This window comes from Hemiscyllium ocellatum, chromosome 13 (assembly GCF_020745735.1).
Source record: "Hemiscyllium ocellatum isolate sHemOce1 chromosome 13, sHemOce1.pat.X.cur, whole genome shotgun sequence".
Classification (NCBI taxonomy): domain Eukaryota; kingdom Metazoa; phylum Chordata; class Chondrichthyes; order Orectolobiformes; family Hemiscylliidae; genus Hemiscyllium; species Hemiscyllium ocellatum.
In genome coordinates, this window is record NC_083413.1 from 82,043,502 (window position 1) to 82,187,680 (window position 144,179).

Genomic DNA, 144,179 nt, shown 5'->3' on the forward strand with positions numbered 1-144,179 from the left:
CTGGTGGGTGCAATGAGTTACTGCAGAGAATGTGGCAAGAGAGCGCGAAGGAAGGAAGAGTCAGATGGAAAGAGTTCCCTAAAAGAAGTCAAAGGCAATATCGGTGCAACACAAGGCGAAAAGATTAAATAGTAATCTTTTCACACGCGCAAAAAAAAGGCTCGGGTGAAGTTTACAGCTGGATCTTGAAGAGAGTTGGCCCCAGTAAAGTCTGCTGCACTCCCACAGCCATCTCTACTGCAGCTGGCTGCTGTGAAACAGGAAGCTGTGGAAACTAACGGCGTGTTGGAAAGACGGTCCGAGTGTTCACGCCCATCCAGAGAGAGAAAGGCAAACTGATCCCTCCCCTTCAGCCAGAGCATTCCAGCAAAATTGGACTGCATAGTGCTCCAACACTATGGCCTCCCATGGTCACAAAGGTAAGGGGCTAATTCAGTAACACATCACTCCATTTTGGTCCTACAACAATCTCTTTGTCTCTCTCTCCCCCCCACCCCCATTTGTTTTTTCAAAGTTGCTGCTTGTGGAGTTTAGTGAATCACGTCTGTCTTTTCGCTTGGGAGGTTTTGTTTTTGCCATCTATTCGAATTTTAGATGTAAGGAAGTTTGGATAATATCTCTCTCTCTCTCTGTAAGCCTGGCTTGGCAAAGCTGCTCTGGTGAATTCAGACAGAGAGGTAGCTCAGCCTCTTCCAGTGAACAGCAGCAGCTCTGACTTCCTGGCTCCGAGTCTAACTGTCTGTGTTTGTCAGTAAACTGCTCAAAGTCCGTTAAATATTTAACTCTGCCTTTGCTGGGATCAGTCCCCAGCCACAGACTGGAGTTGCCAATTTTTCAATTAATTTCCTTGAATGGGGAAGTCACTTTGCAGAAATGTATTTTTTTGTTGTTGTGAATTTTTGTAGCCATTGAAATTGAGCGAGAGGAGGCCATTCAGTCCCTTGAACGTGCTCATGGCTCCATCACTACTTCCCCGCATGTTCTGAGGCGGGGCAGGGGTTGGCTGTGCATGAGAAATCATATCTTTTTCTGACTGAGCATTCCTCTCCCAGAAAAGGTTCTGAAAGGCTGGGGATTTGTGTGATGGTAATACTGCCTAGCAACAATCTAACTCTGAATAACCTGACGTGAAGGTTTTGTGTGAATAGCCATTGGTGGACTGCTGAGCATGGCGAGAAGTTTGGTCGTGGGTCCGAGTGTGATTTAACGGTGTTCAATGGGACATTGTTCTTAATGTTGTCCTTAACGTCTGTGCTCAGCACAAGATGAAGTTGTGAATTGCTATAATGTGCACCCAGACAGTGTGGTTTTGTTAAGGGCAAGTTGATTGTAATTGTAAATGTAGTGCACATGTTGTCATTTTTTTTTGATGAGGTAACATTACCTGAGGGCAATGTGTTAAATGATTTTCCAAAAGGTATTTGATGAAGGACTTTGGATCAGAGTGGTGCTGGAAAAGCACAACAGGTCAGGCAGCATCTGATGAGCAGGAAAATCGATGTTTCGGGCAAAAGCCCTTAGTCAGGAATGGAGGCAGAGAGCCTCTAGGGTGGAGAGATAAATGGGCGTGTGTGGGGCTGGGAACAAGGTAGCAAAGAGTACAGTAGGTGAATGGGGGTGGGGATGGAGGTGATAAGTCAGAGAGGAGGGTGGAGTGGCTAGGTGGGAAGGGAGATTGGCAGGTGGGACAGGTTATGAGGACAGTGCTGAGCTGGAAGGTTGGAACTGGGGCAAGGTGGGGAGAGGGGAAATGAGGAAACTGGTGAAGTCCACATTAATGCCCTGGGGTTGAAGCGTTCTGAGGCGGAAGATGAGGCGTTCTTCCACCAGGCATTGGGTGGTGAGGGAGCAGCGGTGGAGGAGGTCCAGGACCTGCACGTCCTCAGTAGATAAAGGATTTGTTAGCAAGATTGGAGAAGGGTTCTTGTGCAGTGGTAATGTACCTATCTCTGAGCCAGGAGATCCAGGTTCAATCTCACTTGCTCCAGATTTGTGTAATAAATGTCTATTTACAGTGTGAGTAAAAATATGTATGATTTCCATCATTAACTGGAGTCACTGCATGTGGTTTGTGTTGAAATCCATAAAAAAAATTGGTGAAGGCTTATTGCATGGACAGTGGTAATAAACAGCCCTTGTTCTGAGAGTTGCAGGTGAGGATTTCAAATAAATCTGTTGAACTATAACCTGGTGTCATCTGTCTTCTGACCTTGTCCACCCCAGTCCAACACCAGCACCTCCACATCATTGTTTAGAGAGGGAGAGTGGAGCTTCTCAGGATAACAGTGCAAGAACCTTTTGCTGTTTTGAATCTACATTTGTGACTTGGATTTGGGAAGGAAGACATGGTGCAACGTTAGGCTTTGCTGACTGCATGAAACTTTGAAGTGTGGTAAATGGGGCGAGGATTGTAATAGACTTCAAAAAAACAGAAGGAATTGAGCACAAAAAAAACCCCATTCTGTTTAAAAGAGTAACGGAGACCAAGTCTCCAGAATTATAGACTTTAAAAGAGGTGGCGGTACTAGAACAGAGAGAGCTTGCATGTTTATGTGGACAAATCTGGCGGCACATGTTAACTTAGTCTGAGATCTTTGTGTAAATATCGACATCGGGGTGCTCCGGTTTCCTCCCACAGTCCAAAGATATGCAGGTGAGGTGAATTGGCCATGCTAAATTGCCCGTAGTGTCCAGGAATGTGTGGGTTAGGTGCATGAATCAGGGGAAAAGTAAAGTAAATGGGGTAGGGGAACAGGTCTCAGGTCGGATACTCTTCGGAGGGTTGATGTGCACTTGTTGGGCTGAATGGCCTGTTTCCACACTGGGGATTCCATATTCTTAAAGGAAATAGGTTCTGCTAGCCCTATATAAAACACTATTTCAAATATTATGACTTTTTCAATACGATATGATGCAAAAATGATTGAATTTAACATCTACTTTGAAAGGGAGAAGTCCGAGACTAATGTTTTAAATCTACCTGATCAATTATGTGGGCATGAACAGTGATTAGAGTGTGGAAATGAATGGAACCACTAGGCGAAGGGATGGATCAGGAGTGATGACAATAGGGGGATATTTTAGAATATTTAGCCACTATATACCAACGGTGGAGAAATATTACGAGGGGAGAATCCAGCATTGTGGTTAAACTAAAGACGTTAAGGCAAGCTTCAAACTTGAGAAAAAATATAGATTTGCAAATAGGAATGGCAGTTCAGATAATTGGATGGTAATATTTTTCTTTGCAAGGCCCAGGATGCAGTGGTAGGATAATTGGACGCTATATAAAAAGATAGAGAATGACTAAAAATTAATCAGGGAAAGAAAGTAGTGCATGAGAAGTATTAAAATAGTTAATGAAGGTTTCGAGTTATTTCAACAGGAAAACAATAAGTAAAGAATTGGATATGCACAATTGATAATAAGAAAATGACCCGAAGATGTAGGAACGGAAATATGCCATTCAGTCCATTGAGTCTGCTTTGCCATCCAATGAGATTATGGTATTTCTGCTCATTCTCAGTCTTGAATTCACTTATTGACCCATCCTCCACAGCCCTGTGATAAAAAATTCCATAGATTCACCACCTTCTGTGAGAAGACATTCTCAAGGGCAACGCCTCACTCAGGTTGTGTCCTCTGGTCTGAGGGGGAGATCTTTCCACAGCTAACCTGTTAAGTTTCCTATCGTATATTTCAATAAAGTTACTTGTTGTTCTTTGAAACTCCACTGAATACAGTTCCAACCTATTCAAACTCTCCTCATAATATGGAAGCTTTGAAACCCTGCCCCCATATTCCAAATTGTTTATGTAAATGACAAACAACAGTGGACTCAGTCCTGATCCTCACACACCAGTTTTGTGGCAGCCCCAGCTTGTCACAATTTCTATCACTGACTTAGACTGGTGAAGCAATGGCATGTGGCGAAGTTTACATACTGCACAAAGATAAATGGGCAAGTTGTGAAGAGACTGTAAGTGGGATGAAGATGGATATACAGCACAACCTCAATTATCTGAACATCAATTATCCGAATTTTGGATTATCTGAACAAGATCTCAAAGTCCTGTATTAGGCAACTCAGCATTCAGTTATCGGTTAAACGGCATTGTGGTGTGCATTGCGGGATAACTGAGAAATGTTCGGATAACCTGCAGTTACCACTTGTTTACAATCAGATCGATTATCCGGACAAAATATGCCCTGTCTGTCTAGTTCGGATAATCAAGGCTCTACTGTAGATCGGTTGAGTAGCCAAATGAGGTTTCCTAAGGGGAACTGCGAAGTTTATCATTTCTTGTCAGGAAACATAACAAGATATATTGTGACTTAAGCAGAAACCGAGTGTGGAATTCTGAACTGCTGGGGGCTTTTGCTGTTCTAGTTTATGAAGTAAGTATGCACTTACAGCAATAATTAGGAAGGCAAATGTAATGCTGTCCTTTATTATGTGAGGAATTAAACATAAAAGTTTAATGATTCAGTTACACAGAGTACTAGGAGACCACATCCTGAACATTGACTGAAGTTATACTCTCTTTATTTAAGGCAGGATCCTGACTTGTACCTTGCAGATGCTGAATTGGTGTAGGGGAGTCAGAAGTTGAGTTACTCACTGCATATTCATAGCCTCTAACCTCCTTTTGTTGCCACTGGATGTGGTCATTCTGGTCAATGGTAATCTCCATAGTGTTGATAGTGGAGGATTCAATGATGGCAATGGTTAGATTTTCTGTTATTGGAGATGGTTACTTTCTAGCATTTGATGGGTACAAATGACCTACTTATGCTCCTAGGATCTATGCCCATATGCTTCAGGCTTTGACACTTTGGACAGCTGGTAGCTGGAGAGGTATCCGAACAGGGCAACATTTCACAGCCAATTACAGTGAAGTTGATGCCAATCAGTGCATTGTGTGCAACAACAGCATGGGTGAAGGCGAAGTCTCCATCGTTCCAGAGTACCACTGGGCTGCTGTCACTTAGTGAGAGACGACTAATGATGGTTTAATCTGAGGGTTACCATGCCTCAGGCATAGAGTGAGGTCAAGATGGTAGGTGCAGGAATGGAACCCATGCTGTTGGCGTCACTTAACATTGCAAACCAGCTGTCTAGCTAACCAGCCCCAATGACACAGATAACATACTGTTAGGTGCTGGATTTACTCACTAGTGTTTTACACTGTTTGCCTTTGATTCTCTATCAACCCACACCAGAGCCCAATGAATAAATACAGACTGAGAGATTACACGTCATAGAGGCCGAGCACCTGAGCTCACATCTGCACAAGAGAAGGGCCGACTGATGAGTAATTTTTGTTTGTCTTGATCAGGGACAAGTTTTGTACTGAAACTGACCAGTGATAACAGATATGTTTCATAAAGAGAGATGTGGCAGCCCTGTTCTGTCAATGACAAACATCTTACTTATTACTAAAAGGGAATTTCTGGAAATCTGAAAACACGGTGTGAGCTGAAGAAACTTAGCAGGTCTAGGGAGAGAGAAATACAGTTTGCCATGACTTCAAGAGACGGATAACAGCCAGAGGTCATGGTCAATATTCACATTATCAAATGTTTGAACAGGGCAGATCTTGACCTGCAGGACATCTTCTGTGGAAGTGGGAACGAATAGCTGGAAATACTTCCTTCAGTAAACAAGTCAAAGATGCAACAGTATGAACATAGATTTCTGAGGTGTTCTTCTGGATTGAGTGAAATGTTACAATGATGTAACTCCTAAATCCACAGCTGGTGACATGAAAGTTTCCTGTCTGTGTATTTGAGTAACAATTAAATATATAAAAAAATAAAATGGATCAATGAACCACCCTTTAAAGAGAGTTGTAACTGTCATGGTTGAGCTGAAGGCTTTGGCAATAATTGTTGGCCTCACCAGTGACTCCACACCAATGGATCAATTAAAAAAAAATTATCTAATTTAAACAATTAACAGACACTTTGAAGTATGGTATTATAGATTTTAATGAAATGTGGCTTAAAGACAGGCAGAGAAGTCTCATGGCTGTGTCCCTACCTCAGGATGAGTAGGTCTGGGTTCAAGACCCACCTGCTCCAGAGATGCATGTCTGAACATGCTGCTTAAAAATAAATTTAAAAGGAAGGCAAGAAAATAGCGCAATAATCTTGGTTACAGGCTCCTCAGTCAGGAGAAAGGAAAATCAATATTTTCTGACCAACCTGTTCGGAGAGGTGTTAGGACACACCTCCTGAGCAGGAGAAACATGGTCTTCCTAGGCTTTGCCTGAGGCTTACTGAAGAAGTTACCTAGTAGGGTAACGAAACGTCTGGAAATGAACCTTCCAGCTCAGCAAGCAAACCTACATCCAAGATCTCAACCTGAGCTACAAATTGTCTCAAAACTCGCTAAGGTGGTCTTTCTAGCTCAAAGGACACTACCATTGCATCACAAAATGCCCCTAAGAGAATGGAAAACCAATTAGGAAGTGGGAATTGGTTAACCACTCACAGCTTTGAGGTGGGATGATCTGTAGGAAGGGATGTCAAATTGTCTGTGGAGGAACTGAGGATATAAGGGGCAAATACATTGCTGGGTGGGTGTTATAGAGCCTCTCTCCAATCCGAGCAAGATAGATTTGCCGACGGGCAAATTGCTGAGAAGAATGGGGCCAACAGTTGGCTGCATACTCCAACTGCCCTAATATTAACTGTGATAAAATCAGTATACACTCAAGGTCTTCAGCCAATGCTGTGTGTAACCAGCCCAACAATAGAATTGTAGCAATTCTGGATTTAGTTTTTAGGAATCTGCGAGCAAATTTAAAAAAAAATGGAGAGGATGCAGAGGAGATTTGCAAGAATGTTGTTTGGAATGGAGAGTTGGAATGATGAGGAAAGGCTGCCTCTGCAACAGAGGGAAGAATGGGCGGACATTTAATTGAGTTATGTAAGACCAGGATGAAGATGAGTAGAGTGGATGGAAAGGGCCTGTTTCCCTTTTTGACTTTGGTGGGGAGCGGGGAGAAGCAAGGGCTTAGATTCAGAATAGTTGTAGAAGGATTAGAAAGGAATTGGAGGAGTTCCTTTTCAGACAGAGGTTGGTGGTGGTCTTACCTATCAACAGATTTAGAAAGTGTCAGTTCCAGGACTGCTGTCTGAGAGCTGAAGAGAGAGAATTAGATGCTTAGCTCTTTCTTGGTCAGAACAGACAGATGTGTTGACTAACCTCAGTTCTCACTTGACATTTCTGTGATTCCATGGATGACAGAAGGAAACAAAGCGGACCCACGAGGGTTTACGTTATGTCGATTATGTCTGTCTTTTTGGACTGGAGAAGCTGGGGCAAGGTAAGCTAACACGGTGGCTCACTGGTTAGCACTGCTGTCTCATATTGCCAGGGACTCTGGTTCAATTCCACCCCCCCATAACTGTTTGCGTGGAGTTTGCAAGTTCTCCCTGTGTCTGTGTAGGTTTCCTTCCACAGTTCAAATACGTAGCCATTACAAAAGAGAGAATGCTAGAAAAGCTAAGAAGTCTAAAAATTGATAAATCTTCTGGTCCCGATGGGCTACATCCTAGAGTTCTGAGGGAGGTGGCTGAGGAAATAGCGGAGGCATTGGTTGTGATCTTTCAAAAGTCATTGGATTCAGGAAAAGCCCCAGATGATTGGAAAATCGCTGTTATAACCCCTTGTTCAAGAAAAGATCAAGACGAAAGATGGAAAATTATAAGCTGATTAGCCTAACCTTGGTTGTTGGTAAAATTCTAGAATCCATTGTCAAGGATGAATTTTCTAAATTCTTGGAAGTGCAGGGTCTGATTAGAACACTTCAGCATAGATTTAGTAAGGGGAGGCCATGCCTGACAAACTGGTTAGAATTCTTTGAAGCGGTAACAAGTAGGTTAGACCAGGGAAATCCAGTCTATCTCGACTTCCAAAAGGCCTTTGATAAGGTGCCTCATGGGAGGCTGCTGAGTAAGGTGAGGGCCCATGGTGTTCGAGGTGAGCGACTGGCATGGATTGAGGTTTGGCTGTCTGACAGAGAGCAGAGAGTTGGGATAAAAGGTTCTTTATCGGAATGGCAGCCGGTGACAAGTGGTGTCTCACAGGCTTCAGTATTGGGACAACAACTGCTCACTTTATATATTAATGATCTGGATGAAGGGACTGGAGGCATTCTGGCAAAGTTTGCCAATGATACGAAGTTAGGTGGACAGGCAGCTAGTCCTGAGGAGGTGGGGAGGCTACAGAAAGATTTAGACAGTTTAGGCGAGTGGTCCAGGAAATGGCTGATGAAATTCAATGTGAGCAAATGTGAGATCTTGCACTTTGGAAAAAAGAATACAGGCATGGACTATTTTCCAAACGGTGAGAAAATTCATAAAGCCAAAGTATAAATAGATCAGGGAGTGCTAGTCCAGGATTCTCTCAACCTTAACTTGTAGGTTGAGTGCACGATTAAGAAAGCGAATATAATGTCATTTATCTCAACAGGGTTGGAATATAAAAGCAGCGATGTGCTTCTGAAACTAATTAGGCCCCATCTAGAATACTATATCCATTTTTGGGCCCCACACCTCAGGAAGGACATACTGGCACTTAATGTGTCCAGCAGAGATTCACACAATGATCCCTGGAAGGGTAGGCCTAACATGTGATGAACGGCTGATGATGTTGGAATTGAGTTCATTAGAGTTTAGAAGGTTGAGGGGAGATCTAATAGAAACTTACAAGATAATGCAACGCTTCGAAAGGGTGGACTCTGGGAAGTAGTTACTGTAAGGCAGGGAGACTAGGACCCCTGGTGTACCCCTGAATTAGAGGGGATCGGTCTAGAATGATAGTGAGGGCACGTGGAATTCATTGCCATGGAGTGTAGTGGAGGCCAGGACATTAAAATGTCTTCAAGACAGATTGATAAATTCTTGATCTTGCAAGGAATTAAGGGCTACGGGGAGAGTGCGAGTAAGTGGAGTTGAAATGCCCATCAGCCATAATTAAATGGCAGAGTGGACTCGATAGGCTGAATGGCCTAACTTTCACTCCTATGTCTGATGGTCTTATGTGCAGGTTAGGTGTTTTGGTCCTGCTAAATTGCCCATTGTATCCAGGGATGTACAAGCTAGATGGGTTAACCACGGGAAATACAGGATAGTGGGTGGGTCTGGCTGGCCTGCTGTTTGGAGGGTTGGTGTGGACTGATGGGCCCAATGGCCTGCTTCCATACTGTGGGGATTCTGTGAAAATCCTGAAGGACCTAGATCATGTAAACAAAGATATTGCTGTTTCTCATCAACAGGAAACAGACTATGAGGGAAAATGCTGTTCTTTAAAACAACAGATTCGGATTTGGAATGTGTTGACTGATCGTTGACTGTGACCTTCAGGACTTGGCCACCTTAATCAGTCATGGTGCTCTGAGCCACTCTGCCATCGACATTGAGGTCAACCACTCAGAGTTCATTCTTTTTACCTCATTGCTTCCTCCAAGTGGTGCTCAACACAGAAGGTAGGGCACTCGGGGTAATCAGCAGGAGGTTTCCTTTCCTATGTTTGATCTGATTCCATGAAACTTTATGGGTTCGGAGTCTGTGTTGAGATCTCCTAGGGCAACTCCTTCCCGATTGTATACCATTATGCCACCATCTTTGCTAGGTCTGTCCTGGCAGAGGGACAGGACATAGTGATGATAAGGCCTGGGTTGCTCTTTTTGTGCATGATCATTGCCTAGCACTTGTGTGGTATGAATGTTGAATGTTGTCTCATTCCTGCTGCAAGTAGGACACGCTTGTTCTTTATCCCAGGAGCTCTGAAGAGACATGAACACTGTGCAAATGTAGGTGAACACCCCTTCAAAACCACACCAGCCCATACACTTTCAGCATTCCCTGTCCCAATTCACTGGGGTCAGAATCTGGAAATCCAATCCTGCGATTCCTGGAGTTTTCACAACAGCTAAAGGTATTTTTTTTGAAGGACACAAAATTCAATTTACACACAATTTCCCTGATTTTCAGACCCAGCTTGATAGCAAGAATGGTTTCTGCACTGAAGAAGAATGACTGTTTATAAGAATTAATTACTGTAGCTGCATACAAACAATTATGGCTGTCAGCATAGATCACTAGTTAAACTCTATAGCCCCCTTGTGCACACAGATACAGACATAAAAGTGGTGTGATGGATGTAGAGGAAATGGGAGCACTCTTCAGTGATTTCATAGAATCCCTTCAGTGTGGAAACAGGTCCTTTGGCCCATTGAGTCCATATGGATCATCTGAAGAGCATCCCATTCAGACAGGCCCTCCTCACCCTGTCCCTGTAACCCTGCATTTCCTACAGTTACTCCACCTAACCTACACATCTTTGGACTGAGAGAGGAAATTGGAGCACTCAAAGAAAACCCATGCAGGGTGAAAATGCAAACTCCACACAGATAGTCACCCAAGGATGGAATCGAACCTGAGAATCCCTGGTGTTGTGAGGCAGTAGCGCTAACCACTGTGGTGCCCCGATCTCTGATCGCAGGATCTGATGAGGTGGTTCTTGTTCTGACTAAAATGATGTTTTTCTGCCTTCTCTCTCTTGATGCTGCCACTGGTTTTCAGAAAGTGGTTGGTTCATACATAAATTCATAGAGGTGTACAGCACAGAAACAGATCCTTCGGTCCGACCTGTCCATGCCGACCAGATATCCCAACCCAATCTAGCCCTACCTGCCAACACCCGTCCCAAATCCCTCCAAACCCTTCCTATTCATATACCCATTCAAATGCCTTTTAAATGTTGTAATTGTACCAGCCTCCACCACCTCCTCTGGCAGCTCATTCCATACACGTACCACCCTCTGCATGAAAAAGTTGTCCCTTAGGTCTCTTTTATATCTTTCCCCTCTCCCTTAAAGCTTTGCCCTCTTGTTCTGGACTCCCCCACCCCAGGGAAGAGACTTTTTCCACTTATCCTATCCATGCCCCTCATAATTTTGTAAACCTCTATAAGGTCACCCCTCTGCCTCTGATTCTCCAGGGAAAACAGCCCCAGCCTGTTTAGCCTCTCCCTATAGCTCAAATCCTCCAACCCTGGCAACATCCTCAAATCTTTTCTGAACCCTTTCAAGTTTCACAACATCTTTCCGATAGGAAGGAGACCAGAATTGCACGCAACATTCAAACAGTGGCCTAACCAATGTCCTGTACAGCCGCAGCATGATCTCCCAACTCCTGTACTCAATACGCTGACCAATAAAGGAAAGCATATCAAATGCCTTCTCCACTACCCTATCTAACTGCGACTCCACTTTCAAAGAGCTATGATCCTGCACTCCAAAGTCTCTTTGTTTAGCAACTCTCCGAGGACCTTACCATTAAGTGTATAAGTCCTGCGAAGATTTGCTTTCTCATTTATCTAAATTAAACTCCATCTGCCACTCCTCAGCCCATTGGCCCATCTGATCAAGATCCCATTGTAATCTGAGGTAACCTTCTTCACTGTCTACTGCACCTCCAATTTTCATGTCATCTGCAAACTTACTAACTATACCACCTATGTTCATATCCAAATCACTTACATAAATGATGAAAAGTAGTGGACACAGCACTGATCCTTGTGGCACTCCACTGGTCATAGGCCTCCAGTCTTAAAAACAACCCTCCACTACCATTTCTGCCTTCTATCTTTGAGCCAGTTCTGTATCCAAATGGCTAGTTCTCCCTGTATACCATGAGATCTAACCTTGCTAACCAGTCTCCCATAGGGAATCTTGTTGAATGCCTGACTGAAGTCCATTTAGATCACATCCACCACTCTGCTCTCAACAATTGTCTTTGTTACTTCTTGAAAATACTCAATCAAGTTTGTGAGACATGATTTCCCATGCACAAAGTCATGTTGACAACCCCTAATCAAGTCCTTACCTTTCCAAATACATGGACATCCTGTTCCTCAGGATTCCCTCCAACAACTTGCCCACCACTGAGGTCAGGCTCACTGGTCTATAGTTCCCTGGCTTGTCCTTACCACCTTTCTTAAAGAGTGGCACCATGTTAGCCAACCTCCAGTCTTCTGGCACCTCACCTATAAGTATCAATGATACAAATATGTCAGCAAGTGGCCTAGAATCTTTAAAGGTTCCTGAATTTTCAGTGTAAAGCCACAGTTTACTGCAATTGGTGAAACTTAAATAACTTCTTTTTATTTTATCAGACTTAAAAATAGCTTTCAGTGCAGAGAATAGATAGAGTGGCTGAGTTGACAGAGACCTGTTGGCTTCTCACTCTCTTGTACACAGCTCCCAAATCATTCAGCTTTCTCAGAACCATCTGAGGAACCAACATACAGATGAACCTCGATTATCCGAAGGACACGGGCAGGAAGTATTTCATTTGGTTAATCAAATGCTAGATAATCGATGCCGGATAACATCGTTACCCACGCATCGGGACCTTGTAATATTGTTCAGATAATCTGAAATTCAGTTAATCGAATGTTGGATAATCGAGGTTCCTGTGTAGTTGTTGGCAAGCAAAAGAACTTTCTCCTCTAAGTGGTCAGTCCACAGATCAGTATGCGACTTGTCAGCTGAATCTCCATCTGTATACCCCTTGGTTCCAGCTTGTTTGCAAACTACACTTTGACTACTGCTTAAAAAGCAGCTGTGTAAACAATGCTTAAATGAGCATCAAATTCCTTGCTTTCCAATAATGCAGCTCTCTAAGATTCTTCTTTTCCCATTTAAGTTGAAAATTAAAAATACTGAGAAATAGAAAGAAGACATGGAGTTATTCCCGGCCCTCATCAAGTCAGGAACTGCTTCAAAAACATTCAAGAATCTTGGTTAAACCAGCTTGCTGAAAGGTGGTCCAGCCACCACCTTCCACTCTCTTTACAACTGAGGACCAGTAGCAGCAGTGTATACTATCTACAGGATTCACTGCAGCATCAAGTCCACTTCTCACATCCCATACCAAGTAGAAGCTTATGGGTACCAGAAATATGGAATATTACCACTTGCAACATACCCTGCAGGCCTAACCTCCCTGTCCTTGAACTCTGTTGTCCTTCCTTCACTGTCATTGGATCACCATGCTGGAGCTGCCTTCCTAACAGCACTGTGGGGCTGATGTTTGATCCAATGTATGTTGATTCCAGCCTCTGGTGACTGTCTATGTGGACTTTGCATGTTCTCCCTGTGTCTGCGTAGGTTTCCTCTGGGTGCTGCAGTTTCCTCCCTCAGTCTAAAGATGTGCAGGCTAGGTGGATCGGCCATGCTAAATTTGTCCCGTACTGTTCAGGCATGTGCAGGCTAGGTGGATTAGCCATGGGAAATACAGGGAGATGGTAGAGTTGTGGGTCTGGCTGGGATGGTCTTCATGTGTTGGCGCTGACTCTTTCTGCATTTGTAGGGATTCTGGATAAGTGCAATTCCAACAGCCTGGAATTATATCTTTGGGCCAGTGACAGTGAAGGAATATAAGTCTGGAATTCCTGTTTTGACAGTGCTTGGAGTGTCCCTCCACCATATGGTTTACAGTGGTTTAAGGAGACAGCCCAGCTTCTCAAGGACAACTGGGAATTGTAAACGAATGCTAACCCAACCAACTATTCCATGACTGAATAAGACATGGCATTTGGTCAAGTTCTTCACGAGGTTATTACCAATAGCATGAAATATTTTTAAATTTTCAATGACTCTGCGTTCCATTCAGAAACAAGAACCCATTGGAAAAGTAATTAATCCATGGTTAACTAAAGTGATTTAGGATAACAGTGGATTAAAGGATTGCCAAGATTAAGTCTGAGAATTGGGTGAGTTTTAGAAAAGCAATGAAAGAAGAACTCAAAAAGACAGAATTGAATATGAGAGGGAGAAATGTAAAGACAAATTCTTAAGAGTTATCAGAAATATGCCAACGGCCCCCTCCAGGCAGAGACGGGAGAGATTTCAAAAAGAAAATAAGAAAAAGCAGAGACAAAGTGAACGCAGAAACATTGGGAATATTTCAGAAACAGTGGGGAACGAAGGGTTTAATGAGAGTACAGAGTTGATATTGACCTGGATGTGCTAAGTTGTATTCCAGAGGGATCTGATGAGTTCTCTGTAATTTGGATGAGTTAGGACTTATATGCTAAATGGTAGGGTCCCAGGAAGTTTTGCTGAACAAAGAGACCTTGGAGTGCAAGTTATTCTTGAAAATGGATTCTGAGGTCGACAGGGTAGTGAAGAAGGCATTTGGCATGCTTACCTTTATTGGTCAGTGCATTGAGTATAGAATTAAGGAGGTCATGTTGTGGCTGTATGGGATGTTGGTTATGTCACTTTAGGAATACTGTGTTCAATCCTGGTCTCCCTGCTATAGAAAAGATATTGTTAAATGTACAAAGGTGCAGAAAAGGGGTTGGAGGATTTGAGCTATAGGGAGAGGCTGAATAGGCTGGGGCTGTTTTCCCCGGAGCATCGGAGTCTGTGGTGGTGACCTTATAGAGGTTTATGCAATCATGAGGGACATGGGTAGCGTAAATACACAAGATATTTTCCCACGGTGGGGGTGAATCCAAAACTAGAGGATATATGTTTAGGGTGAGAGAGGAAAGATTTACAAAGAACTAAGGAACAACTTTTTGATGTAGAGGATAGTGTGTGTATGGAATGAACTGCCAGGGGAAGTGGTGAAGGTTGGTATAATTGCAACAGTTAGAAGGCATTTGGATGAGTATATGAATAAGAAGGGTTTGGTGGGATATGGCCAAGTGCTGGCAAATGGGACTAGATTGATTTAGGATATTTGGTTGCCATGGATAAGTTGGACCAAAATGTCTGTTGCTACATCTTTGACTCTATCTGTGAATGGAAGTGTGTATGTGAGTCTTTGAGAGATGCCAGGCTCCATATTTTGTGTAAAATGGAAAGTTAGAAAGGGCAGTGGACAGCAGAACAAACAGACTAAACTCCAGCAAATGGTGTTCAGTGCGAACGGGTACAAGGGGATTTGTTGGGTCTTGGGAAGATAATCTAAAATATATTATCATCTATAAATGACGAGGAACAAAAGTGAAACCAAAAATATTCAACTATATTTCAGTAGGTATGGAATGCGAGGAAAAGGGCAGCGATGTTTGAGTTGTGCCAAAACCTAGTCAGAGCACACCTGAAGCACTGTATGAAGTGTTAGATGCCCGAGCTGAGGAACTATGCACCACCCTTGAAAATACTTCACCTTCACGTGACCAGAATGATACCAGAGGGAAGGTTGAAAGATGCAGGCCTGATGTAGTGAAGGAAGTTTAATAGTTGATCTCATTGAGATGTTTGAAATGATAAAGTGACGTCGTAAGACAGGAGAAATGAGTTCACCAATTGGCAGATAAAGAACATTATCTTAAGATTAAAGTTTGGCTATTTTGAGATTAAATTGAGAATCACTGTCACTGGCGAAGAGCTATGGGAGTCTGGAATTGTCCACAAAAGACTATGGCTGCTGGGGGAAGAGTTTTGTGTAACTTGAGGTTGACGGATCTTATGTTGGGTGAGGCTTATGGAACAAAGATGGGTCAATAAAGATCACGTTTTGATCAACCATGATCCAACTGAATGGCAGGGATGGCTTGAGGAACTGACTGACCTAATCCTGTTGATATGAGCCTCCTGTAGTTGTAAAGTCATGGAGGTTTACAACATGGAAACAGGCCCTTTGACCCATCTTGTCGGTGCTACCCATTTTTCACAATTAATTGAGTCCCATATCCCTCCACCCCATGTCATCCATGGATCTGTCCAAATGTTTCTGAAATGACAAAGTTGTACTCGCTTCCACCATTACCTGTGGCAGCCAGTTCCAGACACTTACCACCCCCTGTGTGAAAAAGTTTCCCCTCTGGACCCCTTTGGATCTATGCCCTCTCACTTTTTAAATCTATGCTTTCTAGTTTTATACTCCCTTACCATGGGGAAAAGCTGTTTGCCATCTACCTTATCAATGCCTCTGATGGTTTTGCAGACCTCTCTAAGGTCACCCCTCAGCCTGCTACGCTCCAGGGACAAAAGGTCCCAGCCTATCCAGCCTCTCTGTTTAACTCGAACGTTCCAATCCAGGAGCATCCTAGTAAATCGTTTTTGCACTCTTTCTAAGTTTAATAGTATCCGGGTGACCAGAACTGCACGCAGTACTGCAAATGTGACCTTACCAACGTCTTGCAACAAACCATCCCAATTCCTATATTTGATTCTCCGACTGGTGACAGCAAGCGTACCAAAAGCCTTTTTCACCACCCTGTCTACCTGTTCCAAGAATTGTTTGCAGTGTTTTGAGTTTTGACTCCTTGCCGAGAAAATATTTAAGGTGACAAAGGGCAAAGGAATTTCCTTGTGGAATGACTGAACTAATTATTCGTTTCTCATGGGCTTGATTTAAATGTATGAAAGTAATGCAAGGATCGTATTGCAAAATGAATCAAGATGGCTGATTCACAAAAGAAGTTAACAAATCTCCCCAGATTTCTGTTGTCGTTCAGTTTAATTTCTTCTACAGAAGTCACCTGGCAGGACTAATGTAAAAATCTTAATCTTCTGCAATTTTCATCCTTTATTTCCCCTGTGAAGATAGTATCTAATTCCGTTTTGAAAATGCAGTTGAATCTGCTTTGACCCCACTATCTCAAGCAGTAAATTTCATATTGTCTTGCTCCACGTATGGCTGTTGATAGTCACCTTGTTACAAATATGAAGTTTGTGAAATTGTTGCGTTTTGGAGCTGTGGCTTTAAGTTAGGGCAAGGTGAAAGGGGGCATGTGACCAGTGCTGAAGTCTGCTTGACAACAGGCCTGGATGACATGGCTGCAAGAGATTAACGAGAGACATGGCTTGCTTTGAAAGAAGGGGACAGGATGTCCACACTTTGAGAAGATGTAGTCATTGTCTCCGTTTACTATATTTTGGTATATTGTCTCCAAAGTCACAGGATGGTGTTGAGATGCTCAAGCTGCCCATTTACTCCAAGACAGTACAGTGTAGGAATCTTCTACCTGGATACAGGCCTGTGAGGTTTATGTTGCCAGGGAGATGGGTTTTGGGAGGAGGAAGAATCTGTCGGGAAAACCAAGTGAGATCCCTAAAACAACGCTGCATTTGCTTGCATTAGCCTGCCAGGATCTGAATGAAAAGGAGCAGCTTAATTCTGAAAGTCTTTGATGGTTCATTGGAAAGGGATGCAGTTGGAAACTTATGCTCAGATTAAAAAAGCCAAATTCAGGAGTATTTGAAACAAAGAATCATAGAATGCCTAAGTGTGGGAACAGGCTCTTCAGTCCAGCAAATCCACACTGACCCTGCGAAGTGTATCCCACCCAGACCCATTCCCCTATTACTCTACATTTACCCCTAACCTACACATCCCTGAGCACTATGGTCAATTTAGCACGGACAATTCACCTAACTTGCACATCTTTGTGATTATGGGAGGAAACCCACGCAGACACGAGGAGAATGTGCAAACTCCATACAGATAGGCATCCAAGGCTGGAATTGAACCCGGGTCACTTGCGCCGTGAGGCAGCAGTGCTAACCACTGAACCACCGTGCCACCCACAAAGCAGAAAGAGCTGCCTTGTTTGTACTAGATACCGTGTCATCAGCAAAAAAAAAGCTTCACCTTGAAGAACAGTTCTTGAGATAAATGTTACTTAGAAAAGAAAACAAAGGAAATTAACCGTCAGGAGTTAGGAATCACTTTGGATTGTGTTCAGAAAAATCAAATGACTACTTAACCGAAAGCATAAAATATACATGTGAAGTGTGTTTTCAAGTTGTGTTGGAAATAAAATGGTAAGAGTTATTTTCTACAGTTGAAAGTATTGGTTGCTTTCAGCAGTAGTGTTTAGTCGCTTGTGTTTTTGGTCAGTTTATAATAAGTCTATAAAGTTTATAATTAAAATGTAAAATCTTTTACTATCAGCTGTCAACTGCGAGTTATTTTTAAAAAAATTATTGATCTCTGTCAGAATTTTAATAAGCTTGATCGGGGTCCTTCAGTTTTTGATCCTTCTGCTAATGAAGTAGTTACTTCCTACCTACTCTGTCTAGAACCTTTGTAACTTTGAACATCTTGACTGAGTTGCTTTTTTACTTTTGTGAAGAATGGCTGAAAGCAAAGTTTCAGGGTGTGATTATCACTGCCGTTTTCCAAGCTAAGCCTTAAGACTAGAGGAGAGACGGAATGGGGCCATGGACACGGGACACATCTTTATTACTTAAGTATTGTTGGCATTGCCATCTCCTTATAAAAGTAAAAGAAGCAGCAAAGCATTTGAGAATTGGATAGCTTCAGTAGGACACTGCTGAAGGTAGGGCAGATGATAGCATTGTGCTAATGTCATTGGAGTAGTGATGGATGGGTCCGGGATAGTGCTGCAGCTGGTCTCAGTAATGGTGACGATATCCGTTATTATTAGAAACCCTGGAAATCTGCTGTCCTGACCTGGTATGACCTACATGTGACTGACTCTTAATTGTCCTCTGAAATGGCCCAGCAATCCTTTCGGATATGGGGCAGTTAGGGTTGAGCAATAAGTGTTGGCCTGATTAATGAAGCCCACGTCTCATTTACAGGGTACGGAAAGTGAAAAGGTTTGGATTCTCTATTGAGTGGCATAGATTGCATTTACAAGAGAGATGGTTTTCTGGATGGTCATGTGCCATGGTCAGACTGTGAACACTTTCAAAAGGTGAGCTGTCTTCAATGGAGAACTACATTGTGAATCTAACCAAATTGTAGAGAAGGTTGCAGAAAGTCAATTTTGGAGATTGTTCACTCAGAGCTTAGCTCGAAGTTAGGGATAGTCTAAAGGTGTCTCATATAAACAGGCTTCTAGTCCTAAATAGTGCTTTTTATTAATCATTCATGGGATAAGGGCATCTCCAGCTAGGCCAACATTTATTGACCATCTCTAATTGCCCAGAGGGCAGTTAAGAGTCAACCACCATCATTGTGCGTCTGGAGTCACATGTAGGCCAGACCAGGTAAGGGTGACTGATTTCCTTCCCTAAAGGACATCAGTGAACCAGATGGGTTTTCTCCAACAATCAATAGTCATAGTTCATAGTCATCATAAGACTTTTAATTCCAGACATTTATTGAATTCAGATTTCATCATCTGCCATGGTGGGATTTGAAGACAAGCGCCCAGAACATTAGCTGAGTCTCTCTGTATTAACCGTCCTGCGATAATACCATTTGGCTGGTGTCTACCCCGTTCAGTTCTCAAAAAGAGCCTTCCCATTGGAATCGATATTTGTTGCCTTGAAAGGAAATTCTGGGAATACAGTCCTTTCCAGCAGCAAATGGTGTCACAAAAGATGATTGCCAGGGACCATTCTGATACTGAGCACTGATGTTAGTACAATTGAATAGATACAAACTGCAGAAGTGAGGGGGAAGGCGCTCGCAGTTAATCCTCCTTGATGACAGAATTGGAACTGCATTGGAAGGTAAATAAACCCCAGTAAAGCCCTGAGAAAGAGTAAATAGCTAATTCAATGGCACCTCAAAGTATCATTATTCCATGAACAGCCCTAAGTAGAAGAGTAAGGTCCTTGAGTCACAGACTTCAATGTTGAAGATGATAATGTCCCACCTCAGTAACCAAACAGGCTGTTGGCTAGCTCAGTTGGCTGGATGACTGGTTTGTAGTGCAAAGTGATGCTAACAGCGGAACAAGAATAGAAATTGCTGGAAAATCTCAGCAGGTCTGGCAGCATTTATGGGGAGAAAGCAGAGTCGATGTTTCAGGTTCAGTAACTCTCCCTCAGAACTGATGGGAGCTAGGAAAAGATTGATATTTAGGCAGAAGGTGGGGTAGAGGGAGGGTTGAGAGTAAAAGAAAGGGGGAGGTAGAGCCCAAAGAGAGAAAAGAATAGTTAGATGAACAAAGGAGTGGGTCGAGGTCAGCCTGGGAGACTGAAGAGCAGATAATGGGGACTATTAGTGGCTGACAGTGGGTAGTGTGTGGTAGCTGCCCATGCTGATGACCAGGCCTGGTGTGTGGGGGTGGGGGAAAGCATGTGAAATGGTGTGCATGCCCTAAAATTGTTGATCTTGAGATTAGGCCCAGAAAGCTTAATTCCCACATTGGCTGAGGTTCCCATGAAGGACTCTCCTTCTCAACCTCTTCCCTTGCCTGAGGGTGTCCTTAGGTTAAACTCACCTCTCATTTTCTCTAATGAGAGAGCAGCCATATGATCTTCTGGGACTAGAGTGACTCTACAAGCTACAAGAAGCTTTAGTCCAGTAATAAGTGATTCATTTAAACATGCTGTGGTCAATAGTTTATACTTCGACAATATGTGGAGCAGATTGATATGAAAATGTTATTTAGAATAACTCTAATCAAAGCATGGGTTAGGGGAGTATGAAAATTCCACTTCTTTCAGTTTGGTGATGACGTGTTGAGTGATAATTCCCCACACACTAGTTGGAGAAAGCCACGTTACTCATACTACTGTGAAAGTACTTACTATTAAATAAACCTTTCCTAAGACTTGAATAAACGAGGCTGAACTTACAACAGGATGAAGCAATTATTTGCTTTGGCAGGTCAGTCCTGCTGATGACCAGATCAGGACATTATTGATGTCCCCTTTTGAAAAAAATAAACTTGCAACCTCCAATCTGCACGCTAAACAATTGTTACTCCCATCAGATGAAAACCTGAGAGGGAGTGAAAAAAAGCCAAGTTTTCGTGAGAGGGAAAAGATTTAAAGGGGACTTCAGGGGTAGCCTTTTCATGCAAAGGGTGGTGCATGTATGGAATAAGCTGCCAGAGGAAGTGGTGGAGGCTGATACAATTACAACATTTTAAAGGCACCTGGGATGGGTACATGAATAGGAAGGGTTTAAAGGGATATGGACTAAGTGCTGGCAAATGGGACTAGATTAATTTAGGATATCTGGTCAGCATGGACGATTTGGACCGAAGGGTCTGTTTCTGTGCTGTACATCTCAATGACTCTACCTTATTGATGGAGACATTTCATTCATCCTCCTTACCCTGGATTAAAAACCCTGTTAAAGAACGAGATTAATGAGAAATGGCCATGGCTTATCAGAAAAAGTAGGACATGTATGTTTAAAAAAAAGACATAGTTACACCTATGGCTAAGGCTTCCATTGACACATGACTGAGTGAGATTTTATTCTTTATTCTTTACATTTTTTTCTTTTATTTATTCCTCTGCCTTTTATATTCTATGTTTTGGTTTATTTTTCTGTGTTTTAAGATGGTACCGAAGAGGGGCAACACTTTTCACTGTATTTTGTATCAAAAAACACATGACAATAAGTAAATCAAATTCATGCTATTTGGATACAGAACTAGCTCAAAGGTAGAAGACAGAGGATGGTGGTGGAGGGTTGTTTTTCAGACTGAAGGCCTGTGACCGATGGAGTGACACAAGGATCGGTGCTGGGTCTACTGCTTTTCATCATTTATATAAATGATTTGGATGTGAACATAGGAGGTATAGTTAGTAAGTTTGCGGGTGACACCAAAATGGAAGGTTTAGTGGACAGCAAAGAAGGTTACCTCAGATTACAGCGGGGTTTTCATCAGATGGGCCAAGGAGTGGGAAATGGAGTTTAATTTTGATAAATGTGAGGTGCTACATTTTTGAAAGGCTAATCAGGGCAGGACATATACACCTTAATGGTAAGGTTCTGGGGAGTATTGCTGAACAAACAGACGAGAACTACAGGTTCATTGTTCCTTGAAAGTAGAGTCATGGTAGATAGGGTAGTGAAGAAGGTGTTTGGTAGGCTTGCCTTTATTGGTCCGTGCATTGAATGTAGGAGTTGGGATGTCATGTTGTGGCTGTACAGGACATTGGTTAGGCCACTTTTGGAATATTGTGTGCAATTCTGGTCTGCCTGCTGTAGGACCTGGTTTGAAACTTGAACAGTTTCAGAAAAGATTTACAAGGATGTTGCCAGGGTTGGGTGGTTTGAGTTGTAAGGAGACATTGAATATATTGGGGATATTTTCCGTGGAATGTCAGAGGCTGAAAGGTGACCTTACAGAGATTTATAAAATCATGAAAGGCATAGATAACATAAATAGACTACGTCTTTTCCCTGGGCATAGGTTTAGGGTGAGAGGGGAAAGATATAAAAAGGACCCAAGGGTCAACTTTTTCACGCAGAGGGTCATGCGTGTATGGAATGAGCTGCCAGAGGAAGTGGTGGAGGCTGGTACAATTGCAACATTTAAAAGGCATCTGGAATGGTTTATAAATAGGAAGGGTTTAGGGTGAGAGGGGAAAGATATAAAAGAGACCTAAGGGGCAACGTTTTAACACAGAGGGTGGTATGTGTATGGAATGAGCTGTCAGGGGAAGTGGTGGAGACTGGTACAATTGCAACATTTAAAAGGCATCTGGATGGGTATATGAATAGGAAGGGTTTGGAGGGATATGGGCTAGGTGCTGGCAGGTGGGACTAGATTGGGCTGGGATATCTGGTCAGCATGGACAGATTGGACCGAAGGGTCTTTTTCCATGCTGTACATATCTGTGACTCTAGTTGTTGCCATGGGTTTAATGGCAGGGACAAAGAAACATTTTCATTTTAAACTTCATGGGTGTGGCAACCTGATTTATTCTGTGATGCACAATGTGGGGGGACAAGGATGGGTATCTGCAGATGAATCCACAGAGAACTGGAAAGACACTGGGCTTGGTGAGCTGAATGCCAGTGAGGGTGTTGGAATTCACTCATGAAACGTTTAGAGACTCACAAAATATGAACCTCGTGGCTGTAGCTGATGGTGCTTTTCGCAATGGAGTCGACATGCCGTGTTTGACGAGATGTTCTGTCAGATCTTACCTCCCGGTCTGCTGATCCAGTAACATCTGTCTGTACAATGGATTTCTTTCAGGTAGCTGGGGGCTACAGTCTTTATTGGTCTGGGAGAGGAATCTTCTATTCCCCACTGCGCTGGGTGAGAGCTCCCTGACCAGAAGGAACTGCAGTTTGCTCCATTTTAATTTTCAGCACACCCCAGTGTGTTACTCACAGGGAGAAGGATTTTAATCCAGGTTGACATTTTCGAGAGAATTCCAAGAGGTGAAAGACTTTATGTACTACTGTCCAAGGTGAACCATGGTCATGGAGATTTATTATATAGTAACAGTGTTGAGAAAATCCGAAAGGTCTGACTCATTTGATAGTGATTGTCCAACATGATTGTCAAAGTATTGAAACTTCATTTCAGTTAATCAGGATTGATTATAAATTGATTAAAGCAATTAATAGGAGGTGATGAGACACCATTTGCTTGCTCTTAATGAGGGAGAGAATACAGTAGGGACGAGGTGGCACTAAGCAGAAAGCTGCAGCATCACAGGCTTGCAATCGAGTTGTCTGGTCTAGGTACTGGGGCAAAGTACATACCAGAAGGTTGCACCAAATGGAGAAATGCAACCATTATAGAGAGAGAGAAGAAGAATTGCATACCCCCTAACGAAACCTGACGTGTAGTTCATGTCGTGGGTCTGGGAGTGACACATGCACAAGAAATGGATCTGCCATGTGAATGGGAAAGAGAATTCTGATTGTCCAGAAACACTTCTGGAAGTAGAAGCCCTCAAGACGTGAAAGTTTCACTGATTCAAACAAATGGAAAGATAATAAAAGAGGTGAAAGCAAGGAGCTGCCTGGCTGAGAATAACATCCATCCACGCAATGAATTAATAAGCGTCAGTCAGGGCACGGCCAACATTGTCTTGCAGGTGGGAATGTTTGGAACATCTCCTTCAAGTTAGCAATGGTAAGGCGGAAGGTTTGGGATTTTGAAGAGTAATTTGGAGATTAAGATGCTAGAATTGATTCCCCTTGCAACAGAAAAATAAACCCTGAATCTTGGCTCAAACCCCATACTGGTGGGAATCTAGGCCAGTCAATATAAAAGCCACATTTATTGAAGTGAGAACTTTTTTGAGTGAAGTGTTATTGAATCTGCTGAAAGAGGTAACCACTGTGGAAGGGAACCAATGGGAACTAAAACACTATGATGACGATGGGAAATCAATGGGATTTCTCCTTCCACCTCTCACCCCCTTCCCACATCCTTCCTTCCTTCCTTCCTTCCTTCCTTCCTTCCTTCCTTCCTTCCTTTCTTTCTCTCTTTCTCTCTCTCTCTCTCTCTCTCTCTCTCTCTCTCTCTCTCTCTCTCTCTCTCTCTCTCTCTCTCTCTCTCTCTCTCTTTCTCTCTCTCTCTCTTTCTCTCTCTCTCTTTCTCTCTCTCTCTCTCTTTCTTTCTCTCTCTCTCTCCTCCCACCCCATCTCTCTCACTCCCACCTTCTCCCCCTCTTTCCCTGATGCCCTCCACCTCCTCTCTCTTCCCCATCCTTGCTCTCACTCTCGCTCTCTTCCCTACCCTCTTCCTCCCTCCTCCCCCCCCTCTCTCTCTCTGTGTCTGTCTCTCTCTCTCTGTCTCTGTCTCTGTGTCCCTCCCTCTCCCCCTACACACACACACACTTACCTGCTTGCTGGTATTGTCCTCGGGCTGTCTCACAATCTGTTTCTCCCCCTAACCTGCTTCCTTGCTCTCCACTGCCCGCTCTTTTTTGCTTCTAGTCCCAATCTAATATGTTATTGTTTTGTCCATTGCTGCTGTCACTGACCTGTTCAAACTGTACAGTCTGAATGTTCCTGAACCAAACTGTGGCAGTGATATGTGAAGATTAAATGCCACACGTCCGTCTGACTGCTGTACCCTTTTTGACGGTGCCACGTAGATATGTTTCAGACTTTGGTAATGCCCTGAGTGACTCTGTGCATTATTGATCTGGACAGGGATGGACAAAGTCAGTAATCTCACAACACCCGGCTCATTTGAAACAGGTTTATTTGAAATCACAAGTCTTTGAAGCGCTGCTCCTTTGTCGGGTGACATCTTCATGTGAATTCTGACTTTGTTGTCTTCGGTATTGTCAGACCAGTTGTTTCTAAGCTGGCAGAGTTGTTCCAAAAGCAGAGAATGCTGGGAAAGTCAGCAGGACTGGCAGCATCCGTGAGGGGGTGGGGGGGAGGGGAAGAGAGAGAGAGAGAGACACAGACAGACAGACTTAATGTTTCGAGTCCAGTATGGCAGTTCTTCAGAAAACAGAATATGTTCCAAAGAGTCATTTGTAGATTCAAAATGCTAACTGTATTTTCTATCTCCACAGCCCTGCTGTGTTTTGGATATATTTGTTTGAAATTTCCACAGTATTTAGATTTAATTTGGTAGACCTGTTGTACCTTGCCTTGGGAGAGCCAACCTTTATGACCCTTTGTGCTACAATGTTGGAACTGTAGCTGGCAGTGGATGTGCACGTGGACAAATCCCATTTGTTACTGTAATGCCTGCTTCAGAACTCTGTAGTTGATCAACCCATGATGAGTCATTATTAGACTGTTGTCATGAAGATGGAAGAATGGGTTTTCTTTCTGATGTTTCATGTTGAGGTTGTGCAGGACATTGGTAGGACCTCTCCTGAAGTACTGTTTCCAGTTCTGGTCACCCTGTTATGAAAAAAGATATTAGTAAACTGAAGAGGGTTCAGAGTCCCTGTTGCCAGGAATGGAGGGTTTGAATTCACACTGGAACAGATGGGGCTGAGGGGGTGACGTGACAGAGGTTTATAAAATCATAAGGGAGATAGATAAGGTGAAGAGTAATGGTCTTTTTACCGAAGGTGGGAGATTTCAAAACAAGAGGGCATATTTTTAAAGTGCGAGGAGAAAGATTTAAAAAGGACCCGAGGAGCAACATTTTAAAGCTGAGAGTGGTTTGTGTTGGGAATGAACTGCCTGAGGAACTGGCGGATGCAGGTACAGCTCCAACGTTAAAAATACATTTGGACAAGTTGCACAAATAGGAAAGGTTTGGAGGGATGTGGGTCAAACGTAGGCAAGTGGAACTATTTTGGTTTGGGAACATGGCCAGCATGGACTAGTTGGGCCGAAGGGTTTGTTTCCATGCTGTATGACTCTGTGGCTTGCTGATTGAGTGTACTTTCTGTTGCCCACATGGGTCCTCTTCCCTTAGTGTCTATCCTGGTGTTTTGTCATAGCAGAGGAGATTCTAGGAAGCGACTGATTATTGGTACGGGGCATTAACGTCTGGGACAATGGGCCTCGCACTTCTGAGTAAATACACTTGATGGGCACTCAAATACTTGGCTACTGTATTAGAAAGAAAACACATCCATACCTTTGTTTGGTCTAATTTATTGGTCAAAGCCTTGATTATAGGAGTTGGGAGGTCATGTTGTAGCTGCACGGGACATTGGTTAGGCCAGTTTTGGAGTATTTTGGGCAATTCTGGTCTCCATCCTACAGTAAGGATGTTGTGAAACTTGAAACGATTTACAAGGATGTTGCCAGGGTTGAAGGATTTGAGCTATAGGGAGAGGTTGAATAGCCTGGGGCTGTTTTCCCTGGAGTGTCAGAGGCTGAGGGGTGACCTGAGAGGTTTATAAAATCATGAGAGACATGGGTAGGATAAATAGACAAGGTCTTTTCCCTGGAGTGAGAGGGGAGTCCAGAACTAGAGAGCATAGGTTTAAAGTGAGAGAGGATAGACAGAAACCATGCTGAGACCACAGCGACTGAACCTCTGTGGCAATCTGGGCTGGCCACCAATGCTGCAGTCCTATGCACTGAATCTAAACTAAACTCGTTCAGTCTCCTTCAAGCAGTGGATTTGATCTTAGCCATTAGACCAGTGATGTTTTTTTAAAAAAAATCTTTCTGATGTGCACTGAACTGATTGAATTTGAACTGTTTTTGGAAGAAAGGTTATCAGTCCTGAATCTATTTACAATCTGGCCTTTGCTTGAACTTACTGTTGAAAATTAGCCTCACAAAACAAATGAGCAATTATACAATTTTTTCCAGTTGCATTATTCCAGCTAACCAGGATGTGTGGCTATTTTGTTTCAGATTTGAGCTTAATCTGTAAATCCTAGCATCCTAAGGCTTCAGATTTGGCACCTACTTCTGTCTATACCCCAGAAACAGTTGAGATGAGGTGCCAGTTCCTGGGCCTGTGCTGTAGAATCTATATTTCTGTCTTGTTTAGATTAGCTTCCCTACTGTGTGGAAACAGGCCCTTCGACCCAACAAGTCCGCACTGACCCTCCGAAGAGTTAACCCACCCAGACTCATTTCCCTCTGACTAGTGCACCTAACACTATGGACAATTTAATTGGCCAATTCACCTGACCTGCGCATCTTTGGATAGTGGGAGGAAACCCACACAGACTCGGGGAGAATGTGCAAACTCCACACAGACTGTCGCCTGAGGCTGGAATTGAACCCGGGTCCCTGGTGCTGTGGGGCAGCAGTGCTAACCACTGAGCCACTGTGCTGTTTTCTGTAAAGTTCTGCTACTTTTGTTGATGCCTGATATTTCAGCAATGACTTCAGCCTACACACTCCTTTAAATTGCTGTGTCAATGCCACAGGGGTCGGAATGAAGCCAGCTAGCATTGGGAAATCCTTGACTGACTGAGCCATTGTGTGTCACATTTGAGTGCTTCCTGATGTATTGCAGTCTTGTGGTGGGGTATGTACTCTGAGGGTCAAGTTTCAGCTTTCTCTCTTGATTAATTTTTTGTTTTGCTGATCAGCAGGTGAGATACTTTATCTTTGGCCAAAGATCAAATCTGGGAACATTATGTATCAACAGCTTTCATGCTTAGCCACTGGCAAAAATTCCTCTTTGGTACATACACAGATTGAAAATCAACATTACATCTTAAACAATTCGAAAGAATGTCCAAAAGTTTGTTCTATCAAAGGTATCAACAACCTCACTGAGCTTCAGGTTTGTACAACTGGTTAAACAACATGCTTTGTAGATTTGAGTTTGGACAATAATAATCACTATAAAATAGTGATTAAAATAGCTCTCAAACATCAACATGAAAAGGGAGAAACAGCTGCAAGATGCTGAAGAGGCGAATGATAATTGAAGTGTGACAGAGTAGGAAATATACACAGAAGGGGGAACAGAAATTAAAACCAAAGATAGCAGTGGCTCAGTGGTTAGCACTGCTGCCTCACAGCGCCAGGGACCCGGGTTCGATTCCACCCTGTGGTGACTGCATGTGTGGAATTTGCACATTCTCCCCATGTCTGTGTGGGTATCCCCTGGGTGCTGCAGTTTCCTTGCACAATCCAACGATGAGCAGGTTGGGTGAATTGGCCATACTAAATTACTACTATTGCCTGTAGTATCTAGGGATGTGCAGGTTGGTTGGGTTAGCCATGGAAAATGCAGGTTTACAGGGATAGGGCAGGTGGGTGGGTCTGGCAGGGATGCGGTTCGAAGGGTTGGTGTGGACTCGGGCTGAATGGCCTGCTTTCACACTGTGGATATTCTGTGATTTGTAATGAGATTGATGAGTTGACAGATCAATGATGAATAAATGGATATGACTTGATAGCTTTTATAGAAACATGGTTACAGGGAGACCAAGACTGGGAGCTCAGTATTCGAGGGTATTTGATGTTTCAGAACAGGCAGAAGGAGGAAGGTGGTGGGGTTGCATTGTTAGTAAAGGACGGTGTCAGTGTAGTGATGAGCAGTGATTGAGGTGCAATAGGTCATGGCATGGAAACAGTTTGGGTGGAAATAAGGAATGGCAGAGGAAAGAAGTCATGGACGGGAGCTGTCTAACTGTTGCTTCATTGTTGGACCAAGTATAAGATGGACAAGGGTGGCACAGAAGATGAATTCGTTGAGTGCATCAGGAATTGTTTCTAAGAGCAGTACATTGCAGAACTCACCCGGCAACAGCCTGTTTTTGATCTAGTAAGTGAGGTAGGATTAATAAAAGATCTCAAAATTAAGGACAATCTATGGGGTAGTGATCCCTCAAGTTAGAAAACTTGGTTAAAGGGAGAGCAACTCAAGTCTCAAACCAATATCCTCAACTCACAGGGGTGTAAAGAAAGAGTTGTGTAAAACGAGTTGGGAAAATAACCAAGAGGAAGGTCAGTAGAACAGTGGCAGACATTGAAGCAGATAGTTTGCAGCATGTAGCAAAAATTTATTCCAATCAAAAAGAAGAACCCCGTGGATGAACTGGACAGAAGGGTCAGTTTCTGTGCCATACAACTCGATTACTCTGTGGTAGATGTAGTATATTTGAGTTTTCTTAAGGTGCCACGTTAAAGGTTATTGCCAAGGTAGGAGCTCACAAGATTGACAGTAGTGCATTAGCGTGGACTGAGAATTGGTTAACACACAGAAGATAGAGAGTCAGGCTCAATGTGTCTTTTCAGGTGAGAAAGAGGTAACCAGTGGTGTGCCACAAGGATAAGTGCTCGGGCCTCAACAGTATACCATCGATATCACTGACTTGGAGGCAGGGGGGAGATGTAACGTATCCAAACTTTCTGATGATACAAAAATACGTGGGAGGACAAGTAGTGATGAGACGTAGGGGAATCTGCGAGATGATAGGTTGAGTGAGTGGGTAAAAACTTGGCAGGCTGAGTAAATGAGGTAAAGTGTGAGGTCATGCATTTTTTGATGGGAAGAATCAGCAAGCAGATTATTGTTTACATGAAGGGAGACTCCAAAAAAGCACAGTGCAGATGGATCTGGGTGTTCTTGTGCATAAAACACAAGGAGGTGCAGCAAGTAATTAAGAAAGCAAATAGATTGTAGCCTTTATTGACTGAGAGATTGTAGCTTAATAACAGGGAAGTCTTGTTACAGCTTTACAAGGAGAAAGTGAGGACTGCAGATGCTGGCGATCAGAGTGGAGAGTGTTTGGCTGGAAAAGCATAACTGGTCAGGCAGCATCCGAGGAGCCTCCCTTCCTGATGAAGGGCTTATGCCCGAAACGTTGATTCTCCTGTATCTCCTCGGATTCAGCCTGACCTCTGTGCTTTTCCAGCACCACACTTTACAAGGTGTTGGTGAGGCCACACCTGCAGTATTGTGTCCAATTTCGTCCTGTATTTAAGAAAGGATATACTGGTACTGGAGGCTGTTCAAAGGAGAGTTACTTGGCTGACTGTTAGGATGAAAGGAATTGACTTACCAAGAATAGTTAAACAGGCCAGAGACATGGATAGGCTAAAAAGATGAAGGGTGATCTTATTGAAGCATACAAAATTCTGAAGGGGGAGTGACGGTAGATGGTGACATGATGTTTCCACTAAAGAAGGAATCTCGAACTAGGGGGCCACTCATTTCAAATGGAGATGGGAAGGAATTTGTTCTCCCAGAGAGTAGTGAATGTTTGGACATGCGCTGGGTACCAGAGAGAACTGTGGGGACCAGATCATTGAAAGTATTGAAAGAGGAGGGAGGTAGAGTTTTGAAGTACTGTGTTGAGGACTATAGGGAATAGCAAGAAAGAGTTGAGGCCTGGGTAAGATCAGCCACTATGTTGAATGGTGAGGTAGGAATGAGGTCTGCTCCTGCTCTATTTCTTATGGTCTCTTTTTGCCAATGTCCGTGGTTACAGTGTAACTCATCTGAATTTTAAGAGCCCATTGGGCCAACCGAACGGCATTTTATTTTCCTTTGCTGCTACGATACTGGCATTGAGGTGGTAAGTTTGGAGTCTCTGGGAAAGTTGGGGGGGGGGGGGGTGGTTTGAATGATTTGAAGTGATGCGTATTTGCAGGTTATGACTGAATGTTTACCTGGTGGGACAGCTTATTACACCATGGAGTGAGTCAATGGTGTTCACGCCTCGCTGAACTTAGTGAGGTAATTCTATTGTCCTTGAAACCTCGAGGCTTTGGTGCCGATCTGATCTCTGATGTGCGTGAGCCTTGAAGACTTGAGCTAGATTTTTGGGGCCCCGCGCAGTTTCCTTGTTAAAGGAGTCAGCCGGATATGAGGAATGACATGAGTCATAGAGGTGTACAGCATGGAAACGGACCCTTCATCCATACCGACCAGATATCTTAACCTAATCTCGTCCCATTTGTCAGCACTTCGCCTATGTCCCTCTAAACCCTTCGTATTCAGGTATCCATTCAGAAGCCTCTTAAATGTTGCAATTGTACCAGCTTCCACCACGTCCTCTGGCAGCTCATTCCATACACGCACCATCCTCTGTGTGAAAAAGTTGCCCCTTAGCTCCATTCCAAATGTTTTCTCTCTCACCCTAAACCTATGCCCTCCAGTTCTGGACTCTCCCATCCCAGGAAAAAGACTTTGTCTATTTATCCTATCTATGCCCCTCATGATTTTGTAAACCTCTATAAGATCACCCCTCAGCCTCTGATGCTGCAGGGAAAATAGCCCCAGCCTATTCAACTTCTCCCCATAGCTCAAATCCTCAAGTCCTTGTAAATCTTTTGTGAATACTTCTTGAAGAAGGGCTCATGCCCGAAATGTCGACTCTCCTGCTCCTTGGATGCTGCCTGACCTTTTGCGCTTTTCCAGCAACACATTCTCAGCTCTGATCTGCAGCATCTGCAGTCCTCACTTTCTCCTCAGGACCTTACCTGGACTTAAAAGTCCACTGTTCCACCAGGTGGCGACGGCCTAGTGGTGGTAAGAGTTGGGTTCAGTACCGGTGTATGTATTGAAGAGGGACTGTTCGAGGTAACCGACAAGGAGGCAGGCGTAGCTGGGACCTATGCGATTGCCCATGGCTGCCACCTGGATTTGGAGGAAAGGGGAAGAATTGAAAGAAATGTTATTGTGGGGTATGGATATGTGCTTAAGTCAGAACCCCACAATGACAACCTGCAGGCTCTCAGTTTTTTCTTCTCCAACAGACACATCCAGTTGCCTCCCCCCACCAATACCTCCTCCGCCTCACCAAATTAGTCCTTACCCTTAGTAACTTTCCCTTCAACTCTTCCCATTTCCTTCAAATCCAGAGGGTGACCACGGGCACTCAGATGGGCCCCAGCTACCCCTGCCTCTTTGTCAGTTATGTCGAACAGTCACCCTTCAGTGATGTTGCCAAACGTTTCCATCATTATATCGATATCTGCATCGGTGCTGCATCCTGCACCCAGGCTGAACTGGAACAGTTCATCAACTTTGCCCACAACTTGCAACCCACCCTCAAATTCACTTGGTCCATCTCGGACATCTCCCTCCCTCTTCTTGACCTCTTCATTCCATGTCTGGTGACCGTTTACAGACCGACGTTCACTGTAAACCCACAGATTCCCATAACTACCTGGGCTACACCTTTTCCCACCTTGTATCCTGCAAAAACATCATCCTGTATTTCCAAATCCTCTCTATTGCATCTGCTCTGACAAGATGATGTTCCAGTCCCAAGCATCCCAGAAATCCTCCTATTTCAAACACCTGTCTTCCCCCCCCCCCCCCCCACCGTCATCCAGACAGCCCTTCACTGCGCTTCCTTCGTTCAGCACTCCAATGATCTAACCCCCCCCTTCCAAACATAATAAAGTTGGGGTTCCTCCTGTCCTCACTCACTACCCCAACAACCTCTGTATCCTCCTCAAACACTTCTGCCAACTCCAATTAGATCCCATCACCAAGAACACCTTCCCCTCCCCAACCCCTCTCTGCTGGGTCCAAAACGGCCAACCTGACCTCACGGTCACTGCCCATTTCAATCCACCCACCCAGACATGCCAACCTTATTAAACCTCTATTGCCGTAGTGAATCAGACTGCAATTTGGAGGAACAATAACTTATGATCTGCCTGGGCACCCGACAGCCCAGAGGACTCAATGTTGAGTTCTCGAACTTCAAATAACTTTCCCACTCATCCTCGGCTCCCTTTCCAGCCTTGTCTCCTCACTTCCATTCCACATACTAACCCTTCCTTCCAGCTACCAACAGGATCAGCCCTCCCATCGACCAACTAGGACGTGCCACCACCTGTATTCATCTATCTCTACCTCACCGTTCTCCTACTCACCCCGACCCAAACCCCTCCCCTCCCATCTCGTCCTGAAACATTGACATCTCCACCTCCTGATGCTGCCTGGCTTGCTGTGTTCTTCCAGCCTCCTGTTTGTCATCCTCACCTGGCGTGGCCTACATGTGACTCCAGGCCCACAGAAATGTGGTTGATTCTTAACTGCCCTCTGGGTAGTTAGGGATGGACAATAAATACTGGTCTCGCCAGTGACCCCCTCATCTGATTAACAAATATTTTGAAATATCATAGATTTGTCTCCTGCTGTCCCCAGTATCTGACAGTGTGCTGTCAGATGTGGGCTACTTTTTATGTAATAAGTAGTTACTATGTGTATAGTATATGTATCTTGTACTTAGATAATATTTTGGAAAAAAAAGCTACATGATTACATGAAATGGGAAAATAATTCAAATTGGATTAAGTCGCTTCAACTGAAGAGTTTGATGTTTCTGAAATTGTTAAATGTGTCTCCTACTTAAAAGATTGCAAATTTTTCTAGCTTGTTTTTATTTGCTCTTGTTTAGTGTTCATTGGTCTATGGTAAACTCCCAGCTTTGTAACAAATCCCTTTTCACTGATGAGGCTAACACTAATAAAACCTTTGTGTTTCTGGCTTTGCTATTTAGCAATAAATAATACATCTATTGTATAAGAAATGAGAGATCAAAGTATAGCTTTAAATGGGTAACTAAATGCCATGTGTATGACTCAGTCTGTCTAATCCCACCTGACCTGTCTGGTATAATTTTTTTTAAAAATTCACCCGAGGTAAGTGTTGTACTGTGTTTCACAAACAGTATGTCAGTATGCCCTTAAGAGACATGCTGTGTAGAGGCTAGTATTGTGAGCTGATGGGATAAAGATGTCAGGCTCCATCTTGATCACAGATCACTCGAGTGATGACACACTCACTGAATGATAACCCAGACCGTAAATGATAGCCTGAGGCATGTAATGTTTGTACGTAATGGTTAGTTGTAGTAAGGGAAGTTGGCGGAATGGTAGTAATATCACTGGAACAGTAAAACAGAGGTCCAGGCTAATGCCCCGGGAGAATGGAATTTAAATTCAGTCAGCGCACCTGGAATCTGAAAGCAAGTCTCCAGAATGATGATGGTGAAAACTAACATCAATTGTTGTAGAAGTCTATCTGTTTCACTAATGTCCTTCAGGAAAGGAATTCTGCCATCCTTCTCCTCGCCTGGCCTATATGTGACTCCAGATCCATACTCTAAACAGCCCACTGAAATGACTAAGCATGCATTTGTTCGAGCGCAGTTAGGGCTGACTTTGCCTATGATACCCATATCCCAAATGAAAATAAAAGGTCTCTGTTGGATTCCCCAGTACCATGATACCCACGTCCAGTTCCTTGTTAATGGAAGATAAAAGAGGAGTTGCTGTGGCGGTATAAAAATACTGTGTAGGAGGCAACTCACACCATAGTCATCAGGATTCCAGCTACAAAGATATTCACTGTATGTTGTATAGATGGCCTTTTACACACACAATAGGAGGGATGTGATAGCACTGCAGAGGAGATTTACCAGGACGTTGCCTGGGCTGGGAAGATTCAGTTATGAGGAAAGATTGAACAGACTGGGGTTGTTTTCCTTTGAGCAGAGGGGACATGGTTGAGATGTATGAAATGATGAGGAGCATAAATAGGGGTAGACAGGAAGAAAACTGGGTAAAGTGAGGGCTGCAGATGCTGGAAATCAGAGTCTAGATTAGAGTGGTGCTGGAAAAACACAGCAGGTCAGGCAGCATCCGAGGAGAGCTTTTGCCCGAAATGTCGATCTTCCTGCTCGTCAGATGCTGCCTGACCTGCTGTGCTTTTCCAGCACCACTCTGATCTAGATAGGAAGAAACCTTTCCCTTTGATGGACGGATCAATGACTAGGAGCATAGATTTAAGGTCAGGACAGAGGTTAAAGTGGATGTTAGGAAAAGCTTTTTCACCGAGAGTGTGGTGGGAATCTGCAACTTATTGTCTTTAAGCGTATTAGAGTCAGAAACCCTCTACCTTAGATATACGTTGCAAGTGTATATCTAAGTACTTGGATATACACTTGGCATGGAAAATGGGATTAGAATAGTGAGGAGGTTGTTTTTGATCAGAACAGACTCACTGGGCTGAGGAGCCTTTTTTTCTGAGCTGTAGATCTCTATGGATTCTAGGACTTCATGACTGTATGACTACATTAATAACTTATCTCTGTTTTTCCCTGTGTGATGTATGGAGTGTACTGTATCGAGTTGGCACTGACCTCAGTGCACTATGGTGTGGTTTCTTTATTGTTCGAGTATTGAGTATGGCAGGAATGCAGCATCACGACAGATTTACTCCAGTGTCAGTGCATCCAGACCTTTTCCTGCACAGCCGTGTTGATCCTTTTACGTTCCTGCTATTAACATCAAAACCCCCCAGTTGCTGTTGTGACCAGTTTGGATCTTTGCCTCGATCTCTGAGCCAATGAAATTTCCGCACTGCAGGAGTTCCCATTTAACCTCAACAGTTCTTGGCCTCTGCACAGCCAATTAACAGAGAGCTCACCCTCCATGCAGAGCTATCACCATTAGATGGTATTCCATTGTACTGTGCTGTTTTCTGAATTTGTACTGTGCCCAAGTCATAAGACACTTTGCAGGAGTGTAATCTGAAAATATTTCATTCTGCTCCACCTGAGGCCACATGAGGACAGACAATCGAAAACCTGGTCCAAGAATTGATATTTACAGAGCTTGTTAAAGGGGGATGGGGTGCTGATCAGAGGGAATTCCAAAGATTAGGGATTAGGACCTGTGCAGTTGAAGATGTGGCCATCACAAAGTCATCCAGGACAGAAGCAGACTCTTAAGTGCAATCAGGCCAAGAAAAAAGTAGATGGGCTACTGTCAGGGGACAGAAAGGGAACCGGCAGTGCAGCAATCCCCTATGGCCATTCCCCTCAACAACAAGTATACCGTTTTGGATACTGTAAGCCACGGAGTACAGGTCTCTGGCTCAGAGTCGGTCCCTGTTGCTCAGAAGGGAAGGGGGAAGAGGCACAGAGCATGAGTCATTGGGGACCCAATAGTTAGGCTGACAGATAGGAGTATCTGTGGGAACAGGAGACACTCACAGTTAGTGTGTTGCCTCCCAGGTGCCAGGGTTCATGATGTCTCAGATCGTGTTTTCGGGATCCTTGAGGGGGAATGGGGGGGAGGGGCAGACCCAAGTCATGGTCCACATAGACACCAACGACATAGGTAGGACAAGGGATGGAGATTTAAGGCAGAAATTCAGGTAGCTAGGATGGAAGCTTAGAGCTAGTACACAGAGTTATTGTCTCTGGTTTGTTACCTGTGCCACGTGCAAGCGAGGCAAGGAATAGAGAGAGAGGAGTTCAACATGTGGCTACAGGGATGGTGCAAGAGGGAGGGTTTTGGATTCTTAGATAATTGGGACTCTTTCTGGGGTAGGTGGGACCTCTACAAACAGGATGGTCTTCACCTGAACCACAGGGATACCAATGTCCTGGGGGGAAAACTTGCTAATGTTCTTTAGATGGGTTTAAACTAATGAAGCAGGGGGATGGGAACTGAAATTGTCATTTGAGTATATGGGAGGTTGAGAGTAGTGAGGTCAGAAATATGGTTTCAAGGTCACAAGAATTCACTGGTAAGCAAGAAGTTGGTTTGAAGTGTGTCTACTTCAATGCCAAGAGCATTTAGAATAAGATGGGTGAACTTGCAGCATGGGTTGGTACCTGGGACTTTAATGTTGTGGCCATTTCAGAGGTTGGTGAAACATTGAGGGCTAAAGGGCCTGTACATGCCAGCTATAATCCCAAACTTGACCCACCGGCCTATGCTTGGCCCATTATCCCTCCAAACATTTCCCATTCATGTACCTATTAAATATGTCTTTTAAATGTTTTAACTGTACCCGCATCCACTACTTCCTCAGGAAGTTTATTTCACATACGAACAACTCTGTGTGAAAAAGAAACCCCTCATGTCTTTTTAAAGTCTTTCTCCTTTCACCTTAAAAATATGTCCACTAGTCTTGAAATTTCCCACCCTTGGGAAAAGACACCTGCCATTTACATTATATATGCCCCTCGTGATTTTATAAACCTTGATAAGGTCACCCTCAACCACCTACGCTCCAGTGCAAAATAATCCTAATGTATCCATTATAACTCAAACCCTCTATTCCTGACAACATCCTGGTAAATCTCTTCGGAACCCTCTCCTGTTTAATAATATCCTTCCTGGACCAGGGTACCCAGAATTAGACACATTACTTCAGAAGGTGCCTCACCTACATCCTGTACAACCTCAAATGTTTGTTTGACATCGGTGCTCAACAAGCAGAAAAGTCCTCCAGCCATGGAGTGATTTGAAATTGAGTGATCAAGACACTGGAATTAGAGGGCGCAGATATTCTGGAGAATTGGAAGAGTTTACAGAGTTGGGGAATATTAAGGTGAAGGAGCGACCTGAGTGCAAGAATGGGAATTTTAACAAACCAAGCTTTGTGGAAGGTTCAACATGGTAGCCCAGTACTAGGATAGTCACATCCAGGGGTAATAAATGATGAGGAATCTGAGGTAGACTTTGAGTGAGGCAAGGAGATGGGAGGAGCAAGTGTTAGCAATGGAAGGAATACCAAGTCTGGAGTTGACCCCCGGGACACCTGTGACAACAAGCTTGTCAGCACTTCGGTTCAGTGAATTGCCTTAGGAGAGAAAGCTGGGGTCACTCGCTGGATAATGGACAGTGTATGAGCCACAGAAGATAATCAGGCTCTGGTCTTCCTAACGCTTGGTTGAAGGAACGTTCTGGTTGTTGAGTACTGGATGTCAATTTTCTTATCATTTCTGGACAGTTTGAAGGGCATTGCTGGGGCTGGTGTTGACCCTGAAGCATTGTTTCCAGAAAATATTGCTCAGGGATAGATTAGATTAGATTACTTACAGTGTGGAAACAGGCCCTTCAGCCCAACAAGTCCACACCGACCCTCCGAAGTGCAACCCACCCAGACCCGTTCCCCTACATTTACCCCTTCACCTAACACTACGGGTAATTTAGCATGGCTATTTCACCTAACCTGCACATCTTTGGAGTGTGGGAGGAAACCGGAGAACCCGGAGGAAACCCACACAGACATGGGGAGAACGTGCAAACTCCACACAGAGAGTCGCCTGAGGCAGGAATTGAACCCGGGTTTCTGGTGCTGTGTGGCAGCAGTGCTAACCACTGTGCCACCGTGCCGCCCAGAGCACAGGTCAAAGATCAGGAGGAGGAAGAGAGCCAGTTGTACGTATTTCCATGCCTCTGGATCAAAAGGAATACGTCTGAGAGAGAGTGAACCCGGCGGGAAAGGTATTGGATCAGGATGCTACAGTCAACAGTGTAAAGATCAGAAGTGGGAATGTTCCCTGTTGACTACACACACGATGTTCAGCCCCATGGCCACCCCCGAAGCAGCTCATACTCATTTATGTCAAGACTTAGACAACATTAGGAACAGGAGAAGGCGATTCAGCCCCTCAAGCCTGTTCCATCATTCAGTTAGATCGTGGCTGATCTGTAGCCTCTCTCCATATACATGCCTCTGATCCATCAGTGTTAATATCTCTCTGATTTAAAATAAACAACTAATCCAACATCCACTGCCACTTGTGGAGGAGAGTTCCAAATGTTTACTCCCTTTTTGTGTGTAGAAGTGCTTCCTAACACCTCTCCTGAACCTAATTCTCAGAAGAAGCTTGGGATGATAAACAGCAAGTCATATTTGTACCATACAATGGTCAGGCAATGATCATCTCCAACAGAAGATAATGTGATCATCTCCCTTCTAGGTTCAGTGGTGTTATCATCACTGAATCCCCCACTATCAACATCCTGGAGATTGCCATTCTGACCTGGACTATCTATATAAGTTCTGTGGCTACAAGAACAGGTCAGAGGCTAAGAAAACTGCAGCAACTAACTCACCTCCTGACTCCCCAAAGCCTGCCCACCATCTACAAGGTACAAGTCAGGAGTGAGATGAAATAGATCCTACTTGTCTGAATGAGGCAGCCCCAACAATACTCGAGCAGTTCAACACCATCCAGGACAAAGCACTATATCCACAAATGTCGCAGCAGTGGACACTATCTCCAAGATGCACTGCAGAAATTCACCAATGATCTTCAGACAGCACCTTCCAAACCCACAACCACCAGAAGCTAGGAGGACAAGGGCAAAAGACACTTGGGGGGAGCACCATCTCTTGTTAGTCTCACGCCATACTAACTTAGCAATTCCTTTATACCCCAAGCTTTTACCTAAACTGCATTGCGGCAGTCCAGAAACAGAGCTTACCACCTACTTATCAAGAGAAACTAGTGATGGGCATTAGATGCTGGTCCAGCCAGTGATGCCCACAACCCATGAACAAATAAAAAAAAGATAGAGTCGATAATTTGAGTGAGCAGCTAGATCAGTGGGTTGCATCGAGTCCAGTTCTTCTAGGGTCAGCTCACGACAGAAATATTTTGGAAAGGAGACACTAGTGTTTTGAGAGGTACATGGAAGAAAGTAAGAAAGCTGTAAAAATTAGAGTGGATTTCTCAACTGTAAATTTTTGATGCTGGGATCAGCTTGCTGATCAATGAAAACTTGAAATAATTAACTAAAAGTTGGATTAAGAGTGCCTGAGGTTGTAACATCTATCCTGCAGTTGCCCAGAAATAACTAGATGCCCTCAGCAAACATTGTTGAATGTATTGTTCAACAACAATCCTGAAGACAATGTTCACATGCCAGTCAGTCAGATCATTTCCAGGTCACCAGCCAAACCATTATGATGCAGTGCGGCTCAGGCACGGGCAAAATTGGAATCCCATTACATTTCACTGGAGTGAGGGTGAGCTTGCAGTTTATAAATGGCACTGTTACAATCTAAGGCACACATGAAACACTAACTTCATTAATTACCACTCTGTAACTTTGTCCTGCACCGTTGGGTAATGCATCGACAGAGCATGGACCTTTACATGCTGTGAGGTGACTTTAAAATCCAGCCCAGCTGTAAGATTTTTATCAGCTCTCCATGGCTGTGTTTCTGTTGCCTTGGATAGACATTTTTGTTCAACTGTTCTAAGACTCACCCGGTCCACTCTGCCAGCTGTCACGCGCCCTGGAGTTTCCCTGGTTACTTTTGGAAATTAGAATCATAGAATCCCTAAATTTAGGCCATTCAGCCCAACAAAGTCATACTGACCCTTTGAAGAGCATCCCATTCAGACCCACTCCTTGACCCTATCCCTATAACCCTGCATTTTCCATGGCCAATTCACCATGGCCTGCACATCGCTGGACAGTCTGGGCAATTTAGCATGACCAATCCACCTAACCTGCACGTCGTTTGACTGAGGGAGGAAACTGGAACACCTGGGAGGAAACCCATGCAGATGCAGGGATAATGTGCAAACTCCACACAGACAGTGACTCTAGACATTCTCCCCAAGTCCCTGGTGCTGTTAGGCAGCAGTATTTACCACTGAGCTGCTATTCCACCCCAAGTTGGAGACAAATGTCTGGCTCTGTCATTTTGCCAACTGCTGGCCTTCGCTGTGGCTGATGGAGTCTGAGTGGAGAAGCTGCACCACTCCTGATTGGTTTGTTAAATCCTCGCCCACCCACCATCATCTCACTGCTGGGACAGTGAACAAAGAACAAAGAAAATAACAGCACAGAGACAGGCCCTTCGGCCCTCCAAGCCTGCGCTGATGCAGGTCCTCTGTCTAAACCTGCCGCCTATTTTCTCAGGATCTGTATCCCTCTGCTCCCTGTCCATTCATGTATCTGTCTAGATACATCCAAAATGGTGCTATTCTGCCTGCCTCTACCCCTCTCCAGGCAACATGTTCCAGTCACCTACTACCCTCTACATAAAGAACTTTCTATGCCTATCTTCTTTAAACTTTTCCCCTTTCACTTTGAACTCATTATTCCTAGTAATTTAGTCTTCCACTCTGAGGGAGAAAGCTTCTTGCTACCCACCCTGTCTATATCTTTCATGAGTACTCAATGAACACAATCCACAAATTTCTGAGCAACAAACCCAAACAAGCCGACAAAACACGTCCAGAAACCTTAACCACTCTCTCCTACATCAAAGACATCTTGGAAATGACTGCCAGATTACTCAGACCCCTTGACATCATGGTAGCCCACAAACCCACAACACACTAAAACAGCAGCTAACGAACTTGAAAGACCCTATACTGACAACAAGCAAAACTAATGTCATTTACAAAATACCTTGCAAAACCCATAACAAATACTACATTGGACAAACAGGCATAAAACTATCCACCAGGATACATGAACATCAACTAGCCACAAAATGACATGATTCACTCTCACTAGTCTCCTTACATATGGATGAGGAAGGACACCACTTCGAGTGGGACAACACTTCCATCCTAGGACAAGCCAAACAGAGACATGCATGAGAATTCCTAGAAGCATGGCATTCCAACCAGAACTCTATCAACAAACACATTGACTTGGATCTCATGAACACATTTACCACCCCCTGAGAAAAAAAACAGGAAATGATGTCACCAAAGGAAATTACATCACCAGCCCATGGAAATGCAAACATATAAATAGAAAGCGGACTATAACACCAGTGCTTCATTTGGAGGCTCACTGAAGATGTGACCTAGTATGGTAACAAAATGTCTAAAAATGAACCTTCCAGCTCAGCGAGCAAACCTACATCTAGAACCTCAACCTGAGCTACAAATCTTCTCAAAACTTGCTTATACCTCTCATGATTTTGTAGACATCAATCAGGTCCCTATCAGCCTCTGGCTTTCTAATGAAAACAATCCTAATCTGCTCGGCCTCTCCTGATGCTGGCTTAGTTCAGAGGAAGGTCATCACACCTGTCATTTGTTTGCCCCCATCTCCATAAATTCTCGGGGAGAGGATACCCTTCTGACCATGTTTAAGGCCTAGGCTGTTTCCTCCAGAACTGGTCTGCATTTCCTGACCAGTCAAAGACATTGCCGTGGGCCAAGTGAGAGGAAAACCACAAGATCACTGCCAACGAAATGAAAACGTTTCAAACTTCCTTTTTGGTTTTAAACAATAAATGATGTGATCTGGGGACAGGAGGCTTGATGCTTAGTCAGGATGATTCCAACTGGATAACAATAGAAACACTGTTCCTTTTTCCAGCTGAAGGTGGGAAAGACATCTGATGTTCCGCAGGATGGGCTCGATGGGTCATGTAATAAATCACCAGAACCACACTGAGCCTGAGTTGGCAATGCTAACCACACCGCACTCTATTTTCTCCTTTACTCTGTACCTTCTATTACTTTCAGTTTAGGGCAGAAACTGTAATCTTGTTCCTCCCTATGGGTCTAGGCAGTGATCTGAGCTGATGATGGCTATTTCCTAAACATGCCGCCTCTCCTCCTGTGTCTTATTACCTTGGCACCAGGGCACTAAATAACCACTCTGCCTTCTTTGTCAGTGGATGTTGGGTCCACTGGAGTGCTGCCTGAGAGTGGGGAAACAGGATTCTGACCACTTCCAGCTGCCTTAGCCCACCCACCCACCCAATGGGAATGGTTGATAGGGGTCAGGTCCCTTTGGTTAACAGTAAAGCAGCAGCACACTGGTTGGAAATTTGTGCAGAATCTGAATGTATGGACCATTCGTGCCACACATTAATAGATACTTTTTGAAAGTTAATCCTGGTAGGAGCTTTGTGAACCCATTGCAACGATTCCAACAAGTTCCAAGCTAGTATGTCATTATCCCAGCTCCATGCTTTGTCTGAACCAACACGCAGAGCAGGGACCAGGGCTGAAATGCTGCTGCTACCTTCAGTGTTAACTTGTTGAAAGTCTTTGTCAACCTTTACAATGTGACCCAGACTTTTGGTGCCTTGTTTGTATTTGCTTGATAAAAAACTTGGGGACTGTTTGACTCTCCAGTGATTCTTCGGGTTTGCATTGTAAGCTCTGTTTTTGGCATTCTTTCTTTTGACAAGAACCTGCAACTCATTGTTGCCCTATCACCGAGGAGAGTGATGTGAATGGGTGGTTGGTCCATTTAGCAACATGTTGGTTCTTAACCATGGTTCCATTGGTCCCCAACTCTGAGATAGTGGGTTCAAGTTACGTTCCAGAGCTTGAGAACATAATAGAATGTGACATCCAGTGTAGTACTGAGGACAAGATGCACTATCAGCAGTGTAATCTTTCTCACCGATGGTAAACCCAAGGTCCTTCTGTTCCTACATCTGTATTTAATTTACAATTTACTCAATGGGGGCTATTCACCTCAAAACTTGACTGCCACCTGGTGTCAATGTAAAATGCCGAATCATAGAATCCCTACAGTGTGGAGACAGGCCATTTGCCCCATTAAGTCCACATTGACCCTCCGAACAGCATCCCATCCAGATCCAGCCCCATACCCTGTCCCTGTAACCCTGCATTTCTCATAGCTACTCCACCTAGTCTGCACATCCCTGGACACTATACAGGGCAATTTAGCACAGCCACTCCACCTAACCTGCACATCTTTGGACTGTGGGAGGAAACTGGAGTGCCTAGAGGAAACCTGCACAGATACTAACTGGGAGAATGTGCAAACTGGACAGTCGCCCAAGAGTGGAATTGAACCTGAATCCAAGTTGTCATGAAGCAGCAGTGCTCCCCACTGAGCCATTGTGATACCCAACAAAAAACAAATGGTTGAAAAGTATTTTAACCCCCATTATCTCTCTGTCCAAAACCAAACTGACCACCAGAGACGTACGGAATACAAAAGGAAGCTACCCTTGAACACACTGCACCAGATTTGAAAACCATGGGGCGGCACGGTGGCACAGTGGTTAGCACTGCTGCCTCACAGCGCCAGGGACCTGTGTTCAATTCCCGCCTCAGGTGACTGACTGTGTGGAGTTTGCACATTCTCCCCGTGTCTGCGTGGGTTTCCTCCGGGTGCTCCGGTTTCCTCCCACAGTCCAAAGATGTGCGGGTCAGGTGAATTGGCCATGCTAAATTGCCCGTAGTGTTAGGTAAGGGGTATATGTAGGGGCATGGGTGGGTTGCACTTCGGCGGGTCGGTGTGGACTTGTTGGGCCGAAGGGCCTGTTTCCACGCTGTAAGTAATCTAATCTTTTACTCAATTCTGCGTTTGAAAAGCTTCTGGCACCAACTGGAAACAGTTCAAACAGAACCATGTAAATGTAGAGTCATAGGGTAGGGGGATGGCTCAGGGTGAGTTATTCTTTAGAGGGTCGGTGTGGACTTATAAGGGATTCTACAGCCTGTTTCCACACTGTGGGGGTCCCGTGGCCTGTTCCCACACTGTGGGGGTCCCGTGGCCTGTTCCCACACTGTGGGGGTCCCGTGGCCTGTTCCCACACTGTGGGGGTCCCGTGGCCTGTTCCCACACTGTGGGGGTCCCGTGGCCAATTTCCACACTGTGGGGGTCCTATGGCCTGTTTCCACACTGTGGGGGTCCTATGGCCTGTTTCCACACTGTGGGGGTCGCGTGGCCTGTTCCCACACTGTGGGGGGGTCCCGTGGCCTGTTCCCACACTGTGGGGGTCCCGTGGCCTGTTCCCACACTGTGGAGGGTCCCGTGGCCTTTTCCACACTGTGGGGGTCCTGTGGCCTGTTCCCAAACTGTGGGGGGTCCCGTGGCCTGTTTCCACACTGTGGGGGGTCCCGTGGCCTGTTTCCCACTGTGGGGGTCCCGTGGCCTGTTTTCACACTGTGGAGGGTCCCGTGGCCTGTTTCCACACTATGGGGGTCCCGTGGCCTGTTTCCACACTGTGGAGGGTCCCATGGCCTGTTCCCACACTGTGGGGATTCTATGATTTTACTAACGCGGAACAGTCCAGCTGTGCTTCACAGCCAATACATCACTGATGATGTCACCTAGAAAGGGAACAAAAATGTCCGCCAACAATCCTACCAACTCGGCAAACAGACCAACGATGAATCCAACCAGCTCCCGAACTAGAGATCTTCATGAAAACTTTAAAGCTTATATCAACCCGCATCTGGCCAGCCATTTATTCCAGGTCTCCTACATGTTGGAGAAAAGACTCTGGGAGATGTTGGCTACTTCCCAGGTCATGACCACCACATCTGTGATTTTTGAGAAGGTTTGTAACTCAGGTTGTAAGTTTGCTTGCCGAGCTGGTCGGTTTGTTCTCTGACATTTTGTCATCGTGCTAGGTAACACCATCAGTTAGTCTCCATTGAAGCGCTGATGTTCTGTCCCACTTACTATTTATCTGTCTTGTTCTGTTGTGGTTTGTTGGTACATTGGTAGTCCCCTTGGCATCATGGTAGCCCACAAAACCTACCAGCACCCTACAACAGCTACTGATGAATCTAAGGGACCCTTTACTAACAACCAACAAAATGAATGTCATTTACAAAATACCCTGCAACAAACATTACTTTGGACAGATGGGCAGGAAACTAGCCACCAAAACAAATGAACACCAACTAGCCACCAAAAGATATGACCAGCTATCACAAGTATCACACGGACGAAGAAGGACACGACTTCGACTGGGACAATACATCCATCCTAGGACAGGCTAAACAGAGACACGTACAGGAATTCCTAGAGGACTGGCATTCAAACCGGAACTCCATTAACAAACACATCCATTTTGGACCCCATTTACCAACTTCTCAGAAAAAGAACCAGGAGTAATATCACCCACTACAACAGACCAAGACACAAATAGCAAGTGGAACAGAACACCAGTGCTTCACCGGAGGCTGACTGATAATGTTACCTAGTACGGTGACAAAATGGCTGAGAACAAATCTATCAGCTCAGTGAGCAAACCTACAACCTACAACCTGAATCACCACATCTCTCAGAATGGTCAGCATTTTCTAGGTGATCCAGCATTGGGTTAGCTTGACCAGCTTAACTTTCTACAAACAGCAGTAAGGATAGCCTATCAATGCACATCTCTGCTAGTGAACCCAATGGTTGGATGTAAATGTGAGGTAAGGAAATGATGATCAGAGATTGGTGGGGCAGTGTGCAGGTATATGAGTCAGTTCCTGCAGGAGAATGTCGGGTAGCATGGCACCATTTGCAAAGGATAGAGGGATCCCCTGAACACTAACCAGTGTTTAACCCTTCCCTGTGTTCACCATTACTAACGGCCATTATCCAGTGATTGATGTGGTTGCTGTTTGCAAGCGCATGGTGTGCACCCTTACCGAACCCCTCTACAGATCAATGGTAGCTGCAATGACTGTAAAGTCCTTTGGATGGATGCTATACAAATGCAGATTCCTCTTCCACGTGAAAGGGAGAGGATGAGATGTGATCTCGATGGAAATTCTGTTCCTTTATGTGCAAAAGCTGCGGCTGAGAGAGAGAAGGCCCTTTTCCATCATACACGTTATGTGTGGTTGGTGCAATTCGGGCTGTCCTTTGCCTGTGTGACAAATGATGATCTATCAGCTTTGAGCCTGGCTGATGTTTACGTCTGTTGTTTTTGAAAGGGGGCAGTTCCCAGAGCAAAATTGTCACTGTGAGCGTATTTTGCAGAGCCACAGGAAGTTGTGCTGCTTTAGTGTCTGTGACAGGACACTGCTTTAATTGAAGATCCTCTTTCAATTTTAATGTGGTGAATGCTCTCTGGGGTTTTTGTTTCTCTGTGCTAATGTGGGGATTTGAAAAACTGGGCTGGGGATTTATAAACTGAGTGCGATATTCCGAGGTTTGGAGTAGCGGGGTCAGTGGGCCAACTAGACAATCTTGGAGGTTGATTTGCCAATTGCCCTACTTAACTAAAGAAACAAAGAAATCCTGAATTGCTGGACTGCATGTTGTGAAAGGTGTGTACTATACATAGAATCCCTACAGTGTAGAAACAGACCATTTGGCTGGACAAATCTACACTGGCCCTCTAAAGAGCAACCCACCCAGACCCATTCCCTGCTACTGTACACTTCCCCTGACTAATGCACCTAACCTACACTTCCTGAACACTATGGGCAATTTAGCATGGCCAATTCACCTAACCTGCACATCTTTAGACTGTGGGAGGGAACTGGAGCAACCCCACACAAACGCAGGGAGAATGTGCAAACCCCACACAGACAGAGGCTGGAATCGAACCTGGGTCCCTGGTGCTGTGAGGCAGCAGAGCTAACCACTGAGTGAAGTAGCTTTGGGACATGTAAACACACTGGATCGTCAAGATGCATGCAAACATAGCTGTGTCCTATAGACTGAAAGCCACATTCCATCTGTGCTTAGATGCCCCCTCTATTTTTTTTATTTATTCTGTGGGGGTGAAATAGTGTGTAGTCAGTGTGTTTATTTGTAGAACTGAGACAGTACAAGAAGCTGTGACAGCTCTCTTAAGATAGAAATTAAGGTACTGATCCCTCCCCACAGTTTGAAATCATTTTGGGAAGAGCTAAAGCTCAAACAATGTTCCAGGACAAAAGGACAACTTCTGAAAATAAGGATGCACCAAATAGTGTAATCTCTTGTAACAATCACAGAGAATGTGGGACTCAGCAGGTCTGGCAACATCTGTGGACCGAGCTTCGAGATGTTAGCTCTGTTTGTCTCCACAGAAGCTGCCAGACCTGCTGCGTTTGCTCCATTTTCTGTGTTTGTTTCAGATTTCCAGCAGTCACAGTGTTTTGTCTTTATTCGAGAATAATATCTTTGCCACAACCTGTATCGTGCTCACTTTCTTCATCCAAGTTATTACTATGTCATGTAAAAATGAGGCAATAGTGCCAAAATTTGCCGTTTTTATCAATACATGATTATCTCCTTTTATCCTTATTCTCTGTTTCCCCATTTTCAACTGCAGAAACTCTTATGATCTGTTTTTAAACTTTTTGTTTGCTTTCCATCTCCTTATTTACAATTATCTGGGCAGAATGTAATGAATAGCAATTCTTTGCTGAGTGTCTCATCTTTGGGGAATTATCTACCTGCTTTTTGCTTATTTTCTCATTGGTTACAGATGACTTATCCTTCTCATAGAGTCTGTCTTACTCACTGGAATGCAACTGTTATGAGTACTTTGAAATATCTTATTAAAAAGGACATGGAAGATATAGAATAGAGGGAAATAGATGGTGACATCTTGAAAAATGTCCATATTATAGAGGAGGAAGTACTGGATGTCTTGAAATGCTTAAAAGTGGATAAATCCCCAGGACCTGATCAGGTGGGAAGCTGGTTAACGTGGTGCCATTGTTTAAAAAAGGTGGTAAGGACAAGCCAGGGAACTATAGACCGGTGAGCCTGAGGGTGGTGGGTAAGTTGTTGGAGGGAATCCTGAGGGACAGGATTTACATGTATTTGGAAAGGCAAGGACTGATTAGGGTTGGTCAACTAGGCTTTGTGCGTGGGAAACTGATTGAGTTTTTTGAGGAAGTAGCAAAGCGGATTGATGAGGGCAGAGCAGTAGATGTGATCTATATGACGTCAGTAAGGCGTTCAACAAGGTTTCCCATGGGAGACTGGGTAGCAAGGTTAGATCTCTCAGAATACAGGGAGGACTAGCCATTTGGGTACAGAGCGGGCTCAAAGGTAAAAGACAGAGGGTGGTGTTGGAGGGTTGTTTTTCAGACTGGAGGCCTGTGACCAGTGAAGTGCCACTAGGATCGGTGCTGGTTCCACTACTTTTCATCATCTATATAAATGATTCAGATGTGAGCATAAGAGGTATAGTTTGTAACTTTGCAGATGACACCAAAATTGGAGGTCTAGTTGATAGCGAAGAGGGTTACCTTAGGTTACAACAGGCTCTTGATCAAATGGGCCAATGGGCTGAGAAGTGGCAAATGGAGTTTAATCTCAATAATTGTGAGGTGCTGCATTTTGGGAAAGCAAATCTTAGCAGGACTTCTACACTTAATGGTAAGGTCTTAGGGAGTGTTGCTGAACCAAGAGACCTAGGCGTGCAGGTTCATAGCTCCTTGAAAGTGGAGTCGCAGGTAGATGGGCTAGTGAAGAAGGCATTTGGTATGCTTTCCTTTATTGGTCAGTGTATTGAGTACAGGAATTGGGAGGTCATATTGCAGCTGTACAGGATATTGGTTAGGCCACTTTTGGAATATTGCAAGCAATTCTGGTCTCCTTCCTATTGGAAGGACGTTGTGATGAGAAAGTATATAAGGTATGAGCAGGTATGGAAAGAGTTAAGTTTTGAGTTTTGTGAAACACAATTTAGCTGAGCATGACTCAGATCAGATAAGAACTTGCAGTAAACAATGAGGTCCTGGAGGCAAGGGTAGTGGATTAACAAGGTGAAAAAGCATTCATTATGTAAAGCCATTTAACAAGATGAAGAAGCAGTTATTAAGTAAAATCAGTTCACAAGGTGAAAAGCCTTCATTATGTGAAGCCAGTTATTCATTGTCTAAGGCTAGATGACTTAATCTCCACTATTGGCACTTGCTGATTATACCGGTCACCCAATCAATATGTATGTTGCCTTAACTGGATGCTTCTCCCTGTAAGTGATTCTATACTTCATAAGAATCTGCTGTTCGAGAGAAGACTTGAACTTGTGTCCCTGTGCACATGGGCGATCATTCTCTCTCCTTCCAGGGCCTGGAATAAAGATGAAGGAGGTTAAACTGTACTGTGTCTCTGAGCGTTTTGCTTCGAATGGGGGGGGGGGAAGAAGCACGGGGAGTGGCATGGCAGTGAAACATGAAAGGATTCAGAAAAGGTTTACAAGGATGTTGCCAGGGAGGATTTAAGCTATAGGGAGAGGTTGAATTGGCTGGTGCTGTTTTCCCTGGAGTGTCGGAGGCTGAGCAGTGACCTTTATAGAGGTTTATAACATCATGAGGGGCATGGATAGCGTAAATAGACAAAGTCTCTTCCCTGTGGTGGGGAGTCCAGGACTAGAAGGTATAGGTTTAAAGTGAGAGGGGAAAGCTATAAATGAGACCCAAGGGGTAACTTTTTCATGAAGAGGGTGGTACGTGTATGGAATGAGCCACCAGTGGTGGAGGCTAGTACAGGTACAACATTTAAAAGGCATTTGGATGGGTATATGAATAGGAAGTTTTGGAGGGATATAGGCTGCATGTTGGCAGGTGGGACTAGATTGGATTGGGATATCTGGTCGGAATGGACGAGTTGAATTGAAGGGTCTGTTTCCGTGCTGTACATCTCTATGACTCTGAATATCTCCTTAAATGTCTGCCACTGTATCTCCACTGACCCATCTTTCAACCTAATTTTCCAGTTCACTTAACCCAGCTCTGTCTTTGTGCCCTCATAATTTCTCTTATTCAATGTTTAAAACACTTTCCTAAACTCACTCTTCTCTCCCTCAAACTCAATATGGAAATCAATGATTTTTTTTTTTAACCACTGCCTTCATTATGTGATCAATGCCTTTGCACATTACCAGATTTGGTATAGCTTGCTTTCTCAGTGGCTGTAGCACATGCTACTGTAAGAAATTGTCCCAGGAACACTCTACAAACTCATAATCCATGTTACTTTGAATTGTGATTGATTTAATGAATGGCTAGATTAAATTCAACTACGATTACTGTAGCTTTCCCATTACCCCAGTAATTTTATCCTGTACACCATGTCCTACAGAATTATTGCTGTCAGGGCTTATAAATCATTACTATTTTGTTATCCTTTTATTATTTCTGATGTTGACCCAAATTGATCTCCAAAACTGAGGTCATTTTTCTCTCTCTTTCTCTATTGTACCAATACCTTCATTAATTAACAGAGCTACCCCACTGACTTTTCATAGCTTCCTGTTCTTTGTAAATATTACGTACCTTTGAATATTCAAACCTGTTTTGTTTTAATGTTGTGGCCAGATTTGAGGTGAATTACCCCCATAAGAAAAGTTGGAAATTAAATGTGGGATCAGATGTAAGCCATTCAGGCTATCAGTTCTGCTCCATTATTCAGTCTGATTTGATAATCCTCAGCTCCAATTTCCTGCCTTTTCCCCAGAACCCTTGATTCCCTTCCTGATTAAGATTCTATCACAGCCTTGGCTATTCTTAATCCAGCCTCAACAGCCTTCTGAGGTAAAGACTTTCACACACTCATACCCCCTGAGAGAAGACATTCCTCCTCATCTCTGTCTTAAATGTGCAACTCCTTATTCTAAGATGAAGCCATCTGGTCCTAGACTCTCCCACAGGGCAAACAAAATGTCCACATTTATCCTGTCAAGTCCCCTAAGAATCTTGTATGTTTCAATAAGGTCACCTCTCATTCTTCTAAATTCAAGCAACTCCAGGCCCAGCCTACTGAACCTGTCCTTTCATATCTTGTTTAGTGAACCACAGTTTAGTGAACCTTCACTGGACTGCCTCTAACGTCAGTATATCTTTCCATGGAGTATGGGACCCCAAACTGTTCACAGTATTCCAGCTGTGGTCTGAGTAGTGCCTTTGCAGATTCCAATCCTTTTGAAATCAAGGCCATGATTCCAGATTATCTGGTGAGCTTGGATGCCAGCTTTTTGTAACTTGTGCAAATTTTGTGGGGGCTTTATGCTAGTCTGAATTTTGGTGGCTTCTGATTCAAATCATCCACTCAAATTTGCAGTTATATCATCATCAAACAGTGGTAGGATTATGACATTTCTTGAACGCTCAATTCTTTGGAGTGTAGTCCGCAGAGTCTTGTGATTTGTGGAGGCAAACGCTTAAGTCAGATTGATGAATGCAATGGAGAATTCCTGGTGGTGCTCTTGACCTTTCTCTTGGGCATGTTTAGCTACAAATGTCATGGAAGGTAATGGTTTCAGAAGAGCTGCATTAAGCCCCTCCCCCCACCCCAATCTGCTATTGTCAAACTAGTCTTGAGTTGAGAATTGGTGGTAGAGTCATAGAGATAAATAGCATGGAAACAGACCCTTTGGTTTAAATTGGCTATGCTGACCAGATATCCTAACCTAATCTAGTCCTATATGCCAGGATTGCCATATTCCTTTAAACCCTTCCTATTCCTATACCCATCCAGATGCTTTTTAAATGTTGTAATTGGACCAGTCTTCTCCCCTTCCTCTAGCAGCTCAATCCACACACCCCACCCTCTCTGTGAAAATGTTGCCTCTTAGGTTCCTTTTATATCTTTATCATTCACCTTAAACCTATGCCCTCTAGTTTTGGCATATCCTACCCATGGAAAAAGACCTTGGCTATTCACCCTATCCATGCCCTTCATGATTTTCCAGTTTTCTTGAACGAGATCCTGACTGAATCAAAAGTGACAATTATCTGATGGCCTTGAGGAATTCTTTCTTAATGAGTTAATATCACCTGTATGCCATTAACTACCTTCTAATGTAAGACAAGTGCCACTTCTTGTTAAGACTCACTGGTGGACTCTCCTCTTGCCACTAATACTTAGAAAGCCCTTTAGACTCAGCATTGAAAGGAGGATTGGTGGTAGTACTCTAACCATCTAGAAGCCCATTAAAAACAATAAAGGTGATGTTGAAGGTTCCTCTAGAAGATCTGAAGCCACACTGTGTCTCTGTAAGATTTTCTCAGCGACAGGAAATGAATGAGGAATATGTATCAGGACTTTCCCTGCAACAGACAAGGGGTAAATGCATGAGGAGTTTCCAGAGAAGGAAGGAATATTCGCTCTTCAAAGGAGTTACACAGAAGCCATGAGGTAGGAGTTACCTTTGTAACTGTAGGATGGGCCCATGGAATCTTGATGAGAGCAACCACCCAGCAGCTTTGAAGACCTCTGGCTGGAATACCATTGGGGGCCACAGACTGAGCTCCTTTTCATTCATTGGAATGCTTGCTGCATCTCTCCCATCAAGAGCGGAGTATCCATGGATTCTCTCACTGGGTAATGGCCTACCAGTGGAGTATTGCCACTGTGGATTTACAGATGAGAAGTTATTGTTTAAAAACAAGTCCTTTTCACTGTTGATGGATTGTTTTGCCATCCTTAACATCAGAGAGCACACTTTTCAGCAAATAGCTTCAGGATAGCTTGTGTTTTTGGGCTGGGGCTGGCTGGATATGGTTAGGTTGCTTATTGTAATTGATTTTGGGCAGCCAGTGATTTGATGTTTTTGAAGTGTTAGTTCAGGATTTCTGGAAGCAACGTTCCCAGGGAATATGAGGAATCTCCTGCTTCTGCCTGACATGAGAGAGAATTAACACGTGTTCCCGAAAGTCTGACTGTTCAGAGAGAAGCTCTTTGATCTTCAGAGTAAACAATTCCCTTTACCAGTATGGGAGTTGTTAAAGAGGACTCTCGCTTTCTGGTGTTTGCACTAATAGCTCCCGGTGAAAGTTTATCAGAGAACTCCACTGAAAGGAACTTGGGCTGGATTTATGAGAATTCTTTGCAACATCCATGGCTTTGTTTAGCAGGGAACACCAGGGAAAGAAAGCACAAAAGTGACCCAAACCTTGATTACTCTAGCTGGTGTCTGAACCAGGGATTGTACTAGCAATATCACTGGATTTTTGATGCAGAGTCCAGCTTAACAATCTTAGGACATTGGTTTAAATCCCATCCTGCCAACTGGAAAAATTTTAATTAGAATGAATCTGGAATTAAAATAATTTGAAGACATCTAATGACCACATAACCATTGTCGATTGTTGGAAAAAACGCATCAGACTCACTAATGCCCTTTAGGAAAGGAAAATGCCACCCTTAACTGGTCTGGCCTACAAATGATTCCAGACCCACGCTGATGTGGTTGACTCTTAACTGCCCTCTGGGATGGGTAATAAATGCTGGCCTGGCCAGCGATGCCCACATTGTGTGAATGAATTAAGAAGGATCAGAGCTAAGCTCGGCAGTCCTGCACAATGTCCAGTTGTGAATGATGGTGCACAATTCAACAATGAACAGGCAATTGGATTACTCTTCAGTGAAAAAGTCACGCAGCAGTCACGAGTCTCTGTTTAAAACTGGAATGTCTAACTCAGAGGCAGGATAGTGTCTCAATGCCAATCTTTCCAGGAGTCATGATATGGCGATGCTGGTATTGGACTGGGGTGTACAAAGTTAAAAAGCACATGACACCAGGTTATAGTCCGACAGGTTTAATTGGAAGCACTAGCTTTCAGAATGTTTCTCCTTCATCAGGTGGTTGTCCTGATGAAGGAGCAATGCTCCAAAAGCTAGTGCTTCCAATTAAACCTGTCGGACTATAGCCTGGTGTTGTGTGACTTTTATCTTTCCAGAAGAAAGCTATATATGATAATTAGCAGACAATTAGCCAACACATCCTAGGATAAGTCAAAGAGAGACACGCACGAGAATTCCTAGAAGCATGGCGTTCGAACCAGAATTCTATCAACAAACACATCGAGTTAGACCCCATCTACCACCCCCTGAGAAAAAGAACCAGAAAATGACATCACCTCAGAAAGTGGCATCACCAACCCAAAGAAACCAAAACATATAAATAGAAAACAGGAATGATGAACAGTGCTTTGCCCAGAGGCCCACTAAAGATGTTATCTAGTAGGATGTTACTTAGAAAATACTTCACGCAGAAATAGGAAGGGAAGGTGAGGTAACAGCAAATGGCATACCATCCCAGGAAATGGTAGTGCCCCTATCTCTTACCCAAGAGGCCCTGGTTCTAGTCCCACCTGCTCCAGAGGTGTGTAATAACACCTCTGAACATGTGGATTAGAAATAATCTATTGCAGGATACAAAAGTGACCAAGTTGCACCTTAGTTCTACAAAGCCCTGGTTTGATTGCATATAAAGTACAGTATGTGTGCCCACACCATAGGGCAGAGGTCAATGAACGAAGTTCAAAGTTCCCCAGAATGAAGTGTAATGTTAAAAAATTAAATTGGAATATCTCTCTGGACATTAATGTAATATTGAAGAGTTAAACTGCACTCAATGAACATTGTGGAAATGGGTGGAGACAACCCAATGCAGGAATGCGAATCACCCACAATTAGACAGTCATTTGCTACTGCTCTCCTACTATGATCAAATTAAACTCTCATTCAATCTCTTCCATTCTGAAATGCTTTCTAGCGATCCCCTGAAGCTAGGCATGTCACACTTACATTGTCTTGGGGAATCACTGAGTCAGGAAATCGTTTGCATCAGGATTCCCCAGGATTAGGACATTTACATCACCTCCAAGAATGACCTCATCCTACCACTGTGCCTGGGGTAACATGTGACTGACAGGGAGTTATCCTGAGTGGCATGTGACTATGAGGGAGTAGCCAGAGTATCTGTAAGCATGGCCAACTGATCTATATAAAGGGGCCTCACTTTGATTTGACTTTGCATGCCTGCGAAGAGGATGTAGATATAGGTTTGCTTGCTGAGCTGGAAGGTTCATTTCCAGACGTTTTGTCACCCTACTAGGTAACATCTTTAGTGGGCCTCCGGGCAAGCACTGTTCATCATTCCTGTTTTCTATTTATATGTTTTGGTTTCTTTGGGTTGGTGATGTCACTTTCTGTGGTGATGTCATTTTCTGGTTCTTTTTCTCAGGGGGTGGTAGATGGGGGTCTAACTCGATATGTTTGTTGATAGAATTCTGGTTCGAATGCCATGCTTCTCTGAATTCTTGTGCGTGTCTCTCTTTGACTTGTCCTAGGATCTGTTGGCTAATTGTCTGCTGATTATCATATATAGCTTTCTTCTGGAAAGATAAAAATCACACAACACCAGGTTATAGTCCAACAGATTTAATTGGAAGCACTAGCTTTTGGAGCACCGATCCTTCATCAGAACCACCTGATGAAGGAGAAACATTCTGAAAGTTAGTGCTTCCAATTAAACCTGTCGGACTATAACCTGGTGTTGTGTGATTTTAATGTTATCTGCAAATTTGAATAAATTACTTTCTGTTCCTCTGTCTCAGTTATCAATATTTATGAGGTAATCTTGTGTTAGCAGCGCAGATCCTTGGGGTGTGCCCCATGTCAGATTAGCCCATTGAGGTCAGAGGTCCTATTAATCCGTTCGCTAAACTTGTGTCTGCTAACTAATGACCACCTCATGTGATCTCCAATAGACATACTTTCATTTCTGTTAAGTCACTGTGGGGTATTGTTTTGAACAAGACAACAGAATGGGTTTTATCTAAATCTATTTTGCAATGCGTAAAAAGACAGAATGATTGGTTTGATGAGCTGTGCTCTCTTTAAGTTACACGAGCGAGTAGCTGAGAGACAATCTGGAATGTTCCACTGAATGGAGCAATCGTAACCCACATTTAGTTCAGTTGCATCTGTGTGCCATTACACTGTTACCTGAAAAGGATCACACACGGAAACAAGTAGGTCATGTGCAGCAGAGAGAAAGATAAAGGGTACGGTTATTGATGACCACAGCTCATTAATTGTAAAGACAGGTTTCACTCAAAATTTACTCACCTCAGAAAGAAGACTGTGGGCCTTGCATAGGAAAGTGGGGCAAGTGTAGGTAGCGGTGATATCTTTTGTGGCGCCAACTTGATGTGCTGAAGGGCCTCTTCTGTTCTGGATGATTCTCTAAGACTTTGTAAAAGTCTTCTGCCCACCAATTAGATAGTTGGCCAAGGGTTATTCATGTGTGAACCGGACTTACATAGGAGCAGCAGGGTGCCTCAGTGGTTAGCATTGCTGCCTCACAGGGCCAGGGACCCAGGTTCGATTCCAGCCTCAGGCGACTGCATCTGTGGAGCTTGCACGTTCTCCCCACGTCTGCGTGGGTTTCCTCCGGGTGCTTCAGTTTCCTCCCACAGTCCAAAGATGTGCAGGTCAGGTGAATTGGCTAAGCTAAATTACCCATAATTGTAGGTGGATTAGTCAGAGGGAAATGGGTATGGGTGGGATACTCTTCAGAGAGTCTGTTGGGTGAAGGGCCTGTTTCCACTCTTTAGCAAATCTAATCTAATCTATGGATAGTTGACAGTGGCCTTTTGCATAGTGTGCATCTGAAGTCGTCTATTTGGCAACTTTATGAACCAAGTGACAGATGAGCCAGAATTGTCTCAGCTATATATAAGACTCTCTGAGGCTGCACTCTTCAGCTCTTCCTAGGAATTCTGGATCCAAATTCCCAGTCCTCAACTCTTCACTGATGGTCAGCAAATTAAAACTGAACAATGCCAAAAGTCTTTGTGATCTGCCCAATGACAAGTTGAAGTTTAAATGTCAAATACGAGGGGGCATAGGTTTCAGATGAGAGGAGGAAAGTTCAAAGGAGATGTACGAGGGAATGTTGTTTTACACAGAGGATGGTAGGTGCCTGGAATGTGCGTCCAGGGGAAGTGGTTGTGGCAGATACGTAAACAAAGTTTAAGAAACATTTAGAATGAATGAATTAGCTTTATTGTCACATGTTGTCATATATGCACAGTGTAACCTTTATAAGTCACAACTTACGGAAATGTATAAAGGTACCAATGTATAGACACGTGGACAGGGAGAGAGTAGAGGGGATAGGGTTCATGTGCTGGCAGATTGGATTGGCTTTGAATCTAGATTGGTGCAGACAATGTGGGCTGAAGGGCCTTTTCCTGTGCTGTACTGTTCTAATTATGTCTATGTTAACTGTTTCTCTCCAGTTCTTCACTGTGAATTGTGAACTCTTCTGAAGTGAACCATCAAAACTGAGCTCCATTACAGCCTGGGGTCTCCCGGTGAACAGGGAACAGGTCCCAGGCTGATTTCCCAGCCCAAACTTGCAGGCTAGGCTGAGGCTACAGATACACAGCTAGGCCCGGGCTCCTGAAGGTCTTGTCCCAGGGTGGCGATCTTTGTCCAGGCATTCTAGTGACCTGGTAGGGTGGTCTCATCCAGGAATGGTGGTCTCAGCCCAGCTTGTCCACCGAACCTGGACATCTTTGGACTGTGGGAGGAAACTAGAGCACCTGGAGGCAACCCAACAGACAAGGGGAAGAACATTTGGAGTACTGTGTGCAGTTCTGGTCGCCTCACTTTAGGAAAGATGTGGAAGCTTTAGAGAGGGTGCAGAGGAGATTTACCAGGATGTTGCCTGGAATAGAAAATAGGTCGTACGAGGATAGGTTGAGAGTGCTAGGCCCTTTCTCATTGGAACGGCGAAGAATGAGGGGTGACTTGATAGAGGTTTATAAGATGATCAGGGGAATAGAGAGTAGACAGTCAGAGACTTTTTCCCCGGGTACAACAGAGTGTTACAAGGGGACATAAACTTAAGGTGAAGGGTGGACGGTATGGGGTGATGTCAGGGGTAGCTTCTTTACTCAGAGAGCGGAGGGGGAATGGAATGCGCTGCCTGTGGGAGAGGCAGCGTCAGAATCATTGGTGACCTTTTAAGCGGCAATTGGTTAGGTACATGGATCGGTGCTTAAGCTTGGACAAATGTTCGGCACAACATGGTGGGCCAAAGGGCCTGTTCTGTGCTGTATTGTTCTATGTTCTAACATGCAAACTCCACACAAACAGTAGTTTGAGGGTGGAATTGAACCTGGGTCCCTGGTGCTGAGAGGCAGCAGGGTGAACCACTGAGTCACTGCGCCACCCTTTATAACTTTTTTAAATTATGTATGACTTCTAGGCATTCGAGGTTATGGAATAAGTGCAGGAAATTGGGTTTAGCACATCTTTGGTGGTAGTTATGTCGATGATGAGGTCTCAATGGGACACGGTGCCTTTTCTATGCTATATGAATCTATGAATTCTGTTGTTAATGTAGGTGTTGTGATGATGTGACTAATATATGGTAAATGCAATGAGAAGTTTTATAAGTACACTTGACAATAAATATCTATCTTATCCCATCCCATCCCAGCAGCCATTTTGCCATTAAGCTTTGGCGTGTGGCCATCACATCCTCGGAATTTGTTGTTAGACTTTAGTCTCTAAAGATTCTATTTGAGAAATGTTATTTCTGATTATATCAATTGTCAAATTTCCTTCACCTGTTTAGTCTTTAAGTTGAATTCTATTTGTGACTTGCGTGGTCTTCTGCTGTGCAGACAGACAGAAAGGTCTGTTCATCGCCTCTGCCATTTGCTCATTTCTCATCATAATTATTCTTGTCTCTTCCTCTAAAGTTCCAAAGTTTAAAGTAGTTACTTCCTTAACCACTTTCATCACCTGCTTTTATATTTTCAATTCCAATGTTTTTCCTTTTTAAACAACGTCTTGGTGGCTGTTTGCTGATTCATGAAATGCTACCAATTCTCTGACTTACTATTATTCTTCGCAACATTATAATCCTCTTCTTTTAATCTTCTGAACTTTGAGTGAGTCCAGCATAGCTTTTTCTTGGTAATTTTTTTTTATGTCTTTCAGTAAAATGTATTTTTGTGGGGAGTGTGGTAGAACAAAGAGACCTTGGAGTCAGGTTCATAGCTCCTTGAAAGTAGAGTCGCAGGTAGATACGATAGTGAAAATGGTGTTTGGTATGCTTTGCTTTATTGGTCAGTGCATTGAGTATAGGAGTTAGGAGTAAAAAATGAGGTCTGCAGATGCTGGAGATCACAGCTGAAAATGTGTTGCTGGTCAAAGCACAGCAGGTCAGGCAGCATCTCAGGAATAGAGAATTCGACGTTTCGAGCATAAGCCCTTCCTGATGAAGGGCTTATGCTCAAAACGTCGAATTCTCTATTCCTGAGATGCTGCCTGACCTGCTGTGCTTTGACCAGCAACACGTTTTCAGCTATAGGAGTTAGGAGGTCATGTTGTGGCTGTACAGGACTTTGGTTAGGCCACTATTGGAATATTGCATGCAATTCTAGTCTCCCTGCTATGGGAGGGATGTTGTGAAACTTGAAAGGGTTCAGAAAAGACTTAAAAGGATGTTGGCAGGGTTGGAGGGTTTGAGCTGTAGGGAGAATCTAAAATAGGTTGGGCTATTTTCCCTGGAGCATTGGAGGCTAAGGGGTGACCTTACAGAGGTTTGTAAAATCACGAGGGGTATGGATAGGGTGGATATACAATGTCTTTTCTCGGGGTGTGAGAGTCCAGAACTAGAGGGCACAGGTTTAAGATGAGAAGGAAGATTTATATAAGCGACCTAAGGGGCAAACTTTTCACAGAGGGTGCTTCAAGTATGGAATGCGTTGCCAGAGGAATTGGAGGTTGGTATAATTACAACATTCAAAAGACATCTGGATGGGTATATGAATAGGAAGTCATCAGAGGGATAAGGGCCAAATGCTAGCAAATGGGACTAGATTAGTTTAGGATATCTGGTTAGCATGGATGTGTTGGACTGAAGGGTCTTTTTCTGTACTGTATGACATTCTATTTAGAATTGTTTTCTTAAATATTTCCTGCCACAGCGATTTATTGATTCATCCAATGCGTCTCAAATTGGTTCTTACCTTGTACACCAGACTTATATAGATGTGGGTGGGTTGTCTTTATAAGGAAAGGTTGGATGAGCTAAGTTTGTCACCATGGGAGTTTAGAAGAGGAAGAAGTTTCTTGAGGTGTCAAGATCCTGGGGGTCTTGACAGGGAGGAGGTCGAAGGATGTGAGAGTGTCTAAAACTAGGATTACTATTTAAAAATAAGGGTCCACCAATTTAAAACAAGTGTAAAGAAAATATTTTTCTCACCCCTTCCAGGTGAAGCAATGCTTTACCTGCACTTGTCTCAATCTAGTCGACTGCATTCGCTGCTCACAATGTGGTGAATTGGGGAAATGAAGTGGGCCGAAGGGCCTGTTCTGTGCTGTATTGTTCTATGTTCTATGTTCTGTGAAGTGTGGATTGTGTGACCACTTCCCAGAACATCTCGTGTTCGCAAAAAAGACCCGGAGCTTCCAGTTGCCTGCCACTTCAACACATCACCATGTTCCCTGGCCAATGTCTCTGTCTCAGGCCTGTTCCAGTGCTCCAACAAAACCCAGCTGGAAGAGCAGCACCACCTTTTCCACTTGGGAACTTTATGACCTTCAGGATTTAAGATCAAGTTCAACAATTTTTGGGCTCGAAGCACCTTCCTCTATGTCCTTAACCCTCCCTCCACACACCAGGCCCTGTTATCACATGGGCTGCCATTACACAATCCATTGTTAGCCACTAATCGTCCACATTAGCACCTATTTATTCTCCGAGGCTGACCGTTGTCCCTTCTTTTGTCTGTCCAACCATTCTTCTGCCTCTACCTATCACTTACAGCTTGCCCCCCCCCCCTCCCCTATTTTCTTCATGAAAACCAACATTTTCTCAGTTAACATCAGTTCTGATGTGGAGATGCTGGTGTTGGGACTGGGGTGGACAAAGTCAGAAGTCACACAACACCAGACTGTAATCCAACAGGCTTATTTGAACTCACAAGTTTTGGGAGTGCTGCCTTCCCCTGATGAAGAAGCAGTGCTCTGAAAGCTTGTGATTTCAAATAAACCTGTCGGACTATAACCTGGTGTCGTGTGATCTCTGATTTTGACGTCATCAGTTCTGAGGAAGGGTCACTTGATTTCTCTTCCCAGATGCTGCCAGACCTGCTGAGCTTTTCCAGCACCTTTTGTTTTTTCTTGTAATTCTGTTCTTTGAAATGCAGTGGAAGCTGAACATTTTTAAGGCAGAGGCAGATACTTGGTAAACAAGTGGAGTAATATTACTATTACTATTTCCCATTGGATCTCTTGCTATGAGATTTCTGATTAACCCTGCTTCAATTCACATAACTAGATCCATGACAGCATTATTTATTGTTGGTTCCACAATGTATTGTTCCAGGGACTTGTCACAAACTCTATAACTCTTTGACTCATCATCTAGACCACTCTTGCCAACTTGATTGGTCCATTCTAAATGGAAACTAAAGTCCCCCACAATTATTACACTGCCCTTGACACACCTTCCAATTATTTCTCTGCTCTGTCCAAAGGGATATGTCCTGGTGAACAATTGCAATCAAAGTATGCTGGTTCCGACAATATTGAATTTCGATCCAGACTGATTCCAATTCAAGATCTTGTGAGGATCTGATCTTTACTCACCAGTGTCCCTTATGTCAGCCTTTACTAACATGGCTACTCCTTGTCCATTGCCATTCTGTTTGTCTTCACAAAACATTGTGTACCCTGCAAAGATCATTCACAGCTGTTATCTCCTCATCTTTAGATCTTTGTAATGGTGGTTCACTCCCCAACCCCAGGTAAAAGACTTTGCCTATTCACCCTATCCATGCCCCTCATAATTTTGTAAACCTCTATAAGGTCACCCCTCAGCCTCCGACGCTCCAGGGAAAACAGCCCCAGCCTGTTTAGCCTCTCCCTATAGCTCAAATCCTCCAACCCTGGCAACATCCTTGTAAATCTTTTCTGAACCCTTTCAAGTTTCACAACATCTTTCCGATAGGAAGGAGACCAGAATTGCACGCAAAATTCCAACAGTAGCCTAACTAATGTCCTGTACAGCCGCAACATGACCTCCCAACTCCTGTACTCAAAACTCTGACCAATAAAGGAAAGTATACCAAACACGTTTTCTGTTCATCCTCAATTACCCTTGTGCAGGTGGTGGTGGGCTATCATCATGAACTGTAGTCCATGTGGTGTAGATGCCCCCACAGTGCTGTTGTTGAGGGAGTTCTAGGTTAATGACCTCATGAGTGAAGGAATGGTGATAAGCTCAAAGTCAGGATGATGTGTGGCTCAGAGGGAAAGACAGCTGGAGGTAATTCCACATAGGTGCTGCTCTTGTCCTTCTAGATGCCAGGTTTGGAAGGTGCCTCATGAACTGCTGTAAAATGTCTTGCTGTATCTCCCCTCTGCTGCTACTGTTTGTTGATTGCAGAGGCCATAACTGTTAAAGGTGGTTGATGGGATGCATGTCAAGTAGGTTGCTTTGTCCTGGATGTTATTGAGCTGCTTAGATATTGTTGGAGCTTCATTTATACAGGCAAGTGGGGAATATTCCATCACATTCCTGACTTTTGCCTTACAGATTTTTGGGGAGATGAGTTACACATCACAGAATTTCCAGCCTCTCTCTGACCTGCTGTTGTAGTCCAGTTCAGTTTCTGCTCAGTGGTAGCTACCGGGATGTTGATGGTTGGGGATTCAATTATAGCAGTGCCATTGAACTTCAACGGGTGATGGTTAGATTCTCTCTTGTTGAAGATAGTCTTTGCCTGGCACTTGTGTGGCATGAATGCTACTTGCCACCTTTGAGCCAAACCTGGATGTTTTCCAGATCTTGTTGTATTTGAACATGCACAGCTTCAGTATTTGAGGAGTCACAAATGGTGCTGAACATGATGCGATCATCGGCGAACATCCCCACTCTGACCTTCGAATGAATGGAAGGTCATTGATGAAGCAACTGAAGATGGTTGGGCCTAGGACACTCTGAAGAGCTCCTGCAGACTGTCCTGGAGTGGAGATGATTGGTGTACAGAACCTTAAGTAATTCCGATGTGTCAGGTATGACACCAACAAGTGCAGATTTTTTCCCACCCAATTCCTTACAGACTCCAGTTTTGGTAGGGCTTCTTTATGCCACACTCCATGAAGTGCAGCCTTGATGTCACTCCCACCTCGCCTCTTTTGTCCATGTTTGGACAAAGGATGTAATGCGGTCAGGAGCTGAGTGGCCCTGGTGGAACCCAAACTGAGCATCACTGAGCAGGTCATTGCTGAGCGGGTGCTGTTGGTGACACCTTCCATCACTTTACTGATGATCGAGAGTAGACTGGTGGGGTGATAATTGGCCTGGTTGGGTTTGTCCTTCTTTTGCTAACTGGTTATATCTGGCCAATTTTCTGCATTATTGGGTAGACGTCAGTATTGTAACTGTACTTGGAAGAGCTTGGCCAGGGTAGTGGAGTACAAGTCTTCAGTTCAGTTCTGAGGAAGGGTCACTCGACTCCAAACGTTGAGTAAAATGTTTCTCACAGATGCTGCCAGATCTGTTAAGCTTTTATCTCTTCAGTACTATTGCTGGAACATTATCAGGGCCCATATCCTCTACAGTATCCAGTGTCTCCAATCGTATCTTAATATCTTTTATTAAAAGTGAATTAGTAACTCTGTTTCGCATTCTGCAGACCTGCTGAGTTTGTTTTGTTTTATTTCCATTTCCAGTTACCACAGTGTTTTGCTTTTGAATTTATTGATGCTTGTTACTGATATGACTGTGGGACGCCACAACTGGACTATTTTACTTACTTCTCAATCATTATTTCTCTTCACAGTGGCCATGGAGGATTCAGTTCTAATTTTGAAAAGTTGGCACAAAGCCTTGGTACTTATCCTAATCATTAGTTCCATTGTCTACTATTATGTCTTTGAGTTTAAACCTTTAAAGCTCAAATACCCCTTCCCGAAAAAAGCTTCAAGACTGGCAATACGTTTGAGTCAATCAGACGCAATCAGAGAGCCTGGAATTATGTTTGTACAGACTTCCAATGATCTAGCACCTTCCCCGTTGGCCATGTGCAGCATTGAATCAGCAGCTAGACAAAACCGAAACAAAACAGTTTATTACCTCATGAGTGGTTTCAATGCGAATATATCTGCGTATCGAGAACCTGAATACAAAGCCATTTCTTTGCTTTCTTCATTCGAGAATGTCATCATCTTGCCCTTGAATCCTCAAGAATTGTTCAACAACACGCCCTTGGCTGGATGGTATGAGAAGGTAAGGAATTGTACAGAGCTGGCTGCTTGGTTTGTGGATGAAAGAAGCTGTTGTTGGTTATCAATCTGAAAAATGAAATAGTAAACTTTACACTGACAAGTTAAATCCCCAGTTTCTAAATATCTGATGATGGATCATGCTGAACTGGAATTCCTGTGGGTTTTAGATTGAATTTCAGTTTCAGGTCCTAATGAATCATTTGCAGAACCTGCAAGAAGACTAGAGTCATTTTCTTTCTGAAAATCATTATTTATCTCAATTATTCAATTGTTCATTGGTGAGATGGGGAACTATTAATTTGGAAACTCTCCAGTTCAAAGCATGTTAGTTCAATCTTTGTCCAATAATATTAGACCATATTCATTGCTTTGTAAATGTCTCTTTCCAAGTTGAGACAATAAGACCGTAACATTTAGGAGCAACAGTAAACTATTTGACCCCTTGAGCCTGAAACACCTTTCTCTACCTGCCTCAAAAGCCTTTGACATGCTTAAGAATAATTTAAAAAATCAAATTCAGCCTTGAATATATTCATTGACCTCACCTCCAGTTTTCCCCAGGGAAAAGAATTCCAATGATTAATGAACCACTGAGTAGGGAATTTCTACCTTTTACCTGTAATAAATAGAGGCCTTATTGTGAAATTTTGTGCCCCACTTCTGCAGTGCCCCCCCAGAGGGAAACATCCTCTCAATGCCATCATCTCTTCTACTTCTAATCTCGGACAAGTGGAGATTCAGACTACTCACTCTTTGCTCATGAGGCAACCTCTTTATTCCAAGAATCAAACTCTAACCATTCTCTGAGCTGCCTGCAACTGAACAAGTTAATTCCTGACACAGAGCTGGAGAAAGAACCAGGCTCAAGTGTTTCTTTAATTAGTTAAACAGGGGTTGTAAAAGCGCAGGATTAAAACTAATTAGTTAACATGATGGTTAGTTACTGAAACATGTTCACACAAATTAATAGGGTTTCTATAGCAAGAGTTTTACAAACAAAAAGTAGAAAAATACAATCTAAAGTGAAAAAAGTAAAGTTAAAACATGAAACTAAACATAGTTTAAAACTATTTCCTGACGGTATCCTTGAGAAAGCCCTGAATCAAGAGAGATCACAGCCCTCTTTCAACTCGTGTTGTTAACGAAAATCTACAGCCTTATGTGAATATGTGACTGAGCACTCTGTTAACTAACATAATTAACTAACCAAACCAAATCTATCAAAGCAGATTTCATTCTGAGACCTGATTTATCCAGGAGAGATTAGAACCCATTGTTTATCATTGCTGTTTTTCCGGTTTGAGAGTAGTTTCAGTATGGATTTTGTTACTGTTCACCTGCTTAACGATAAACTCAATGATGCATGTGACTTTGGAATCTCAGATTCACCCGGAACTTTTACTGGGTTCTAGGTTTTCATGATTGAATGCTGTACATATAGAACTCAACAGCTCAGGAGGGAATTAGCATTCTTGTTGAAGTGTTGAGCTCCTTCCTGTTGTCTGTCTTCCTCCTGGTCGTATGGAAGGAGTGTCTTGGCAGAATCATCTTGTACTTTCTTCCATTCAGGGAATTCCTGTTCTGCAACGATTTCATGATGAGCTTGAGATGTGTGGATTGAAGTGACAATACGGCAAGGCTTAGGGTGTTCCTTTGCCCTGGGGAGTATTGTCAAACACTGAGACCTGGGGGTTCAGGTACATTGTTCCTTGAAAGTTGACAGGGTAATTGAGAAGGCATTTGGCACATTAGCCTTCATTAGTACAATTACAGACTTTAAAAGACTTTTGAACATTTATGTGAATAGAAAAGTTTTAGAGGGATATAGACCAAACACATGCAAATGGGACTAGTTCAGTTTAGGAAGCATGGTTGGCATGGATGAGTTGGGTCTAAGGGTCTGTTTCCATGCTGTATGACTATGACTCTTGATGTTTTGTGAGGGTTCTCTTGACTGCCTGGATATGGCTTTCTAAACCTGGTGTCGGAGATGGTCAACCCATACTGTTCAGTGTATTCCTTCCATTCTTTGGAGATTAACTGAGTTCCATTGTCACATATTTATTCTCGGAATCCATTGCTCAGTGAATTGTATTCCTGCAACTGAAATGATTGTTGTAGCTGTCAAATCTTATCTTTTCAATAAAAGAGAACCTTGAGTAATTGCCAACAACTGTGGGACTATTGTTGATTATGTGTGAGTAAATTGTCCCCACAGATTACCTTTATCTGGATGGTAATTCAGTATCTATCACTGTCTCTGCTTATAAGGCGTGCAGATACAACTCCTGGAGCTGATCTGCTCTGAGTTTACTCTCTTCCATTCCCACGTGGTCGTGTTCCTCCTGCATCATTCTGAGTACAGTTAATCTGAATCCTTCTTGCAGAATGCCATCTTCTAGTCAGATGCCATCTCTGGCAGACCAGCCCTGCTTATTACTGATTGTTATTGGACCATTCTTGGGCCATTTCCTGACAGAGCATCAGCATCTGATCTTATCTCTAAATTGGCTCCATTTTCATTCCTGTGTGTCCGTCAAAATTATTTATGACAACTTAGGAGGTTTTTTTTGTGTTGGCTCAGTTGAATTGTTTTCCTTTTCTCTCTGGTTTCTTGATCCCTCACTATCTCCCCGATAACATGTACCAGAGGACTGGAGGATTGCAAATATTGTGCCCTTGTTCAAAAAGGACAGTGGAGATGACCCAGGTAATACAGACCAGTAAGCCTTGCATCTGTTGTAGGAAAGGTTTTGGAAAGGATTATAAGAGATTTATAATCATCTAGCAAGCACCAATTTGATAGGAGAGAGTCAACATGGTTTCATCAAGGGCAGGTCATGAAGCCTCATTGAGTTTTTTGAGAAGGTGACCAAGCATGTAGATTAGGGTAGGGCAGTTGATGTGGTGTAAATGGACTTCAGGAAAGACTTTGATAAGGTTCCACATGGTAGGCTGTTGGAGAAAGTGTGGAGGCAAGGGATTCAGGGTGATTTAGCAGTGTGGGTTAGAAATTGGCTTTCTGGACGATGGCAGCGAGTGGTGGTTGATGGAAGATATTCAGCTTGGAGTCCGGTTACTAGTGGTGTGCCACAAGGATCTGTTTTGGGACCACTGCTGTTTGTCATTTTTATAAATTACTTAGACGCAGGCATAGGTGGATGGATTAGTAAGTTTGCAGATGATACCAAAGTTGGTGCAGTAGTGGACAGTGTGGAAGAATGTTGCAAGAGGACTTGGATAAACTGCAGAATTGGGCTGAGAGGTGACAAATGAGAGTTTAATGCAGCTAAATGTGAGGTGATTTACTTTGAGGAGAATAACAGGAAGGCAGAATATTAGGTCAATGGAAAGATTCTTGGTAGTGTGGATATGCTGAGGGATCTGGGTGTCCATGTACATAAATTCCTGAAAGTTGCCACCCAGGTTGATAGTGCTGTTAAGAAGGCATACAGTGTGTTGGGTTTTGTTGCTAAAGGGATTGAGTTCAAAAGCCGTGATGTCATGTGGCAACTATACAAAATGCTAGTGCAGCCACACTTGGTGTATTGTGTGCAGTATTGGTCGCCCCGTTACAGGAAGGATGTGGAAGCATTGGAAAAGGTGCAGAGGTGATTTACCAGGATGTTGCCTGGTCTGGAGGGAAGGCCTTATGAGGAAATGCTGAGGGACTTGGGTCTATTCTCATTGGAAAGAAGAAGCCTAAGAGGGGATTTAATAGAGCCATACAAGATGATCAGAGGATTAGATAAGGTGGACAATGAGAATCTTTTTCCTAGAATGATGACGTCGGCTTGCATGAGAGTGCATAGCTGCAAATTGAAGGGTGATAGATTTAAGACAGATGTCAGAGGCAAGTTCTTTACTCAGAGAGTGGTAAGGGTGTGGAATGACCTGCCTGCCAATGTAGTTAACTCAGCCACATTAGAGAGATTTAAACAGTTCTTGGATAAACGTATGGATGATGATGGGATAATGTAGGGGGATTGGGCTTAGATTAATTCACAGGTCGGCGCAACATTGAGGGCCGAAGGGCCTGTTCTGCATTCCATTGTTCTATGTTCTATATCTCCTAAACAATGTTCTTTAACACTCCCTCTCCTTCCAATGGAACATGGAGCATTTCCAACTGTTTGTCAAACTTTAGATGATTAGCTTTTTCTAATCTATTGTTTGACCTTTGATCTGGTGTCTGTACACTAAGGAAAAATTGTAATTTCTATAGAATGCAGCTGACTGCTGTAAGTAGATCCACAATGCTGTTAGGGAGGGAATTTCGGGATTTTGACCCAGTGATAGTGAAGGAACAGCGATATATTCCCAAGTCAGGATGGCTTGCAGGGTGATAGTCTCCTGTATCTGCTGCTGAATCCTTCTGAATGGAGGTGGTTGTGGGTTTGGAGGGTCTTTGGTTAATTTCTGCAGTGCTTCTTATAGATAGTACACAGCCGCTACTGACCGTCATTGGTGGAGGGAATGGATGCTTGTGTCTGCTTTGTCCTGGATGGTGTCAAGCTGCTTGAGTATTGTTGAGGGTACACACTCATCCAAGCAAGTGGGGAGTATTCCAGCACACTCCTGACTTGTACCTTGTAGATTGTAGACAGGCTTTGGGGGAGTCGGGAAGTAAGTTACTCACTGTGTTATTCTAATCCACCTGTTCTGACTTGTTATGTCAAACAGCCATGTGAGATTTGAAGCCAGACCTTCTGGCTTGGAGGCAGGGCCATTACCATTGTGCACACAAGCCCTTTAGAGGGGATATGTAGGGAATCTGGTAGCCTGCCCATCCTTAGCCCGACTGAAACCCTTAATTCATTCATTAATGCCTGTTAAGGATGTCAGACTACCTACCTTGCTATCACAGGTGCAAATTAGCTTGATAGTTTTCTTTGCAGGATCTAAAGATAGACAAGAAATAAGGCTATCCCCTTTGGGCTGCTCATGGAGTCATAGAGATATACAGCATGGAAGCAGGCCCTTCAGTCCAACTCATCCATGCCAACCAGATATCCTAACGCAATCTAGTCCCATTTGCCAGCATTTGACCCATATCTCTCTCAACCCTTCCTATTCATATAGCCATCCACATGCCTTTTTGTGGGGCTTCCTCACTGAAATTGTAACCTCCTTTGTCCTTCCTCTTGAGTTTTAAAACCCAACACCCTGTCACCAGTTTCGCCAATTCCCACCCAACACAAAATTGGCACCACATAACATCGAGAAAGGTGCCTTGTGTTCATATTGACCTCCTTGTCTCAGCAGTGACTACCATTGGTTTCTGGGTGTTTCACACAGCAGGCAGCCAATCAGCTTGGCCAGCACCACAGGAGGGTGGGATTTCGAGTCCTTGAGGGGGGTAGTGGTCTCATACTTGAATCCAATCTCTTGCTGAGCTCCTGTATAGATCACTCTTGTGATTGACTGGCTGTTCTTTAGAGTGGGACCTCCTTCCTTTAAGGAGTGGAGGCCACACACCCCTAACTCCATTTTTTTTTTGCTGTGGGGCAGTTTTGTTGAACTTCTGGTCTGAGCAGCATCTGTTTCCATCCGGGGAAACTGATGCAGCAAACAGTCCTATCACACCTCCAACTGTCTCTCTGGGTTCTCATTTGATCTGAAGACTAAGAAGTTGTTTCTCTATCTGTTTGAACTAAAGTTTTATTTGACATGTGCTGTGGTGTGGTTCCCAGGACACTGGCTCTGGTGGTTGAAGTTGGAGACTGTACTGGGGTCAATGGGGAAATTGACTGCAGCTTTTCTCTTGAAAAACCGTGCAGGTTTAAGAGTGAACTAACCTAGATTCTCCTTTACTCATGATCTGCCTTGCAGCCAGTTACAAAGTGCTCTCAGGAATGATCAATTTTTTAATGACATGAACAATCCTATATCCAATGATGACACAAAGTTAGGTGATGTTGTAGACAGTGTAGATCATAGCATGAAATGGATGATAGATTAAGTTGATAGATTAAGTGAATGGGTGCAACTGTGGCAGATGGAGTTCAATGTAAGCAAGTATGGGGTTATCCGTTTTGGACAGAGAAAGGATTAGATCAGGGTACTTTGAAGTTAATATTTAGATTAGATTCCCTACAGTGTGGAAACAGGCCTTTTGGCTCAACAAGTCCACACCAACCCTCTGAAGAGTAACCTACCCAGTCCCTCTAACTAATGCACCTAACACTATGGGCAATTTAGTATGGCCAATTCACCTAATCTGCACATCTTTGGACTGTGGGAGGAAACCCATGCAGACACTGGGAGACTGTGCAAACTCCACACAGATAATCACTCAAGGAGGGAATTGAACCCGGGTCCCTGGCACTGTGAGGCAGCAGTGCTGACCACTGAACCACCGTGCCATCCCAGAAAGTCTGCACTTCCCCATACCACAGTTAATTCTCCAGGAAGCAAACCCACATTTTTTTGGTTTGAACTTAATATATTGGAGATCCAAAGAGACTTGGGTTTCAGGGGAAAGGATATTTAGAATGCTATAAATATATACAAAACATAGTCAGGAAAGCTAATGGAATGCTGACCTTTATATCGAGAGGACTGAAGTACAAAGTTCCAGTTTCCTGGCTTGTCTTAGCGTCTCTCACACCTACAGACGAGAGACGCTAAGACAAGCCAGGAAATGGGAATCCTGTGCCAATCGCCTAAGCGCCACATACGAACAACTCTGGTTCCTGCAACACCTGAAGTACAAGGTATTGCTGAAGTTATGCTGCAATTATACGAAACATTGGCCAGACCTCACTTGGAGTGCAGTGAGCAAATCCGGGCATTCACCTTTGGAAGGATACTTTGGCCTTGGAGAGATTACAACATAGATGCAGACGAATGATATGTGGACTACAAGGGTTTGTTTATGGGGAGAGATTATACAAATTAATTTGGTCTTCTCAAGAATTTAGAACTTTAAGGGTGATCTGGTTTGAAGTCTGCAAGATGTTAACAGGTAAAGAAAGGGTAGATAAAGATAAATTTTTTCCAATGGTGGGGGATTCTAGAGCAAGGGGACATAGTCTGAGAATTAGGGCCAGACTGTTCAGGAGAGATGTCGGGAAGCACTTCGACATGCACACGGGGATAGGTGGTTAGGTCTCTCTCCAACGAATAGCCGAGGATGTTGGATCAGTTGTTAATTTTAAATCTGAGATAGATACAATTTGTGAAGCAAAGTATTAAAGGATGTGGTCCAAATCAGGGACATGGGGTTATAGATCAGCCATGACCTCATCTAACAGACTTGAGAGGTTGAATGGCCTACTCTGTTTCTATTTTCGTATTTGGTGCTCAACCAGTAAATATTGTGTGGAGGGAGAGGACCGCATTTGGAGAGAAGGATCATTTAGAATATCAAAACACCTAACTGATGAACTTTTACTCTATTACAGGTGGATCCCAACCTGGAACAATATTGGTTCCATGTGCTCTCTGATGGTTGCCGGATAGCCTTGCTGTGGAAGTACGGAGGCATCTATCTGGACACTGATATCATTTCAATCAAGCCGTTGGAGTTCCAGAACTTCATTTGTGCACAATCAAGTAATTATGCAAATGGTGCAGCTTTGGGATTTAACCGCGCTCATTCCTTCATCAGGAGGTGCTTAAAGGATTATATTGCGAATTATAATGGAGCAGCTTGGGGTCAGCAGGGTCCAGATCTGATGACCCGAGTGTTGAAGAAATGGTGTGAGACTGATAATCTGGATAACTTTCTGAATAGACAATGCAAAGGGATCCTGTACCTGTCCAGCAACTGGTTCTACCCTGTTCCATACACCGATTGGGAAAGGTACTTTGAACCAGATACATGGGAAGGGAACAGTAAAGAAATTGAACATGAATTCTCAAAGACACGAGGGGTACACGTCTGGAATTTTTTAAGTGGTGGTCAGAATAATCATGTCAAAGGAAGTCGATCACTCATGGAGTATTTCTTTAGTGAATATTGTCCAACAACATACAATTTTCTCCCAGATTGATTTTAATTTGCGGAATGTTTTACATGTGATTATAACAAAATGACTGCTAATCACTGACTGACAGTATGGCTATCTATTTGGCCTCATCTCATTGTATCTTCACTGGTATCTTCCTACTCTCTGTGAGGCTGTCGGGTAATGGGAGGATTGGGGGCATTTTACTGGTTTCACCCTCTATCCTGCTCCCTTCCTTCCAACTCAGCAGTGCCCACTTTCCTGAGGTTCATTTCTCCAACATATTCAATGCCTCTTGATTCAAAATTGGTCGATTCCGGTAACTGTTGATTCAGCTCATCTCAGTATTACAGACTTTGCTTCGTTTAAATGATTGTATTTTTATTTTTATCCAGTTCAGAAGCACACACAGTCATTGGGACTAGACCATTTGCAGTATAGGGAATGACGATGAGTTTACTACTCCCAATCCGTTTAGGTCTTCACTCATTAATTATCTCACATTCTGAATTATGACCACTGCAAACTATTTCCAATGTCCTTTCTTATCTGGAAGTTGATGTGAATATTTTACAACCCCTTTATCCAGCATTTCTTAATAAAATATGATCAAAGTCTGTGATAACATGACCATTGCTCTCAGGCACAATATAGTGAAAGGCATATCTCTACTGTAGCAGTTCTTACTGTTGGACTGTTCCCTTATCTGGTTGAGGTTATTAGTTTGTACATGTACAGAGTACAATATATTCCTAAATCTCTGGGATATTTAATTTTGATCTGACATGATCTATTTACTGAATCACTGACTTTTGCCTGCACTGAGATTATACTTAATATACATGATCTTCAAGAATCTTTAGGTGAAATAAGGGAAATCTTTGCTTTGTTGCTGTTTTGTGATTATTTGGATAATTCTTTGGATGTGTCTATTGATGAATTAATTGACCTTGCAGATTCAGTCTTTGTATCTGAACTAAAGGGGTCTGACACTTTGTGGAATTGAGCTTGTAGTTCAACTGTGGTTACAATTAAAATAGAAAGACTGGGGGAACCTGCCCAATTATTAAAGACAGCTTGACCCCAGTTATCAGTCTCGAACTGGTATCTGAACACTATACAGGTACCGGTCAGAGACATTGTGTCAACTTGCTGCACATCATGGGATCCTCTGTGAGGGAGCTCTATCTGTCTGTCATCATTAGTGTGATCAGAGCAACCCCTTTATTAAATATTGAGATGTTAATTGTAAAGTGCCCAGCAACAGAAGATGTGCTTATTAAAATGGACTGGAATTATACTGTACCCACGGTAAAGTTACTGAAGTGAGACCCAATGATAGGGTTTTGCACCTGTCTCTCAGGAACCTCACCGCCCCTGTATTCACTCCAGTGGAACAGGCTCTATGTTGATGTGATGGAGACAGTGCAGCTCCATTCCAATATCTCTGGTTCCTGCTGTGTGTGCTTCTAGTGATTGGCCCTCAGACATTTGGACCCATTTTAAGGAAGGAATCCAGGTTTGAGAGTGATCAGCAAATCATTTCAACAGCTTCACCCTGAGCTGGAGAGGATGGAGCTGACATGGTGCTGCCTTATCTTCAACTGGGACATCCCATTGGAGCATTTTGGAGTGACGTCATGGAGACGATTGTGTTTAAGGGTCGGATCATGTGAAGGTGTCCCACATGTTGATGTCAGCTCATTCCTGATGAAAGACTGTATTTTTATTCATGTTGTGGTTTTGTTTCATTCTGTTTAAATCTCACGTAAAACTAGAAGTGGATACTCCTGTAGAAACCAACACTCAGTTGTGGTGCATTCCTCAGTTTCTGGTGTGCTGTACTGACCTTGTTGATGGTGTTAGATTGAATAGGGCCAGATTTCATGTTAATGGGAGGATGCCACAAATGAATGGGTATTGGGCACTGGGTACCCCTTCTTGATACTTGGTTGAGTATTACTAGGCGGCCCAGTGAAGATGGATTATCCCCTACAGAAGGTGAAATTTTCTCAGGCGATTACAATTACAAGGGCTGTTTACTGTCCCAAATCTTCACTGAAGGTTTTCATTCTGTCATCAGGATCCTGTAGACATCCTTATTCTTCTGACATTCTTGACTCCCTTGATGCTGCAGTAATACACTTTTGAAGATTAACCAATAATTTGATCCTATTCGTGTGCTGGAAACATGGCTTTTTGTTTTTATAAATGTACCTCATTTCAGTTGAGAGCCCGCTGTCGGTGTGTGTGAAACTGATTATTGAATCTGTGTCTCCCCTTAAAGTCCACTCAATGCTGGTTGAGATCAAAGTGGACCATCTGCTTTCCCCAAGACTGTAAGTATGTGTGTTTTTAATACTATTTGTTGATCAAGGAGATAAGTTTTGAAACTGGAGACTGGAAGATGGAGAAGGGGATTCTGTTTGATGTTGTGATGCAATCTTTTCCCAAAGAGTTGGTGTGGTGAAGTAATTGTAGTTGGGCTGATGCAGACTAAAGACTCATCACCTTCTTTCTTTCTATTCTTTCAATGGAACATACGTTGATGGCAGAGGCGGTCCCAGAGACTTCATGTTGCATAGCCATTACAAGAATAAGGTTAGCATGGGTTTTAATGGAAATCTAATAATTCACTCTGAGGAGATTGCTTGCAGTGATAATTTGATTCTTTTTACTCCTATTCTCACATTCCTATTTAATGTTTCCTATCTGCTGGCTGGTGTAAACATCACTGTCCTTTGGGACTGACCCTTTCTATGTGATTGGAGGAGAAATGTCACTATAGAATAACAGCAGGTTTGCTTCTCACACTCTTCCAAACATCGGGAGCTGACAGAGAGCTGAAAACGAACATCCTGCCCTCCTGGCAAACACCTTGCCCCTCAGGATCCCTCAGTGAGGAACTGGGTGCCCAGAACCCTTGGGCATTTCAGGCAGAGTAAGGGGGTGAGCACTAACCATTGTTTGCTGCATTGATCTTAGAGCATCGTGATTCCACATATATGGGTAATCAAATTTCAGACTGTGAACTTGTGTGTGCATTGCCTTTATATGTCTGAATGTGAGTAATCAAATTGCGACTTTCTGCTTTGCTTTGCTTTGCTTGTGGTCTCTGTGTCGTCTGTCATGCTGAGGCCAGAATCCTTTCTCAAGTCTCTGACAAGATTCCAGGAAGTTCTGGTTTAGAGTGCCTTGGTGCTGAGTTGGAGCCATTGTTTGTCCCAGCGTCTTCTCCCTGTCCAGAGCTGATGGGATGTTTACAACTGTAACTTCAGTCAGTCTACTCTTGCTGTGATTATTGAAGTGAACAGATTAGAATCTTTTGTGATGATTTTTTTTAGGTGTTTCTATTGAATCTTTTTTTTCTTTTTATCAAAACCACGAAACAGGTAATTTTCATTTAGCTGATATTTGGATGATGCAGTGCTTATTACACCAGGGGCAAAATGTTCTCCACACTCCCAATAACACAATACAGACCCCTCTCTCTGAACCCCGATACAGACCCCTCTCTCTGAACCCCAATACAGACCGTGCTCTGTGAACCCCAATACAGACTCTGCTGTCTGAACCCTGATTCTGACCACACTGTCTGACCTCCAGTAATGGCCGTGCTTTCTGAGTTCCAATACCTGAGAAAGTAGCTACCTGATGAAAGAATGGTGCTCCGAAAGCTGATATTTCCAAATAAACCAGTCGGACTACAACCTGGCGTTGTGTAATTTTTAACTTTATCCACTCCATTCCAACACCGGCACCTCTACATCATGAGCTCCAACACCAGCCACTTCTAGTAAACCCTGATCTGGACCCAATGTACTGAACATAATGAACCACAAATTGGAACATCTTGATGAATCCTGACACACCTTGCTGTTCCCAATACAGATCACTCTTACGGTACTTCAACAAAGGCCCATCTCCCTGTACTTTATTACAGACTACTCACTATACCTTAATATAGCTTAATACAGACTGCTCACGCTGAACCACAAAATAGAACGGTGTCACTGTGCCCCTATGGAGAACCCTCTCACTAAACACAGTACACCCCCCACCCCCCCAACAGTGTACCCAGTACAGATCCTGTAAGCAGAGTGAGGTGATGTTTTTTCTTTGTCTTTGTCCTGCTGGAGCAGCCATTTCTGTAAAAACAGGAACCCTGCTTACTGCTGCACGTGCTGTGGCCTCCTGCTAGGAATCCAGAGATCCTCGGATCGATATCAATCCCATGGTGACATCACCTTCATCGCCCGGCGACATTGTTTCTGAACGATTCTGTGGAGTGGTTGGGGTTTGTGTGTGTTTGCCATTGGCTGCAGCCAGCATGCGGCTGATTCATGGATGGCATTGGGGCCCCCATGAAAAGTCAAGTTGGAAAATAAGCAGGCAGGATTTGGTTTTGGCGTGTGGGGGCTGGGTGTTGTTGATGAATGAGGAAGTTCCTGTGAGATCATGCATGCAAATAAGTATCTGAAGTTCAGTTCCCTTTGTCCCAGAGGGCTATCATGTGGCCCAGATTAGTGTGGGCATGGTCATGTGCTGTGTGGTTATTTCTTCATTAGCTGTCCCCTAGACACTGAATACATTATCGTCAAACCACAGTGGTGTGACACCCCTCTACATTTGTTCCTTTCTGATAAACTATATTAAACAAAGCAACTCTTACTTCTAACTTTGGCTTTACTGCCCCAGATTTCAATAAGTCAAATAGAAGCTGTCCCCCATGTTGATGAATGAGGAAGCTCCTGTGAAATCATGCATGCAAATGCGTTTCTGAGTTCCCTTTGTCCCAGAGGGAAATCATGTGGCCCAGATTAGTGGGAACTAATTAAAATAAAAGTGTTGAATGAAAGTGTTTTTTTAAAACTGCTGTGACTTGGTCATGTCAGTATCTGGGAAATAAATCTCCAGTTATTGAAGGCTCCAGCACAACTCTAGATGGTTGCCAAAAGTCTAACACTGCAGTTTCAGAGTTTTCCCATTTATACTGATGCCCAACCAAGCTCCGAAACCAACCCTCTCTAAAACAATGCCTGCGACCTGTACTGGAGCCCAGTGCAGTAACTGATTAACTAAAATCGCTCCTTAATCTTAAAGTGTGAAGGACAATTTAACAAAATCCAAAAGGAAAACTATCTTGTTCCATCTACCCAACAGTTGCAAGATTGAATGTGCAGGGAAAACGAGTTGTCAAACCCAGAGGAGGTTTATTAGCAGAGGATGGTTGTTGGGACACGTCTGAAAGGCTAAGCTTCAGTGTATGGCCACTCTCATTGGAAAATATATAAAAAAACAAATATCACTGAAACTAAGCGTGTCTGACATTCAGTCCCAACATATCTGTAACAGGAGTCCCAGTGAATCTGCACTTTAATTCCTTCTGTTTAAAACTGTCTGTCCTTTAGTTACACTGCTCTGCTGCTAAAGCTCCACATTCTACAGAACACCATTTGAACTCCCACACTTTTGATTCAGGATCTCAGGCCCCCCTGTTATTGCCCTGCTCCTCATTAGTACACTGGTCACCAGTGTCCTGGAACACTGCAGCCCTTCCAAATCCCAGAGTTGGAATGTCAAAGCTGCTACAGAAGGAAGACTAATTTTCAAATTACCCGGCATGCCAACTTGAAACTACTCTGACTGCCTGATCTTAGCGATGAGTGAACATCGTTGCGCTGGGACATTCAAGCAGTTTCTACAGATGCTGTCTGCCCTGCTGAGTATCTGCAGTATTTTCTCTTTTTGTATTTGCACTTTCCGGTATCTGCAGTATTTTTCTTATTTCAGCTTTTTGGTCCTGCAGCATTTTCTGTCTTCATTTCAGCTTTTTGGTACCTGCAGTATTTTTATCTCTTTTTATTTCACCTTTCCAGTATCTGCAGTATTTTCTCCTTTTATTTCAGCTCTCCGGTATAGAGTCACTGAATCATAGAGATGTACAGCATGGAAACAAACCCTTCGGTCCAACCTGTCCATGCCGACCAGATATCCCAACCCAATCTAGTCCCACCTGCCAGCACCTGGCCCATATCCCTCCAAACGCTTCATATTCATATATCCATTCAAATGCCTCTTAAATGTTGCAATGTTGCCTCCACCACTTCCTCGGGCAGTTCATTCCATATACGTACCACCCTTTGCCCCTTAGGTCTGTTTTATATCTTTCCCCTCCTATGCCCCCTAGTTCTGGACTCCCCAATCCCAGGGAGAAGACTTTGTCTATTTATCCTATCCATGCCCCTCATAATTTTGTAAACCTCTGATGCTCCAGGGAAAACAGCCCCAGCCTGTTCAGCCTCTCCCTGTAGCTCAGGTCCTCCAACCCTGGCAACATCCTTGTAAATCTTTTCTGAACCCTTTCAAGATTCACAACATCTTTTTTTTAGATTAGACTTACAGTGTGGAAACAGGCCCTTCGGCCCAACAAGTCCACACCGACCCGCCGAAGCGCAACCCACCCATACCCCTACATTTACCCCTTACCTAACACTACGGGCAATTTAGCTTGGCCAATTCACCTGACCTGCACATCTTTGTGACTGTGGGAGGAAACCGGAGCACCCGGAGGAAACCCACGCAGACACGGGGAGAATGTGCAAACTCCACACAGTCAGTCGCTTGAGTCGGGAAGGAGACCAAAATTGCATGCAGTATTCCAACAGTGGCCTAACCAATGTCCTGTACAGCTGCAACATGACCTCCCAGCTTCTGTACTCAATACTCTGACCTTTCTCCTTTTATTTCACCTTTCCAGTATCTGCAGTATTTTCTCCTTTTATTTCAGCTTTCCAGTATCTGCAGTATTTCCTTCTTTAATTTCACCTTTCCGGTATCTGCAGTATTTTCTCCTTTTATTTCACTTTTCCGGTATCTGCAGTATTTTGTCCTTTTATTTCAGCTTTCCGGTATCTGCAGTATTTTGTCCTTTTATTTCAGCTTTCCAGTATCTGCAGTATTTTCTCCTTTTATTTCAGCTCTCTGGTATCTACAGTACTGTTGCAGCTGAATGGCCTCTCTTGTGGTTCCAGTTTGACTCGTTGGTTAACAAGAGATTGGGGTCTCAACAGGTAGAAAACACTAACACTGGTCACAAGCAGTGACTGTTGCCTTAAAGTTGAAACTAGTTTCCCTCAAATAAAAGTAAAATACAGCAGATATTGAAAATCTGAATAAGAACAGGAAGTGCTGGAGATGTTCAGCATCTGTGGAGAGAGAAACTGTCTTAGCATTCAAGCTCCTTTTGATTCTTCTGCAGTGTGTTCCTGTCCCTTGTTTACCAAAATGATTCAGACTGAGTGTGTTTATCACTTAGCTACTTGTTCCAAGTTTTGGCATTGAAATAAACATAGGACGAAGGGAATGACTGTTTGAGAGTGCCTGAGCTAGGATGATGACATTTTAGGAGGTCGTCCACTCCTCCAGCAGGAACACTTTCTGCAGCGTTTGCACATTTTATGAGGACTCTTGAGCAAGTAGTTGATCTCACTGAGGGTAACCCTTGGAGATTAAATCACACTGAGCCAGTGGGATACAAGCAGTTTTAACTATCTGAAACTTGTTGTACTGAAACAGAACAAGTGTTCCAATCACCTTTCCTTATTTTTTTCAAAAGTTCTGTCTTAGTCTCTCTGTCTGTCAGAATTCCTGCTCATTACTTTCCAGTGTCTGCAGCAGACCCTGCAGGAATCCTGGGGCATGGGAAATGGGAATCCAGTTCTTTTGTTTCTCTGAACCCAGGGCTTAGTCTTCCCTTTGAAGAGTCACTGGACTCGAAACGTTGCCCATGCTTTCTCTCTCCACAGATGCTACCAGAGTTTCTCCAGCAATTTTTGTTTTTGTTTCAGATTTCCAGAAACTGCAGTTCTTCCTTTTATTCTTCTCTTGAATATTGCAGTGTTAACAATATTTTTGATCCCTTGTGGAGAATCAAAGGTTTTTTGTTTAAACTAATAGAATGAAATTGTATGAAAATGATTTAAATTGGTGAACAGATGATAAATGGATACGAAGGGATTTAAAAAGAATGATTGCAGTGTTTCTGTATTCTTGATTATGCTTCTACATATGTAGAATATAAATGCTGATGGTTTTGACACAATAAATGGATTTGCAAAGGGTTTAACTTGTAGTTGATTTTATTCCCTGTGCTGGATTGAGTTAGCAGGTTCAAGTCGGGAGTTAGCATCTCCTGCAGGGGTTTTTAAAGTGTTGTTCTCTGATGCAATGATTGCTAGGTATTTCCCAGTTCCTGGACCTTGATTCCTGTCTCACTGCTCCCCCCGCCCCTCCTCACCCAATCCCACAATCTGGAAGAACCAGCATGCAGATCTCAGGACCAATGTTTACTTGCCTCTGGTCCATTGCCCTTTGAACTACAGTGTTAAGTGGGAGAAAATGTCCAAAATTGGACGAGACAGCAAATTGCATTTACGTCGAGGCCTCAACTCAGGAGCAAGAGCTAAGCCATATAACTAGATCTGAAAACCAGTTTAGAAACAGCTAGATTTAAGTCGTTTCTTAAAGAAGGAGAAACACAGGATTATGGGAGGAATTTCGGAGAAGCTGAAGGCATCGCCACTGAAAGGAAACATGGAAAGCAAAATCAGGATGGGTGATCGGAATGCTGAAACCACCCGGTAAAATTCCCTCACGGTAGCACCAATCCAAGAAATGTTACTGCCAAGAATTGAATGAATGGGGAGAAACTGGTGGAGTTGGTCCTTCAATGACAGGCTGGCACGCCCGCTATGAGCCTATTAGCAACAAAAGCAGGAGGTGAGCAGCCTCTGATTGGAGCAGTGAAGTGAGCAACAGCCGTAAGGATGGAAGGTAGAGAGGGCATGCTATCAGGGATTGAGGACTGGTCGTAGTCACGTAGATGGGATGGCGCCTATCAGGAATCGAGGACGCTGGGCAGAAGGGCTGATACTGGGGAATGAGGAGGACTACTGCCAAGTTTGGGGAATGGGGAGTGAGGCCAGGGACCCTGAGAGCCTTGGGAGGAGAGCTAAAGGGGGGGAAAAGCAAGATCCCAGGTGAGCAGCTTCAGTGTTGTGGGAATGGGGGTGAGCGTGACAATACGGTGCTCAGGAGTAAAGGAGCTTCCAAGTCCCTAAGAATCAATGGGTAGCCCTTGAGAAGTCTCAGGGGGAGCTGCTGTCAAGTCAAACGTTAAATGATTTTCAGCCTGCTTCCGGTATTGAGCTGAGCAATAAAATTGGCTGCACCAGTTCAAAGTTGGGCAAAGTCTGCAGTAAAGGGGGACTGTTTAGCTTGGAATCAAAGGTAAATGGCATTTATTATAAAACAAGGTGCCTTTGTTTGACAGAAAGCTTGCTCAGGTTCAGGTCCCATCTGTTCCAGACAGGTGTGATAACATCTCGGAACAGGTTGACCAGAAAAATAGGTTACATTAAAAAATGTAAATATGGTTATCTTTGAAAGTGGCAGAACAAACTAATCCTACCAGTTTACAAAGAAACAACTAGGAGCCCCTTGTGCTGCCGTGGTAGTGTCTCTACCCCTGGACTGAGAGTCGTTATTTCATGCAACATGGAAATAGACTCTTTGCTCCAATGTTCCCATATCAACCAAGTTTCCCAAACTAATCTAGTTCCACTTGCCCACATTTGGCCCATTTCCCTCTAAACCTTTCCTGTCCAATATCTTTGAAATGTTGCAACTGCACCTGCATCTCCCACTTCCTGTGGCAGTTCATTCCATATACGCACCATACTGTGTGAAAAAGCTGTCTCTCAGGTCCCTTTTAAACCCTTCTCCTTTCACTTTTAAAATACACCCTCTAGTTTTGAACTCCCCCACCCTAAGGAAAAGACCTTGTGCCTTTCACCTTATCCATGCCCCTCATGATTTTATAACCCTCTATAAGGTCACCCATCAACCTCCTACACCTCAATGGAGAAAGGCCCAGCCTATCCTTGTAACTGAAACCTTCCAGTCCTAGCAATATAGGTAACTCTTTTCTGAACCCTCTCCAATTTAAGGAGGGTGCCAAAGCAGGCTGAGTAGAATAGTGCTTGTTAATGCTTGACTATGTCTCCGTCACCAGACTGATGAACAAGAGAAGATTAATGGGGCGGTAGTTAGTTGGATTGGATTGTCCTGTTTACTATGTACAGGACATACCTTGGCAATTTTCCACATTGTTCATGTAAATATGGGTGTTGTACCTGCACAGGAACTTGGCGAGGGAACGGCAAGTTCTGGAGCTCAACTCTTTAGTACTATAGCTGGACTGATATCAAGGCTCACATCCTCTTAGTATCCATTGCCTCCATCACTTCTTAACGCCACCTACTTACCTCTGTCTTATGCTGTTTGGCATGCAAGTAGTCCCATTTGGTAGCTTCACCAGGTCGACATCTCACTTTCAGGTATACCTGCTGCTGCTCCAGGTATACCCTCCTGCACTCTCCATTGAACCAGGGTCGATCCCCTGGCTTGATGGCAATGGTTAAGTGGGAGTTATGCTGGGTGATGATGCTAAAGATTGTGCTGGAGTACAATCTCGCTGCTGTTGCTCAGTGGCTCATGGATGCCCAGTCTTGAGTTGCTCGATCTGTTTGAAGCCAGTCCCATTTAGCACAGTAATAATTCCACACAACATAATGAGGGGTATTCTCAATGTGCAAATTGGACTTTGTCTCCACAAGGACTGTGTGGTGGTCACTCTTACTGATATTGTCATGGGCAGATGCATCTGCAGCTGGCAGACAGGTGAGGGATGAGGTCAAGTATGTTTTTCCCACTTGTTGGTTCCCTCACCACGTGCTGCAGACTCAGTCCATTAAGACCTGACCAGTTTGATCAAAAGTGCTGCTGCCAAACCACTTTTGGTGGTGGATACTGAAATCCCCCACTCAGAGTACATTCCGGCACACTTAACCAGCCTCAGTGCTTCCTTCAAGTGTTGTTCCACACGATGGAATACAGGGTCATCAGCCAAGGGAGGGTGCTTCATGATAATCAGCAGGAGGTTTCCTTTTTCATGTTTGATCTGATAGTTTAAGAGATCATGGGGTTGAGAGCTGATGTTGATGACTCTTCAGGCAATTCCCTCCTGATGAACATGATCTCTGCTGGCTTAGTCTTGCTCTAAGTCTTGACTTTTTTTTTCCGCTGCTCATTAAGAACCAGTACCATTGTTGTGGTTCTGTTCGCCGAGCTGGAAGTTTTTGATGCAAACGTTTCGTTCCCTGGCTAGGTAACATCATCAGTGCTATTGGAGCCTCCTGTGAAGCGCTGCTTTGATGTTTCTTCCGGTATTTATTGTGGTTTGTTCTTGCCGCTTCCGGGTGTCAGTTTCAGCTGTAGTAGTTTGTATGTGGGGTCCAGGTTGATGTGTCTGTTGATGGATCTTCTTGCCGTTTCCGGGTGTCAGTTTCAGCTGTAGTGGTTTGTATATGGGGTCCAGGTCTATGTGTCTGTTAATGGAGTTTGTGGATGAATGCCATGCCTCTACGAATTCCCTGGCTGTTCTCTGTCTGGCTTGTTCCATGATGGTAGTGTTTTCCCAGTCAAATTCATGTTCCTGGTTGTCTGAGTGTATGGCTACTAGGGATAGCTGGTCGTGTCGTTTTGTGGCTAGCTGATGTTCGTGGATGCGGATTGTTAGCTGTCTTCCTGTTTGTCCTATATAGTGTTTTGTGCAGTCCTTGCATGGTATTTTGTAAACTACGTTAGTTTGGCTCGTGCTGGCTATTGGGTCCTTTGTTCTAGTGAGTTGTTGTCTGAGCGTGGATGTTGGCTTGTGTGCTGTTATGAGTCCTAAGGGTCGCAGTAGTCTGGCTGTCAGTTCTGAGACGCTCCTGACGTATGGTAGTGCGGCTAGTCCTTTTGGTTGTGGCATGACCTCGTTCCGTGGTCTATCTCTTAGGCATCTGGTGATAAAGTTGCGTGGGTATCCGTTTTTGGCGAATACCTTGTATAGGTGTTCCTCTTCCTCTTTTCGCAGTTCTGGTGTACTGCAGTGTGTTGTGGCTCTTTTGAATAGTGTCCTGATGCAGCTTCGTTTGTGTGTGTTGGGGTGGTTACTTTCATAGTTTAGACTTGGTCTGTGTGTGTGTTGGTTTCCTGTGTACCCTTGTGGTGAATTCTCCGTTGGGTGTTCTCTCTACTAACACGTCTAGGAATGGGAGTTGGCTATCCTTGAGGACATGCCAGAACTGACAGCCAGACTACTGCGACCCTTAGGACTCATAACAGCACACAAGCCAACTTCCACACTCAGACAACAACTCACTAGAACAAAGGACCCAATAGCCAGCACGAGCCAAACTAACGTAGTTTACAAAATACCATGCAAGGACTGCACAAAACACTATATAGGACAAACAGGAAGACAGCTAACAATCCACATCCACGAACATCAGCTAGCCACAAAACGACACGACCAGCTATCCCTAGTAGCCATACACTCAGACAACCAGGAACATGAATTTGACTGGGAAAACACTACCATCATAGGACAAGCCAGACAGAGAACAGCCAGAGAATTCCTAGAGGCATGGCATTCATCCACAAACTCCATTAACAGACACATAGACCTGGACCCCATATACAAACCACTACAGCTGAAACTGACACCCGGAAACGGCAAGAAGATCCATCAACAGACACATCAACCTGGACCCCACATACAAACTACTACAGCTGAAACTGACACCCGGAAGCAGCAAGAACAAACCACAATAAATACCGGAAGAAACATCAAAGCAGCGCTTCACAGGAGGCTCCAATAGCACTGATGATGTTCCCTAGCCATGGAACGAAACGTTTGCATCAAAAACTTCCAGCTCGGCGAACAGAACCACAACAACGGACACCCGAGCTACAAATCTTCAACCAGACTTTAAACCAGTACCATCCTAAGTTACTTGAAATATTATATAAGTTGTCTAATTGTGCATAGAGCCTTTCCTCTCTTTCCATGGGTCAGCAGATGGTGAAACTGTGAGGGTCTTTGTCTTCATAGGTTATTCATTTGCACATGTAGGACTCTAGCCTTTATAAGGGTAACTCAATCGCTTAAAGAAAAGAAATAAAGTTCTGAAAATATTCAGCAGGCATGGCATCAAATGCAGAGAACATAACAAAACCAGTACGTCAGCTCTGCATCTTTTTCCTAGACCTAAAATATTAACTCACCATAGATGTTACCAAACCTGCTGAATACTTCCAACATATTGGCTTTTTTTTTCCAAATTTCAAGTTTCCAAAAGTAATTTACCCTTCTTTGTTATTTTTGACGAAAAATGCATGGTGATTTTACATGCTTGGGTTACTAAGAGCCTTCTTGTTTGCAGAACTATTTCAAGTTATTTGCAAATGAACTAGCTTCTCCAAAACAAATACACTCTTGTCCATGTGGCACACAGTTAAATTGAGGTTGGATACCTCTTTTGGCAGCCCTGCCCCAGATTGGAAAATAAACAGCGGTCAACGAGATCCAGGTTCAAGTCCCATAGGTGTGTAACAATATCTTGGCATAGGTTGTTGGCAAAAATAGGTTAAATAAAAATAAAGCATCTTAATCAAAGAGGTAAAGGAGACAAAAACAAGGAAACTTTGCTAAATCTTTAGACAACACCTTTTTTGTTCTGTGTTATGTTCAATTATGGTCATTCCTCTTTAGAAAAGAAGTCAAGATTTTGTAAAGGGTGGCATGGTGGCTCAGTGGTTAGCACTGCTGCCTCATGGCAACAGAGACCGGGGTTCGATTCCAGCCTCGGGGCAGCTGTCAGTGTGGAGTTTGCACATTCTCCCTGTTTCCTCCGGGTGCTCCGGTTTCCTCCCACAGTTCAAAGATGTGCAGGTCAGGTGAATTGGCCATGCTAAATTGCCCACAGTGTTAGGAGCATGAATCAGGGGTAGAAATGGGGAATGGGTCTGGCTGGGTTACTCTTCTTAGGGTCAGTGTGGACTAGTTGGGCCAAAAGGTCTGTTTCCACACTGTAGGGAATCTTAAAAAAAGTGTGTTGTATGTGGGTTTGAAACGATCTAAAAAGGTAAATAAAAGATTAAATGCAGTAGCGCCAACCTCTATGATAGTGTCATGCGGACTTGCTGAACGAGAGAACTAGGATTTTGTGAGAGATGGACTAAAGGCTAGGTTTTCCAGACAATGTAGAGCTGATTGTACTTTGTTAATAAAAAAAACTTCAGAAAGGTGTGGTTAATGTTTAAAAAGGGAAAGAAAATTAAAAAAATGGCAGCGATTTTGGTGGTGGGAAACTCACTCAGTTGTGTGTGACAGCTCTTCTGGGTTTACAAAAAAAATGTTGGAAGCTGGATTGAGTGATTTGTGGTGCAGTAGTAATGTCCCTGGCTCTGAGCCAGGAGTCCCAGTTCAAATCCCACCAGTTCCAGAGTTGTGTTATAACATCTCAGAACAGATTCACAACCAAAACTTGTAGAAAGCTTACTGTAAGCTGTTCAAAACTGGAAATAGAAACAAACTGAGATATAATGTCACTGCAGAGATTAAGAGAAGGGAAATCACGGGAAATAGTAACATTGATGAAAGAATACTTCCTGCAGAATGGGTGATACAGAGAAGCTTAAGGGTCAGCCTCATGCTATGGGTATGTTGTCAAATGGAGGCCCGGCCAGGTAAGGAGCGCTGAGCTGAAAGGGCAACTGTAATTCTAAAACAGTGCTCCATAGTTACGGAGCTATGACAGAGTAACAAGGTTGCTCTGAAAGAATGTAAATGTTCATTGATTGACTGGAACAGATGGTGGAATTCCAAAAAGGTGACCAGGACTCCTTCTACAAGCAGTGTATTATTGTATGGACAAGGCTGGAGACATCACTGGATCACTTGAGGTCAGACCTGTTAACTCTTGCATGATTGAGAATATCAGAACTCTCTTCCCCAGATTTGGTGGAGATAGGGTCATTGAACATTTTGATAGCTATGGTAGATAGATTCTTGACTGTCAAAGGCTGTCATAGACAGGTGAGGAATTGGTGTTGAGACCACAGTCAGGTCAACAATCATCTTAATAAATGGGGGAACAGTAGAAATGACCAAATGGCCGCCTTCTGCTCCTAATTGATTTGTTTGTATAGTTCTGAAGTGGTCAATGGCTTGACCTTTTCCCCTCAACTGAAGAGGGACACCTTGTCTTTGTCAGAGGGATAATTGTGGCAGCAGGCATTGTTGAACTGGGGAGCTGGGCAGATTAATTAAGAGTTAACTACATTGCTGTGGGTCTGGAGGCAAGTGTCGGCCAGACTAGATAGGGATGACCGTTTCCTCCCCTAACGGGCGCTTGTGAACCAGGTGGATTTTTGCAACAACAGATAATAGATTTGTGATCATTATTAGATTCTTAATTCTAGATTTTTAATTGAATTTAGATTCCTCCATCTGCTATGGTGGGATTTGAACCCGGTGCCCGAAGCATTATCTAGGGGTCACTGGATTAACATTCCAGTGATAAAGCCATGAGGCCATCACCTCCCCTAAAGTAGGAGGGGGATTCCATGTTGTCACCTAAAGGAACATGGAAGAGACGTGGGCAGAGTTGTGCCAATTACAGTAGGCACTTAAACATGGAGCATGAACAAAGCAGCACTGGAATCTGAAGCATGTATTCCACACAAACAACACCAAGAAGGAATATTTATGGGTCACCTTTGAGCTGAGTCCTCACAGAGTGCTTCACTGGAGCATTATAAAATTAAGTTTTAATAGCCAGTCCCCAATTTTGAATCAGGTTACCAAAACCTTGACTGAAGATGTTATTTGTAAGAAGTGTTTTAAGGAAGGGCACTGAGGTAGAGTCATAGAGATGTACAGCACGGAAACAGATCCTTCAGTCCAATCTGTCCATGCTGACCAGATATCCCAACCCAATCTAGTCCTACCTGTCAGCACCTGGCCTATATCCCTCCAAACCCTTCCTATTCATATATCCATTCAGATGCCTCTTAAATGTTGCAATTGTACCAGCCTCCACCACTTCCTATGGCAGCTCATTCCACACCCATAACACCCTCTGTGTGAAAAAGTTGCCCCTTAGGTCTTTTTTATATCTTTCCCCTCTCACCCTAAACTCATGTCCTCTAGTTCTGGACTCGCCGACCCCAGGGAAAATACTTTGCCTATTTACCCTGGCCATGCCCCTCATAATTTTGTTGACCTCTAAGTCACCCCTCCGCCTCCGACGCTCCAGGGAAAACAGTCCCAGCCTGTTTAGCCTCTTTCTATAGCTCAAATCCTCCAACTCTGGCAACATCCTTGTCAATCTTTTCTGAACCCTTTCAAGTTTCACAACATGTTTCCAGTAGGAAAGAGACCAGAATTGCACACAATATTCCAACAGTGGCCTAACCAATGTCCTGTACAGCAGCAACATGATCTCCCAACTCCTGTATTCGATACTCTGGTCAATAAAGGAAAGCATACCAAATACGTTCTTCAAAGGAAGCGAACTCCCATGATTTGAAATTATTTCAAGAGAATCAGATGAGCACAGTTATCCCAGAAGGTCATGGGTCTAGGAGGATCTGGAGAGATGTAGGTCATTGAAAATATAGATGAGGGTTTGAAAATAAAGACATTCCTTGACCAGTTGCCAGTATAACCCAGAGGCTTTGTGTGAGTTGAGACAAATGCAGGAACGTTGAGGATAACCTCAGGTTTATGGAGGGTAGACTGTGACAGCTCTGCAGTGGTCCATTGAGATTGTGAGCTTCACAGTGGTTTGATTGAGGGTTTTTAGCAATAGATGAGTAAAGACCAAGCCAGGAATGAATGCATAGCATGCGTTTGTGACTTGAGAGTGATCTTATGCTTAAACCAACACCAAAGTTGTGAATAGGCTAGTTTACTCTCTAATAAAAACAAAATACTGCAGATGCTGGAGATCTGAAGTAAGAAAACGTTGGTGGAGCTCTGTAGATCCCCCAGCTTGTACGTAAGCAGAAATAGAGTTAACATTTCAAATCTATCATGGCTCTTTTTCAGAACTGAAGAACTGAACTGTCAGAAGGAGAGTCACTGGACTCGAAATGTTAACTCTGCTTTCTCTGTTCACAGATGCTGCCAGATCTGCTGAGTTTCTCCAGCAATTTCTGCTTTCCTCCAATACATTCTCATGTTGTTTCTGGGGAGATGGATCAGTAGCTATGGGAGCAAGGACTGAAAACAATGGTTCAGACTTCCCAATCTTTAGCTGGAGGACATTTCTGTTGCTCTCGTGCTGATGTCAGATAAAGTGTCTGGTAACGTAATAACAGTGGAGGAGTCAGGAGTATTGGTGTTGCTGGTGACATATAGCAGATCTTGGTCAATGTACATGTCTAAACTAAAGCTTTGCTGGTAGGTAATGTCACTAAGAGGCAATGTGTTCATTCTTGAGTTATGGGCATTGCTGACTAGGTCAGCATTTATCACCCAATTCTAATTGTCCACAGGGAAGCTAAGGGTCAGCCTCACTGCTGAGGGTCTGTTGTCAAATGGAGGCCCGGCCAGGTAAGGATGTTAATGAACCAAATGTGTTTTTATGACAATCAACAAAAGTTGCACGGTCGCCATTTGGGCCAGAGTTATATTTCAAAATTTTTTTGAATTCAAATTTCACCCACTGCTATAGTGGACTTTGAACCCATATGTCTCTAGCTCATCAACCTGGGGTTACATCTGAGCATATGAAATAGGAGCAGAAGGAGACCACTGGATTCCTCAAGCCTCCTTCACCATTCATTGAGGTCATGGCTGATCCTTTTTGTGTTTTGAATTCCCATCCACCCCCAATAACCCTCTATTTTCTCATTAGTGAGAAGCTATCTAGCTGTGTTTTAAAAATATTCATTGCTCCCTCTTCAACTGCCTTCTGAAGCAAAGACTTCCAAAGTTGCACAATTGTCTGAGGAAAGAAAATGTTTCTTCTCATCTCTGAGCTGATAGGGCAACTGTAATTTTCAAACAGTTCTGGAATAGTCAACAAGAGGTAACCGCCTTTCCATATCCACAATGCAAAGACCATTCTGGATCACTAGTCCAGTGACATCACCACGACATCAGCCCCTCTCCAGGCACATGTGAGAAATTGAACAGGGACAGTGTAAGGAGAGACTGTTGAGGGACACCAGAGGTAATAATGCAAAAGCAGGAAGAGAAGTCTTTACAAATGATTCTCTGGCTATGATTAAGAAGATAGGAATGAAACTAGGGGACAGCAGTTTCACCCACATGGAGATGCTAGAAAACTATTGGAGGAGGATGTCATTGGCACTCCCAAAAAAACTTGCAGATGGGTGAAGAGACATGGATTTGAGGTTTAATATTGCCCCAATCACAGAGGACATCATTTGACGCCCAGAGAGAATTTTAATTTAACATTTATCTTTAGCTGATACGGATTTTATTCCATGGTGACAGATAATCCATCCCTTGGTGTAGAGAGAGATTACTAGTCTGGGAAAGCAGCAAGCACTCTTGTCTGATTTGAAAACAGCAAAGCGTTAACACCAAGCCGATCACCGGGGCAGAGCTGATGGGTTTAATGCTGTGTTTTTAGCACTTTGCTGTGTTGATGGGCAACACAATAGGTGGTACAGTGGACAATGAAGAAGGTTGTCTAAGAGTACAATGGGATTTTGATTAACTGGGCCAGTGGGCCGAAGAATGGCAGATGGAGTTTAACTCACAAATGTGAAGTTTTGCATTTTGGCAAGCCAAATCTGGACAGAACTTAATTGCAGGGCCCTGAAGAGTAATGTCAAACAGAGAGACCTAGTGTTGCAGGTACATAGTCCTTTGAAAGTGAAGCCACAGGTAGACAGGGCGGTGAAGAAGGTGTTTGGTGCGCTGGCGGTCAGAGCATCGGGTATAAGAGTTGGGACATTGTGTTACAGTTGTACAAAACATTGGTGAGGCTGTATTTAGAATACTGCATACAATTCTGGTTGCCCTGATATAGGAGGGATATTATTAACTTGAAAACATTGCAAAAACAATTTACAAGGATGTTACTGGGACTAAGAGGGTTTGAGTTATACACTAAGGTGGAATAGGCTGGGACCTTTTCTCTGGTGTGTTCAGTGCGTTGGCTGTGCCAAATTGCCTGTGTCCAGGGATGTGCAGACTAGGTGGATTGGCCATGCTAAAACTGTTGCCCTATAATTAGGCTGGGGTAAAGCAAACCTGTAGTGTTACCAAAAGAGAAAATGCTGGAGAATCTCAGCAGGTCTGGCAGCATCTGTAAGGAGAGAAAAGAGCTGACGTTTCAAGTCTAACTGACCCTTTGTCAAAGCTTTAACAAAGGGTCAGTTAGACTCGAAACGTCAGCTCTTTTCTCCCCTTACAGATGCTGCCAGACCTGCTGAGATTCTCCAGCATTTTCTCTTTTGGTTTCAGAGTCCAGCGTCCGCAGTAATTTGCTTTGAAAAGTGTGGCGTTAGTTAGGTTAGCCATGGTAAAACCCCATGGGGGTTATAGGAATGGGGTGTGGGTGGGATTGCTGTTCAGAAGGTCAGTGCAGACTTGATGGGCAGAATGGCCTCTTTCTGCATTGTAGGCATTCTATGATTCAAAGCTACACCAAGTGAAGACTTCCCCACTTCAATGGATTGTTTGCTGTGTGCCTCTCATCCTTCACAGAGGTAAAGAAGTCAATGGGAACATAATCACATTTTAAATTAAACTGACAATAACAAAACGTAAATAATTCCCAACAACACCCAGTAACAATACTTAATATTCAGCAAGCTTTCTTTTGCAGAGAGCATTACTTCACCTGCCACCTTGTTTTCTAAGGGTAAGAATTCCTTATCAGACAGAAATGACATCACTTCACTCTTATTGAGAACATGTTCCTGCACCCTGACATCTCTGTCACTAAACACATTGGAACTTATTTGCTTACCTGGATTATTATCAGAGGAGCACTGTGTAATTGGACTAAAACTATAGGTTTGCTTTGCGTCATCCTACGTTCAGATTCTACGTGTCCTTTCTTGTGGCAAAAATAACAAGTCATTCCGCTTGAATAAGCCTCATCCTCTGGACTTTTACGAATCTGAACGCTTGTCTTTGCGATCTTTCTCACCAGAACCAGGTTCCCTTTCACTATCAAGCCACCTATTTGTCCACCTTCTCTGTGAGTTTCCGAACTGGGGCCTGGTATTAATTTGCTTTTGATCTTTCCATAAATATCCACCATTGTGTACCATCTTTGATTTTACGTTGTAATTTACTTTTATCTGAGTGGGGCCTATTTTTAAATTCTTCTTGAATTGTTTTTCTAAGATTCTCAGAAACAGCACAATACCAATAAGGTGACCAAATAACTTCCCTGGTCGTATTCCCAGGAATATTCTCCCTCAGTACAGCTGTAATGCTATTCCTTATCAAAAATGCCATTCCCCCTCCTCTCTTGCCTCCCTTTCTATCCTGGAATATTAAGCTGCCAGTCCTGTCCATCCCTGAGCCATATTTCTGTAATTGCTATGATATCCCCAGTCTCATGTTCCCAACCATGCCCTGAATTCCTCTGCCTTCCCAACTAGGCCTCTTGCATTGAAATAAATGCTATGTGTATTTTCATTTTCTAATGTACAAACCTGAGGAAGAATTTTATTTTGTTATTGACCTATGTAGGTAACAATTGGCTTTTTAAAAATATCTTAGGATTGCTTTATTACAATATTTAACTTTTATTATTAAGCTGTATATTTACTGAGTTACAGAAAGCAGGTATTTTGTTTAAAGGCTGGTGGAAGTTTATGAAAAGGTTACCCAAAGGTCAAAGTAGGAGCCCCTGACCTTCCTGATATAGTTTAGTGAACTAGATATTGGTGTATAATTTCAAAATTTCAATTGATATAAAACATGGAAGTATCGTAACAGTGCAGAGAATCGCATGGAGATGCAAAAATAAGTAGATTGCCTGGTTCACTTGTATTACTAGGGTCTGGAATATACTGTCTGAGAGTGTAGGGGGGGCAGGTTCACTTGAAGGGGGTTAGGGTCTGGAGTGTACTGTTTGGGAGTGTAGGGGGGCAGGTTCACTTGAAAGGGGTTAAGGTCTGGAATGTACTGTCCTAAAGTGTGGGGAGACAGGTTCACTCAACACTTTTGAAAACAGGTTAAGACTTTTCCCTGCAATGCAAGAATGTGCGGTTTTATGGGGAGAAGACGGGAACTAGGATTGATGAATTTTTCTGATTGCACTGAAACTTCCTGGCATCATCCCTGAACAAAGAAACTGAGTTAAAATTTTGAGTCTAGTACGAATCTTCTTTTGAACTCAGGGCCATGCTGGGCCTCTGAAGGAGACTTATACTAGACATGAAACTTTGACTCTTTTTCTGTGTTCACAGATGGTGCCAGATGTTCTGAGCTTCTCCAGCAATTCCAGGTTTTATTGCAACTTGCACCCACAGTATTTGTTTCCAGTTCATGGTGTGGGTCAATGCCAGACCTCTCAAACTAGTACCATGCTGCATCTTGGTTTGTAATGAAAAGGTCGTTCACGTGATTTTTCACTCTGATGCCTGAAATCTCACTGTGTCTGAATGTTGCCCTCAAGTTGGCCGTAATGGGGAAACCATTGTCGACATCTTTCCAGAAAGTTCCTTTGCCATGCATGTCTGGAAAAAGGTACAATGGTTATCCTTGGGGTTCACCTCAAGCAGCTGTGTAACACAGGACTCAATGTTCATAAATTGCTCAGAAGAACTGAGGAAATAGGAGCACCTGTAGGCCATTCAGCTCTTCAACTCTGCTCCAGCATCAATAAAATCTTGGCTGGCCTATCTGCCTCTAATAACCCTTGACCTCCCCTGTTAATCAAAAATGTGTCAAAGTCAGTGTTGTCGGGGAGATCCAAGATGGCGGCGACTCAGCAAGTCTGAGTTTACAGTGCTCTTCCCAAAACCTGGGTAAAGTGAGTTACTCACCCCCACCACACTTACCAAACCACCCAAAAAAATTTTCTAACCTTAATTAGCTGTTTACTATTATATTTAAGCAGTTTAATATTAAGTGGATAATGAGTAAACCAAAGGGATCCCGCAGCTCTCAGAAAACAAAGACCCCTCCCCCACCCTCCTCTCCTCCTCCGGCTGCAGCTGATGTAAAAACAGGCCTTGAAGAGATGATTGCCAGGCTGGAAACGACACTCGTCAATTTCATCGCAGAATCCAGACAGAGATGGAACTCATTCGAAGAAAAGTTACAAAAGTACAGCCAGGCTCTCGAGGAATTACAGGGCCGAGTGGAGGGGGCGGAGCTAAAGGCCACGACCTCCGAGGCTGCAGCACAAACAGCTGCAGAACAGGTGCCAGCTCTGGAGCAGAGAGTCCGGGCCTTTGAAATCTACATGGATGACCTGGATAATAGAAATCGGAGAAAGAATATCCGTCTTCTGGGCCTCCCTGAACAGGAAGAGAAGGGACAGTTAGCAGTATTTCTGGAGCGATGGCTGCCCAAGCTTTTAAACCTGGGGGCTGAAACTGACCAGGTAAGGGTGGAGTGGGCCTACCGGGTCGCAGTGCGCGGATCTGGCCCAAACCAGCGCCCACGCCCGGTCCTGTTCCGGCTGCAGAGTTATAGGGAGAGGCAGATACTCCTGGACGCCTCCAGAAAGCTTGGAAAGGATCCTAAAGCCATGATCCATGAAGGATCCAAGATTATGTTATTTCAGGACTTCTCCCCGGCTTTGGCACGAAGGAGGAAGGCGTTTGATGAGGTGAAGAAATGTCTAAGGAACTTAAATATTCAATACACCTTACGCTACCCAGCGACGTTATGCTTTACCCACGAAGGATCCGAGTATAATTTTAGATCACCAGAAGAGGCTAAGGAACTTTTAGACTCGTTTAAATAAATCGTAAGAGACAATTTATGTTGGCTTGCCTCTTCCACACTCCGTGGGGAGAAATGGATACTTTACTCTACTTTACTTTTGCTTCTGGGAGCAGGGTTGTCTTCTCTTGCTATTTTATGTTATTATACTTAACTGTAATTTGTTGGAGTTGTAATTTTATAGTTATGTGTGTTTGTACGTGGCATTGATGCTATCAGATATACTCAGGTATGGGTGGGGTGGGGTGGGGGTGGGGCGCTCACTGTCAACTCTAGCTCGGTATTATATCTAAATCCTATTAAGGAGCGCCCGGGTTGAGGGTGGGACACTGTTTGGGAGAGGATATGGTGGACCTTTAGAAAGGAAATAAGGCCCCCTGAGAACAAGGGGGAGGATCTCCATTCAAACATGTTTTGTTTTTTTTGTTCTTATTGTTTGGAAATAGTTTCCTTTTTATTATACTGTTACGAGTGTATTAGAGAACATTTTCTCTTGTTTGAAGGATGTAAGTGACTCAACTATACACTCTGGATAATTGTGGATTAGATTAGTAGTTAACTGAGTTTCATTGTTTTTCTTTCTTCTTTAGTATCATTCCTTTGAATTTTGATGATTATATATTTAAGATCTATTTTTATATTAATGTTTGTGCTTGAAAGTTCTGTTTATTTTTGTAAATCTGTCAAAATATTAAATTTCTAATAAAAATATCTTTTAAAAAAAAAGTCAGTGTTGTCTATATTCAATGGCACAGTCAGTCCGGCTTTCTGAGGAAGAGAATCCCAAATGATAACTATGCTCGAGAGGAAATTCCTTCTCATTTCTGTCTTAAATGATAGAACCTGTATTTGGTTCCTCCGAGCCATTGATTCACCAAGCCCTTACAAGGAGTCATACCTGCCTCAACGTCAGATGGTTATAGTCATCTCAGCTTCAGGACATCTCTGCAGGAGTTTCTCAGGGTAGTGTCCTAGGCCCAACCATCTTCAGTTACTTCGTCAATTATCTTCCCTCCATTATAAGGGCAGAAGTGGGGACAGTTGCCTAAGATTGTACAATGCATAGTGCAACATAAAGAAGGAAAACTGTTTTTGGTAGTCAAAGTGCAGAACAGAACATGGGGGAGAATTATTTCACTTCGTTCTTTTGCTTATAACAATGAACATACAATGTTATCTGCAGCGTGATCGGTTGGACCTAGGTCTTTCAGAATATTTTTCTCTGGAGCTTGTAAGAGTTTTATATATTTTCCCTCACATAGAGGGAAGGGAGAAGGAGTGTTTCCCTGTTTTCCTACATCTCTCTCTGCACCACACTCACGGGGTCTTCAACAATTTGTAGTCACACCAATCTGAAGGCTTGACACTTCAGAAAACTCCAGGCCATGTATCAACTTGTCTGCTTTGAAAAGTAACATCATCCCACTCAGTGTGCACTGCACAGTCCCACTTAATCTTGAGATGACAGGAAGGCAATGCTCTTCTGGTGCGGTTACTGATTGTCCACCTTTCATTTCCATAAATATTCCGAAGGAAAAATAGACAGTTCCTAACATGGTCCAAAACCAGATTGCAGTCACACAATGAGGAGGAGCATTACTGATACAAACAGGAGGGTACAAACAGACTGGTGACATGGAAGTACATATGTCAGTCAGAACCTAAAACAGAGAAGTGTGAAATGATGGAAGAATAATTTTATATAATATTAGAAATAATATCATGAAAACAGAATCATCATCATCATCATCATCATCATCATGAGGTGGATCAGAATAAATGACTCAAGTCCTATTGACACAGTTGCTGATTAGGTCGATCTTATAGCATATGGGACTCTAGGAATCCCAATGTGTATTACTGACAGTGAAGGTAGTTTACAGTCAACACTGAGAGAGAAGCCTCTGGCCTTATCAGTAAGCTCATAAATTGAGCTGGATCATATGTTCATTGTGAAAACCTGATGCTGAAGTGGGGCACATCAGAGCCATTCATCAGAATAATAGTTACCCCGCAATGGCAGGATCCTAGAATTGTTTCAGTGTAAAAGCCCTGCACGGGCTTGTTAAATGAGCATCGTTACCCAGTGCCAATCCCTTGCCTTTCCCCCATACCCTTGCACGTTATTTTGACCCCAATAACCATCCAAAGCCACTCTTGAATTCTTCAGGTGAATCTAGCTCCAGACAGGGCATTCCAAACCCTAATTATTCACTTTTCCTGACATCACCCTTGCTTCATTTACAGATCACGTTAAATCCACGCCCTCTTGTTCTTGTTTGTTTTATGTGAGGGAACAATTTCTCTCTGTCGACTTTGTTCTAGTCCCACTGATGATTTTGAAAATCTCCATCAGATCTCCTCTCAGCCGTCTTCTCTCCAGGGAAGACAGTTCCAACTTCTTCAATCTATCCTCAGAATCAAACTGTCTCATTTCAGGAGCCATTCTTGTAAATCGCTTTCTGCACTCTGACCAATTCTCTGTTCTTTCTCTAATGTGGTGCCATCACCTGTACACAATACTCCAGCTGAGGTCTGTTGCAAGTTTAATATCCCCTTCATGCTCTTGTACTCAACATCTCTATTAAGTAAGCCATGAACACAGTATACTTTCTTAACTGTTCTCTCTTCCAGTCCTGCAACATTCAATGGTTTGTGCACATATGCATCAGGTCCTCTGCTATCAGAATTGTGTCTTATATTTTATATTGTCTTTCAATACTTGTCCTACAAAATCAGATCAGATAGCTTCTCGCTATATATCAGGTAAATGCATGAGAGGCCATAAGACAGTGACTTTTGGTCCTAAGAAGTTCTCAGTCTTCCTCAGATTCCCCTGAAAAGTTTGTGTAATAGTTGAGGTGATCTTTTTCACATTGCTACGATGCAGCTCTAACATGGGTAATGTTTTCTATGAAGCAGATGCTGCTGTGAAACCAAAAGGTCATTCTTGCCATCACAGTAATGAATAATGTGGTCTAAGAGTTTCAGTGTTGGTGTAATGCCAGGGATGTAGGCCGTAGACTGGTGGATTATATCAAACAGCATATCCTATGGTTATCTACAACAGACAAGATATTGACAGTACTCAACATTGCTTGTGCTTCCAGAACACTCAACACGGTGTCCAACGTTAGATATGAGTCTGCAATCAAACATTTACTGTATAAACCTGAACGTGGGAGGAACCATTGCCCGACAAACAATTTAGGATTGTCCCTTGGATGCAGAGAAGATGCACGAAGAGACAGAATTCGATTTGAGGTTTCCAAGTGTGGAACGATGGTCAGAAATGTAAGAATCAGCTCTGCTGCAGAGAGCTTGCAGAGTCACATCACATTGGCGCCATCCTGTGGCATTCAAGAAAACAGCGAATGCTTCTTCAAATAGCAACAAAGTGCAAAGAAATGGGGAAAATGTAGGTTTTAGATTAGATTACTTACAGTGTGAAAACAAGCCCTTCGGCCCAACAAGTCCACACCGACCCGCCGAAGCGCAACCCACCCATAACCTAACACTACGGGCAATTTAGCATGGCCAATTCACCTGACCCGCACATCTTTGGACTGTGGGAGGAAACTGGAGCACCCGGAGGAAACTCACGCAGACACTGGGAGAACGTGCAAACTCCACACAGTCAGTCGCCTGAGGCGGGAATTGAACCCAGGTCCCTGGCGCTGTGAGGCAGCAGTGTTAACCACTATGCCACCGTGCTGCCTTTGAGTGAATGGTACTCAGTTATAATTCTCATTTGGAGGGCTAGTACACACATGATGGACCAACTGACCTCCTTCTACAGTCACATCACTTTTGTGACTCTGTGATACTGTTGGTTGGAAGAATGAGATAAGTGATAGAAACCAAGTGGTAACAATTTGAAGGGGGTGCTGGAACAGTGCAAGCTGGAGATGTGCGTGGACATGAATCACTGAAGGTTGTTACATAGAAAACTATCCAGGAAGTATCAGTGAATCTCAGCTTAACTAATAGAGAAACAGAATACAAAAGCAAAAGAAGTATTTGCAGTGTTGTCAGTAACCAGAGGAGAACAATTTACGATGATTGACAAAAGAACCAGAGCCCACAAGCGGGAGCTATTGACCGTTGTTGTGAGTGGCTGTGCTCTGGAATGATGGGAGCTAATTCAAAAACAATTTGACGAATAATGTAAAGGGAGGAAAACAGGGATGGGGCTGGCACCAATTGGATAGTCCCTTCAAAGAGATAGCACAGGCACAATGGGCTGAGTGGCTTCTTTCTGTGTTTGAACATTCAATGATTCGATTCACCTCATCTAACTCCTTCTCATTTCCAAGCTGTGCTGGGTTTCACTCCCTCACATTGTTTGTCTTCCAATTCACGGGAAGTTATTTTAATCGTCAAAGATATCCTCAAAATTCCAGCTGCCCTTGGTGGGACTTGCAAGCAGACAGTAACTTGTGAGTCTCCACACAATAGTGCAAACTTGTAGAGAATGTCGGAATCAGAAGGTCCTGAGTTCCTGCCCCTCTGATGCCTCTCATTTCTGATTTCCACCTTCATCGTACCAAATACCCATTCCCAGGACAACCCGTCACTCAGCAGATGCTCGGCTTTCACCTGTATCCATTGCACCATCTTTAAAAGGCCATTGTGGACCAGGATAAATTCGGAGTTCCCCTGCACAGTTCCTGACCTTTTCCCTGGATATGACCAACATGGACTCTTCACCCTTTCTTTATGAGAGAAGGAACCTGAACCAAGCAGGGCTGGGCCTGGCATCTGAGGCTGCCCCTGACTGACTGCATGGGAACCCCAGTGTGAAGTTATGTCTCTTGATTTAACTGAGGACTGATGTGTTATAAGCCTGGTGTCTCTGACTGAGGGGTCAAAGTGCAAAAGGCAAGACAAGGCAGGGATGTTATGATGGACCTGGAGTGAGTGACCGTATGACAGTGAGTGAGGAGGCTGGAGATACAGCCTGGTGAAGTCTGTGAGCTGGGTATGCCCCTGAGCACACAGTTTCCTTGCAACAATATTACAATGGGATTACTGGGGGCAACCCGAGGTACAGCATTGAAGAACAGAAACATCTTGTACAAGGATAGATGGTCCATGAGGTTTCACTGAGGCTGGCGTGTGTTGTGTGAAAATATTGATGTGCACCAGAAGTGTAGGGCTGGTGCCAGTGGAGCTACCCTGGGATGTAGGTGACGGGTGTCCAACATGGAGATTGTTCAAAGCAAGCAGTGATCTGAATCCGTCAGTCACTGGGTTTCCATATTGAGCTTTCCTGGTGTTGAGCTTATTTGGTGAGATTGGTAAGGTATGAGTCTGAATATTAATTAGGTGAATCGTTTGGAGAGATTGGTCAGGTATGAGTCTGAATATGAATGAGGTGAATTGGAGAATTAACAAGCCAATGAACAGGAGATCCAAGATGGCAGTGATCTGAGAGGATCGCGTTGCAGAGTTCTGCACCTCAGCACAAACGGGACAAACTTTTAACTCACCCATCCCGGACCATCGCAATATTCTGGGACTCTAGAAAGATTGTGGAGACCCAGGAAACTGTGAATAATTAACTTAGCAGCATGTCTTGCCGTCCAGAGATGCCAACAAATGGAGAATGAGAGTCTGAGGCCAGGCCCGTGGCTGAGCCTGCAGGATCCTCGGTCTCGATCACCTACCGGGCCCTGGTGAACAAGCCTGTGAAATCTTGCAGGATGCTAGGTAAGCAAATAGAGGAGAAGCTGGCTCCGATCTCTCTCATGCTGCAGAAGCGTGAACAGTAGCTGGGGGACCTGGAAAAGAGGACGGACGAGGTTGAACACAGGTCACAGTGGGGGAAGCTGATGCCAGTTCCTCCAAGGATAGTATCGTAGCCCTGGAGACGCAGGTCCATACTTTGTGTGACAACACGGTTGAACTTGAGAACAGAGGCAGGAGAAAAAATGTTCGGATCATTGGTATGCCTGAGGGTAAGGAAGGTGAGCGGCCTATGGAATTTATTGAGGACTGGTTACCAAAATTCCTTAACTTAGAGGCTGGCATGAAAGGCTTGAATATCAAGAGGGCACACCAGGTCACAGCATGGAGATCAAGTCTGTGTCAATGTCCTTGTCCTCTCCTGGTGCAGTTTCATCACTATCGAGATAAGGAGAGAATTGTGGAAGCTTCCAGAATCCATGGGGAGGATGTGGAGGCCCCAGTTTACAAGAGCTCCAAGATCACGTTCTTCCAGGACCTCTCAGTGGCAGTGATTCAGAAAAGAAAATCTTATGACAGTGTCAAGATAAGACTGAGTGAGCTTGAGACTCGGTACTCTCTGAGATATCAGATCACCTTAGATGGATTTGTACATCTCTTTGACACGTTGGAAAAGACAAGAGACTCTGTGGACAAATGCACCTAACCTGAACAATAGTATGTACAAATAGTTGTGTTATTTGGGTATGTCTTTGTTGTATTTTTTAAAGAAAGAGGAGGTCCGGTTGGAACTTTCTTTCCCTTTTCTATTGGTAATAACTTGGTTTAAACTATGTTTGGTGGTGGTTGAGATGTGTACTTTCAATTTCTAGGTTAAGTTGTACCAAAGGATGAGTGGGTATTTGCCCCTTTTTTACTATTTTTTTCTTTTCTTTATTCATATTGCCATTCTATGATACATTTACTTTATGTTCTGCTTGTGTTTGCGGTGCAGCTCTATATAGGAGGAGGGAAAATGGTTGGGATGGCTAGATGCCTACTTATGGGCAGTTTGGGATGGGTAGTTGCCCCTTTTGGGCAGGGGGTGAGTTCCTCTATTCAGTGCTGTTGGCGCTTTATAAGTTGGTTTGTTTTTTGGTTTTTGTTATTTTTAATCTTTGATTTTTTTTAAGTTTGTTAAATGTTTTAGTTTATGTAGTTTTTACGTTTGATGGATTGTGTGACACTAAAGCTCAGGATTTGTGGTTTGAGTTCCTCCTCTCTGGAATTTAAATGTTACTGCAAAAGGTTATAGCTAATGACTTGATTAAATGGTGTGCCTGGAATATCAAGGGAAGTCACTCACCAATTAAGAGGAAAAAGGTACTTTTGAGTCTTAGAAAGGAGAAGGTGGATATTGCTTTGTTACAGGAGACACACTTGGATAATAGGGTGCATTTGAAACTACCAGCAGAATGGCTTTGATCGGGTTTACTTTTTATCATTTAACACCAGAAGTAGGGGAGTGGCTATAATGGTTCGGAGGAATCTCGCATTTAAATTACTAGAGTGTGTTAAAGACACACACGGGCGGTTTGTAATTCTTAAAGCCTTGATAAATGGGGAAGAATATGGTGTGTAAAATGTTTTTTGCCCTCCAGATCATCCCCTCAAATGTTTGGTAGATGCTTTTTCCAAACTGATCAGTCTCAAGTCCCAGCATGCCATTACAAGGGGAGATTTTAATGGTCCCATGGTCCCCATAGTAGACAGCTTGCCCAAAGGCCCCTCAATACCCACTGTACAAACTAAACAACTCATGGATCTGTGTAGGGAGTTAGGGTTGGTGGACGTCTGGAGGCGTTTCCACCCTATAGGCAGGGATTTTACATTTTTTTCCAATCCGCATAGATGTCAAACCAGGATTAATTTTTTTTTCTGACCCCTTTGGCAACCCTGGACTTGGTGCCATCTTGTGCGATTGGTAATGTTACCCTCTCTGATCATGCTCCAGTGTATCCGTTAGTTAGGATTAAGGATGTTACAGTGAGTCCGAGGCACTGGCGAATGGATCCCTTTATCCTTCAGGATCACAAATTTGTGGAGTACTTAGGGTCATAGAGATGTACAGCATGGAAATAGACCCTTCGGTCCAACTCATCCATGCCAACCAGATATCCTAAATTAACCTAGTCCCATTTGCTGGGATGTGGCCCATATCCCTCCAAATGCTTCCTATTAATAAGCCCATCCAGACCCCCTTTTAAATTATGTAATTGTACCTGCCTCCACCACCTCCTCTGGCTGCACATTCCATACATGCCCCTTATGTCCTTTTAAAACTTTCCCCTCTCACTTTAAATCTATGCCCTCTAGTTTTGGACTCCCTCACTCCAGGGAAAAGACCTTGTCTATTTATCATATCCATGCCCCTCATGATTTTATAAAGCTCCATAAGGTCACCCCTCAGCCTCTGACAGTCCAGGGAAAACAAGCCTGTGAACTCACATTAATGACCGTCAATTAACATCTTGCTGCTGCCTAGTGAGAGTCTCACCGTGCCACTTGGAGAGAGCAGAAAAGATGGAGTCAGATCTTGACCTCACTGAGCTTCTCGTCTGACTCTGACCCATATCTCTCCATTGGCCACCATGCTCAGACCCCAAAAAGATTCCGGTCCCTATTTCTGATTTTGGTTGCACACATTCCTTCACAGGAATTTCATGTGCAGTCCTCTGAGCTGAAGCAGCTTTGCCCAGACTAAGAATAATATCCAGTAGGCAGCAAAATGAATCGGCATGGACATCATGATCAATTTTCCATGATCCTTCCTGTTGAAGATTCCTGCTGTTTCCATGATTTCAATATCGGTTCAGAGTTACTGAGAGGAAATAAGTGCATAAGGTATGTGAGGGCGGAGTGTGCCAGCCGAGTGAGAGGGCAGTGTGCCAGTTGAGCAAGGGAGGAGTTAAGGTATCAGGTGGATGAGGAGATAGAGTGCAAGATAAGTGAGAGGGGCATGGTGCCAGGTGAGTGAAGGTGTAAGGTATCAGATGAATGAGGGTATAAGGTGCCAAGTGTGTGAGGAAGGAGGTAGTGTAGCTGTTGGGTGAGGCACCAGGATGGTGGGTTGAGATGTTAGGTATGGGAGGGGGTAGGCTGCTAGGTGAGTGGGAATGGGAGGATGGGGCAGGGTGATTGTGAGGGTAAATCAGGGGATCAGGGAAGAGTGGGGTGGAGTTGGGAGCTGTTGGGATGGATCAAGCAGGAGTATTCAGGTAAGGGGTGGCGGATTGGATTGGAGATTGAAGGAAAGGAGTTGATTGAGTTGGCTCATGCCATGTTGGGCTGTTTGGATCCATTGGAACCACTTTAAATTCTGGATCATGGAGGCCTTGAGTCCAGTGTGGAGAAGCTATTCAGGGGATAGGTCCCAGGGTTAGTTTGTTTAAAACAGTTGAATAAGTTATGAAGCAGATATTACAACAACCAACTGATTTCCGTTTGTGTAGCTTTCAAACACGTAACAAACTAACTGTCAGGTAGAGTCACAACATTGCTTACACATAACATGCAGTTCAACAGGTTAAAGAGAAGGTACACATTTAGCAGTTGCACACCGTCCTCTGGAGGCTTTCTGGTGTTAAAGTGATTAGATTAGATTACTTACAGTATGGAAGCAGGCCCTTCGGCCCAACAAGTCCACACCGACCCGCCGAAGCGCAACCCACCCATACCCCTACATTTACCCCTTACCTAACACTACGGGCAATTTAGCATGGCCAATTCACCTGACCCACACATCTTTGTGACTGTGGGAGGAAACCGGAGCACCCGGAGGAAACCCACGCAGACACTGGGAGAATGTGCAAACTCCACACAGTCAGTCGCCTGAGGCGGGAATTGAACCCAGGTCCCTGGCGCTGTGAGGCAGCAGTGCTAACCACTGTGCCACCGTGCCCCCCCCAATGATGTTGAAACAAAACCTACAAAATGGTGTAATGAACATTGTGAACAACTTAAACTCTTCATCCAGGAATTGTTGCCAAAAAAAACACTATTTCCAATAAGGTTTGTGAAGATTGAGCTAGTTTGTGAATCTCTCATCCCCCACAGATGAACTTTGTGTTCAAGTTTGTTTAGTTGTACAGGATCTACAGTAATTCTGATAGATCTAATATATAAAGAAGAACTACCATTGCAGGAGATCTGAAATTGCTGGAGAAACTCAACAGATCTGGTAGCATTTGTGGAGAGAGAAAAACAGAGTTAATGATAGAACTCCAGCAAGCCTTCTTCAGAACTGACAGACTTGATGGATTTGGAACTGGGACTGTCCCTCAACGACAGCTTGTTGTTTGTGTCACAGGTGAACTAACCTCTTGCTTCAACAGGTCAATTTCCTTCTTGTATCTTGGAGGATTTAATTTGCAGGGTGTAACCAGACACACTGCTTTTGATTCAGGGGAGAGAGTAATGCGGCATGCTGACTTCACCTTTGCCAGTCCAGTGAAATGCTGTGAAATTCAGCACCACAGTTTTTAGACTGATCCATTTCGCTTTCCATTTGCTGTACTCTTCATGTTGGTGCTATATGTTTTGCTGTTTAGGAGTGAATCGTTCTGATTCATTATCATATTTCAGTGATTTATCTCTCTTTCTTTCTCTCTCTCTCGCTCTCTCTTTCTATCTTGATTAAAGAATTACATTCAGTTGTCCAATGAGCTTGAGTCCTATGCAGCTTGGCCTATGTGCTTGGTCCTTTCAACCATGGTTCAGATTGAGAAATAACTGAAACTATTGCATGTGTTTAAGTTAAATCAAGCTTTGTGTTCCTCTATTCGGATATCAAACCTCATTTACATCCACTTGCCTCCTTTAACCTGCCAAGCAAAGACATCTCCACATCATTCATATCTTCTATTTCATGGACCTTGCCATTTCTCGAGGATTTCCGTTGTTCCCCAAGCTTCTTACTGTGACACAGAGTTTGCATATGGCCCTTCCTCTTGTAAAAAAGACATTTAGCCTCTTTGGTGAAATAAGTTCGGTGCTTGTCTCATTAGTCTGCACATTGATAACAGCCTGGGTGGTTGGTGCGTGCACTGCCTGTTTCCCTTGTCTTTGTTCAGATCCTGCTTTGAAACTCACCATACGCCCACCGAGTTTAGTTTTTACTTTCTAACAACTAGAACCACAACAACAGTTTCTAATTATCCCTGCCATCCCAAAGCATCGAATGAAGTTGCTTCCTGATCTCAGGTTGGCTGCTTCGGTGGATTTTCTCTGTTAATGTTAAATCATTCCATGAGTGGTTAGACAGTGCTTCATTCAAGATTCTGACAAACAGCAATATCCCTGGTTTGTTCTTTTTTTACTTTTCTGCCACTTTTCTGCAAGTCTCTACAGATCTTTGATAAAAATATCAACGCTTTCCCTTGGTACTGGATTAAAGTGATATTTCATCCACCCAACAATTGTTTTTTCTCTTCTACAGTTTGAAGTGGGTGTTATAACTTCCTTGTATGTAGCCTTTCCTCATTGGCTCCTTTGCCTAATTATTACATGCTCAGCCATCATTGTACCCAATGGCACACTAACATGCTCACTACCCAGGTTCACAGCAAGGCTGGATGCAGTGCAATATCTGGTAAATCTTTGGAGACAAACCTGTCATAGGCCTGTGTATTTGGAATCTGTGACCTCTCAAAGCTTTCTGGTAACTGTAGATATAATGACTCCTCAGAGGCTGGTATCACATCATCAAGTCACCCTTATTTACATGTGGAGAGCCCTTTACACTGGTTCAGCTCCCTCAGAGCCAACCATCAGAGTGAACAGAATGTCTGATACTCCTATTTATATCTGTCAGTCAGGGCTCCATGATTGCACTGGATTAACAGCCCCAGTCAGGGAACTCATATTCTGTCAGGTCTACCTGCTGACCTTGTTACAATCACTGTAGTAGAGACTTTGTCATGTTGCCATCACTGCATAATATTCTTGGTCATGGTGCGCTGCTAAAGAGTCTACTGAGGTGAGGAAAACATGAACTCTTTTTAAGAAATGTCTTTATTGTTCCTTCATCTTTTCACAAGGCCACAAGAGAGAGAGAGCAAGGTCAAGGGTCGGCATTTCCTGTGATGAGGTATATCATGGCTCATTAGCATATCACAACATCAGGATTAACCCTTCACACTCCAGTCGGTTTCCTTGGCTTGGAAAACCTGGATATAAACCTGAGGTCTAGCTAGGTGACTATTAGAAACTCTTGCAGAGAACCATGTTGATTAGCCAAACTAGAATTCAGTGCTAGATCAGATAGAATACTTTTAATAACAATAATATAACAGTAAATCAAGAGTCTGGTACACCTCTGTTGTAACATTTGGCCATAATATGTACCAAGGAATATCTCAAGATAGTTCTTAACCTGACTTTCTCCTTGACCGATCTGTCTTGAATACAAACGGATGGGCATGTCATGGAACCACACATGGAAAGAGTTTACATTGTGAAGGCTGTTGGATTGCTTGATTTCCATGTGAAAACTTGGGCCACCTGTAGCATCAGGCAGCTTTCCTAGAATCAGTTGTGCCCAGTCCCAGCCGCAGTTTTCTTGGATCACTAAGTTCCTTTCAGCAATAGCATCTTGCATGAATCCCCCTTGAACTGCCCTGGATCTTGCTGTCTGAGGTCCAGACTTGGGATCGGAGTCTTCTATAACCAAGTGCCCCTAACCCTTCTCCTCAGCCTTAGATGCTTGAGGGTTGGCTGTTTATTATTTGGGATCCTATCCCTTGATGCGCAACACTGTTGCTGAACTCCCTCAATGGCCAGTGTCAGCCTTCCTTTCCCAGGATAGACTTTGCACAAGGCTGGCAGAATGGCCTGAAGTCCTGAAGAGCAAAGACATTTGAGCAGATCCCTAGCTTTCAATGAGCCTATCCCCTCCTGGAGGTTTCCAGCCTTTCAGAATGGCCTCCCATTCTCTCAGAGACTGCGCTGAGCTGCTGTGGCTCCAAAGCCTCTCAAGGCCATCTGAGTTGCCAAGAATCCTGGTCTCCTAAACCATCTCCTTCCCCTCACTAACAGAAGTGGCCAGACTCAAAAATGAGGACAGGGAATAGGATTCCGATTCCATGAGGTGGCCATTTCGTTTTCTGTTTGGTTTATTTCAATCCATGTGAGGCCTTGGGTTCCAATAGTTCCTTCCCCAGGAGAGATTACACAAATAAACTTTACATTCCCTGGAGGTTCAGGTATAATCTGATTGAAATTTTCAAGAGAATGGCTTTAGTGGATGGGGAGAAAACTATTTCTGCTGATTGGACACTCAAGGTCATATTCTAACAATTCGACCTAGATCCTTCAGGCATGAAATTTGGGCACACTTCCAAAACATAAAAGGAGGTGAATGACCTTTTCCATAAACAGTGATTAAAGCTGGACCCATTGTTTATTTCAAATCTGAGTTTGATAGATTATTGTTAATCAAGAGTCACTCAGGACTACGTTGCTAATCGTTCATGATCTCATTAGTAGGAGAAATGTGAGGGGCAGAATAGCCTACAGTCAGTTCTGCTAAGGCAATTGAAGAATTTAGACGGTTATTTGTAGAACATGAACTTTCCTTACCTGTATTGGCTATAATGTGATTCTGGCCCATTGGTTCAAATGGCACGGCTAACGTGCAATTTTCTTACAACACAAGATCGCTTGAGAATGGAACTATCAGATTTTATCAGGACTGACTGTATCCTCATTCGTGGACCTGAGAAATTCACTACCCCAGAGTGTGGTGGATGACGGAATAATGCTGGGACATCGAATGAATTTAAGGAGGAGATAGACAGATTTTTGATGAGTAATGAGTTGAAAGGTTATTGAGAGTGGGCAGGAAAGTGGAGCTGAGGCTGAGCCAGACCTGGTAAAGATGGCCGATTTCTCTCCCCTGAAGGAAGCAGTTGTTTTTTTTTGACAATCGCTAATAGTTGGATGATTCTCGATAAGTCTAGCTGCTAATTTCAGATTGCTTTTGTCAATTGACTGTGGGTGGGTGGGTCGGGGGGGCAGGGGATGTGGGTAGGTCAGAGGGGAAGGGGAATGTGGGTGGGTCAGGGGGAAGTGGAATGTAGGTGGGTCAGGGGGAAGGGGAATGTGGGTGGGTTGGGGAAGGGGATGTGGGTGGGTCAGCGGGAAGGTGAATGTGAGTGGGTCAGGGGGGAAGGGGATGATGAGGGTGGGCTGGTGTGGAAGGGGAATGTGGGTGGTTTGGGGGGAAGGGGATGTGGTTGGGTCGGGGGAAAGGTGATGATGTGGGTGGGTTGGGGCAAGGGGAATGTGGGTGGGTCAGGGGAAGGGGATATGGGTAGATCAGGGGGGAAGAGGAGTGTGGGTGGGTCAGGGGTGGAAGGGGAATGTGGATGGGTCAGGGGGAAGGGGATATGGGTGGGTCAGGGTGGAAGGGGAATGCAGGTGGGTCGGGGGGAAGGGAAATGTGGGTGGGTCAGGGGGAGGAAAGGGGATGTCAGGAGTGGAAGGTGAATATGGATGGGTCAGGGGGGAAGAGGAGTGTGGGTGGGTCAGGGGTGGAAGGGGAATGTGGATGGGTCGGGGGGAAGGGGAATGCGGTTGGGTCCGGGGGGAATGGGAATGTGGGTGGGTCAGGAGTGGAAGGAGAATGTGGATGGGTCGGGGGGAAGGGGATATGGGTGGGTCGGGGGAAGGGGAATGTGGGTGGGTCAGGGGGGAAGGGACAGCTCTGTGTGTTTACGTGGAGGAGAATTTCCAGAAAACGCTGTCAGCAACTCTGGGAGCCTTCAATAACAGAGAGACAGATCCATTCCTGTGGTATTTGAAGCTCAGGCTTTTGTGAATTTAATGTCTGCTGCATTCATACTAAAATTGTCAACCACAAGCATATTGTATCTGAAAGAAAATCACCCCGTTATGCTGTCAGGATTACATCCAATCAAAATTGGCAATTCTCTTACTGAGAGTTTATAAAGTTTTAAAAAATCACAAATCCTCAGTTTGGAAAATAAAAAGCATTGGGAATGGTAAATCCAGGAATGTTTCTTCCGGGAAAGGACGGAGAGCGAAAGAGACTTTTAGGTGTGTGTGCATATCTGGGTGAAGGTGTGTGCACTGTCAGCTGTACCTGTCATGAATTCTGTCTGCACCCAGGAGTGTGTGTGTGTGATAGTCTGATAGTTATAGGAGAGGGCTAGCCCATTCAGCCCATCAGAACCATCCAGATGCAATGCCAGCAAGCCACTGTAGAACTGCAGCAACTTTCTGACTTTCATACTCCATCCGCCTTGCAATAAAGGTCAATGTTCCTTGCTTCTTCCTGATTATTTGCTGTATCTGCCCACCAGTTTCATTCAATTCCTGTCTCAGGATACTCAGATCCCTCTGCATTGCAGAATTCTGTGATCTCTCTCCATTGTTATGATCCCAGCTAATGTTATTATCTGCTAAGGTGGATTCCAGACAGAAATCGGGCTTGATAGATCATATTTTAATCAATTTGGTTTTAATGAAGTGGGCTTTGACTGAAAAAAAAACACATGAAGTGCTGCAGATTTTGCTTTATTAACAATTTTTAACAAATTTATTAGCAAAAGAAATTAACATAAAATAGAACGAACCAAATATTCAACTTATAATTCAAATTCAAAATTTTTAAATACACTGTAAAAGTATGATCCCCTTAATCTGAAAAAACTCCTACATTAACTAAAAAAAACACAATAGTTTTTTTTGGGAAATCATTGCTTACATTATGCTCACACCAGAGTCCCTGTATCTAACACTTTGGTAAGGTAACTTGAACTTTTCAACTAGACTGTAGATAACTCCTCCCTACAGCTACCACACACTTCAATCTACTCAGCTGTAATAAATCTCTTCAGAGTTTTATTCCAACATTTCTAGTCTGGGACTAATACTAACTAAGATAACCTCGTTCACTATTTATCCTTTCCTTATCAAACGCACTTCTGATACAGCCATCTATTTCAAGAACTTCACAGGATTGCGGAAAGCTAAAAGATACTCTTTTAAAATTTGAATGTTTCTTTTAAGTTTAAAGAAAAGTTTTAGAAATCTCTAACAAACCCAATGGTCCCATTATTGACTTCGCTGTTTTCAAAGCTGTCGAAAATAAACAAAAGTTAATTAAGATTTCACACAAACTCTTTCAATCTACAGCTGGCTTCAAAGTGTTTTGAAAAGAATCAGCATGGTGACAGAAATTCTTATGAGTTAGTTCTTAATTTCACATACAAAAAAGTCATCAGTTGCTCCCTCAAAACCAGAAATCCAAATGTCCAAGTAAATTATGTTGAGATATACAAATCCCACACATTATATCACATCTTCCTCCTAAAAAGGAATAAAAAGCATCTTAACAAGGCATTTTCTTCATTCATCAAAAGTCATCTTCCCATTCTATCTAAAATATACCAACAGAAATGAAACGGTAATATTAATTAGACACTGCGTCATACAGCAATTGACTTTTACAGAGTCTCACAATGAAGCATTTACAATGATATTTTGTTTTCCAGGCACATGAATGATCTCCAACTTAAGCAGTTTAAGAAATAAACTCCATCAAATAACCAAAAATAATTGTCCTTTAATCTTTCTAAGAAAAATTAAAGATGGTGGTCCGGATAAGTAACAGCTTTGTCCATGTTATCGGTGATTTATATTTCAAAGTGGCATATAGCCAGCACAAGACTCAATGTCTCTTTTTCAGTGCTTGAATATTTTTGTTGATATGCAGTCAGTTTCTGTGAGAAATGATTGACAGGCTACTCACTCCCCATTTCATCCCATCGAACCAGCCCCGAGTTATGTCACTGGCTCCAACAACCGGTTTGAAAATCTTTGCATAATTTGGTGTAGCTAAAATTGACGATGTGGAGGTGCCATTGTTGGACTAGGGTGGACAATGTCAGAAGTCACCTGACACAAGGTTACAGTCCAATAGGTTTATATAAAATCACAAGTTTTCGGAGCACTGCCCTTTCGTCAGAACTTCACCTGACAAAGGGGTAGCACTCCAAAACCTTGTGATTTCAAATAAATCTGTTGGTCTATAACCTGGTATGACTGGTAACATTGATGTCACTGTTAGTATTGTTTTCCAATATTCAATGGCAATTTGACACTCTTGTATCCATTCAAATTTTCTATCCTTTTAATAAGTTTGTTAAAGGTGGAACAATAATGCTGGGGCTTTGAACAGATGTGTTAAAGAAATCACTCATTCCAATGTATCATAAAGTTTGTGTTTCATCTTCGGGACTGGAAAGTCTAAAATAGCTTTTTTTCTTCTAGATGATGCTTCGCTTTGTTGCATAGTGTCACCCAAATATGTCACCTTGACCTTGGCAAGTTCACTCTCAGCTCAATTTATAACTAGATTATCTGCCTGTAGCTGATCAAACAATTAAGTTAAATGATGATGATCACTTGCCCCATAGTGCTCCCCCTCAGTCACTTGCCCTGCTTTATTTCCCAAGATAAGGTCAAGTTTTGTTCCTTCTCTTATAGATACATCCCCAGTTTGAATAAGAAAATATTCTTACACGCACTTAACAAATTTCTTTCCACCCAACCCCTTAATACTATGGCAGTCCTAGTTTATGTTTGGAAAGTTAAAATCCCCTACCATTATAACCCTATTATTAGTATGTAGGTTAGCTCCACTGAGCTGGAAGGTTTGTTTTCAGATGTTTCATCACCATGACTAGATAACATCATCAGTGAGAGTCTCCAGTGAAACCTTGGTGCTATGTCCCGCCTCTCTATTTATAGATCTTGCTTTCTTAAGGTGGGTGATGTCATTTCTGGTTTTCTTAGACGCATGGCACTCTAACCAAAATTCCATCAATAAACACGTTAGGTTTGCTGGCTAAAAATCTAATTGTGATACTTTCTTGTCACTAAGTGCATTTTTAAAGCAGGTAATAAATGAACTTCCAATGAAATAGTATATTTCACATCCTCAAGACATCCTAACACACAATATAGCCATTAACATGCTTTTGAAATGGAGCCTATTTTATGAAGTAGTGAAGATATGTGACCAATTTGTACACAGCAAGCTCCCACAACCAGCAATGAGGAGCATTGTGAAGTAATCTGTTTGTGGAAGGTGTTGGCTGAATTCAGTTGCTTTCTTTCTTCTGCTCTTTTTCTACCTTTTCACATCTGCCTTCTTTTGTTTGCATATCTTTTTTCGCTCTTTGTCTCCTCTATCCTGTTTCTTTCCCTGTAGAAAAATCATGGAAGAAGTTTCAATTGAGCCACTCAAGAGAGTATTACATTCTTAGTTCCTTCAAAAGAACAAGATTATCGTGAAAAGACCAATATTGATGTTCATGTCTCCTGACAGCGGAAGATCACCACACACAGGAATTCTTTCTCAAGAAACATTGTGCACGCCAGCGAAATGAGCATAGAGTGAACAGAAGAAGCATTGTCTACCTATCTCAGTTGATGTAACTGAACTAAATGTTCAATGTTTGGAGTCAAATAGTACAATCAAGCAGGGCAGTCTTAAAATGAGAAGCTTGCAGATGACTCACCACAATTATACACCCAGACAACTGGTGTTCTCAGCAGAGAAAGATAGTCATGGAGGAAAAAGCCTCTCTGTTGCAGAAATGTTCAAATTCCTAGATCACAGTCAAAGATTAGCTACAGTTGATAAATTATGTGCTTGTCTTTCAAAAATGGAAACCTGGAGGGAAAGAACATGAATCTTCACTCCTTTGTCAAGGATAAGAATTGCCTGTAGAATCAGGTTGCCCTTTCAAGTAGCTCGCAGATTGCAGTCATACATATGAATTTTCTCTTGGCCTCACTTTCCAGTTCTGTTCTCCATAGCAATACCATCATAATTTCTCACAGAGTCACTGAAATGTCCTGGCCTGCATCTCAGCGTCCTCACACCCCAGTACATTTTCCTAGTGATACCATTAATGACAGAAAGAGAAATTCCTGTCCAGGTCATCCCCATGGAAATCCTTCATTTCCTCACTTCCAGCATGATCTTCAGAATATCCCTTTAACATTCATCCAGAGATCGGAGAGCAAAGCAGATAGGAAGGAGAGTGAGCATTTCACTTCCTCAGCCTCCTTTACCTGAGACAATAATCACTCGAACCCAGAGCCTTCTCCCGTGGATCACTTTTACTTTAATTGATTGATTATCCCTGAGGCTACATTGAAGTCTTCATCAGTGTCACAGCCAATGGTCAGCCGTCAACAGAGGTCTCATAGAGTCATAAAGTCATAGAGATGTACAGCACAGAAACAGACCCTTCGGTCCAACCCATCAATGCCGACCAGATATCCCAACCCAATCTAGTCCCACCTGCCAGCACCTGGCCCAAATCCCCCAAACCCTTCCTATTCATATACACATGCAGATGTCTTTTAAATGTTGCAATTGTACCAGCCTTCACCAATTCCTCTGGCAGCTCATTCCATACACATACCACCCTCTGCATGAAAAAGTTGCCCCTTAGGTCTCTTTTATATCTTTCCCCTCTCACCATAAATCTATGCCCTCTAGTTCCGGACTCCCCCACCCCAGGGAAATGACTTTGTCTATTTATCCTATCCATGCCCCTTATGATTTCATAAACCTCTATACGGTCACCCCTCAGCCTCCGATGCTCCAGGGAAAACTGTCCTAGTCTATTCAATCTCTCCCTATACCTCAAATCTTCCAACACTGGCAACATCCTTGTAGATCTTTTCTGAACCCTTTCAAGTTCCACAATATCTTTCAGATAAGAAGGAGACCAGAATTGCACACAATATTCCAACTGTGGCCTAAACAATGTCCTGTACAGCTGCAAATGACTTCCCAACTCGGTACTCAATACTCTGACCAATAAAGGAAAGCATACCAAACATCTTCTTCACTATCCTATCTACCTGCGACTCCACTTTCAAGGAGCTATGAACCTGCACTCCAAGGTCTCTTTGTTCAGCAACACTCCCCTAGACCTTACCATTAAGTATATGAATCCTGCTAAGATTTACTTTCCCAAAATGCAGCACTTCGTATTTATCTAAATTAAACCCCATCTGCTATTTCTTAGACCATTGGCCCATCTGATCAATATCCTATTGTAATCTGAAGTAACCTGCTTCGCTGTCAACTACACCTCCAATTTTGGTGTCATCTGCAAACTTACTTACTATACCTTTTAGGCTCACATCCAAATTATTTATATAAATGATGAAATGTATTGGACCCAGCACCGATCCTTGTGGCACTCCACTGGTCACAGGCCTCCAGTCTGAAAAACAACCCTCCACCACCACCCTCTGTCTTCTACCTTTGAGCCAGTTCTGTACCCAAATGGCTAGTTATCCCTGTATTTAATGAGATCTAACCTTGCTAACTAGTCTCCCATGGGGAGTCTTGTCGAATGCCTTACTGAATTTTTAAAAAGCTTCTAGGCATATGTGTTGAGTTACTCTTCGGACACTCTCTATTCATCAATTTATTATACTAATACTTTTCTCTTTTGCCTTGTCAGAGAATAACTTTGCATGTACTCCAGATAAGGCAGACTTCTTTTCCAAAGGGCACTAGAGAACCAAATCTAAAGTTGATTTCCATCCCACTCCACCAATGTGTTAGTACTCCAAAGAAATGGCAACAGAGCACAGATCCATCCTACATGTCCTCTCTGTGAACCAACTATTGGAGACATCAGTCCCTCAAACAGAAGAGAATTGTGGGGAGAGAGGGGTCAGAAATAAAGTGAAAAGAAGTTAAATGTCCAAGGTTGAATGGTGATGGTGAAAATGATACAGTAAAGGAACAAGGGAGATGAAGAGCAAAGGAAATGTTAGCTTTCCTCTGTAGCCACTGAGTATGTGCAAACAATGTCATGGTGACATCAACTCACATGAAACCAGGGTCTGGGTGTGTAGCCTCCAGATAACATGTTCTCACTTACTGTCTGCTGTATTCAGGTCCATTCAATAATGTCTGTAGTTGTTTACTCAGAAGAATGTAGGTTTCACCTCAACACAGGGGCAGCCTTCATTGTGGGCTCAAACCTCTGGGTGGGTTAGTTCAACGTCATGGCAGAACTGCATTCACATTGGCAGGGAACCCGTCCATCCTTTCTGACATGGTGTGGCAGCTTTATGGGAGCTTTTCCTGTCCTGTAACTGATCACTGGTAAAGGAGAAACCTTTTCTAAAAAGCTAAGCTCTGAAATTCTGCTTCTATTCAAGATTCAAGCTACACTAGTCATGAGTATTGTCAGGTGACCTGTGTCAAAAGGTCATTGAGCTGAAATATTATCTCTGTTTTTCTCTTGACAGATGCTTCAGGACCTGCTGATGTCTGGCATTTTCTCCCATGCTGGGCTTCATTGTTCACATTGACCAACAGAGGGAGTTCTTCAATGGAGATTTCAATAGTTCCTTCCTCAAGAAAGTTAAAAATCACACAACAGCAGATTATAGTCCAACAGGTTTAATTGGAATCACACTAGCTTTCGGAGCATTGCTTCTTATGAAGGAGCGTCGCTCCGAAAGCTAGTGTGCTTCCAATTAAACCTGTTGGACAATAACCTGGTGTTGTGTGATTTTTAACTTTGTACACCCCAGTCCAACACCGGCATCTCCAAATCATTCCTCAACAAAATTTGTCCTTTGGTAGCTTCCCTCAATCCAGCCCTATCTTTCTCTAGAGTCATAGAGATGTATAGCACAGAAACAGACCCTTCTGTTCAACTTGTCCATGCTGACCAGATTTTTAAAAATATTTTGATGATCTGTACAGTTGGCCATGCCACACATACATAAATATTCCATTTCTTTACATACAGAGATCGAGTAATCATTTGTATATACAAGTCTGTACATTTACTATCCATATGTTTAGGTGAGGCATCAGCAGAGCCCCCTTACTGCATTGGACCCCTGTGCTTAGACAGGCAGATGTGACACGGTCGTCTTTCCCCGCTGCGCCTTGGCGGCAGCTGCCCCAAGCTTCAGTGCATCCCTCAACACGTAGTCCTGGACCTTGGAATGTGCCAGTCTGCAACACTCAGTCGGGGTCAGCTCCTTCAGCTGGAAGATCAACAGGTTTCGGACAGACTAAAGGGCGTCTTTCTCCGAGTTGATGACCCTCCAGGCACAGTTGATGTTTGTCTCGGTGTGTGTCCCAGGGAACAGACCGTAGAGCACGGAGTCCCGCGTCACGGAGCTGCTTGGGACGAACCTCGACAAACACCACTGCATTCCTCTCCTGACTTCCTTTGCGTAGGCACATTCCAGATGGATGTGTGTGACAGTCTCGTTCTCCCCCCCACCTCCCCTCCCCCACAGGGCAGCGTGTGGTGCGGCTGAGAGTCTGGGTGTGCATAAAGGATCTCACAGACAGAGCCCTTCTCACCACCAGCCAAGCCACGTCTTGGTGCTTGGTGGAAAGTTCTGGCGATGAGGCATTCTGCCAAATGGCTTTGACAGTCTGCCCAGGGAACCGCTTGATAGGATCCGCCCTCTCCGTTTCCCGAAGGGTCTCAAGGACACTACGTGCTGACCACTTCCTGATGGACTTGTGGCCAAACGTGTTTTTCTTCACAAATTTCTCCACGAAGGACAGGTGATACGGAATGGTCCAACTACTCGGAGTGTTCCGCGGCAGCGAGGCCAGGCCCATCCTTCGCAACACCGGGGACAGGTAGAACCTCAGTATGTAGTGACACTTGGTGTTTGCATATCGGGGATCCACACTCAGCCTGATTCAGCCACACACAAAGGTGGCCATCAGGGCGAGGGTGGAATTGGTTGTATTTTTTCCCCTATTGCCCAGAACTTTGTACAGCGAGTTCCTTTAGACCCTGGCCATCTTTGACCTCCATATGAAATGGAAGTTGGCCCGGGTGACTGTGACTGCACAGGTTCTGAAATAGGCCAGACCTGTGCCCCATATAACAACACTGACAGTGCCTCACATCTGATGACCAGGTTTTTACCCGTGATGGGGGGAGACAGATAAGGGGGGGAGACAGTTAAGGGGGGGAGACAGATAAGGGGGGAGACAGATAAGGGGGGAGAGACAGATAGTGGGGGGGAGAGAGGTTGTGGTTCTGTTCGCCGAGCTGGGAATTTGTGTTGCAGACATTTCGCCCCTTGTCTAGGTGACATCCTCAGTGCTTGGGAGTCTCCTGTGAAGCGCTTCTGTGTTGTTTCCTCTGGCATTTATAGTAGCTTCCATCTGCCCAGTTTCTGCCTCACTTTCTTGATACACTCCCCCCAAGACTTGGCGCACGCCCCAGCCCCTCCTAACCAAGTACCCAGCACCTTCAGGTGGTCAGCCCTGACGGTGAAGGGGATGAAGGATCGGTCAGCGCAATTCCTGAAGAGCATGGCCTCGCTCTTGCCTCGGTTGACCTTGGCCCCCGAGGCCCGTCCGAACTGGTCACATATGCACATGAGTCTGTGCATGGGCAGTGGATCCGAGCAGAAAACGGCGATGTCATCCATGTACAGGGAGGCCTTAACCTGCAGGCCCCCACTGCCAGGAATAGTCACCCCTCTCAGGCTCGCATCCTTCCTGATGGACTCAGCAAATGGCTCTATGCAGCACACAAACAAGGCAGGAGAGAGAGGGCAGCCCTGCCTGACTCCAGATCTGATTGGGAAGCTATCTGATTCCCACCCATTTATTGAGACTGCACTGACAATGTTGGTGTAAAGCAATCTGATCCAATTTCAGATTCCATCCCCAAAGCCTATTTTGGAGAGAACATCTCTCCTATTCGTGTGAGATATCCTGTCAAAGGCTTTCTCCTGGTCCAGGCTGATCAGGCAGGTGTCCACCCACCTGTCCTGCATGTAGACGATTGTGTCCCTGAATGAGAGACTCTCAGTGATCTTCCTGCCTGGTACAGCACAGGTTTGGTCAGGGTGGATCACCGATCCCAGAGCAGACCTGACCCAGTTGGCGATTACCTTTGCCAAGGTTTTGTAACCTGCATTTAATAGTGAGATTAGTCTCCAATTTCTGATCCATGCTGAGATATTCTAAATTAATATAGTCCCATTTTCCAGCACTTGACCCATATCCCTCTAAACCCATCCTATTCACATATCCATCCAATTGCCTTTTAAATGTTATATCTTTTCCCCCAAAGTTCCAAACCAAAGATCATCTTGTTCATTCTCGTCAAGCTCACCTCACAGTAACCAGGCCTCGGATGGTGATGCCCTCAGACGACAGTGGAATCCCTATCCAGAGTTTAAAAGTTACTCTGCTTCGTTACTATTCAACAGACTCAGTCTTTGACCCTGTGTGAGGATACGTTTGTTCATAAAGATGTGATGAATGAGCTACACTTCCAGAGAAGGAATCCAGGATTCTTCACTTGCATTTGGAAGCTTCTGTGTCAGGAACAGCACAATCTAATGACTGGACTATGTTGATGCTAATTCCCGGGATGTGGAAGTCACTGACAGTTCTGGAATTTCTTCCCCATTCAAGACTTCCTGGGTGATGATAGTCCTTTCTCCTGACGACTGCTTGTAGTAGTTTGAATGAACTGAGTGATTTGTAAGGAAACTTCAGAACGCAATTAATCACAACCATTGTGATCCATTCCAGAAATGTAAATAAAGTTAATCCAAACAGCCAGCAGGTTTGATGCTTGAGCACTCGCCATGGTTCTGATACCAACGTTGTCATGTACAAAAACAAAAAAGACTCACGTCCGAACCTGCATCCTCTCAACTTTTTCCGTTCACTGATAGCAGCACGGTGGCTCAGTGGCTAGCAATGCTGCCTCACAGCACCAGGTCCCAGGTTCAATTCCAGCCTTGGGGGACTGTTTGCGCGGGTTTCTTCCGGCTGCTCCAGTTTCCTCCCACTGTCCAAAGATAGTCTAAATTGCCCATAGTGTTAGGTGCGTTAGTCAGAGGGAAATGGGTGTGAGTGGGTTACTCTTTGGAGAGTTGGAGTGCACTTGTTGGGCCGAAGGGCATGTTTCCACACTGTACAATCTCCTGGGCCAACAATTTATAATAGAAATGTCAGATGAAACTTGTCATACCACTCTTCAACCATGTGGTTTCAAAGGTCTCACAACCTGTGGAGTTTTATTAATTCTGACATCATCAAGATGCTTCTTTCGGGATGTGGGAACTCAATCCGTGAACAGTGAAGGGTGAGAATGCTCTGTCTACCCAATGATTGAGCTGTCAGGCAGTTGTTAACTATCTGACTGACAATGCTCCAGCCTCCAATCCATGCTGTGCTTGCTTCCATTCAGCCTGGGCTGCAGTGAGCAGTGTTGCTGGCCTTGACATCGATCCAGCTTCAAACTGTTGTTTGCCAAAGAGAGATCCACCTTGTGTGTAAAAGTGCTTCCTAGTTTCACTCCTGAAAGATCTGGATAGATAGTGCGCCATCATCTCGGAGCGCTCTAAACTGATTCATCATTTCCCTCAGTACAGCGCAACAGTAACTTACATGAACTGCATGTATTTCACATGAAACATGCGTTGGAAAACCAGAAGATGGGCCTGTGACTTAAGAGGGAAATAAACATGTTTTTGATTAATAAACTCAAAGCAAAAATGGAACGGTGTGGTATTCACTCATCAGTTCCACAAGAGAATATGATTTTTGCTGGAATTGGATTCATAACTTTTGGGAGAATAAACTGCACCAAGTACTTTTGGGTTGGAAAAACCAATGGACCCAGAAACAGCGTTTGGATTGGTTTAAGGAGCAGAACTGAGAGAAGAGGGGAGGTCATTTTTCACCACCCACACCTTTCAACGAAGTGAGATTGTCTCTCTCTCTGGCTGGCTCTCTTACTCTCTCTCTGTCTCTGGGTAAAAGCAAATTACTGCGAATGCTGGAATCTGAAACCAAAAGAAAGAAAATGCTGGAAAACCTCAGCAGGTCTGGCAGCATCTGTAAGGGCTTTGACAAAGGGTCAGTTAGACTCGAAACGTCAGCTCTTTTCTCTCTTTTTGATGCTGCCAGACTTGCTGAGATTTTCCAGCATTTTCTCTTTTTTTGGTCTCACTCTGTCTCTCTCTCTCTCTCTCTCTCGCTCATTCACTTGCTCTGTTTCTCTCTCTCACTAGTTCTTTTTCTAGCCTGATCTTTCACATTCTCTCTTTTGCACACGCTCTCTCTCACTCTGTCTTTGTCTTTCTCTCCAAATCCCTTTGTCTCTCTCTCTCTCTCATTTTCTCTCTCTCTGTCTCACTTTGTTTTTCTGTCCCTCACGCCCCCACCTTTTTGCTGTGAGTGGAAATGAAATGACACTCAAAAGGCTGTAAAGAAAAGGAAACTTCAAACTCAATTCAAAGCCCAAAGTACAATAAACTGGCTACTGAATTAAACAGTGCCAGATTCGGGATATCTGCATGATATCTGCATTCCAAATCAAATGAACGGTTTTATGCCTTTTTGATTAAATGTTCAGTTTCACCTAGTTTCAAGAAGGATTTCTCTCTGTAAAGCCTAGTGAGATTTCTCTCTGTATCTTACCAAAGTCATCTCACTAACTATTGACTCCTCACAGTGATCCTCTCATCCGACTCTAATGCCATTCAACCACTTACCAGGATTCCTTGGAATGGACTGGACTCCGTTGTGTCCATGCCTGAGGTGTACTCAGACCAGCACTGTCATTCTGGAGCTGTCTGTGTGATTCAATTGATTTGCCCTGCACATGACAGACCAAGAAACCTTGGTGCTATAAAACTCAGCGTTTAACCTTGCTGGTTAATCCATTGACCTTTGATATCAGTTCCTTCCTCTTAGTTAAATTATCAGTTAAGGCTGATGAGCCTTTTCAACCTGCAGCTGTCTGCCCTCAAGGTGTGAACCTTCACACATTCACTGAAATTTCAAAACAGTGACCGGCACATTGGACCTGAGGATTTGGTTGCAGAAAGGCGATTTGAGATGATGACCATTTAGATTTCCTGGTCCTTCCCAACACTTTGATGATTGTGTAATGTTCAGCACCATTCATGACTCCTCAGAGACTGAAGCAGTCTATGTTCAAATGCAACAAGATCCGGACTTGGCTTGAAAAGTGGCAAGAAACATTCGCACCACACAGATGCCAAGTATGACTGTCTCCATTCAGATACAGTCTAACCACCACCTGTGGGCAGCACGCTGGCTCAGTGGTTAGCACTGCTGCCTGACAGCACCAGCAACCCAGGTTTGATGTGACCCTTGGAATATAACTCCCTGTGTGGAGTTTGTACATTCTCCCTATGTCTGTGTGGGTTTCCTTTGGATCCAGTTTCCTCCCACAGTCCAAAGATGTGCAGGTTGGGTAGATTGGCCATGCTAAATTCCCCTGGTGTCCAAGGCTGTGCAGACTACGTAGGTTAGTCATGGGGAATGCAAGGATAGGTTAGGGGCTTGGGTCTGGGTAGGATGCTCTTCAGGGATTTGGTATGGAGTCGATGGTCTAAATGTCCTGCTACCACACTGTAGGGATTCTATGATTCTTTGAGATTCAGTGGTGTTACCATTATTGAATCACCCACTGTCAACATTCTGAGGGTTACCATTGACCAGAAACACAACCTGCCACATAAACACAATGGCTGTAAGAGCAGGTGAGAGGCTAGGAGTACTGTCACAAGTAACTGACCTTCTGACTCCCCAAAGCCCATCCACAAATCAGGACTGTGATGGAGTACTCCCAATTTGCCTGGATGGGTGCAGCCCCAGAAACACCCAGGAAACTTGACACCATCCTGGACAGAGCAGCCTGCTTGTCTGGCACCTCATCCACTTGCTCCACCACCGACGCTCAGTTGCAGTGGTGTGTACTGTTTGCAAGCTGCACTGCAGATGTTTACCAAAGATCCTTGGGCAGCGTTTCCAAATTCACAATCACTTCCATCTAGAAGGACAAGGGCAGCAGATACATGGTAACTCCATCACCTGCAAGTTTCCCTCCAAGCCTCTCACCATCCTGACTTGGAAATACATTGCCATTCCTTCACTGTTGCTGAGTCAAAGTCCTGGAATTCCACCCGTCAGAACATTATGGATCAACAGACAGCACATGGACTGTAGCAGTTCAAGGAGGCAGCTCACCACCACCTTCTCAGGGGTCACTAGGGACAGGTAATAAATGCTGTGCCCAGCCAGTGATGCCACATCCCATGAATGAATAAAACAAACAGATTCCTGGTACCAGCTGGAGAACGATAGGATAGATGGCATGGGGAAGGGTTGGACTGGGAAAAGTGAGTAGCTGAATGAAGTAGGGAAAATGGAGGTGTAAGATGGTGAGCTGAGAGAGTAAGGTAATATGGATGGGGCAAATACTATGCAAGAACTGTGAAAACCACTACATCGGACAAACAAGCAGGAAACTTGCCACCGCGATACATGAACTAACTAGCCACAAAAAGACATGGCTGAAAATGTGTTGCTGGTGCCTAGGTACATGAGAGGAGATCTGTCTGTCTTCATTTCTTTAATGGCACTTTGTAGCAAGATGAGAAAACTGGTGAAATTGACATTGATGCCGTGTGGTTGGAGGATTCCAAGGTGGAAAATGAGGCATTCTTCCTCCATGTGTCGGCTAGCTTGGATTTGGCCCAGGACTTTCATGTCCTTGGTGGAGTGGGAGGAGGCGTTGAAGTAGTCTCTGGATTAACAGTCTAGCGATAATATTCACCTGACAATGGGAACAGTTCAGATATTGATGTCCTTTTAACAAGAACAGCCAGATAAATCTAGAATTTTTAATTTGCATGAGCAAACCTTTGCTTTCCTTTTTAATTCTGGAAACATTAAGTGCTGGAATAACTCAGCAGGTCTGGCAGCATCTGTAGAGAGAGAAACAGAATTAACATTTTGAGTCCAGTGTGAGGTTTACCCATCCCAGTTAATTTAAGGTGTGACTTGATCACTGATTTGGTTGTTTTTGGGGTCATGGCAAAGTCACCTATTAAAGATGTTGATTAGCATGTACACTCACTCACTGAGCTGGAAGGTTTGTTCTCAGACATTTCATCACCATGACTAGGTTACATCATCAGTGAGAAGCATTGGTGGTATGTCCTGCCTCTATTTATAGGTCTTGGTTTCTTAAGGTGGGTGATTTTTTTTTCAACGGAAGGTAGATGAGATCTAAGTTGATGTGTTTATTGGTGCAGTTCAGGTGCGAATGCCATGCCTGTAAGAATTCTCGTGTGTGTCTTTGTTCCACCTGTCCTAGAATGGGTGCATTGTCCCAATCAAAGTGGTTTCCTTCTTAGTGTGTCTGTGTGGAAACTAGTGAAAGTAGGTCATGTCTTTTTGTGTAAAAAATGAGGTCTGCAGATGCTGGAGATCACAGCTGAAAGCAATGACAACAACAGGAACAGCCCTGCTGACCCTGCAAAAGCCTCCTTCCTAACATCTGGGGGCTAGTGCTAAAACTGAGAGAGCTGTCTCACAGTCTAGTCAAGCAACAGTCTAATACAGTCATACTCATGGAATCATAGCTTCCAGACAATGTTCCACAAACCAGCATCACCATCTCTGGATATGTCCTGTCCCACCAGCAGGACAGACCTAACAGAGGTGGGTGGCACCATGGTCTACAGTCAGGAGGGGGTTGCCTGAGAGTCCTGAACATTGACTCCAGACCCGATGTAGTCTCATGACTTCAGGTTGAGTGTAAGCAAGAAAACATTCTGCTGATTACTGTCCTCCCTCAGCTGACGAATCATTGCTCTTCTTTATCAAACAACACTTGGTGCATGGCAAGAGCACAAAATGTGCTCTGGGTGGGGGATTTCAATGTCCACTGGCTCAGCAGCAGTGCTACTGACCGAGCTGGTCAGGTCCTAACGGACAGAGCTGTCAGAGTCGGTCGGCAGCAAGTGGTGAGCAAACCAATAAGAATGAAAAACAGACTGAACTTCATCCTCAGCAATCTGCAAGCTGTCCATGACAGTATCGGTAAGAGTTACCACTGCACAGTCCTGACAGAGACAAAGTCCCACCTTCTCATCGAGAATACCCTTTATTGCGTTATATGGCACTATCATTGTGCTAAATAGGAATGACTTCAATTAGATCTAACAACTGAAAACTGAGAATCCATGAGATACTATGGGCCATCTGCAGCAGCAGAATTATACTCCAGTACAATCTGCAACCTCATGGCCTGGCATATCCCCCACTCAGTCATTACCACCTAGCCAGGGGATCAGCCCTGGCGCAATGGAGAGTTCAGGAGAGCAGGCCAGGAGCAGCACCAGGGATACTTGAAAATGAGGTGTCAACCTGGTGAAGCTACCAAACAGGGTGACGTGTACACCAATCAGCGTAAGCAGCAAATGATCGGCAGAGCTAAGCAATTCCATGGCCATGTGATCAGATCCATGCTCTGCAGTCCTGCAACATTCAATTGTGAATGGTGGTGGACAATTAAATAGTGCACTGGAGGTGGGGGGGGGGTGTGCTCCACAAATATCCCCATTCTCAATGATGGAGGAGCCCAGGACATCAGTTCTGTGAATGCTTCAGTGTTATCTTTTGCAATCTTCAGCCAGAATTGTTGAATGGATGATCCATCTCAGCCACCTCCGGTGATCTCCAACATTACAGATACCAGTCTTCAGCCAATTTGATTCATTCGTGATATCAAGAAACAGTTGGAGACAATGGATACTGCAAAAGCTCCAGGCCCTGACAACATTCCAACAAGGGTACTGAAGATCTGTGCTCCAAAACCTTGCAGTTCCTTAGACCAGCTGTTCCAGCACAGTTACAACACTGGCATGTACCCAACAATGTGGACAACCGCCCAGGTATGATCTGTACATGAAAACATGGAACAAATTCAATCCGGCAACTACCACCCCATCAGCCTACTCTCGACCATCAGTAAAATGATGGAAGGTGGCATCAACAGCGCTATTGAGCAGCACCTGCTCAGCAATAACCTGCTCAGTGACACCCAGTTTGGGTACCAGGGACATTCAGCTCCTGACCTAATTACAACCTTGGTTCAATTGTGGACTAAAGAGTTGAATTCTCGAGGTGAGGTGGGAGTGACAGCCCTTGACATCAAGGCAGAATTCAACTGATTGTGACATCAAGGAGCCCTACCAAAACTGGAATCATTGGGAATTGGGGAAAACTACTGGATGGAGTTGTACTGGAATAAAGGGAGATGGTTGTGGTTTTTGGGGGTCAGGCATTCCTCAGGGTAGTGTACTTGGCCCAACCATCTTCAGTTGCTTTACCAATAACCTTCCCTCCATCATAACATCAGAAGTGGGGATGTTTGCTGATGATTGCACATACTCAGTACCATTCATGACTCCTCAGATACTGAAGCAGTCCATGTTCAAATACAACAAGATCTGGATGATATTCAAGCTTGGATTGACAAGTAGCAAGGAACATTTGTGCAACACAAATACCAGGCAATGCCATTTTTAATAAGAGAAGGATGTGATTGTCTTAGAGAGAGTGCAAAAGCAATTCACCAGGCCGTCACTGGGCTGGAGTGATTCCGCTGTGAAGGGTGTCTAGAGAGGCTGGAGTTGTTTTCTTCAAGCAGAGAAAACCAAGGGGGACCCTGATTGTTATGAAGGTCATATGCAGGGAGAATATTTTCTCTTTGTAAAGACATCTATCACCAGGGACAGAGCTCGAAGGTAAGGAGGAGGAGGTTAAGAGGAAATTCGAGGAGAAAAAAAATGTCTGGAGAGTGGAATTCCCTACTTAAAGTGATGGTAGAGGCAGGGCCCTGAAGTCATTTCCACACTATTTAGATGGACACTTGAAATATCAGAGCATAACAGGCTACGGGTCAAATTCATTCCCAATGCCTGTGCTATTTTTAAGCCCAGCCATGTACCCAGTCATGTCCTGGCATCAGAAGCCACCTTTCACTGGACATATAGTGGAAGGGAAGCCAAAAAGAAATGTTTCACAGGGCACACAGCTGGCACGGCTGGCACCTGCTATAACCTGAGGCCAGAGAATCCATTCACCAGTTTAATAATGGCGAGGAAGCAGCTGACCCTGAACCTGCTGGTGTGTGTGTTCAGTCTCCACACCTTCTGCCTAAGGAAGGAGATGTGGGAGATCACTACCGGGGTGCGATGGGTCTTTGATGATGTTGGCAGCCTTTCTGCAGCAGTGAGCTATATAAATGGAGTCCATGGATGGAAGGTTCGCTTCCATGATGGTCTGGCACTGCACATAACCTTCTGTAGTTTCTTATAGTCTTGGGCAGAGCAGTTGCCACACCAGGCCACTACACACTTGGACAGTATGCTTTCAATGGTGCATCGGGAGATGTTGGTGAGGATCCTTATGGACAGGCCAAATTTGCTGACCCTCTGAGGAAGAAGAGGTGTTGTTGTGCTTCTTGACTGCCACATCTATGTGGGAAGGCCAGGACAGGTTGTTGGTTATCGTCATCCTGAGGAACATGACCCTCTCCAATCTCTCACCCTCACTTCTGTCGATGTTGATGGGGGCATGTTCTCCTCCTTTCTTTTAGAAGTCAATGATCACTTCTTTAGTTTTGCCGACATTGAGACAGAGATTGTTCTCATTGTACCATGACACCTAGCCCCGATGTCCCTTCTGTATTTTGACTTGGTGTTGTTAGATATCCTTCCCTCTGTGGTGGTGTCTTCAGTAAATGTGTAGGTGGCATTCATTTCGAATTTGGCAACACAGTCATGGGTGGACAGGGGGCACAGTAGGGGCTGAGAACACATCCTTGGAGGACTCCAGTGTAGAGTGTTATTTTGGACGAGGTGCAGTTGTCTATCTTCACTGATTGTGATCTTTGGGAGAGGAAGCTGAAGATCCAGTTGCAAAAGCAGAGCCCAGATCAATGTCTCAGAATTTTGAGATCAATCTGGAAGGAATAATGGTCTTGAAGAAAGGGTTGCAGTCAATGAGCAGGAGTCTGATGTAGATGTCCAAATGTTCCAAGGATGAGTGCAGGTTTAGGGATGTAGCATCCACTGTGGACCTGTTATATCGGGAAGCGAATTGTAGGGGATAGAGGCAGGCTGGGAGACTGGAGTTGATGTGCACCATGACCAGCCCCTCGAAGCACGTCATGTTTATTGAGGTCAGAGCCACTGGAGCAGCACGGTGGCTCTGTGGTTAGCACTGCTGCCTCACAGCACCAAGGACCTGGGTTCCATTCCAGCCTCGGGTGACTGTCTGTGTGGAGTTTGCACATTCTCCCCGTGTCTGCATGGGTTTGCTCTGGGTGCACCAGTTTCATCCCACAGTCCAAAGGTGTGCAGGTTAGGTGATTAGGCAAGTGTTCAGTGACCTGTAGGTTAGGTACATGAGTCAGGGTATGGGAATGGGTCTGGTTACTCTTCTGAAGGCCTGTGCAGAATGGTTGAGCCGAAAAGCCTGTTTCCACACCGTAGGGAATCTAATCGAATCTAAATATTGCATGTGTTTTCTTCGGATCGGGATAAGTTTCTCCAGCACAGACTGTTTTTATTTCAGATCTTTCACACCCACAGTATTTTGTTTTCTTTACACGTCACTACATTGTTTAGCATTGGACTAGAACTGATCCAGAACATGCAACTACATTGCTTAGCATTGAACGAAAACTGAAATCTAGCACAGAAGTGGTTCGCTCCACCCAAGATCTGGTCCATATAACGAGATGGGTAAATCATTTCTCGTGGTGTCAGTTAACACTTACTGCCAGCGAGCTCAGTTATTGTGTCTATTCAAGGCAGAATTCAATAGATTTCTGCATATGAAAGAGATCAAGGGATGTGGAAAAGCAGAAAGGATGCAGGAGAAATGAGATGGGGTGGAAACTCAATCACGATCGAGTTAAATGATGGATTCGTGTCAAGGGGCCAAATGGCCTGCTCCTCCTCCTATGTCGATTTACCTACATTGACAAACATTGACCAAAGCTTCAAAGGGAAACTCTCCTGTCATTCTTCAAGATGGCTCCAGAGGAACTTTGACATTTACCAAGGATACTTGGTTCTGTGGTTTAACATCTCTTCCAAAAGACAGCATCTCTGACAGTGCTGCACCCCCTCAGGGCCATGTGGAGCATCAGCCAGGAATACACAGTCATTCCCTGGGATATGGGCTCCAGCCTATAATCGTTGTCCAGAGACAGGAGTTCTCCCATTGAGCCACTGCTGACACCACGTTCTGGTGTTGACCTGGACACTGTCCAATCAGACGTGAGTGTTCCCAACTCTATCTGAAGAGTTGATCTTCTCAGACAGTATGTACCTCCAAAGCTGAGAGTGTTGAAATGTCCCCTAAGACAATCCCCTTCTCACTCCTCCAGGCTGATGTATCCATGGATATGGGACAGACAGTGTGTTTGATTGCTTACCCCTCCTTGCAGGACATCATTACAAGGACACGGATACAGTGGGGTCCAGGGCCCATTCAGGTCACTGTTTCCCCAACTAATCTCATGCTCAGTGACCTACTCATTCTGCTTTCGTGCATCTGTCTACCTTGGGGATTGATTGTGAGTCACAGGAGACAACAGAGATGTTCAGGTATGAACTGATAGTTTTATAACTATAAAATTTGGAGTTTGCCATGGAGATCAATACTTGGAAAACAATATTCAAACTTCAAGCTAAAACTGAAAGAATCAAGCTTTCATATTGTAAGACACTTACTGTAACAAATAATTGGAAGTATTATTCATTGAACAAATCTTTGATGACAAATTATACTTAAAAACACAGAATAGAATAGTACCTCTTCATTTTCTTGACACAATGGAAAATAAAACTACCCATTGTCCTTTGTGTGTAGATTTTCAATATTAGCGAGTTTTGAGGAGATTTGTAGCTTAGGTTGAGATTCTGGATGTTGGTTTGCTCACTGAGCTGGAAGGTTCATTTTCAGACATTTCTTCACCATACTAGGTAACATTGTCAGTGAGCCTTCGAATGAAACACTGGCGGTGTAGCCCACTTTCTATTTCTGTGTTTGGGTTTCTTTGGTTTGGTGATGTTATTTCCTGTGATGACATCATTTCCAATGGTGATGTCATTTCCGGTTCTTTTTCTCAGAGGGGCTAAATAGGATCCAATTCAATGTGTTTGTTGATAGAGTTCTGGTTGGAATGTCATGCTTCTAGGAATTCTCATATGTGTCTCTGTTTGGCTTGTCCTATGATGGGGATGTGTTGTCCCACTCAAAGTGGTGTCCTTTCTCATCTATGTGCAAGGGTACTAGTGAGAGTGGGTCTTGTCTTTTTGTGGTTAGTTGACGGGTCATGTGGTCATGTATCCTGGTGGCTAGTTTTTGGCCTGTTTGTCCAATGTAGTGTTTGTTACAGTTCTTGCAAGGTATTTTGTAGATGACATTAGTTTTGCTTGTTGTCTGTATATGGTCTTTCAAGTTCATTTGCTGCTGTTTTAGTGTGTTGGTGGGTTTGTGGGCTACCATGATGCCAAGGGGTCTGAGTAGCCTGGCAGTCATTTCCAAAATATCTTTGATGTAGGGGAGAGTGGCTAGAGTTTCTGGATGTGTTTTTCCTGCTTTTTGGGGTTTGTTGCTGAGAAATTGATTGACTATGTTCATTAGGTACCATTCTTTTTGAATATACTGTAGAGGTAATTTTCCTCTGCTCTACGTAGTTCCTCTGTGCTGCAGTGTCTAGCGGCTCATTGAAATAATGTTCTAATGCAAACAAGCAGACAAAACACATCCAGAAACCCTAGCCACTCTCCCCTACATCAATGACATCTCAGAAATGACTGCCAGACTACTCAGACCCCTTGGCATCATGATCCCATTGACCACCCCCTCAGAAAAAGAACAGGAATTAACTTCACCATAGGAAATTATGTCACCACAGGAAATGACAACACCAACCCAAGGAAACCCAAACACGTAAATAGAATGTGGGTTACACCACCACTGCTTCATCCTGTGGCTCACTGATGGTGTTACCTAGTATGGTGACGAAACATCTGAAACAAAATCTTCCAGCTCAGTGAACAAGCCTACATCCAGACTTTCAATATTCCAATTTCAAACCAAAGTTATTCTTAATTCCCAAAGCAGCTGATTTTTGTTCATTTCTTTTCCAAGACTGGTAACCTTAAAGATGAGAACTATTTTTCCCAGTGAGATTTTCATTTTTGCCGCAGAGAGCAACCCTCTCGCTGAAGCGAAGTGACAGTTTGAGCCTTGTATCAACTCCCCATAGATCTGGTCTTTCCGATGAGTGCACAGGCTTTCACCAACAGACCTGCATGTCTTGGGTCTCAAGCTTCAGCCTCTCTAGGACCCAGACGGATTCAAAACTCTATTCATGATATTCTGTGATGTTTGGAAAATCCAGGAGATTTTCCAGGTGATCCTGAATCACAACAGTCTTGTATCCAAGTACAAACATGAAGTAATGTCCTGGAGAGCTGTACTGTCTTTTTCCTTGGAATGAAAAGGACAGTTTGAAACACAACTGCTGATGAACAACATTCTCAACTCTTTTGGAGACTCTGTCTCCACTCTTAAATAAAAAAAAGTTTCATCCTATTGTCTAAAACCATTCCTCACTTTTAAGTTGCAATCTGCAACCCCACGGTCTGGCATATTCCCCACTCAACTATTACCATCAAGCCAGGAAACCAACCCTGGTTAAATGGAGAGTGCAGGAGCAGCACAAAGGGTACTTAAAAATGAGGGGCCAACCTGGTGAAGCTACCAAACAGGACTACCTGCACGGCAAACATCATAAGCAGCAAGTGATAGACAGAGCTAAGTGATCCCTCAAGCAATGGATCAGATCTAAGATCTGCAGACCTGCCACATCGACATGTGAATTGTGGTGGATGATTAAATAACTCACTGGAGGAGATGGTTCCACAAATATCTCTATCCCCAATGATGGAGGAGCCCAGCAAATCAGTGCAAAACATATTACTGAAGCATTCAGAACAAACTTCAGCTATCTTCAGCTAAATTCAACCAGAAATTCCAAGGGGATGATCCATTTTGGCCTCCTCCAGTGGTCCCTTGCTTCACAGATATTACTATTCAACCAATCCGATTCACTCCACGTGATATTAAGAAGCAGCAGGAGGCACTGGATGCTGTAATGGTTGTGGGCACTGACAACGTTCCCACAATAGTACTGAAGATCTGGGCTCCAGAATTTGTTACTCCCCTCACCAAGCTGTCCAGTCCAGCTGCAATATTGGTATTTATCTGACAATGTGGAAAATTGCCCAGGTAGGATCATTAACAAAAACAGGACAAATCCAACCTGGCCAAACCTACTCCATCAGTCTATTCTCGACCATCAGTAAAGTGATGTCAGGTGTGTTGCTGGAAAAGCACAGTAGGTCAGGCAGCATCCAAGGAGCAGGAAAATTTCTCATGAAGGGCTCTGGCCGAAAACATCGATTTTCTTGCTCCTCGCATGTTGCATGACCTGCTGTGCTTTTCTAGCAACACATTCTCAACTCTGAGCTCCAGCATCTTCAGACCTCACTGTCTCCAAAGTGATGGCAGGTGTCAGTAACAGTGCTATTAAACAGCATCTGCTCAGCAATAACCTGCTCGGTGACAGCCAGTGTTGGTTCTACCAGGGCGACTCAGCTCCTGACCTCATCACACCCTTATTTTGAAACTTGGACAACAGAGCTCATTTCCAGAGGTGCGGTGGGAGTGACAGTCCTTGACATCAAGGTGGAATTCCACTGATTGTGGCCTCAAGGAACCCAACCAAAACAGGGATCAATGGGAATCAGGGACTACACCCCTACCTCCCCACTGGTCAGAGTCGTACCTGGAACACAGGAAGATGGTTATGGTTGTTTGAGGTCACTTGTCTCAGCTCTAGGACAACTCTTTAGCAGATTTTCAGGGTAATGTCCTGTATCAAGTATTTTCAGCTGCTTCATCAATGACATTCTCAAAATCATAAGGTCAGTAATGGGGATGTTCATCAATGATTGCATCTTGTTCAGAACAATTCATAACACCTCAGATAATGAAGAAATCCATGGTCAAAAGCTGCAAGACCTGAACAATATTCAGTCTTTTGTTGAAAGATGCAGTGGTGTTACCATCCCTGAATTCCCTACTATCAATATCCTGGGGATTATCATTGACGAGAAAGTGCCCGGATCGGCCAATGGTGTGAAATTGCTCCTGGCTGCATTTCCAAGCCCCTCACTTTTTTACTGCAGGGGGTAAGAAGCCAGTGTTTTGTCAGATTTATGGAACCTGAGAGAATCTGGAGTCAATCGTCTATCTGCAGTATCACTTGCAGTATCTCCAGGTGAACATCTTCCAGGAGTAAACCTGCCAAGCTTGAGGAACTGTTGGAAATGCTCCATATTACATGGGAAGGGGAAGTGGCATCAGAGCTCATCTTAGGACATGGTCATTGTGTTCCCAGGGAGAAAGAGTGAAGCTGAGAGATAAACCAGACAAATGGGATGGAATTCAATGGAGGCAGAGCAGGAACCTCCTGAGATGTCTGAAGTAATCCTGATGGATTTACAGGGAAAGATATCAATAATGGAGATGGCAGAGGTAACTTCCACAAGGAAGATCATGGGGAAAGTCATTGCATCATGGTAAAGCCAAATGGGAAACAGTCTATACAGACAGAGTTAAATAGAAATTCTGTTTGTACAATAGACAATGTTTCTTGCAGCCACAACTGGCACCCAAATGGTATTTGTTTTTGCCAATTTGTATTTACTGAACTGATGGAGTCTCGAGCCCTCTCTCACTCATAAATTGATTGCAGACTTTGACTCTGTGTTCAACTGGTAAAGAAAAGATTTCTTCATGGTTCCCCTCCAGCTCTGCAACAGAGATTAACTAGTTAAGTCACCAAATAAAACTGTTTCCAGCCTCCCGGGAATGGTTTCTTGACATCTCCAGTCTAAGCCTCACCCTCTGGGCTTAAATGCATGAAATCATTTCAACATTGTACAGGTGTGAAATTAACTGGTATTGACAGACAATCCCCATTTTCAAAAAATAACATGCAAGAAACACAAAGCAAAATGTTAATCTAAGTTTTGCTGGATAAAGATTGAATTAATATTCACTGGGATGTTTCCAAATTAATATCCCCATTCACAAATGAATAAAGTGTACACGGAATAATTGAGATAAATTCTGATTTTGAAGAAGAGAATAATTCTGATTTTCTTTCAGATTCTGCAAATGGTTTGTCTGGACCCGAAACTGAACTTCAATCCAAAACCCACAGGACTTCCAATTCAGCACGATCTGTCATTGTATACATATCGAAACTGGGATTCAGTTTGTCAGTCAATTTCATTATTTCATTTGTCAGATTGATGTCGAAAAGCAAGTTTAACCAAACACAGTTCCTTACCTTCTCATACCATCCAGCCAAGGGTGTGTTGTTGAACAATTCTTTAGGATTCAAGGGCAAGATGATGACATTCTTGAATGAAGAAAGCAGAGGGATGGCTTTGTACTCAGGTTCCCGAAACGCAGATACATTCCCAGTGAATGCTTTCATGAAGGAATACACAGGTTTGTTTGGGTTTAGTTTTGCTGCTGACTCGATGCTGCACATGACCAATGGTTGAGGATTTAGTTCACTGGAAGTCTGTAAAAAAATAATTCCGGGCTCTGTGGTTGGGGTGTGGGCCTTTCACAGTCATTGTGGTTGCAGGGGAGACTTGGTCAGTTATCACCCATTTCAGTTGGCCGGCATAGATTCGCAACATTTTCCTAAACTCAGGTAAGTTGAAGTATCCTTTATTCAAAGAGGAATATAACAAAGTGTAGGTGACAATGACAGTTACTGAAATGAGGAAAATTATGAATGTTTTGTGACTCCTCATCATGACTGAAGATTGTTGTTTGATAATTACTATGAAAAGGAAGAATGATTAACGTGAATATAGAACAGCCCTTTACATTATTGTACAACTATACCTGAGGTCAAATGCCAAGCATTAGTTGCTGGAAATTGAAATAATAATAGAAAATGCTGGAACTACCCAGTAGGTCTGCGAGCATCAGTGGAGGGTCAGGCAGAGCTAATGGGTAGAACATCCATTAGACAAGGTTATGGTACATCAGAAACCCATCACCTCCGGTCTCCACCACTGACAATCTGGGAGGTAAGGCCCAAGCTCATCTTTGCCACTCAGTTGACCCCCTCAAATTGGCAAATTAATAACTACCATGGGAACACTTCATGGCCTATTCCCAACTGGGCTGCAATTCTCTCAGTTGCAGGAGAAGACACTTAATGGGCAGATCAATGTAATCAAACTTTCGGTTGTGGGCTGGATCCTTGGTCTACACTCATTTGTGGTCAGATTGGACATAGAAAAGGGTTGGGTTGGGATGATGGGGGGAGGTGGAATGAAGGGGGAGTGTCAGTCTGAGAGCCACACCCACTCTGAGCCACAGTATCATAGAGGTCAACAACCATCTGAGAAAAGGCCCTTCGACCCAACTTATACATGTTGTCCAGTTTTCATAATTAATCTTGTTCCATTTGCTTGCATTTGGTCTGTGTCCCTCCATACCTGTCCCATCCATGTACCTGTCCAAATGTTTCTTAAATTACAAAATTGGATTCACTTCCATCACTACCTCTGTCAGCCTGTTCCAGACACTCACCAAGCTCTGTGTGAAAAGTTGCCTCACTGGACCCTTTTGTATCTATCTCTCCCCTCTCACCTTAAATCAATACCTTCTTGTTTTAGACTCCCAAACCACAGGGAAAGGCTGACAGCCATCTACCTTACTTATGCCTCTCATGATTTTATAGACTTCTATAAGGTGACCCCTCAGTCTCCTCAGCTTCAAGAAAAAAGTCCCAGCGTATCTAACCTCTCAAACCCTCCAATCCTGGTAAACCTTTTTTGCACTTTTTTGAGTTTATTGATATCCTTTTGTTACGACACAAAGTAAATTCTCCTATCTAATTTAAAACTAGCAACACAGAAAAGATTTCTCCTGTAATAATTTGTGAACATTCAATAGGGCAAGAGCTAGTTTAAGAAAAATTACCAGCTTTACTTCTTAAAGTATAACAGAGAATAATTATTTAACAACTAATTACAACTCCTTCCTCTAACCTATCTTTTACCTTCCCTTCTGCAAGATTAGTCCGATAAAAGTCCCAATTACGATTTAAAAACAACACTTCTTATCTCAAAACCAGGCAGCTTTAGCTTCTCCTCTGTATTTTGGTCTTTTCTTCTTCTTGGGTGTTCTGCTTCACAGGTTACTGATCGATAAAGGTACCTTTAAGAGAGCTATTTCTCATGCAGTCTTTTTACATGCTGGTACCTTGGCAGTTCTCCTCTCAACTGTTCAATTTTCCCCAGCCTTATACCCCCAGAGCATCGGATTGTGTCATTGGCTTTTAAGATTGTCAATATACTAAATTCAAACTGGATTGGAGTTTGGTGTTTTTCAGGGTATAATTTAAACTGATTGGCCTAATTCAAATCTGTTTTGTTGTTTGCAGGCAACCAGATAATTTGGCTTCAACCAAGTGTTATATTGTTACCTAAATGAGAATACTTGGTGTTGTCAGGGAGCTTTTAACTCTCTTAAAGGTACAGTACACCCACAGCTTCAGAACACTTTCTCTATAGGGCAGCTGGAACTGTATACACAACTCCCAATGTGGCTTACCAACATCTTCTACAGCTGCAAAAAGATGTCTCATAGTCTATACTCAGTGCTCTGATGGATGGAAGCCAGCACTGTCCATCTGTGACTCCCCTTTCATGGAGCTATGAATCTAGAACCTGTATCCCTAGGTCTTTTGTTCTATAACGCTCCCCAGGACCTTACCATTGACTTTGTAGGTCCTGCCTTGGTGTGCCTTCAAGTAAAAAGTGAGGTCTGCAGATGCTGGAGATCAGAGCTGAAAATGTGTTGCTGGTTAAAGCGCAGCAGGTCAGGCAACATCCAAGGAACAGGAAACTCGACGTTTCGGGCATAAGCCCTTCATCGGGATTCATTCCTGATGAAGGGCTTATGCCCGAAAAATTGAGTTTCCTGTTCCTTGGATCCTGCCTGACCTGCTTGGTTTGCCTTGCCAAAATTCAACACCTCGCAACTATCTAAATTTAACTCCATCTGCCGTTCCTCAGCTCATTGGTCCGTTGATCAATAGCTCACTGTATTCCCAGATAACCTTCTTTACTGCCCACAAGATCACCAATCTTGGTGTCATCCACAAACTTACTAACCTTGTCTCTTAAATTCTCATCTAAGTAATTTACATAAATGACAAGAAACAGTTGGACCAATCACTGATCCCTGTGGCACACCGCTGGTCACAGGCCTCCATTCTGAAAAACAACCCTCTCCCAACACTCACTGTCCTCTACTGTCAAGCCAATTTTTTTTATCCAACTGGTTCGCTCTCCTTGGATCCTGTGAGATTTAACCTTACTTAACAACCTACCATGTGGTACCTAGTCAAAAGTTTTGTGGATAATAATTAATGCCCTCTTTTACTGCCTTGGTCACACCTTCAAAAACTCAATCAAATTCATGAGACATGATTTCCTGAGCACAAAGACATGCTGACAATCTGACATGCCTCTTCAAATACCAGCAGATCCTGTCTCTCAAAATCCCCTCTAACAACTTCCCCCCAAGATGTTAGACTCACTAGCCATCCTCTAATGCTCAAGTATGTCACACACAGCTGTCGTGATACAAATTCTTCCACTGGGGGCCCCTGTAATTTCCTCTCGAACCTCCCACAAAGTCCTGGGAAACACTACATCAGGTCTTGGCCATTTTGCCTTCTGTGTGGAGAAATGCAGTTATAATGACATTGACCTCTCATAGTCATGTGACTTCTGTTGTAAATACTTTGGTTTTGATATTATCACCATTAAATGCTACACCTGAAACACGGTGTTCGATGTGCACAATTGCAATGATGTGGATTCTGAGAACTGCAAGAGAGACAGCTGCTGTAAGAAACATCAAGGAGTAAGGAGGAATGCAGTCTGCAACTTTACACCACTGGCTGAGACAGGATGGCTTTGAATGTGCCAGTCACTGTTGTCATCGAGATGAAAGGTGATAAGCAAAAGAATTCAGTCTCAGTGGCAAAATTATGAAATGTCCACAAGGTGAAGCAGAAAAGCTGAACAATGACAGGAGCAACTCTGCTGTTAACATCGCTGTGGTAAGAGTTACAAGTAACACTGCAACCAAGAGCTCACAGAGGACCATAAAATTCAGACTAAAGATAAACTGTTGTCATAGAGTTGGGGTCCAAGAGCTGTACAGCACGGAAATGGACCGGTCAGTCAAACTCGTCCATGTTGACCAGATATCCCAACCCAATCTAGTCCCACCTGCCAGCACTCAGCCCATATTGCTCCAAACCCTTCCTATTCATATACCCATCAGAATGCCTTTTAAATGTTGCACTTAGGTAGCCTCCACCACTTCCTCTGACAGCTAATTCCATACATTAGGGCGGCACGGTGGTTAGCACTGCTGCCTCACAGCGCCAGAGACCTGGGTTCAATTCCAGCCTCAGGTGACTGACTGTGTGGAGTTTGCACATTCTCCCCGTGTCTGCGTGGGTTTCCTCCGGGTGCTCCGGTTTCCTCCCACAGCCCAAAGATGTGCAGGTTAGGTGAATTGGCAAGCTAAATTGCCCCTAGTGTTAGGTGCAGGAGTATGTAGGGGAATGGGTCTGGGTGGGTGCGCTTCGGCGGGTCGGTGTGAACTTGTTGGGCTGAAGGGCCTGTTTCCACACTGTAAGCAATCAATCTAATCTACATGTACCACCCTCTGTGTAAAAAGGTTGCCCTGAGGTCTCTTTTATATCTTTCCCCTCTCACTCTAAACCAATGCCCTCTAGATCTGGATTCCCCACTCAGGAAAATGACTTTGTCTATTTACCCTACCCATGCCCCTCACGATTTTATAAACTTGTATAAGGTCACACCTCAGTCTCCGACACTCCAGGGAAAACAGCCCTAGCCTATTCAACTTTCCCGAAAGCTCAAATCCTCCAACCCTGGTAACATCCTTGTAAATCTTTTCTGAACTCTTCAAGTTTCACAATATCTTTCCTATATGAAAGAGACCAGAACTACACACAATATTCCAACACTGACCTAACTAATGTCCTGTATAGCTGCAACATGACTCCTGTTCTCAATACTCTGACCAATAAAGGAAAACATACCAAATGTCTCCTTCACTATCCTGTCAACCTACAACTTCACTTTTATGGACCTATGAATCTACATCCCAAGGTCTCTTTGTTCAGCAACACACCCTAGGACTTTACCATTAAGTGTATGAGTCCTGTTAAGATTTGCTTTCCCAAAATGCAGTACCTCACATTTATCTAAATTAGACACCATCTGCCACTTCTCAGCTCATTGGCCCATCTGATCAAGATCCTATTGTAATCTGAGATAACCTTCTTTGCTGTCCACTATACCTCCAAGTTTAGTGTTATCTGGAAATTTACTAACTATACTCTTTTGCTCACATCAAAATAATTTATATAAATGACAAAATGTAGTGGACCCAGCACCTATCCTTGTGGCACTCCAGCCTGAAAAACAACCCTCCACCACCACCCTCTGTCTTCTATCTTTGAGCTAATTCTGGATCCAAATGGCTAGTTCTCCCTGTATTCCATGAGATCTAACCTTGCTTGCCAGTGTTCCGTGGGGCATCTTGTTGAACACCTTACTGAATTCACATCTACCGCTCTGCCCTCATCAATCTTCTTTGTTACTTCTTCAAAAACTTAATCATGTTTGTGAGACATAATTTCCCACACACAAAGCCATGCTGACTATCCCTAAACCTTGCCTTTCAAAATACATGTACATCCTGTCCCTCAGGATTCCCTCCAACAACTTCCACTGAGGTCAGGCTCACCGGTCTATAGTTCCCTGGCTTGTCCTTATCGCATTTCTTAAACAGTGGCACCACGTTAACCAACCACGAGTCTTCTGGCACCTCACCTGTGACTATCAATGATACACATATTTCAGGAAGAGGCCCAGCAATCACTTGCCTAGATTCCCACAGAGTTCTCGGGTACATCTGATCAGGTCCTGGGGATTTATCCACTTTTATGCGTTTCATGACAGCCAGCACTTCCTCCTCTGTAATCTGGACATTTTTCAAGATGTCACCATCTATTTCCCTACATTCTCTATTTTCCATGTCCTTTTTCCACAGTAAATACTGATGCAAAATATTCATTTAGTATCTCCCTGTCTCCTGCGGCTCCACACAAAGGCCACTTTGCTGATCTTTGAGGGACTCTATTCTTTCCCTAGTTACCCTTTTGCCCTTAGTATATTTGTAAAAACCCTTTGGATTCTCTTTAACTCTATTTGTCAAAGCTGTCTCATTGCCCTCCTGATTTCTCTCTTTAGTATCGCCCTAATGCCTTTATACTCTTCAAAGGATTCACTCGACCTATCCTGTCTATATTCTGGATCAGTGGTGCTGGAAGAGCACAGAAGTTCAGGCAGCATCCAAAGTGCAGTGAAATCGACGTTTCGGGCAAACGCCCTTCACCTATCCTGTCTATACCTGACATATGCTTCCTTATTTTTCTGAAACCTCATCCAGCATTCCCTACACCTACTAGCCTTTCCTTTCACCCTAACAAAAATATACTGTCTCTGGACTCTCATTATCTCATTTCTGAATGCTTTCCATTTTCCTTTGCATGCAACATCTGCCCACAATCAGCTTTTGAAAGTTCTTGCCTAATACTGTCAAAATTGGCTTTTCTCTAATTCACAACTTCAACTTTTAGATCTGGTCTATCCTTTTACCATCACTATTTTAAAACTAAAACAATTATGGTCGCTGGTCCCAAAGTGTTCCCCTACTGTCACCTCAGTCACTTGCCCTGCCTTATTTCCCAAGAGTAAGTTAGGTTTTGCACCTTCTCCAGTAGGTACACCCACATACTGATTCAGAACATTTTCTTGTACACACTTAACAAATTCCTCTCCCTCTAAACCCTTAACACTATGGCAATCCCAGTCAATGTTTGGAAAGTTAAATCCTCTGTCATAACCACCCTATTATTCTTACAGATAGCTGAGATCTCCTTACAAATTTGTTTCTCAATTTCCCTCTGACTATTTGGGAATCTATAATACCATCCCAATAAGGTGATCATTCCTTTCTTATTTCTCAGTTCCACCCAAATACCTTCCCTGGATGTATTTCGGGAATCAGCTCCCTCAGTACAACTGTAAAGCTATCCCTTATCAAAAACACCACACCCCCTCCTCTCTTACCTCTCTTTCTAACCTTCCTGTAGTGTTTGTATCCTGGAACATTAAGCTGTCAGTTCTGTCCATTCCTGAGCCACGTTTCTGTAATTGCTATGATATCACAGTCCCATGTTCCTAACCATGCCCTGAGTTCATCTGCCTTCCCTGTTAGGCCCCTTGCTTTGAAATAAGTGCAGTTTAATTTATCAGTCCTATCATGTTCTCTGCTTTGTCCCTACTTGCCCTGACTGTTTGACTCACCTTTGTTCTCAACTGTACCAGTCTCAGATTGAAATCTTTCCTCACTACCTTCCTGGATAACCCCGCCTTACTAGTTTAAATCCTCCCGAGCAGCTCTAGCAAATCTCCCTGCCAATATATTAGTTCCCTTCCAATTTAGGTGGAATCCATCCTTCTTGAACAGGTCACTTCTACCTCAAAAGAGATTCCAATGATACAAAAATGTGAAGCTTTCCCCCATACACTAGCTCCTCCGCCATGCATTCAACTGCTCTATCCTCCTATTCCTGCCCTCACTAACTCGTAGCACCGGGAGTAATCCAGATATTACTACTCTCGAGGACCTCCTTTTTCAATTTCTGCTTAACTCTGTAATCTCCCTTCAGAACCTCAACCTTTTCTCTTCCTGTGTGTCACTGGTTTCAATGTGTACCATGACCTCCTGCTGGCGCCTCTCCCTCTTGAGAACATTTTGCACCCTCTCTGAGTTATCCTTGATCCTGGCACCAGGGAAGCAACACATCATTCTGATTTTTCACTGTTGGCTACAAACGTCTGCCTGTGCCTCAGACTAGAGGGTCCCCTAACACAATTGATCTCATGGAACAGGACGTATGCCTCATTGCATTAGAACCAGTCTCAATACCAGAAACTTGGCTGTTCGTGCTACAATCACCTGAAAATCCATCACCCCAACATTTTCCAAAACAGCATAATTGTTTGAAATGGGGATAGCCACAGAAGACTCCTGCATGAACTGTCTACCTCTCTTACCTTTCCTGGAGTTAACCCATCTCTGTGACTGTATCTGTGATTTTCCCCCCTTCTTATAACTGCCATCCATCACATCTCCTTATTCTTGTAACTACCCTCATTGCCTCTAACTCTCTCTCCAACCGATCCATTCGATGTGATAGGATTCGCAACCAATGGCATTTATTACAAATATAATCCTCTCCCTAAACTCCCACATCAGACAAGAAGAGCATGTCACTCTACTAAAGGCTATTTTTGTTTCTTTCTGTCTACAGACCCAGGAAATAGTACTGTCTTATCCCTCTACAAAACACTGCTCCAGGTTAAATTAATGCTTATGGCTCATATTTAAAGTTTAATCAAGAGACATATCTCAATAATACACATAATCACAAATGAACCCACTCTACTCACTACTGCAGACTTACTGCAAGGCCAGGCTTAAAATATCCACTTAGCTGTTTCTGTGCTGTGACCTCTCCCAAACAGATTCCTCCAAGATCAGTTTTGAATTTCACTGTTTGTCAATATTCCCAGATGCACTCCGATGTCCAGCGATACATGAATCCAACAGCAACTGTGCAGGTTCACTGCCAGTCAGTCATCAATATGGGTTCTCTCTCTCTTTCTCTCTCTCTCTCCCTCTCTCTCTCCTGCACTGACCTCACCATGTGCTGCTTTTGTCTGTTCGTCTCCCTTTTAAAAGTGCTGTTGGTTTGACTTTTTTTTTTCTCCGATGTTCCAAAACAATGCAACAGCATATAAAACAGTAATTGCTGTTTCTGGAATTCGAGGAAATCATCTCCAACACATAAAATTCCTCAAAAAAGAAGCAGCTGTTACAGTCAGAAATGTTTCCCGTCCTTCATTTTGAATTATCCAGAATCCTTTTGGCCAACAGGTTTATTTGGAAACACTATCTTTCGGAACGTTGCTCCTTCGTCAGGTTGTTGGAGCAGCGCTCCGAAAGCTAGTGCTTCCAAATAAACCTGTTGGATTATAACCTGGTGTTGTGTGAGTTTTAACTTTCGTACAAGCCAAGCAAGAACAATATCGTGGAAGAAAGGAAGAAATGTTTTCAAAAACGATCACTAACTGATTGAGGCCAGAGTACAGGGTATAAAAATTATTGTGGAGGACACCACAAGAAAGAAATGTAAACATGCCCAGCCTGGGGAAAGCAATGCTCTTCTCCTTTGATTCTCCTGTGGGATGTGGGCATCATTGGCAATGCCAGCAGATTTTTCTTATCGCTAAATGCCTTGAACTGAGAGGCTGTTGGATCATTCCAGCAGCCATTTAAGCATTAACAACATTACAGTTGATAGAAAGTGAGGACTGCAGATGCTAGAGATCAGAGTGGTGATGGAAAATGACAACAGGTCAGGCAGCATCCGTGGAGCCGTAAGATCGACGATTTGGGCAGGAGCCCTTCATCAGGAATCATTTCAGTAGATCTCAAGTCACACGTAGGCCAGACCAGACAATCAAGCTGAGCTGCCTTCCTTAATGACACGAGTGAACCAGTGAGATTTACAACAATCAGTTTTCATTTCATGGTCAAGAAGACGGAGATTAACTTTCAATTCTACACTTTAGTAATTGAATGTAAATTCCACCAGGTGTTGTGGTAAGATTTGAGCTGTATCCCTGTTCTTCTCAATTACTCGTCCCCTGGCATTACTTCCACACCATGGAACTCGACCTACCCTTGAGAAATAATGCAGGACAGGGGTTGGAGGTGACAGTGGAGGAGCACTTTGTGACCAGTGACCATGGTTGAGTTAATTTTAAAATAATTATGGAGAGGGACAAAACCGGTCCACAGGTTCAAGTTCTAAACTGGGGCAAGGCGAATTTTGATGGAATTA

At 43.7% G+C, this 144,179-nt stretch overlaps 1 protein-coding gene across 1 annotated transcript; it reads left to right on the top strand.

Moving 5' to 3' along the window:
• The first annotated feature begins 374 nt into the window (after positions 1–374).
• Positions 375–73,004, top strand: LOC132821636 (lactosylceramide 4-alpha-galactosyltransferase-like). Its single transcript, XM_060834344.1, has 3 exons — positions 375–419; positions 64,086–64,531; positions 71,937–73,004. The coding sequence occupies exons 1-3, from the start codon at positions 398–400 to the stop codon at positions 72,525–72,527; spliced, it is 1,059 nt and encodes a 352-aa protein (XP_060690327.1). The 5' UTR covers positions 375–397; the 3' UTR covers positions 72,528–73,004.
• Positions 73,005–144,179: the final 71,175 nt, after the last annotated feature.

What these genes read in the sequence shown, in the direction of transcription:
- LOC132821636 (XM_060834344.1), top strand. Translation starts at nt 398, where the DNA reads ATGGCCTCCCATGGTCACAAAG. An exon ending in GGCCTCCCATGGTCACAAAG is followed by an intron (nt 420 to 64,085) that starts GTAAGGGGCTAA and finishes TTCTCTTCACAG; the next exon opens with TGGCCATGGAGGATTCAGTT. An exon ending in TGGCTGGATGGTATGAGAAG is followed by an intron (nt 64,532 to 71,936) that starts GTAAGGAATTGT and finishes ACTCTATTACAG; the next exon opens with GTGGATCCCAACCTGGAACA.